The sequence below is a fragment of the Ursus arctos genome, unplaced genomic scaffold (assembly GCF_023065955.2).
Source record: "Ursus arctos isolate Adak ecotype North America unplaced genomic scaffold, UrsArc2.0 scaffold_10, whole genome shotgun sequence".
NCBI lineage: Eukaryota > Metazoa > Chordata > Mammalia > Carnivora > Ursidae > Ursus > Ursus arctos.
Window position 1 is genome coordinate 25,519,198 of NW_026622764.1, and position 144,179 is coordinate 25,663,376.

The 144,179-nt window shown below is 33.5% G+C and overlaps 1 protein-coding gene and 1 pseudogene across 1 annotated transcript; both read right to left on the bottom strand.

Annotated features, from left to right (window-relative positions):
* Window positions 1-60,807: 60,807 nt before the first annotated feature.
* LOC113251124 (40S ribosomal protein S6-like) lies at window positions 60,808-102,018 on the bottom strand (annotated as a pseudogene).
* Window positions 102,019-125,682: 23,664 nt separating this feature from the next.
* On the bottom strand, window positions 125,683-126,265 carry LOC113251074 (DNA dC->dU-editing enzyme APOBEC-3H). The gene is given in 2 exon segments (XM_026492890.2): window positions 125,683-125,748; window positions 125,750-126,265. Coding segments are annotated over 2 exon segments (582 nt in total).
* Window positions 126,266-144,179: the final 17,914 nt, after the last annotated feature.

Below are 144,179 nucleotides of genomic sequence, written 5' to 3' on the forward strand. Positions count from 1 at the left end.
TTTTATCAGATTTGATGTTTTTGTGAGTTATCTGTTCTCACATGTAAAATTAGAATTTATTTCCATTAATATGTAATATTTCACTGTGGAACCCACTGTATGGACATATAATAAATTTTATTGGAAAATAGTTTAGGATAATCTATAAAAGCTGACGATTTACCTATTCTATAACTGAAATTCTGTATTAATTGTAAACTGAATAGAAATGTACATATGTGTTCAACAAAATGTGTATTCTGAAATTGGATATTGTAAAATACCTGTTAGTATTTTGAGTACCACATAAAAATTAATGATTAAGATCTGATTGTAGTAGCTTCTTTCCTAAAATACTAAAGTTATGATGATTTAGTTCAATAAATTAGGGAGGAAATTTTATTTTTTAATTCTCTTTGCCTCTCTCTCTGTCTTTCTCTTGAACCATATTAAATGGCGTTCTGATTGTGTGTGTTGCTTGAAAGATTGATAGAGTTCATGTGTGAAAAGATCTGGGATCAGTGCTCATAAAACTTCCGCATTTAGTTTAATAGAGATTGTCCTCTTTCATTTCTGCCTCTTCTGATGTTAATTTTTGGTATTTTTTTTCCTAGAAAATCATCAAATTCATCTATATTTTTAATCAAAGGAATATTTTTAAAAATTTTCATGGCTATTTCAGATTTTTTTCCCTTTCTCATTTAGAAATTTGTCAGTTTTGGCTTTCTTTATTTTCTGATTTAGTAAATCAATGGGCTCTCTACTTTAGTTACAGTTTTTTTTTTAACCTAGTTATTTGATTTTTTAAATAATTCATATCATTTTACTCCCATAGTAATCCTTCATTTGGATCTGATATAAGCTTATTTCTATCATTTCCTGTATTTGGCAATTTCATTATTTCTCTGATTAATGCTTTTGTGTGTGTGTGTCCCTTTTCTGTGCCACAACAAACTGAGAAGCATGTTTCACTATAGAAGTTCCATTAAAGACAGCTGGAATTTTAAACAAGCATATGAAAGATACTGCAGTAAGGAATGAATTAGTTTCAGAGCAAATGTCCCATGAAGAAGGGGAAAATATATATGCATGTGTGTGTGTGTGTGTGTGTGTGTGTGTGTGTATTATCACTGCATAATGATATACCTACCATGACTTATTTGCAGGCATGTGATATAGACATTAATATACTATGCCCATTGTACAATAAAAACATTCATGGTAGGGATGTTAGCTAAAGTTATTAAGTATTAGAACCAAGATTTGGACCTATCTTGCAATGTGACTATTTACTAGAATTCATAGTTTCAGAGTTTGTTGAAGAGAATCAAATACAATTAAGAAATGATTTATTTGCTCTTATGCATGATATATGAGTATGGAAAAAATAAGAAGTACTTATTTCCAGTACTCAAAAGTCTTAACACATATTTGAGCCACAAAAGATAAATATGTACACCTGAAAATATAAATGTCAATTAATATTAAAGTAGCAATTTGTAGAGTGAAAAAAGACAAATATAGAAGCAGAGTATGCTCAAACTGGATTCAGACTGCAAAATGGATTCAAAACCTAAGTCTTCAATTCATTATTTTGTATTTGACAACTATTTTTAGTGCCTGTTATTTGCCTGGCACTTTTTTTGGCACTGGAAGTCAAAAATGAGTAGCAAAGAAAAATCTGCTCTTTTACTTTCTAGTGTGAAGAGAGATAGACAGTGAATAAAAAAATACATAGTATATCAAATGACAATTGGTGCTATGAAGAAAGATAAAGCAGGGTAAATGTATAGAAATGGCAAGAATTCTATTTTATGTAAAGTTAGGGAAGACATTGATCTGGCAATGTGACATTTGAGCAAAGTCCTGAAGAAGGTTGAGGAACAAGGTAAGTATACAGCTAGTAGAAGAGTGTTTTATGCAGTGCTACCATAGTACATTGATACTGTAGGGCAGGTCAGCCTGTGATCATATTTTGGTCCTTTCATTTGCTGTTTTACCGTGGAAAGGTTCATAAGTTTCTCTGTATCAGTTTCTTCAGATGTACCGTACACCTTGTGGGTTTCTTTGAGTATTAACAGATTAATAACTTTAAAGCTCTGCACCTAGTACATATTAAGTACTCTGCAGTTTAATTAGTTGGCTATTGTTGGCAGAGTAAGCAGCAAGAGCTAACAACCCTAGAGCATGTGGCAAGAGACAACAAAAAGAGATGAGTACCAGGGGTTGCAGTTCATTAGGGGCCATCTTGGGACAAGAGCTACCACAGTCACCGTGCACCTTAGGTCCTTTTCCTTCCTCCGGGCATATGTAGAAACCTCCATGTTCACTAATCCTAGGATTACAGAACACTGAGAAGGAGGTTAAATGCCCAAAAATATTTTATTTTGTTTTGTTTTATTTTAGTTTATTATTTCTCTTATTTTATTTTAATTTATTTTATGTTTGCATGTACTTGAAGGACACATTTTTTGATGGTTAGATAAACTCAGAAAAAATAAAGGGTGTGTCAAAAAGCTGTTTGGTAAATGTACACAAAATTATTACAAAATGATCAGAAAAATGACAAAATAATTTAAAAATGCAATTACTTGTATTTGTCTCCCCTATTCTACTCCTTCAAAATACATGTGCATTATGCATATATCAGCATCAGGCTGCCCATTAAAGAGTATCTGCTTAAAATTATCTTTTACTACAACTAAAATAAAGTTAGAATTGAGAAAAGCAACATGGTTATTATCTTTTATGCTATATATTAGTTGCAGAAAATTTTAGAGTCAATATGTCCTTTCTTATGGGTTGAAATTATTCACTTAATGCACAAAGGTATAATCTAATTTTAATTTTTGAAGATGCTAGCTTTTATTTGCAAGCATCAAATGGTGCCCTGGTTTCCTGAAATAACTTTTTTTCACCTTTCATAAGATATCAAAATGGTCTTGCAAGAAAGTGCATGAGCCCAGCTTGCCAAATTACTGTATCAAATAATAATAATGAACCTTTTTATGATCACCTGCAGTGAGCTACTTGTGCTGGAGAACGGCTACATAAACGCATTCTCTTCCTGATGGGCTTGAATAAAAGAAAACTGATATCTTCAATTCCTCATCAGAAGACCACTGCTGACTAATCTGATGAAGGAAGGAAGTCTGTAGGGGAAAGCTGATTGAAAAGGTAAGGTACTCTGTAGGATATACTGTTTTCTTTAAATGTCAGGAGAGGGACTAACACATTTATTTTTCTTGTGGACCAATATGGGAAAATAGGAGCAAATTGTAACTGATCTAGATATTCTATTTTTTCCATAAAAATTAGAGGTTTGCTTTTTGACTGATTTCAGTAAAGCCATTTTGTTCTGAGTGCTAAAATGCTGGTACCTTGAAAAAATTTTGACCTAAGGTTATTGTAATACACTAGTAGTATTAGCAAAAACTCTCCGATTATTCATGGCATAACTTATAATGAAAAAATAGATAAGAGAAAATGTTTGGCAGAAGAGTAACGAGAAATGTTAGAAAGTAATTAAATTAAAATAATAACTAGATATTAATGATACTAGAATTTTTACTTGACATCATTATGGGGAGAGTATATTTATACTGCTAAATAAAATAAAATAAAATGGAGCCTAGTCTTGAAGATCCCCCAAACAGACAAAATCCAGGTAAGCCATATAAGTAAAACTTAATCTAGCTTATTTCATGAATATAAAAAAAATAGTGACTATGTGACCAGTATGTTGGGCATGGTGGTGATTCAATGGTGCCTCTGGACACCTTCCATTGTAATAACCAATCATTATAAATAAGCAACTTTCTCATTTCTACATTATAAGTCTTCCTGTAAGGTCAGACCTCTGAGCTTCTTACCAATTTCAGGTTTGAAATCTCCCTTTTGTGAATTTGTTCCCTGCCCAATACAATATTCATATCAAGTAAAGGTTTCTGAATTTTCTTTGGAACAGATGTACAGTGTATATTCAAGAGGTATATCCTTTTTGTATTTGCCCATTGATTAATTTAAAAGCTAAAATATAGTCAAGGAAATTTTCAAATAGCCATAAATTAACTTAGGAAAAAAAAATCTATGTAAGTATATTTAACTGATATGTATCATTTATAAAAACAAAGTAAATTTGCCGAGTTATGAAGTCACGTCAATTTTATTTTTTTCTCATTGTTAAACACAAACACTTGAAAATTCAGAGACTACTTTTTCAGCACCCTCCAAAATACTACTAAATCAAGAGCCACATAAACTCTGTCAAAGTAAGTTGATCTGTTAATATATAACCATATAGTAGCTTATTGCTATATATAAAATAAGATTTCTATCATAGAAAGCCAATTCATCATACCAATCTAGTTTTCCCAGTACCATTTATTGAAGAAACAGTCTTTTCCCAATTGTATATTCTTGCCTCTTTGTCATAGATTAATTGATTATATAAGTGTGAGTTTATTTCTGGACTCTCTACTGTATTCCATTGATGTATGTATCTATTTTTGTGCCAGTACCATACTTTTTTCATTATTATAGCTTTGTAGTATTTCTTGAAATCTGGGCTTGTGATACTTCCAGTTTCACTCTTTTTCCTCATGATTATTTTGGCTATTTGGGGTCTTTTGTGGTTCCATACAAATTTTAGGATGATTTGTTCTGGTTTTGTGAAAAATCCTGTTGATATTTTGATAGAGATTGAAATGAATGTGTAGATTGCTTTGGGTAATATACCCAATTGTATATTTTCTGCTTCCTATTATAACAGAGTAAAATAGAAATGAACAAACATTGATGTTGCTCAATATAATAATAAATGCAAGAGAAGCCACAGTTGAAATATGTGAGTAGAAGTAGAGGCCACTCTTGGAAGCCAAACAACCTCAGAGGAAGAGTTGAAAACCCTTGATCCCTTCGCTGAACTCGGCATTCAGATCCTTGAATAGCCCCAGTCCTTACGGGTGTGACACTACTTTTCTCATTATGCTCTGAGCCATATTTACTGAGATGTTCCGTTCTCTTCTGAGGTGCTTAGGTGCATTTTGGGCACGTGATACAGTGGGTATCCTCTTCTAAGATGTTTTCAAGGAACATATGAAAAATAGGATATTTCTTTTTGTGTGCGTGTGTGTGTATAGTGTTGTTTTGTTTTTAATTCAGAAGTATTGGTCTTCTTGCTGAAAGGATTTTTGTAAGGGGAAGCTACTCTGAACTCGAAAAGTGGCCCTTTTGCTCACACTTTCTCTTATCCTAAATGATGTGTATTGCTCACTTCAGGTCTCACCCTAATTCCAAGGAGAAGGGAGGAGATCTGCATAAATTCATAGATTCAAATATGCAGTTAAATCTTGCTAAACTCATAATCTGTGATGTGATTCTTATACTCAGGGGTTTCTCTCTTTCACATACACACACAGAGACATACCCTTCTGAAGGTACATAAGCCCATCTTTGTCCCAGTTGGGTGGAGTTATCACAAACACCTTCTCCATTTCATACCCAGATTAATTTTTTTTCATAACAGCCCCACTAGAAATAAGTTCCATGGAGAAAACAATTTTTAATCTGTTTTTCATTGCTGTCACTCCAGAGCTTAGAACAGTGCTTTATACGTGATAGTTTCTCAATAGTTATTAATTGAATAGATCGATGAAGAAATGTCTCAAAACTGAGCTTAAAATAATCAATTTTTGGGGTGTAGAAGAAATGTCATCAGAGAGGATTCTATGAGCTGGGAATCAAAGAATGTTTCAGAAAACAGTTATTAAAGCTTTGCTGTCCATTAACATTTATTTAAAATTCAGGTTTATCTTTTTACAATTACTTACTTACCTTTATTTCACTCTTAACTGTTGAAATGCTCCTTGTGTATGAATTCCTCTAGCATCTGATATCTCATAAACATTCAGACTATTCAAGTATATCCTGCATTAGAGAATGCCGTCAATGCCTTTACACAAAGTACAAAGTTCTTGAAAATTGTATTTCACTCCTTTACCACCCCACTTCTCCATACAAACTATCCATTTGTGCTTTCCGTAGCTGGATTATTGATAAATATAACACATTAATCCAAGAGCCCCAGTTCTTAAACTGAAAATCTCTGAACCCTTAATTGAACCTGGTCTGGATTTACAAAAGGCCTCAAATCTGAGTGTTGATGGCACTGCTCTGTGGGTGGATGTGTAGGGGGTGCATATTGGCTTGTCAAATCCTATGAAATTCTAATTGGCAGAATTTTGTGTGATATTTGGGATATATTTCAGAGAAGGGCAATCTTCACAGAATATGCATTTAGCATTATCATATTAACTATAAATTTCACCTCCCCTGGGAGAAGTGTTTGTATCAACTATCACCCTAGGGGGCCCAATTATCATGCTATACAAATATGTGCAATTTATCAGTAAAGATTTTACTGTTTATATTCATTCTGAATGCTGTTTTGTTCGTATAACTCATAGATTTCAACAATATAGAGAACATAAATCTACCTATTAGCTTAATTGCTGGGAGGGCCATATGAATATACCTGAAATGATTCATATCTTTGTGGGTTTTGACTGAATAGTTTCTGCTTTTATGCCATGTCCTTTCACTCAACAAAGAAGAAAGAAAGAAAATTGAGTACAAATCCAAAATATTGTGTATATATATATAGACACACACATATTTCTTTTTAGCCAATTTATCTATCATTGTAGGAGTTAATTCTTAATGTTTTTTCCTACGGTCACTCTCTTTGAGCTTTTTAAACTCTATTCAAAAGGAGACTCGAAGCCATAAAGGAAGTCAAAATGCATTATATATTCGTGAGATTTTGGTTAGTAAACCACCTTATTATGCATTGGGCTGTCAGTTTTAATCTGTACTTCTCCAGATGTGGAAAAATAAAAATCATTGGAAACTAAATATTACAAGCATAATTTCAGTTGATTTTCAGTTCTTTTCTTTGGAATAAATTTCGAATGAGTTTGAGTTATAAACAGTATTATGCAACTGATAAGTGATTAACACGTATTAAAAATAAAGCAAGCATAATGTTTTTAAGCAAATTAAAAGTGAACACATTTGACATAGAGCTCTTTTTCTTTTAACTAGCTAAACATGTGATTGGCATTTCAAGTCATCTGTGTTTAAAGCAAGCAAATAAATGAAAATTATGTTTAACAGGTAAACTGGGGGAGGGTGCCCTGGGTGGCTCTGTCAGTTAAGTGTCTGCCTTCAGCTCAGGTCATGATCCCAGGGTCCTATCTCTCCCTTTTTCTCTCCCCCAGCTTGTGTTCTCTCTCTCTCTCTCTCTCTTTCTCACCCTTTTTCTCAAATAAATAAATAAAATCTTAAAAACAACAACAACAAACAGGTAAACCAGGTTTTGTCTACATAGCCAAGAATTTATTTCTATGATAGTCCTGAAGTAGTTGGCCAAAGGTAAGATGGAGTGATGAAGGCTTGCCTTTATTAGCCCTTGTCTTTATTGTAGGTAAGACAACATTTTACCTCATCGAGATTCAAATAGTTTAGATTAACATCTTCCTCCATTCTCTGTCCACCTGTCCATTTCCCTGCTCCCACTCTCCACTAAATTTCTGTCTTAGATCTTTAATATATCAGAAAAAAGTCTGATGTATAGTCAATTATTCAGGAACACTAAACTGTTAGAATTATTATTGTTTGTTTACTCAAATTTGCATATGCTCCATGGATATATGAACAAATAAAGAATATTCCAAAAAATGATCTGAATTTAGTAAACATGCAAACAAAATAATTTCATGCTTTTTCAAAATCTGAGCCCTCCAAAGTATCTTTCAAAGTGGATAATAGTAATGTAAAAATATTTTGTGAAAATAAATGAGTGAGATTAAAAGATAGAACACCTATTTAAATAGAAATTAAAAAGTAAAAATATGGTGAAGTTATTTTTAACTCAATTAAGCACATAACTTTACTTTTCAAATGATAGTTCATATTTAGTGCATAGTAATAGGATATATTTCAATCATACTAGAATTCTACATTTGTAGTTTTTATGGTAATTTCATGTTAACTTATGATCCTATCGATTATATTATTTTCCTTCAAATTATTAAGCTAATTTGCTAAAGGAATCTTAAATGTTACCTTGGGTTAATTAATTAAATTACAATAAGAAGAAAGTTTAAAGACCCCTGTGAATAACCAACCATATTTTCAAATTAGAACCTTAATTAAAATGCTATGGTCTAGTAATTACAAACTCATTAGTTAAATCCCCCATAGTGTTTTATAATTATTTTGAAGTTATCATATTTATTTCTGTACTTCATATTTTCCCCTCATGTCCTCCATTTAATGTAGAAAAAAAATAAGAACATCATGCTTCCATTGAATCACCACCATGCCCAACATACAGGTCACATAGTCACTATTTTTTTTATAAGAAACATCACTTTCAGCAACAGAATCACTCTGAGTAATTTAAAAATATCAATTATGTGTATAAAGCCCTTCAAAACAATTAAATTAATGAATACCAAATAGTTGCCACTGACAGGGAAGGAGATCTAGACTAGGACTAGTAAATCAGCACTTAATGTCTTACTGCCAGTTGATTTGTTCTCTTTCTTTCCCGCTCCAACTCTCTGGCTTTCTCTGCCTAGTTACCAATCTCTATCTATCCCTCAATTTTTTTTTTTTTTTTTGAGTTGTAGTAATGCTGGTGTTTGATTCTAAATCAGCTTAGCAGGAAAAAATGTTAATTTATTCAACAAACTACTTGGACACAGTAGGTGAAGCTTCAAATTTACCATTTACTGTATGTAGTCCATGAACTGAGTCTGTTGGAATTGGTTGATTCTTTAACTTTTAAAACAAATGGGCACTTAAAACACAATCAAAGAATTTGAATGGAGAAAAATATTTAATAAAAACATCACCTTTCAATCACGTCACAAATTAACTTGGACTTGGGAAGAAAAGACTAATTTTCATGGTTTTAGACTTTAAAAGTGAATTTGAACTCTTCATCTTACTGATGGGCACTGCTGAAGTCGTTTAAACTCTCTGAGACACGGTTCTTTGCCTTATAATGGAAAATGGTTAACCAGTCGGCTCCTGGTCCAACCAATAAGAGATGGAAATGTAAAAAGTTTAGGTTTAGGATGTGTGTGTGTGTGAGTGTGTGTGTGTGTGTGTGTGTGTGTGCGTGTGTGTGTGTGTGTGCACGCACGCATGCACACATGAGTAAGGGAAGATAGTTGATATGTTGTATTTTTGTTTGATAATATTTTATTGGAAATGCTCCTGACACATCCAGTTGGCTGTTGGAGTTCAGTAAAATGGGAATGATTAGATTTACATTTTGGAAGGGATATACAAACAGAGTGAGGATAAAATAAAAATAATACTAAAAGTAATAATGAAAACAATAGTAATGATTAAGTCTGAGAGTAGACTCTCACTTAATAATTTTAATATTTTAATAGGAGAAACAATAATACAATACAATGAGGATACCAAAAATATAAGTAGAGAATTGTAGGAGGGGCGACAGGAGCAAAATCAAAAAGAAAGAGTTTTAAAAGACAGTGGAGGGGCACCTGGGTGGTTCACTTAGTTTAGCATCAAACTCTTGGTTTCAGCTCAGGTCATGATCTCAGGATTGAGAGATTGAGCCCACATTGGGCTCTGCGCTCAGCAGAGTCTGCTTGAAATTCTCTCCCTCCCCCTCTCCCTCTCCCTTTGCTCCTTCCCCTGCTCTTGCTCTTTCTCTCTCAAATTAATTAATTAATTAATTAAAATCTTTGAAAAAAATAAAAAAATAAAAGACAGTGATAGAGTCAATATTCTCAATTCTTGCAAATATTTCAAGCAGTGTAAGGGCTGAGAAATGTATGATGGATTTGTCCACAGGAAGCCATTTATTCAGAAGATATTCTAAGGCATAGTGGCAACAGAAATCTGACTTAAATAGGTGCTAGTGAATAAATGATGTGACCAGGTAGATGTGTAGCATGAACTGTTCTTTCAGAAATGGAAGTAAAGTTTGTTAACACATAAAAAATGTAAGAAGGACTAGATCAAATGGAGCCCCATATGATTATGTTGTAGTAGAACTGGTCATAGCTATTTCAAGAAAAACGTGAAGAATATAAAAAGTCTAAGTAGAGCAATACAGAAATGATATTTTGATTTTACAAAGATGATTCTGTTGAATCAAATGGGGCAAGAATTGAAGAAGAAAATCATTTAGAAGACTAATGTAGTCTGAGTAAGAGATTAAGTAGGGTAGGCTGAATCAGAGTAGAGGCTATATAAAAAGAGAAAAATAACACAAGCAATGTATATCTTGGGTATGAAATCAACAGAGCTTATTTTTGGACCTTGTAGAAATCTGAAAATGTGTGATATATCCAGAATGACTCCCATTTTTGTTTGTAACCAAATAAGTAGATCAGGAAAAATCTTTAGCAAGAACATTTTACAAATATATAAACCAACTCTTATATAAACTTACAGATGAAGCAATCAATAGATTTTTAAAGAAAAAGGAATTAACAATGCAAACATAATTCCATCCATTCTAGGTAATTCTCCTATTTCCTATAGGAAAACAAAATTAAAACCCTAAAAATACTCTGTGATGAAGTATGGACTAAAAGTAAGGTTAAACTTTAGGAGTCCTTGGAATCACAACAATCATCCCCATTTGGGAATACTGATGTTTTTGAATCTCTGAATTGTGCAGAAATTTTTCTGGTCAGATGACAGCACCAAGGCTAGACAAATAATTCTGTTGAAGTGAAGAAATACCTTTGTATGATTTGTTATAGTCAGTTACAATTCTTGTAAAGAGCATATAATTCGTTCATATTTTTTTCTGTCCACTCAGCCAATCTTGCCTTTTGTTGATGTATTTAGATCATTTACATTAAAGTTAATTATTGGTATGTTAGAGCTTACATCTCTCACTTTATTATTTGTTTTCTGTTTCCTCTGATTCTCATTACTCTGTTTCTCTTTTCTTTTCTTTCTTTTTCTGTTTCTTTTCTTGCCTTTCTTTTGGGTTACTTGAATATATTTTTAGGATTCCATCTTGATATATCTATATCTATATATGGTGTTTTCGAATATATCTCTTTGTCTGTTTTTTTCCATTCTGAGTATGTATGCGTATGTATGTGTATTTGTGGGTGGAGTGTGGAAATCTTACTTCAATTTAGGTGCTTTTACCATCCCCACTTATAAATATCATAGCCTTGAGAATCAGTGTCATGCTTTTTAATTCAATCACCTATATGATTTCTAAGACTTCTTAAAAGGAGAGCCTATTATATATAACCATATTTTTCCTCTTTCTGTTGTTCTTTCTTTCTTCAGTGCTCCAAGTTTTCTGCTTCTATCATTTCCTTTCTGTTCAAAGAATTTCCATTAGATAGTCTTTAAAAGGAGTTCTATCAACAGAATATTTTAGTATTTCATGGAGCATATCTTTATTTGCTCTTCTTTCCTGAAGTATAGTTTCACCAGATATAGAATTTTCATTCAACAAATCTTTTCTTTCACCATTTGAAAATATTGTGCCACTTTCCACTGGCCTCCATGATTTCTTATGAATAATATGCTGTCATTTAAGTTAGTGATTCCCTATGGGTAATAGGTTGTTTCTCTCTGCTTTCAAGGTTTGTTTTTTTCCCCCCTTTCTTTAATTTTCAAAAGTTTAATTCTGATTTGTCTTGGTATGATTTCACTTTCCAAATGAAATCTTAAACAGTCACCTAAGTGGTAAAACTTTTGTGTATGGGTGGTAGGGGGGGTGGTCATTTTTACAGTAACAATAAAAATTAGATACTTAGGAAAAATCTAACCAAGATACATACACTTGTTTAAGGGAGGGAGACACATGTATCTGCTGAAAGACATTAGAAAATAGGTCAGTATATTGAACATAATATCAGCTAATGTTTTTAATATCATAGATATTTCAGTTTTCCTAAGTCTATATGTTAAATAATGTTTCAGTCAAAATAACCTAATTTACTATAAAGCTAGAGTAATTGAGACAACATGATGGGACAAAGAAGTCAGTGGTACAGAAAATAAAACCAGAATTTAGTGCACTAACGTACATAAATTTGAGATATGACAGTACTGGCATTTCAGATTTTTAATGAAAATATGGCTGTCTAATAAATACTACTGTACAATTGGCTATCTATGAGCAAAAATACTACCTTATGCTATATTTTAAAAGTCATTACAAATGGATTAATGATACAATGACAAAAATAAAATATTGAATATCTTTGACAAAACCTAGGATAATTTCATTAAGATCTCAAGGTAATTTTTTTCCAAGTAAACATATCTTCAAATACAAACTTTTGATTGATGCACACTTTCAATTGGTTAACTTCTTTATTTATATCTAGGTCTTTATTCTTTAAAAATTCTGTTAGGGAAGCAAAGGAATATTTCAAATATTAGAATTAGATATTTATAAAAACCATTGTTTCTAAATATAAAGAACTACAAGTCAACTCTAAAATATACTAATAAAAAAGTAAAAAAAACATTTAAATAAGAAGAAACACCTATGGAAATGGCAAATAACTGTATGAAAAAATTGCAAACAACATTAGCAATCAAGTAAATGCAAATAATATACTCAGTTTTTATCACTTCATACTCACAGTTTTATTAAATCTTAAATTTGATGCCACCAAGTCTTGCTGAGGAAGTAGAGTAACAGTTACAATCATTTATTGCCAGTTCAAATTTGAACGATTACAATCAATTCATAAAACAGTTTGACATTATCTAGTCACATTGCAGATACATGATTAACAATTCCACTATTTAGTATACAGTATAGACGAATCCTTTTACATTTTGTCCAAGAGACATGTATTAGAATGCTTATTGCATGCAGTAATAAATAAAAATGTCACTGTCCATCAATACTAGAATAGATGTATCATCCATACTATATATATCATGTAGCAATGATATGCTCATCAAGCAGAATGTGTCAAAACAATGTTGAGCACAAAAGAAGTAAGTCATAAAAATACACTGAATATGATTTCATGTCATCCAAGATGAAAAACATAGGATGCACAAATAAGTCATAGAACTATAAGGAAAATAAGGGATGGCTAACAGTATCTCTCACGTGGAGGAGAGATGAGTCAAAGCAGTGTATAGGGAGCAACAAAGATTCAGGTAATATATTTTTCCTATGATACAAAATTTTAGTAAAAATAAGTTATTAAAATGCAAAAATCATGATTACTGCTGCATTTAGGAGGAATATAGGGTATAACTGAGAAAAGTCACAAATGTACTGATGATATTTCTTAAGCTAAGTCATAAGGATTTGCTTATTCATTTTATTTATTTCTTTCATATGAATACACCTCTGTGATCTGTCAAAAATATCTACTCTTACTAGGTTATATAGGATTAGCTATAGCTTTCATATTCAGAATAACTAAATGAGTTTCTCCTGTCACCACATTGTGAGTGAAATTTCTCACTATTTTAGCTTCTCTTTATGTATTCTCCCCATATTTAAATATTCAGTGTCACACACACTTGTGTGTTTTTAATATTGGTTTGAAGACAAACACAAATGGCTATTTTTTCATGTTTCCAAATGTAAAAATTATGTGAAAAGTGAGCTTTTTCCTCAACATTGGTTCCTATGTGTGCCAAAATCAATTTCAAATTTTTCTAAAGTGCCTTGACATGTGTTAGAGCTAATATAATTCATACTTACATATAAAGTATTTTTTAAAAAACAACTAAATTTATATGTGGCAAGAGGTAAAAGGATACTATAGTTACAGACATTAAATTCTGATTATTGACCTTCATGAATCCAAATGCATTGAATTGAGACAAAACATTTGAATATTGAATATTGAAAATTTTAAAAATGAGGCATTGATGTTTTGTTAATAAATCAGTTGACTTTTCGATGAATAATTAGGACAACATCCCAGCCATGCTATAAACACAAAGGATGTCCCACTGCATAAGTACAATGAATAAGAGAGACTGAATAACTGTACATGGCAAAATATTAAATATGTAGGAAAATGACTTTACATCATTGAAAAGGAAATCAACAAGAGAAATGCAGACATCAAATATGCAAAAATTGGAATCCAGAAAGTTAGCATCTCAGAAGCTCCAGGGATTCTTATGGATAACTGAAAATCTCTAACTTGAGTAGACTTTTTTTTTTTTTTTTTTTTTTTTTACAGAAGACAGGGCATTTCCCATATGGAGCTGAAAACATAGAGCAGCAAAATCCAAAACTTAAATCCTTAGTTAAAAAATAAACTTGAGTAAAATCAAATCCACAGGGAGATACCACAAGAAACCACCTGTCTCCAACAGTGAGTAGTTGGAAGTAGGGGAAAACCAACAAAATAAAATTTAGAAATTTTGCAGCCATAAGCCACATGTGAGTTTGCTACCGAAATATAAAATAACTCAGATCAAACAATCCTGGAGGCAAGGAATTATTTTAAAAGGGTCTTTGGTTGTTAGAATGCCAGGTGCCTAGTAAAGCAAACAGAATTCTCTCTAGAGGACTTCTTTCTTCCAAGAATTGCCACAGGTAAAGTTTGATCACACATGATCATACAAAAAAAAATCTCAGAATGCATGGGAAAACAACGGTCCACCAAGGAGTGCTGGCAGAAATAATAACCAGAGAAAGTGTTATGGGATCATGAGTTACAAAGTAAAATACACACACACACACACACACACACACACACACACACATGCAACTGAGATACTCTTTCATGTGTGTGCCAAGATAAGTTACCTGGAAAAAAGTGTTTATAGCAGCAAATATATTGGAAATGGGAAATAAGGCTCAGAGTGCATCAGCAGCTTGTTTCCTCTTGCTAATGAGAACCACGTATCTTTCCTCAGCCATCCCTCTCATCCTTTTATTACACCCCCTCTTCTCCATAATTGCAGGAGAGGATTGGTATAGGGAATCTTAGGAATTGTGCATATTGTATCAAAAATTATATTTCATAAAGCCTCAAACACCATAAGGAAAACTTCTGCTTTCTTACAGGCTAGGGACTGAGCATTAGTTAAGGAAAACAAATGGTTCAGAATAAAAAAATCAAGATATTTGAGCAAATAATAGCTATGATATTTGAACAAATAATAGCTATGATGGGGTTTGGCTTTGATACTGTCTCTCAGAAAGGGATCTACATTTTATCATCACAATCTGCTTTTCAGAAAGAGGAGAATAAAGCAAGCTGTGGTTAGGGATGAGTAATTAGGAAAATTGTCTCATGTATGGCCTGGTATGTCATCTCCAGGAGTAAATACTAGAAGTACTATTTAGGAAAGTGATTTTAGATCTCACACACAAAAAAGATCACAGGATAAAAAATATCTAAACGCATGAAAGGGTTAATTATACTGTGAATGAGACCTTTCTTTTTTTTAAGATCTTATTATTTATTTGAGAGAGAGAGTGGAGGGGAGGGGCAGAGGGAAAGATTCTCAAGCTAGACTCCCCTACAAGTATGGAGCCTGAGGCAGGGCTCGATCTCACAACCCTCAGACCACTACTTGAACTGAAACCAAGAGTCAGAGGCCCAACCGACTGAGCCACCTATGCACCCTGAGATCTTTTTAATATTTAAAATTAGTAAGCTGTAAATGTACATTTGACATTTTCTTTCTCTTAAATGTTAGTGAGAAAATTTTAGTTACACCCAAGGGGTTATTTTTTAAAAATCTGATTTTATATATATGTTTCCATTTTCAATTTTAATGTATTTTGATTAGAGATAATTATCAGAGATTATTAAATTTCTCCTTAGGGAATATGTTTTCTGGTATTTATATATAATATGTAATATATAATTTAATTAATATATTTTTCTGGTATTTATATTGTGTATAGATGTGTTTTTTTTAAATATACATGATGTATGTTTATGATATATTGTATGCCCGTGTATATTTGCTTGTGGTTGTATTTTTGCTTTCTTTCTGCTTGATTTGATTCATGATATCCTTTTGTAATGAGCACATCTCAACTTTTAATTTGGCAACTTTGCCTTTAAACAACATTTAATAGTTTTTATTGCAGTTGCGTCCTTCCCTGTGAAGGCTAGTTCTACTTTCTCAGAAGAAACTTTTCCTTTTAATCTTTTTGAAGACATGAATCACACAATTTCTATGTTCCTGTCCTACTCTGAACAATAAATCCAGTTCAAAGAAAGTTATTTCTTCAATGCTTTAGGGTAGTCTTCTTATATATCTTATCTTTCAATAGGCCTTTTTTTTTTTTTTTTTTTTTTAACTGCTGTGGCTTCCTGCTTGTTATGTGTCTTTCTCTGCTGTGGAAAAGCATCACCAGAAAGTTTTATTTTTTCCCCCTCTTTAACAGTCTCTTTGTAACCCTCACAATTCACTGGTGTTAGAAGAGTTTTATCCTGTTCTTCACTAGTTTTCCTTCCAGCTATGTTGCTGTTACTAAAAACAGTTTTGTTGCCCAAGGTTTGCCTTTCTTTTTTTCTTTTTCTTTCTTTCTTTCTTTCTTTCTTTCTTTCTTTCTTTCTTTCTTTCTTTTTCTTTCCTTCTTTCTTTTTCTTGGCTAGGTTTCATTTAAGAACAGGTAGAAATTAAATCAGAATTTTATCTTCTCACTTTTTATCAGAATTAGGAAAGAGGAAGAATAGAAACCTTATGGGCATTATGATCTTGCAAATGACTCAAATATTATCCTAGAGAAGGAAAGGAATTTAACTTTTTTTATTTATAGAGAAAGGTTCAAGTCTATACTCCATATAATCATGGCTGAAAATATTCTATATTCAGGAAAAATACTCCTTCTGAAAGCCTGGTACGGAGTATCACATAATAATCCAATCTCAACATATAAATGACCTGGCATGTCACTGAACATTATATAGACTCCTAGCAGGCCTCTCTGTATACCCACCCTTTGACTATTTTATGTCAACAATATCACCTTTTGCTTCTGTCTGTGTTCCAGAAAACTAGTACAAAAATCAACTCAGTGAAGCACTTCATGTAGATGAGGGATTGAACTCAAGAAATATTATGAAGTTTTTACAAATAAAAAAAATCTTATCTACCAATATGTTTTGGAAACCAAAAGAGAGAACCAATTGAAGAAATTATTATAAAATGAAAGATTTTTAGAAATTGTATCAGTAACTGGTACAAGAAGAAAAACAAAGATATGGTAGAGAAAGGAGTTATCTTTAATTTTGAGATACTAAGGAGTTTGGAATGTTGGTTATACATACAACTAAAATTGTTTAAAGGGCAGCTGCAAAAAAGGCTAAATTGCTATTCAGTAGATATGACCAGATTAAATATAGTTTTCAGTTTCTGTGTTTCTTGAATAATACTTTTCCTTTTATATTCTCTACAGCTTTCAATATGCCCTAACAATTTTAAAGTAAACAATCATCCAAGAAAGAATTTATTACACGAGGAATCAAGCATGTATCTTTGCATTTAGCAGTTTGTTAACATCTTAAAAATAATAAATCCATGTAGAAGTAAAAATATTCAAAAAATTATAGAATATTCTACCAAGAACTCACAATAAAGCTGAGGCTAATTTAAGCATCAGTGGCAAAATCTGACGTCTTTGTTTTTGTTTTATTTGTCACCATAGAACGTTTGCTCTTGGCATCTAGTGAACAAAGGCCAAAAATACTAGACATTTTATAGTGCCTAAGACTGCTCCCACCAAAGAATTCTATAGTCCAAAATTTTACTAGTGCTGAAATTTAGAAACTTTGATCTATAGTAATTTAGAAAAGACATAGTAGAGAAAAAGAAGGGGAAGAAGGAGAAAAAGGAGGCAGGGGAGTGGAAAAGTACGAGAAAGAAGAGGGAAGAGGGAGGGAGAGGAGGAGGAAGAAAAGAGCTGGAGAGATAAAAGAAGAGAAGAATAGAACGAGGGAGAAGTGAGACATTTTGTTGATATATTAAGGAAGGAATCAAAGGCATTTTCCGTGTGATTTCCAGGTTTCTTTCTTAGCAGCCCTATATTTGGTAAGTATTCCAATCCAATCATGGTCTAATAGAGGTACTTTCTGTGATTATATTCAGATTTTTGAAAATTAAGAACTGTTGCATATTTTGCTAGACTATCAAAATCTTGAAGCATAAGTTATATACCAGGACACCAACTATAATTATTTATCATTACAAATGGGTGAGGAGGGAAAAAAAAAGCTTCCCAGTAATCATGAGTGTTCAGTTTTGTATATAAATATTAGGAAAACGTCCAAACTGGCACATTTAGGAGCTTCTTGAATTCTGAATATTCTTCCCCATGTAATTAATGTGACTGATAATTGTATTTAAAGATTTAAATTTCAGATGAGGGGGGCGCCTGGGTGGCACAGCGGTTAAGCGTCTGCCTTTGGCTCAGGGCGTGATCCCAGCGTTATGGGATCGAGCCCCACATCAGGCTCCTCCGCTATGAGCCTGCTTCTTCCTCTCCCACTCCCCCTGCTTGTGTTCCCTCTGTCGCTGGCTGTCTCTGTCCTGTCGAATAAATAAATAAAATCTTTAAAAAAAAAAAAGTACTAGAAAAAAAGCATTTATAAAAAAATAAATAAATAAATAAGTTTCAGATGAGGAATTTGTGAGTATATTTCATACAGCCTTATTTATATATATTTTTGACAGTTTCTTATAAATGGAAAACTAAAATAGTAGTTCTCTTGTAATCTGGGAGCAACTGCTATTTGGTTAAAATATTACTAAGAATCAACAGAAACAATCATATAAGAATTTTTCAGAGATAACAGGATTTCCATGGTGAAACTATCAATTTCATGTTAATTCTATTTCATAGCCATGCAAACTGTTCTAAATGGTTCAAATAAATTTAAAATGTAATCTTAAGATATTATCTGATTATTATATTAATATGATGATTAATCACTTTATTAGTTCAATTGAATTTTATCAAGTCAACTAAAGTTACAAGTCCAAAATTAGATTTTTTTTTATTCTCTTAATTTTGTAGTACATATGTTTATAAATTACATTTAAAGATACTTAAGTAAATTTTGTTTTTAGAAAACAGTCTTTAAAGAGACTGGCTTCAAGGAAAATGATTATATATTCTCAGGCTTAGAATTTTTTTTTTTTTTTGTTCAAGTCTTTTATTTTATTTATTAAGATTTTATTTATTTATTTCAGACAGTGAGAGAGAGAAAGAGCACACGCAGGGGGGGTGGCAGAGGGAGAGGTAGAAGCAGACTCCCCGCCAAGCAGGGTACCCCACATGGTGCTCTACCCCAGGATCATGACCCGAGCTGAAGGCCAACGCGTAACTAGCTGAGCCACACAGGTGCCCCTGTTCAAAACTTTTAATGTGTTTATGGAGGGGCTGTGGAAGAGGGGAGGATGGATAAAATCATTTGTGCTGAGTCTGCAGTTTTTACAGACCACGTTAGAGGCCTAGGAGAAAAGAGAGCTTAGAGGAACCTGACTAGAGTTTGGTCAAGTAGAGAATCCTTGTCATAAGAGAGAGCTGCAAAGTGAAACAGCCACATGAAGACAGAAGCAGAGGTTGGAGTCATGCTGCCAAAACCCAAGGAGAACCAGGACCCATCAAAAGCCCGAAGAGGCAAGGTAGGATCCTTCTCTAGAAATTTTGGGAGGAGCATTGCTCTGCAGATGGTTTTATTTCAAATTTCTGGACTTCTGAACTGTGAGAAAATTAATTTCCACTGTTCTAAGCCACTCAGTTTGTCACAATTTGCGCCAGCAGCCCTAGGACACTAATATACTGGGGGAGGCCGCGTAGGCGCTTGGGAAGGTACCATTGCCACGGGTTAAACGTGCTCACCGTGAGACATCTGAGAAAGGCTCATATGGGGATGTTAGGCAGGAATGGGTTGATGGATTTAGGCTTAAAGAGTGAGGTAGAGAGAGCACCTGGGTGGCTCAGTCGGTCAAGTGCCTGCCTTGCATTCAGGCCACGATCTCAGGCAGGGTCCTGGGATGGAGTCCTGAAGTCAGGCTTAGAATTTGTTCAGAAAATTAAAGTGAAAAAGTCTTACATATAATGACAATTTAAGATCACCACAGTTATGAATTATACATGTATTATCATCTCCAAATCACATATTGAGATCAACCAATATTCTCTTCTTCAATTCATGTACTGTCAACTGTCTACAGAATGAAATAACCTATTGAAACATAAATTTAAAGCTTTTTCTTGTTTAGAAAGACAGAATTTCTCTTCAAATGATAATAATTTTTTCTGTTAAATACACTTCTATCTAATATACAGAAAAAACTTGATATGTAGAAACAGAATTGCTTGCCAATCACAGGCAAATAACTGTTACATTTTTAAAGTATAAACTAAAAAATAGAAAGATGCTACTATTCTCTTTTTTATTATAAAAATATAGTAATAAACTATTTTCTTAAATCTTGGGAGAAAATGACTAGGGCTAATGATCTCAATAAAACCATAAGTTTACTGGCCAACATTTGGAGCCCAAAGAAGTCATATGTCAATGTATATATAGTAATTCTTCACTGTTTTTCTCTCTCTCTTTCCCTTTAAAAAAAATTTAAGACACTGTAAGCTTACTGTCTACCTTTGATTATTAAGTCCAGTTGTTAATTAGGGTCACTATTTTTTTTTTAAGATTTTATTTATTTATTTGACAGAGATAGAGACAGCCAGTGAGAGAGGGAACTCAAGCAGGGGGAGTGGGAGAGGAAGAAGCAGGGGAGGAGCCTGATGTGGGGCTCGATCCCAGGACACAGGGATCATGCCCTGAGCCGAACGAAGGCAGATGCTTAACCACTGAGCCACTGAGGCACCCCTAGGGTCACTACTTTAAGATCTTGGAATAGTTTGGTATTTCTCCCTGTATGATATATGCATCTTAATTGCTGGAGAAAAGGTGTGATCCAGTCTATATCTTTGATACTGATATGCCTAGCAAACAGCATCTTTGTTTTTTAACTGGATGATATTGATCACAAGGCAGTATAAAATCATAAGAAAAGATAAAGGAAAGTGAAAAGCAACTATCATTAAATTGGTAGGGAGGCACATTGAATCCTTTGATCTCTGATAGTTTTTGTCTCTTTTTCCAACTGTTTGCCATGTGGTGGGTATGTGATTGTGACATATTGGGGGCAATAATGGAAGGGATCATGCTACACTGGGAAAAAAATTCTTGTGGCCTATGTGGATTTCATAGCTACTTAGAATTTTAGCTGTATTTAAATATTTTATAATGTTTATCTTCAATGTAATCTTTAGATTCTCATAGGTAATACAAGCTCCCAATTTACTTTTAGACAGATAGGACTTTTTTTCTTTAAGTTATTTAGCATAATCACTATGTGAGCCTGAGCAGATCATAATAATTTTTTTTTCTCTGTGTGTGTGTGTGTGTGTGTAGACTTATTTTAAAGTTAGCATGTGGAAGAAATTTAAAATTAGGATAACTATTTTACCCACTTAATATTAGTATTTTGTAATTTAGCAATTTTAGTAGTTTCATATAATAGGAAAATTTATATCATACAAAAATTTAGAAAGGTATAAAGAGACAACAATCTAATATCATAAAATTTTCAGTATATGAAGATACATATTAATATAATTCACCATAATACAATTACTTCATTAGTATTTCACATATTCTAGCTAACTATCTTTCTAGGTATACAAAAGTTACTTTTCTGGAGATAAATAAATGTGTCCAGGCAGAAAATTATGGCATATTTATACCCAATATGAAGAATTCTAAGCTTATTAAGATTTTGAAGATCTTAGAAAAAATCTCATAAAGAACTTTTCTATATGCTTCAGTGTCATGATTGCACATTTTGGCAAACAACTGAAATCAGAAACTCTAAACACAAGTATTGAATCTCTGTTACTTTTTTTTAGATGGGTTAAATATTTGCAGCTAACCTTTGTTTTTACAATTCAGGTCTCGATGGTATTAGAAAACTTGCCTGTGCTTGCATTTTCACTGTATAACAAATGCTTACCCAGCAAGGAAAAAACATACTATAAATACTCTTGCCCAACATATCTTATACTGCACATGACCATCATCCAACCCCCTTGCTTTGGGGAAAATGTAAACACAAATAGTTATCCTCCTATGTCTGTGCAAAAACACCTTGAGTGAATATATTAATTGAATCTTCAAGAAGTTTTTCTGTCTTATTTTTCTTTATGCCTAACTATATATTTCACATAGAATTTATATTTTTGCATTCTACTAAAATTGATAAATTTTTCTTAAATTTTATTTTTAATAATAAATTAAAAAGTAGTTTTCAAATATGTAATCTTAACATTTAGCCACATTTCTTTTCATTTGTCCTGTTCTGAAATTTATTTTTTTAAATATTTATTTATTTATTTATTTATTTATTTATTTATTTATTTTAAAGACAGAAAATGGCGGGGGGGAAGAGGCAGAAGGAGAGAGAGAATCTCAAGCACACTCCCCACTGAGTGCAGAGCCCAAAGCGGGGCTTGATCTCAGGACCCTGAGGTCATGACCTGAGCCAAAATCAAGAGCCAGTCACATTACCGACTGAGCCATCCAGGCACCCTTGTCCTGTTCTGAAATTCAGATTGGGTTAGCATTAGATATTATTTTCTGACTCTTAATTTTATGTAAATTATCATAAAAGTGATGTTCTTTCTGAATTAATGTTTGTCAGGAGTAGTGAGCTGGTACTATTTTTTTTCTTCTTTTTTTCTTCACTCCTCTCAATAGGGAGGCTCTTGTATGACACATAGGGCAAACTGATATCTCCAAATCCAAACTGAATTTCCGGCAGCCTGTCACTCAGTACACCTTTTCTCAATGACAATAGTGATTCACTTATTCTAACTGTTTTGCTTTATTTCTGATAATGAAAGAGAGAACATGCCTCTCCCCCTGCTTGTGCTCTCTTTGTCTCTCTCTCTCAAAAGAATAAATAAAATCTTTAAAAAAAACATAAATTGGGGATAAAAAGCCCATCTTGCAGTGTCTTTTGAAGTTTAAGTAAAATAATTTGCCTTTAGTATCTAATGTAGCAATATGTCCCGTTTTTTCCAACATAAAGCCATTGTCCCTCATTAGTCATTAGTTTAAGTAGCCGTCTCTAGGTATCTAGAGTCTATATCTGTTGAGAAAGAAAAAGAGGGAGAGAGAAGAGAAAGTCAAATTCATGAGAAAAATATGTATTTGATTAATTAATCAATAAACATTTCTTGATAGCAAGTCAAACCATAAGAAAAATGTAATCTTTATCTAAGGTATGTATAATTCATTGGGGGCAGCAGGGCATTTACAAATGAAATGATATTTCTAGGCATTAAATAATGACTTGCAGGTCGGAGTCATAATTTCTCAAGGTTGTTTTGAGGTTGATATTATTCAGTGCACCACTAGGGATTGATATGCACTTTGTTCACAGAAACAGTGCCAAAGTAGTTTCTGATATTTGTCATCATTCAACATTCCCCTTTATTATGATAATTAATAGTCACTAACTTCAATTCCTGGAAGCATAAGAAATTCAAGATAGAAGGGTGCTTTAAGGTCAACTTGTCCCATACATTCATTTTGCCAATAAGGAAAGTTAAATACTTTCTTTCATTTAATTTCAGAATAGCTGAGAATTAAGGTCAGACTTATAAAACTCCATAATTGCACTCCCACATCAATTGCTGTGCTTCTATTATTATATAATTCTTTTCTCCTCAAATTTCTTCCTCATTAGTTTTTCTTTTGTTTCCTCCTCCCATACTTTTTTTCCACAACTCACTACAGTACTGTTTTCTGAATCTAGAATAGCCTGATGCTACAAATGTACTTCTCAAGATGATATATTATTTTTTCTCTACTAGCGCATATTAATAGTGATTCCACGAAGGGAAGTAGAAAAAAATTCTAGATGTATTTATTCATATAGCATTTTAACAATTGTTTGATTAAATAGGAGTCCAATTTCTAATTAATAAATGTGTAAAATATAGAATAACTAGACATAAACTAATCTTGAACAGAATGCCATTGCTCTGTTTAAGTAATTGTAAATATTACAACCTTGGTTGTAATAGTCAACTGCTATTTAAATTATTTTATATATCTCTATATTAAGAACCTGAGATGATTCTTTGTATTTAAAGATAATAAAGGGCTTATTTTTAAAAATAAATATCATATATTAAGAATTTTATTATAATAAATCTGATTTGATAATACACATTAAAATGAACATACCATTAAGATATCTTTGAATATAAATACATGTCATGATATTAAGATTATACAATAGTTTATGATTATAACTTCTATTCCTCTTGGACAGAAGAATCTATTCTACCTATCAGGGATTTAAGTAAATTTGTCTCAAACCCCCCAGTTTGACTTATGAGAACATAGAGACAACCACGAGATTTCAATGAATTAAGGGTTTCTTCTTCCCTATGATCATGAGTGTTCCCTTACCTGTGCAGGCAGCCCATATCAATTCCATCTTAACCACCTACTGGACAAACTCAACCCTCTTACAGGTTTCTACAAAAATTCACTAATCAAAATAATTAAAAGATATTATAAAACTGTCATTTTTAGTGTATTACTGTTAAAGGATCATATCACATAGGCTAGTCTATTGTTCTCTGACTTGCATACCCCATAAGACTGTGCCTCCTTTCTGCTCCTTCTCTCAATTATCTCCCTAACATCTCTGTCTGGGCTTGGGATTCTCTTATTATTAGCTTTTCTAAGTTAGTTTATAAATTATTTTTAACAAAAGTGTTAAATCACAATAGACAGAATTCTGGTGCCAAGTACTGAGAGTATATTTCCACCATTACCTTATAGAAAATCTGGTATGAATCCTTAAACAGATTACAGTGAATAGTCAGAGTTATCTTCTATCATGGAGCATTCTTCCGGGTCCTATTTGAACACCAACATTTTTCATAAGACTCAACTATCTGCCATTGAGTTAGTCATATTTTTCTACAGAATCTTTCTCTGATCTTCTGTATAAGAACTTGCACTATCTTCCTTCCAAAGCAGCTCTAATAGATTTTTGTTAAATTATTTCTAAGTGTTTGGGCTTTATAATATACTTATTACAAATATTACCTACCAGTGGATCTGGCTTTTTTTTTTTCTCCTTTTCCTTATGGTTTTATTGATGATGTGTGTGCTTTAAGGCCTTTTTTATCCTCTATATCACCAGCATTCTCTGGGCACTATCAGTGACGGACTCTTTCAAAAGCCTTTGCAAAAGGAACCCCTTCCTGATTGAAATATCATCTAAAAATTCATTCTGTCATTTTGCAATACTATTTTTCTTTTTAAAAATATTTAATATAATACTGTGCTTCACTCAAGAATATTTGCCTTTAGATGCTACATAACTTGTGTCAAATCACTATTCCAATTAGGAGCTAAAAAATTTTTTTTTATTTTCTCAGTGTAGTCCACCACATTGTTAAGTTTATCAAATAGTTCTTCATAACTCTAATATTGATTAACACTTCACAAGTACACAGTACCAACTTTTTCAAAGATATTTTTATCTTTAACTCCTGTTTTGTCTAAGTTGTTGAACCTATGTAACCAAGGTCATTAGTGACCTAAATGTTCCTAAATCCCATGGGCACAATTCATTCTTTATTTTGTTTGCTTTATTTTGCTTTATATTTGCTTCAGCAGCAATAAATGCTCTTGATCATTCTCTCCCTGATGGAATAATGGAATATTATTTTCCCCTGAGTTCCATGCATGGCATCCCATTTTTCTTTCATTTTTTTTAACTTCTATCTTAGCTACTTTTGAAAATTCTTTATCATTTATGCTTCCTTTAGCCAACCCTTAATTGTTGAGGTCACCCAACATTAAATTTTAGTCTTGTTCATTTCCAGTTCTAAAAACTTTTCAGGCAATATCATCTACTCCCTTTTCTTTTCAATTATCATCCATATTGTGTATCTTCTCATTCTTTGTCTATCTCAAAGCCATTAAATCCCAATATATCCAAAATAAATTTTCACTTTGGGAATATTTGTGTCTTCTTTAGCACAGATGACTGTACAGTCACCCATGTATTAGCCCCAAATATCCATAAACATAAGAGTTATTTCTCATCTCTCCTTCTCTCTCTCCCATATACATTACCAATTGCCACACTATTTATCACATAATTAGATTTCAAATATGTTAATTATTTATATCACAAACAAAATCTATTTAGTATTGTCCACTGTCCTCACTTCACTGGAATACGCAACAGCTTCTAAACTCTTTAACTTTCTATTGGTCTTCCTTTATTAAAACAAATTTTAAGTTCTCCAGACAGAGCTGCATTCCACACTACATTCCTTCTTTGAATCATTCCATTTTTTTCTTTTGAATTTAGAGGAGCATCCAGAATCCTTGTTTCTAACTCTATCATCCTTTCCTTCATAGTCTCTCATCTTTGACTACTCCTACATTCATTCTGCTTGTAGCAGATTTTCTAGCAGATGTTTTAATGTAGCATGTTTTCTTAGGTCCCAGGCTTTTGACATGTTGTTCCTTCTTTGTGGAACCACTCCCTTATTTGCTACATCTGACTAACTCATACTCATTTCAAGTTTCAGTATAAGTATACCTTCCTTGGAGCGGTTTTTCCCTACAGTCTTTTTCTTTTTTAAAGATTTTATTTATTTATTTGAGAACAAGAGTGTGTGTGAGAGAGAGAGAGCATGAACAGGGGGAGGGGCAGAGGGAGAAGCAGACTCCCGGCTGAGCACAGAGCCCAGCGTGGAGCTCCATCCCAGGACCCGAGGATCATGACCTGAGCACAAAGCAGGTGCTTAACTGACTGAGCCATCCAGGTACCACTTCCCTACAGTCTTGTTGATCACTCGTACACATACCCCTCACATGTGAGTATGCCATCATTTTATTAATCAAATCTATTTTTTTAATTCCTGATTTATGCTTCTTTAGTTAACTGTGAACTATATGAGATCAGAAATCATGACTGCCTATTTAACACCCAGAAGTCCTAGTAGCTAGGTTGAAATTTTGTTACATTTTACGCAATCAATAAAAACTAAATATGTATATTTAAACACTTCTTCATTGACATATTATAAAATAGCTGTAGAAGTAGAGACTTCTTTTTAAGTAATAATAAATATTTATTACTATCAATTGAGTGATACGTACCTATCTTCATATATATATATATATATATATATATATATATTAATATCAGTTTCCTGATACAAGCAGCCTTATCAGTTTCATTCTTAAGCAGCATATAATTACATCACTAATAGAATAGTTTCTGTTTTTCATGTAATCAGCTTAGAGTACCATTAAATAAATCATCCCTTTCCTAAACAGTTAATGATCATAAAAGATATGGAGGTGTGTGTGTATGTGGTGTGTGTTAGAAGGAAGTGTTTTAGCAGATGAACTTTAGAGTCATGGGGCTCTTGTAAACTAATGGTACTTTTAAAACCAAATATACCCATTAATTTATTAAATGACTAATATCTAGTTTTAAGAGCTTGTTACTGTATCCCGTATCGTTTCATGCATTTTAGATCTCCTAGTCACTCCTCTATACCCAGTGAGATGGGTACTAAGGTTTCTTTTTCCTTTCTTTCTTTTTTTTTTTTTTTGTTATATTTTTCCTTTCTTATTTGATCATTGAAAAAACTGGAGTTTGGAGATATAATATTAATCTTCCCATGGTCATACATATAATAATGGCTTGTTTCAGGGATAGCAATAACTATGTTGAATATCAAATCCCGTGTTTTTAATTTGCTTATTTACGTTTATGATGAGAAGTAGCATTTTCAACATAAAGATTTGCAAGGGAGGGAAAAATTCTATTTTCTTAGGAAAAGCCAAGGTTTTAAAACTTAAAATAACAATCATTGTAAGCTAAGCATCATTGTAAAATTTGGCTAAATTGGGACACTATTTTAAGTTTTAATACTGACAGCTGTTTCCCTACGGTAATTTAGGGCAAGAAGAATGTGGATCTTTAAACACTGTAAATTTATGAATACAATGAACAGCATGTTCGGAGAACCTCTTATTGAGATCTCAGAACAAGGAGAGAATTATGATATAAAAATCTGTTATCTAATAAATATCTAATAAATAGACATTAATAATATCTGTTAAATGACATTTAATATTTATAATATCTCTTAGAGATAGCAGAACTTCTCTCTTCAAATGAAAGAAATGAATTATAGAACATTTAAACAATGTAATCAAGATCACACATATAATAACATTATATATTTCTCAGATTTGATCTTAAGGGTATGATACTCCAAAATTTAGTTCTTTTTCTTTACACTAGGGATCTTCACACAAAGTTGATGGAAATAATCATAGAAAAGCATTATTTTACAATCTAGCCTGAACAATATTAAGGAAATAAAAAATACTATATAAATAGCAATTATGGTTGTCAGTAATTAATTATGTGACCTCTAGCAATTTACTTTTTAGTAGCAATTTCCACATCTGAGAAATGAGGAGTCTGGCCTCTTTAGAAGTTCTATTCTTGCTTGAATGCTCTAGTTTATAAGCTATCTAAATAATTATGAGTGATTAGTGACAATGGATATTTAGCTTATATACTGGTGAAGAGTAAATCCCAACTTCCAGTTTAAGAACAATCCTTCTATAAATGTTTCTACTGCTGTCTCTTCCTTGATTATCTTTCTTCTTCTGATTTCATTATTTGCTACTTTGCTGTCCTGTGCCACCAACTTCTGACAACTGTAATGTCACTATATCATTGTTTTTTGACCACTAGTCAGAAATCATTTCCCTCAAAACCCGTTGTAATCTTTATATGGTAAGAATTTGACATTTTAATTTATCTATTCAGTGCGTGTTGATCGAGGTCCAAAAGTACCTCTGTTATAGCAATCAATCAACAAGTAAATGATGTTGCTGAGGAATCCACCATTCAATAAATTATATCCATCATGTGTTACTGGATATCCCCTACATCTTTCTTAGACGTAAATATAGTTATTTTACTTAGAGAAACTATCTGCTAGTTTCATAACATGCATGGAGCTTAAAAGACCTTAAACATATTCTTCACAGAGAATTGGTGAAATATATTTAATGATAGAAGGAAAATATTTTTAGTCACCTTATAAATAACTAATTATTAATTACATCATATATATGCCTAATCATTATTATTTTTTCATGAAATGAATTAAATTTAGATTGCATGGCACATACTTTTTATGTCAAATCTGTGTATTCAAAGTCTACATCTATCTCACTATATAAATATAAACCTTTTAACTATTATTTACTGAAATAAAATCAAATATTTCATTTTTGTTTAATATTTAATCATTTACAAGTTTGAATGAAAACTAAAAACAGAGTATGTCTAAGCTTTGATTGTAGACATTGAAAGCAGACATTTATCTTTGTGTGTTCCTTACTGTCAATGTGAACATGTTAAGTTCTTGTGAAATACCTACACTGATTAAGAATGATAAAAATAAATGATTTAGTATTGTTTGTAGAAGCTAGTGCTTTTCCTTTCTTCTCATTAATGATATATGATGATGTGAGAGAACCTCATTTTATAAACCTATCTCAGTTTTGCCTTTAAAAAACTCATAACTAAATTTCTTGGAACTTTATTACTGTGGAAATTTGCCTCTTTTGAAAATTCTGTCATTCCAGATAGAGCTATTTATCACATTTCATACATAAATGGAAGAAGATTAATAGTATTTTATAGTATCAAGCACATATAAGCTGAACACATTTTTACTCTAGCATCCAGTATTGGATAGACATGTGCATGCTACTTTCTGAAACCATCTTTCATTCTCAAATACCATAAATGGTCATTTGTAGAACACCCAGGAGTATTTTCCATATTTTCTTAGATGCTAGTTTTTGGGGTTTTTTTTACAGGAAGTAAACATAGAAAATGGAATTAAATTGGCATATAAAAATAGAATTGAGGAGTAGATTAGTAATGTCTTAGTCTTTGAATCCATTTGTTTTGATTAACCTCATTCAAAGGGATTCTTATTTATGTTTAGGTTTGAGGTATTAGGAGGAGACTCTTGTTTGGCTCATTAGTGTGTGTGTGTATGTTTTAAGAAATGAAAAAGCAGTCTTCTATCAATCCCTGTTGTCATTAAAGAGGTCTAACATTCATCTGTCAGAGTCAACAGATATTTATGAAGTGTCTATCAGTCACTATGAAAACATCTGGAATACAGTATTAAAAATACATACATATGCAAAATAAAATCTTTTCCTAGGCTTTAATTTCAAGTAAGAGCAGTAAGGAAACATGAAAACAGTTGATAAACACAAGGAGGAGAATCTCATATAGTATATAGAAGGTAATACATGGCACAGTGAAAAAAATAATCAAAAAGTGGGATGGGGAGTATTGGGAGACACTTTTAAAAGTATTGTCAGGAAGGTCTCACTGGTTTTTAAGTATAGTCTGATAGCAGTGAAGATGAATATCATGGAAATCTTTGAGCAAAACATCAATTCCAGAAAAAAGAAAGAACCAAGGAAAAAGCCATGGAAAGTTCAAGAAATAGCAAGCTTAAATGAAGCTAGAACGGATTGAGTAAGAAAAAGGGTGAAAAACTGAGATGAGATGGGGTGTTAGGGCTTTTATGTAGGTCATTGTAGTATTTATTCTGAGTGTACTGAATTGGGAAGCAGAGCAACCATGGACTGAAAAAAATTTCAATTATAAATCTTGACAATAGAAACCAAGAATATTATTATGAAAATCAATAAGAAAGTCATTATATGCCAGGTGTTAGACAATGAACTCAACTTCATAGTGGTTTTGGTGAAGTGGAGAAGTCAGAAGGGATCAAAGAAGGGTTAGAGTCTGGGCCATAAGAGCTGAACAGAAAGTCTTGGCATCATATGGTGATCGACATAAGCAGATATCGTAATATGATTTGTGGCACAAACCACAATGGGTTTAGAGGGATTGGGGAATAAACCAAATAAAAATAAAATTGAAATTGCAAATAAAAATTGAAATTAGTCCCTGCATTATTGTGAAAGCAGTTTACAGTGATTCACACATGAGTTGCCTAAAACACAACTTTGTTTATTGCAAAAATCTTAGAACCTGATTTCATTCTGTTTTATTTTTAGTGAAGAGAAGGGAGATTTAACTACTCCCTTCTATTTAAGAAATCAAGTTTCGATCTCCTTCAAAGCTGTTTATTGTTGAGGTTGAGTCCCAGAAAAAAGGTTTAATAGACTCAAATCTGATTTTAAAGGTAAAGTTATTTCAGAAATTTAGTAGATTTGTTATTTCATCTCATTGTATTAACATTATTTTGAACTCATTCAAAAGTGGAATAACGTAAATCATTCATTGATTTTCACTGATTATAAATGATGTATTTACTCTTAAGAATATAACTTATCAGCTTTCATTATGATTAATATTTCTAAAGCTATTTATTTTATGTGAAGGTACTAAATAAATCATTCACAAAGGTGTTCCTGTTAAATAAAAGCCTAGAAACCAAATAAATTTGCATAATATTTAATCTGTAGCAAAACAAATTGCTAAGAATTGGGATGCAAGCTCAAATAAATTACATACTGTGTTAAATATTACAATTAAAGAATCACTCATGAAGTGATCCATTGGTTAAATTGTATACATTTGGTAAGATATCATTTGACATTATAACTCATGTATTACTGATTTCTAACTCTCACTTGGAATTTGTAAAAACATTATGATGAAGCTTAAGCTTTTCTTATTTAAATATAAACTCTCAAGTTAGTTCAATAATAATTCTGGAAATGATAAATATTTGGGTTAATTTTTTTGCAATTTTAATTCATTAGTATATTAATTAACTATTCTGTCAATCATACTAGTTTTGGTAGTGTGTCCATTTTGAGTTTCTTTTTTAGGATTTTATACCTGGCTTTGGCCATTTCCTAAAGGCTGTGTGATGTAAAATGTAATATCATTATCAAGAAATATTCATTTTCATTTTTTTCCATACTTCCTGTACACTTAACTGAAATTCTTAGAGAATGTAAAGGTTTTAATTTAAAACCTTAATTTTGATCCTGAGTAAATAGGAAACATGATGCAATATAAAGTCTTATGGTGATATTTATTATCAAAACCTCAATTTTTATTTTCTCACAACACTTGCAAAGCAAAACTGATATGTAAATTGGTCTGTTTGTGTGTGTAGGTGTGTGTGTGTGTGTCTGTTTAATTTTATCTTGTTCTTACGGGAACATAGACTCATTGCCTCAGGTAATTGTCTTCTTTTACAAAACACTCTTATCTATTAACATCATAGAAATGTTTTTGAATTAATGTGTGTAAGTCTTTTTAATATGTTCATACCAAATGAGTAATGGTTGACCCTTTCTTTGCTTAGATGTATGGATTCGCTAACTGGGAGAACTGGAAGGACTAATAAAGCAGAGAAAAGTAGAATCCCTTTTAAAAAGTGCAGTTACTAACTACTTACCAACCTGAGCCTGAAGCTATATGACCAAATAGACTAAACTATAGCTCTCATATTCTGCTTTGTTTCAGTTTATAATCCCTGTGCTATTTGTTATCTTAAACCCAACACACTCCATGAATGCAAAAGAATATGTGTCAATAACATTTACTTACTCTTCTTAACACTAAGAAATAACACCAGGTAGGGTCAATTGTCCACCAGCAGGTAACTTGTCAAAGCAATGTGATATCTCACTCACCTTCCCCTATTAATATCTTACTGTACTTAAATTTATCAAAAAGAAACAATTTCTGTTACAGGTTAGTGGATATAATTTGCTGGATGCAAACTAATTAATAGACTTGATCAATGTCTTGTTATCACAATGAACATATCAGATGAATAGATTAAATCAATGCATATACCAAAGATGAAAACATTACAAGGTCTAACCACTTATTTTTTAACTGTAAAAAGGAATAATTTGGCAAAGAGAAAAAAAAATGTTTGAAAAGATTACAAAGTGTATATAACTCCAGCAAAATAAAATATTTAATTTAAAAAGCCAAAAAGCATAATCAATCATTGATAACATTTATATTTTCTTTGGAACAAATTAATACATATTTTCCATTCTATTTTGACTTGTCTAAAATTTTTGAAAATTTCCTGGAATTTTTGATAACTGTTATTTTCTCAAAAAAAAACCCTCCAGTTTTTTCATTTTTCATATCATTTTCTTCTTATGTTAGGGCATATTGTAAAATAATATTTTAAAATACTGCATAATCAAGCTGAATGACATAGTAAGCAGACTACTCAGATTTTTAAATAAATCAATTCATATATGTTGTCCTTACTTTTATATATACTGGGGCTGATGATCTAGAAATTTTTGCATTAATTCAGTAAGCCCACTAGATTAAATTCTGAGTTTGATAGAAATTCTGAAGAAGAGATATATATATTTAACTTATTTATTCTATGACATGATTCAGTCCTTACCTCCTCCTGAAGATCACAAGAAAAATAAAATTATGCATAGAATACAAAAATAAAGTGGGTTATTAGAAGTTTTATTAACATATATTCCACTTAACTTTTTTCAAAAAAATTCAACATGCTAAATTCCTCCTACTCACCAGTAATCAGGGAAAAACAAGCAATAGTGAAAGAATATACCACATTTGCTTATTTGCCTGACAAAAGTACATGAGATTAAAGTAAAACACCTACTGATGACTGGGATGAATTATCTCACAGAACAATTATAGAAGTGAGATAATATACTCTTCACCGAAGAAAAAAAATGTTGACAGCATACTTACTTCTGGAAATTCATCCTACCATGATAGGATAGAAAATTATCATGGTACTGTTAGTAGGAACAAAATCTAGGGACAAAATTCTAGTAGAATAATTAAGTAATTTATTTTACATCCATACTGTGGATTATTATATAAATTTAAAGGGGAAAAAAGGGTGATTTAGAGCTATTCCAATTCCCTGAGGGAGATTTTCAATAGGTATTGATGAGAGAGAATCTTGATGAAGGAAAAAAGTGTGTAATACCACACTGTACACACAAAAGTTAGGCTGAATTGGATAAAGACCTAAATGTAAGATTTACGATTATGAAATTTCTAGGGGCGCCTGGGTGGCTCAGTCATTAAGCATCTGCCTTTGACTCAGGGCATGATCCCAGAGTCCTGGGATGGAGCCCTGCATCGGGCTCCTCCACTGGGTGCCTGCCTCTTCCTCTCCCACTCTCCCTGCTTGTGTTCCCTCTCTCGCTGGCTGTCTTTCTCTCTGTCAAATAAATAAATAAAATCTTTAAAAAAATAAAATAAAATGAAATAATGAAATTTCTAGAATAAAAACGAATTAAAGAAAAAATGTGCTCTTTTTTTTTTTTAAATATTTTATTTATTTATTTGACAGAGATAGGAACAGCCAGCGAGAGAGGGAACACAAGCAGAGGGAGTGGGAGAGGAAGAAACAGGCTCATAGCAGAAGAGCCTGATGTGGGGCTCGATCCCATAACGCCGGGATCACGCCCTGAGCCGAAGGCAGAGGCTTAACCGCTGTGCCACCCAGGCGCCCTGAAAAAATGTGCTCTTAAGCAAAGATTTATTAGATATAAAACAAAGACTTATCCATTAAAAATTGATATATTGGATCAAAAATAAAACTTTTTTTCTTTTTGAAAGACAACATTATGAATATTAAAAGATTACTCACAGACTTGGAGAATGTATTTGCAAATTATACATCTGATAAATGATTTTTATCTCAGATAAATAAAAATAAATCTTCAGTTCAAGAAACCCAATTTTCAAAAATAATCAAAAATTTTAATAGACATTTTACCAAAAATTATATACATATGGTAAATGTTTAAGCAAACTAGGTCAACATCATTAGTTTTACGAAAATGAAAGCCACAATGACCTAACACAACACACCCACTAAAACAGATATATTGAAAAAGAATGATAATATTACATGTTGGCAAGATGTGGAGAATACATTGGTGTCTTCGTACATCATGGTAAAAATGTAAGATGCCAAGACACTGTGGACAAAAATGCTTGCAATTTGTTAAAATGCTGAGTTAAACTTAGAAATTCAACTAGTAGGTATATACCTAAGAGGAAAAAAAACATATATCCATACAAAGACTGTTGCATGTCCATGCATGTCCATGCATGTCCATAATTGCGTTATTCATGATAGCCCAAAACTGAAAATAATGCAGATGTCCATCTGGTAAATAGACTTCTTAAAATGTTGTATACATGTACAATTAAATACTGTTCAAAAGGAAAAGGAAACGAACGAGTGGCATATGCAATAGGATGGATAGTCCCCACAAATATTATATGAATGCATTTGTATCTTAAAAATCTACAAAAGACAAGATTATAGAGACAGAAAGTAAGCAAGTGGTCTTGGAGGGCAGACAATGGGCAAGGGATTAACTGCAAATGGCCATATAAAAATTTTGTGTGGGGGTGGAAGTGTTCACAGATTGGATTGTTATGATGATTGCCCAATTGTATAAATTTACTAAAATTTACTGAACGATAAAACATTTTAAAATAGATAAATTTTATGGTATGTGACATATATCTCAATAAAGCTTTGAAAAATTAAGGGTATCATATGATATATATTACTTGCCTGGGAGGCATCTGGGTGGCTTAGTGGGTTAATCAACTCTTGATTCTGGCTCAGGTCATGATTTCACGATCATGAGATTGAGCCTGCATCTAGATCTGCACTCAGTGGGGAGTCTGCTGGAGATTCTCTTTCTCTCTCCCTCTCCCTTTGCCCCTCTCCCTGTTCACACTCTCCTTCTTTTTCTCAAATAAATAAATAAATAAATAAATAAATAAATAAATATTTAAAATATATATTACTTGCCTGACCTCTTTTAAGAGTTAGAAACTTTTGAAATTCCTGAGAACTACTTATAGGAGAAAGCATATTGAATAATTTAGTCGAGCTATTAGCACCACTGGCATAGAGATCATAAACTACCACATTCTCTGTATTTTTCATAAAGAGGTACACAGAGAATTTACAGTTTTTCATACCTATAGCTTCTTAAGTGCTTCTTTAGATATCTATGACTCCAAATAAAATATTGCATTCATTCCAGGTGCCTATTCTTCCTTTCTTTCTCTTTTTTTCTTCTCTGCATGGTGGTTTTCTTGCTCTTAGTACATTCTGGTCAAATATGAACTGCAACAGCTGGACTAATTCTCTGACAGGAATATCAATCATCACGACTATCTTTCTACTCAGTCCTAATAAAATTAAGCATAATAAAGAATATAAAGAATGATTTTTAAATCTATCCAAGATTCTCCCCAATTCTTAATTACAGTCCTTATATGTCCATGTTCAAACATTTTTTATTCCACTAGTCTCACTTTACCAAACTCTAGTGGATAATTATTGTAACATGAATTTCTTTCTGTTAATGTTACTCCACACACATACACATATACAAAAGAGAGCAAGAATATTTTCCACTCTCATTGAGGATATATTTTTATTAAACTATCATAGAAATCTATCATGCTATTAGTTCTTTCAAGTGACGTAAACACTGCATTGAAACAGATGTCATGATCAATGTGATATGAGTCTGCAGATATACAAGAATAAGGTAATTTGCCATTCTGAGTAACCAACACCTATATGGAAATTCTTACATCACAGTGTGAAGAAGGCATTTAAGAGTAAAAATACAAAATATATGAGTGTTGGGGACTATGGGAAATTGTGATATTATGTGCTGCATAAAGGAATAAGTCACTAATCATATCTAGCTGACTATTGTCATACAGAAATGTGTATCAGATTTTCCAATTAATCTTACAGAAGGTAGAAAATTTGATATTTCAGTTTCATTATTCAACTAAGAATTTCATTGTTTATTTTTAAATATTGGCTTAATTATCTTAAAATTGTGCAAGCCAAAACACTTCAAATCTTTTCAAACAAGTTTGGCCTTTAGTGAATTGCTTGCAACATCTGATAAAATTCCTACTTAGAAGCCAGTATACCATGCCTTACATAGTGCATGCTCGCTCACAAGCGTGCACACATGCACACACACACACACAGAGAGATACATATATGCGTACCTATATGATTTCAGTACTCTGTATTGATGAATGATGTTCAAGGTTTTTTTCAAGTCCCTGGATTTATTTCATTGAAAACCTCTCACATTTTTTCATAATAATTAACCTGTAATAGTTTTCCAAATACCACTTTATCACAAGTCCCACAGAAGCCACTTCAGATAATATAGTCTCAGCTATTTTTCTAAAAGAGTTTGAAACTTTTAAAAAATATTTCTAACAAACCTCTTTTTCCTTTTTAGAAATAACTTCTAATTCCTAAAATAGTACCTCTACACTGATACAAAAACAAATTGCCAAGTGAGAACTACACTTAAAGATATCTAGACATTTATTATTGTATAAATTTAATCTTCTAATTTTAACATCCAGTCCCTAAGAACACATTTTCCCCAAATGTGTCTGAGCTAAACAATATACCTAAAACACATATATGATATTTCATAGTGTAATAAGGGACACCATGACACCTGTTTGAAATTCTTATATGTCTTTGCAAGTCTTTGAAACAATGGATGGCTCTGTTGACCATATTCATGGCTCACTTCCAGCATGGTAATTGCTTAGTAGAACAATGATCCGTATTATTTAAGAATTACCTACTACAAATGGAACTGCAGGGGCGCCTGGGTGGCACAGTGGTTAATCGTCTGCCTTCGGCTCAGGGCGTGATCCCGGCATTACGGGATCAAGTCCCACATCAGGCTCTTCCGCTATGAGCCTGCTTCTTCCTCTCCCACTCCCCCTGCTTGTGTTCCCTCTCTCGCTGGCTTTCTCTGTCGAATAACTAAATAAAATCTTAAAAAAAAAAAAAAAAAAAAACAAATGGAACTGCAGTGGTTTATCAAAAAGGGCTTATTTTGATCATTTAACAAGCAATCCATTCCAGGTTTTGAAATCTGTACCATGATGCCATTAATCTCTTAGCTTTTTCCTTTCTTCCTTCCTTCCCTCTATTCCACCCTCCCTTTTCCCTTCCATCCTCTGTCCTTTCTCCCTTCCCTTCTTCCTTCCTTCCTCTGTCTATCCTATCTTCAGTGTAGATCTTTAACCTCACTTGCTTCACAGTCTAGAGACATCTGATATAGCTCTAAGTTCATATCTGTTTTTCAAATAGTAAAAATAAATAATCGAGGAATAAGGAAGTGAATAACCTCTCAGGAAAGCTAAACAACTAGAAATATTACATGGATTTGTACCGATTTGTCACCGGCAAAACTGTGAGATCCGGCCATGTCTATTTCTAAAAATCTAGGAAATTGAATTTTTTGGGCTTTATTTTAGTTTGGACACATGCCCCCCCCCCCCATAAAAACAATACCAGATTTCTGTTAGTCAGAAAGAAGAGCAGAATAGATATTGGATAGAAACTATGTGTTTATCTATGCTCCAAATCCTAGATTGTGACACCAAGTTCTAACTTGAATAAAAATTAGAATTCTTGATGTCTGGGTTTCTGTGTAGTGTTGAAAACAAATAAAACAAAAAGTTCATAGACTTCGGAATCCTTGAACAATGATTAGTTGTCTCATGCATGGCGATAATTAGTAATATTTTTAGATAATTCAACATGTGCTCAGTGTTTTCCACTTACCTCATCTGCTAAAACAATCCCCCTCTCCATCCAAATTTTTGTCACAATTCTATGATGTGACTTATTTTCCCTCCTTGTGCTTCATCACATATCCCCACCACTCTGAGAATCTCTCTGATACATGTATTCTTTTGGAAAGTATTGCTTGATCTTTTACCCTGACAGTTTTCCCTTGTGGGGAAAAGCATCATGGGATTATTATACATACAACTCTCTTAACTAAACACCAACTATCATTTTAATCCAGCTTCCATCTTAATACATTTGTAAGAATTTACCAATGGATTGTGGCTATCTTCAGTCTCTTTCTTAATGACATTGTTAATTAGAACATGGAAGGAACCTCAGGTATTTGAAATAGGGATTTTCAGAATATTACATTAGTGCTCCTTCTGAAGTAGTCTTTATTTGACAAGTTCTGTGTGCAATCAATATTTATTGAGAATATTGGAACTTAAGAAAAAATATGTGTGTAGGGCAAGGGGTTGATGTGGAGGTAATGGAGCTTGGTGTTTGCTGGTTAGAGAATCCATTTAACTCTTATATTTTGGACATAGAACCCTTCTGGAAAGACACTAAATGCCTGGAAAGGATCGAAGTAATTCTTCTGGGAATTATATCCCAGGATGGAGAGGTTCCTACTTAGAGATTCATGTTATATAAAACATATGAAGCCTCTTTAAATATGAAGTATGATCATTGTCAATATATTTATAATTACAAATTTCATTGTTTAATCAAAAAATGTTTTGCTTTGGGTATTTATGGAAATTTTTTAATGTTAATTTTTTTAATTTACTATAATTTCCCCTGCACTATCTTTATGAAATTCCTAGTATCAATACTAGAAAAGTCTACTCATAATTTGTTGGGCCTGATATAAAATATATATAATTTTGCCATACGTTTTTATGTAAGTTTATTTGTATCTCTATTGTGTTTTCAATTATTTGTGTCTTTGCCTTACATTACTCATCAATATTTATTTTGATTGTTTTATTTGATGGAAGTGTACCTATTTCTGTATGCTATTTCACAACCTTTCTGGAAAAGGGCAGAAATACATACATACATATGAGTGTATTTGTGTTACTTTGTGGTCTTAAATAAAATATACACTACTGCTTACTCACTGAGTTTTATGCAAATAAGAGTCCGTATTTAATAAAGATAACACTGTATAATATTATAATATGATCAAGTGCAACATATTTTTAAAATATTTTAATTTGAGATTTCAAATGATTTAAATTCTTAAAAATATTTTTATTTTATTAATATAAAAATATATATTTTTTGCTTGTATTCCTTATATTAACATTCAGAAATTAAAATTGAATGAAAACCTATAATCCAAAGACTGTTCTATACAGTTAAAATATAAGGAGACCCAGTATTCTTTTTTATAAGATACGTAATAACACTAGGCATTTTTCATAATTTTAGATAGCTAGAATAACTTTTTTAATTTCAATTTCAAAATTTAATTAAATTAGTTAAGGTCATCATTTTCTCATAGATTAATTTTTCAAGGCATATTATAGTATATTTCATAAAATATTTTTATAAGTTTACATATTTTCAAAAATTCAATTTTACAAAACCTTTTTGTAGCTCATGTGTCTCATATTCAAGACTAGTCGAAGACAAAATTAGATTCTATATGTATTAACCATATACTGTCAGACTTTGCATCTGTATCATTCACATCCCATGCAATTCAAGACCCTGTAATACTGTGGTTATCATTTGTTTTGTAAAATATTCCTAATGGTACATATTGATACCAAATTGCCAATTGAGATCCTTATCCCAGGATGCAAAACCAGTACTGCCTTGTTTATAGTCTTAAATGAAAGCTGAAATTAGAACCAAAGTTATTAAAATATTACACATTTTATCGCAGAGATAAAAACCCTTAGCAGTGAGGGAAAGTAAAAAAAATGGAATGTCAGTCAAGGAAAGATATTAAGGACTGAGATAAGATGCATTTCAGTGTTGGTTTACATTTGAAAGTGAGCCATGGAAGCAAAGCAAATGTTTGGTTGTCATGTGGGAGTTCTGTAAAATGATTAAATGAAGGAAATGCATCTTGAACCTGTCCATGGAAGAGATAATGCAAGTTGAATATCTCTACACAGTTCCCTCCCATTTTCTATTTCTTATTTTTGACTCTTCACTTTGTAGGTCATTGCCTCCACCATACTCACTGATTATAGCTGGTCCTTAGGAGCTGCTTAGGACACTAAATGCCATTTGCTTTGGTTTGGATTCTTAGTGATGCACACCTCAACACAAGGGTTCAATCACAAGTAGTTTATTTTGAAGGTTTGAGAACCACAGTGAAGTGTAAAGTTAAAGAAAATAAGCTAGTTTATGACAGGCACATTATCAAATCAGCTGTCACTAAGTGTGACTTCATGCTTAATCCTTCTGAGATTTTCTGGGAGATAATGTAAAACCCAGATCACAGCTCATAGCTATTCCAACCAAGGTGATGTATTTATTCACCAGTCTCTATCAGTGTTTTGTGGAAGTTTTCTTTGGGAAAACTTCATATAAATATGAAGCATATGCAGCTTCCTATGCTGCTTCCTGGAGGGCATTGCAATCACTGTGCAGAGCTCCTTAGCTGAGTCTTAAAAAGTGTGGTCCACTTTCTATCAGGACTACTATTTCTGTACAATTGAATATATAGATATACAAGAAAATCTGATTTCCACGATCTCTTTATTATCTCCTTTTATGTGTAATGACACCTTTGGTCAAAGATAATGCTGTGTAGGACGCTGCACTAATCAATAGTGCATAAATGATTTAAAAAATAGTACATAAATATTTAGATGGTGCTTATGACAGAGGAATCACCTTCTGGGTCTGCTTGATCCCTGCCCTTAATGTACACTCTCAGTATGTTGACACAGTAAATCAGATAACATCTAATTCCTACTAGGCAGCTCAAAATGTATGATCATTTAATGTTCTATTATTACCTCGTCAAACTGTATTAGGAACCTCTGGCATACCATATGTATTTTTTAATAGAGGGTATTTCTCTACTGCAGAAGTAATGATAACTTTGCTCCAAAACCCTAAATATATGTAGTAGACAGCTTCAAAGATGGCCATGAATTATTTTCGTCTACCGATATTCCCACAGTTGTCTAACGCTATTGCCTTGAGTATGAACTTAATCTTCTGACACATTATGATGAATGCACTGCGTAAAAGCTCATGGAAAATATTTTCTGAGATTATATTATAAAGAGACTCTGGCTTCCATCTTGTGTCCTCTCTTTCACTGTATCTCTCACTTGTTCCAGGGAGAAATGATCTACCATGTTGAAGTTGCTCTATCAAGAGATCCAAGTGGTAAAGGAAGTCTCTAACAGCTAGTTAGGAATTGAAGCCCTCAGTCCAACATTTCATAAGAAACTGAACGTTAACAATCCATGAGAATAAACTTGGAAGTCCGCTTTTATTTACTAAACCTTCTGATGATACTCCATCCCTGGCTAGAACCTTGTGAAAGAGATTAAAACATAGGTACTTAACAATACCATGGCCAGATTCTTGAACCACAAGCTATGAGATAATAAATGTATTTGGTTGCACCACATTTGAAGTAATCTGAGGTAATATTTTACATATCTTTAGATAACTATTACAAGTTCTGAACTTCAACTCTTCTATTGGGGTTTACACAAATATCACATGATACCTTGAAACCTACCACAAATAGTTTCAGCTCTATCATATCTATGAAATCATAAGTCTCAAAGAGCAAAATGACTTGTACTCCAGTCTGGACATTGTATAGAATCATTTCTTATTCTAGGCTCCACTCAAAACTTTAGCTTTCTGGATAACTCAATAATAGACTATATTAGTGCATCCAATATTGAATGTGATACCTCTGAAAGGTAAATAAACAAGCTCAACAAGTGTTATGCATCTTTCTTAGTGGTAGGATATCCAAGATTCAGCAACGTGTCTTTTTTTTTTTTTTAAGATTTTATTTATTTATTTGACAGAGAGACAGCCAAAGAGAGAGGGAACATAAGCAGGCGGAGTGGGTGAGGAAGAAGCAGGCTCCTAGTGGAGAAGCCTGATGTGGGGCTCGATCCCAGAACACTGGGATCATTACCTGAGCCGAAGGCAGACGCTTAACGACTGCACCACCCAGGCGCCCCAGCAATGTGTCTTTTACCTAGCAGAGATACCATGCTATGTGCTGATAATCGGATTGCTAAAACTTTACCAAATACTAGGTCCATACTAAGTGAAATAAGTCAGTCAGAGAAAGACAAATACCATATAATTTCACTCATATGCAGAACTTAAGAAAACAAATGAGCAAAGGGGGGGGGGAGAGATAAAGAGGCAAACCAAGAAATAGATGCTTAACTATAGAGCACAAATAGTATTCCTGGAAGGAAGGTGGGCAGGGAATGGGTTAAATGGTGATGGGTATTAAGGAAGGCACTTGTGATGAGCACTGGGTGTTATATACGGAAGTGATGAATCACTAAATTGTACATATACCTGAAACTAATATTACACTGTATGTTAACTAACCGAATTTTAAATAAAAATGTGAAACTAAAAAAATTTAAAGAAATTTTATATATCTAATACACATATATTAAACATATATTTGATATAGCAATTCAATGTTTAGTATTATTTAGTTTAAACTAGGACATTTAAAGCTAAGTATAATAATACAAAAAATGTAGTAATCATTTTCATAGCATATCAAATAAATGAACACATTACTAATACCATTTGTCTAAAAAAGAATAATGCTATTTTTAGTTTATTGTGTACAAAATTAATTTCAGTGGTTTACATGATGATATGTTTAAGGTTTACTCGTCCATATTTTAGAAATTTTCTTGAAACAATTTTTTTCCTTATAATATGCAAGTTAATAGTAACATCTATGGGAGAAACAAGGAAAAACTATTAAAGGTTTCTTTATAAAGTCAAGAAAATTATAGCTTGCCTATATGTGTAATTAGACAGTAGTGTATTAGTCACAACAAAGCAGAGGAAAAGGATAATATAGCCATGGTAAATTAATTAACATTTATTGAAGTAATAATTGATTATAACTTATATTTGTGGTTAAATTGATAGATGTGTACTGCCAAAGAGGCTGGCGTTACATGGGATATAAACGGAATTTATTTGACTGTTTTATAGCTACAAGTTCATAGAAAGTAATCAGACTTTCTTCCCTCTCCATCATTTTCTCTTTATATTCCTGACTTTTGAAGTTTGTAGGATTATAAAAATTAGCTTGCACTGGATTGCTTACAACTAACCTACTCCAAAAGAGTTGTCTATAAATTTCATGCCCTTCGTCTTTAAAAGAAAGTAACAAATAGAATTTTTATACTTTGAAACTCATCACTACATCTCTGTTTCAAGAAGAATACTTCAGTCTACAATTACTGTATTCATTTCTTCGTTCCTTCATAAAACGTCTAGTGCTTTATTATTCACTTGATTTTCAGACCCAGTATTTTTCTTGGAAAAATCACAAAAGCGTATGACATTATCCACACCTTGAATAGCTCAGAGGTAGTTACCTAATTACAGTAATATGAGCAGGAGGAGTGTAGGGAGAGAGAATTCAAACTTTTGCAACACCTACTATATGACAGGCATTCTGTTCAGATTTACAAATACTCTTTTATATATCCTTCATAAGTAAGTGATGTGTTACTATTCTAAATATATAAATGTGGAAACCAGAAGAATAAAGGGTAAATACCTTCCTCAATCACAGATCTAGTAACTTGTTGCCTTGAGTTTTGATAGCACATCACTTTAATGGCAAAAATGAGCATACTGACTAAGACAAAGGCCATGGTCACAGTATTTCATATATTCCAATTCTATTTTCTTTATTTTTTATTTATTTGATCTTATGTTGAATAATTCACAAATACTTTTTTAACCCATACATGATCTCTTTTTTTAAGGAGCTTTATAATTATTAGTCATAACCTTTAACTTGATAACTGATCAGTGTATTATTTATATTTTTAATCTGCATATTACAAATTATATGTAATCTTTTTTTAATAATTTTTTTATTATATTATGTTAGTCACCATACAGTACATCCCTGGTTTTTGATGTAAAGTTCGATGATTCATTAGTTGCATATTCCTGGTTTTATTTTATTTTATTTTATTTTTTAAATATTTTTTTATTATGTTAGTCACCATACAGTACATCCCTGGTTTTTGATGTAAAGTTCGATGATTCATTAGTTGCGTATAACACCCAGTGCACCATGCAATACGTGCCCTCCTTACTACCCATCACAAGCCTATCCCATTCCCCCACCCCCCTCCGCTCTGAAGCCCGCAGTTTGTTTCTGTGTAATCTTAGTCAGCATATTGTGAGATATTGCATCTTTCTTGTGCCTAATTACATTAACTAGAGTATAGGATTAGATTCAGAAAAAAAAAAAACCTCACAAAAATATAAGTGGTTTTAAAGAATTACTGTAATAAAAACCACATGTTGAAAGTAATCCTAATAAGGTAATGGGAGACTTAAAATGAGAAAATGCTTGCTTTTAAACTGCTACTCTACCTATTTAAACATCATCAGCTCTGTCATGAAGCCTACCCAAGGATGATATAATAGGTTCAGATGAGAAAGTAGGCATCAGTTTTGAATGAATGAAGAAGGGTATTTAAATATGAATTTGCATCCAATATCTTTAACAATGAAAGTCTTTTGTAAGGGATGTTTCTTGGAAAACAACTAGGATTGGAGGACTGGTTCTTTTGTAATGCTGCACCAGGTCATTTTTCAGTGGTACTAATGGTGGGATGAAAGGCAGGAGAAGTCAGTCTTCTTTCGAGTATCTGTTATCAATTGTATTTGGGTGGTAAGAATTTGAACTCCTTGACAGAGAGTATTACAGACACTGACATCTTTTATACCTAATCTTTTTGGCACCTTATATTTAAAGCCCCTTAAAAGCAGCATAAAAGTTTTGTTTTTAATGAAAGTCTCCTGTGAATAATTTCTATAGTCTCTCATGGTTTTTCTCCCTTTCTGATGACTTCCCATTCAGTTTTCCCTTTCTTCCCCTATGATCCTCTGCACTGTTTCTTATATTCCACATATGAGTGAAACCATATGATAATTGTCTTTCTATGATTGACTTATTTTGCTCAGCATAATACCTTCCAGTTCCATCCATGTTGATGTAAATGGTAAGTATTCATCCTTTTTGATTGCTGAATAATATTCCATTGTATGCATATACCACATCTTCTTTATCCATTCATCTGTGGATGAACCTCTCGGCTCTTTCCACAGTTTGGCTATTGTGGACATTGATGATATGAACATTGGAGTGCAGGTGCCCCTTTGGATCACTACATTTGTATCGTTGGGGTAAATACCTAGAAGCGCAATTGCTGGGTCATAGGGTAGCTCTATTTTTAACTTCTCGAGGAACCTCCATACTGTTTTCCAGAGTGGGTGTACCAACTTGCACTCCCAGCAACAGTGTTAAGAGGGTTCCCCTTTCTCTGTATCCTCACCAACATTTATTGCTTCCTGTCTTGTTAATTTCAGCCCTTCTGACTGGTGTGAGGTGGTATCTCATTGTGGTTTTGATTTGTATTTTGATTTGTATTTCCCTGATGTCAGGTGATGTGGAAGATTTTTTCATGTGTCTGTTGGCCATTTGGATGTCTTCTTTGCAGAAATCTCTGTTCATGTCTTCTACCTATTTCTTGACTGGATTATTTGTTTTTTTGGGTGTTGAGTTTGATAAGTTCTTTATAGATCTTGGATACTAGCCGTTTATCTAATATGTCATTTGCAAATATCTTCTCCCATTCTGTAGGTTGCCTTTTAGTTATGTTGCCTTTTTCCTTTGCTGTGCAGAAGTTTTTTATCTTGATGAAGCCCCAGTAGTTCATCTATGCTTTCGTTTCCCTCGCTTCTGGGGACTTGTCTAGTAGGAAGTTGCTGTGGCTAAGGTCAAAGAGATTGCTGCCTGTGTTCTTTGCTAGGATTTTGATGGATTCCTATCTCACATTTAGGTCTTTCATCCCTTTTGAGTTTATCTTTGTGTATGGTGTAAGAAAATGGTCCAGTTTCATTCTTCTACACGTGGCTGTCCAATTTTCCCAACACCATTTATTGAAGAGACTCTCTTTTTTTCCCATTGGATATTCTTTTCTGCTTTGTCGAAGATTAGTTGACCATAGAGTGGAGGTTCCATTTCTGGGTTCTCTATTCTATTTCATTGATCTCTGTGTCTGTTTTTGTGCCAGTACCATACTGCCTTGATGACTACAGCTTTGTAATATAGCTTGAAGTCTGGCATTGTGATGCCACCAGCTTTGGTTTTCTTTTTCAACCATCCTCTGGCTGCTCGGGGTCTTTTCTGGTTCCATACAAATATTAGGATTATTTTTTCCAGCTCTGTGAAAAATGTCAATGATATTTTGATAGGGATTGCACTGAATGTGTAGATTTCTCTGGGTAGCATAGAAACACTTTCATACATGTTCTGTAGTTTTTGGAGTACAGATCCTCTACCTCTTTGGTTAGGCTTATTCCTAGGAATCTTATGGTTTTTGGTGCAGTTGTAAAGGGGATTGATTCCTAGATTTCACTTTCCTCTGCCTCATTGTTAGTGTATAGAAATGCAAGTGATTTCTGTGCATTGATTTTATATCCCGCCACTTTGCTGAATTCCTGTATGAGTTCTAGCAATTTTGAGGTGGAGTCTTTTGGGTTTTCCATATAAAGTATGTCATCTGTTTGACTTCTTCTTTGCCAATTTGAATGCCTTTATTTATTTTTTGTTGTTAGATTGCTGAGGCTAGGACTTCTAGTACTATGTTAAACAATAGTGGTGAAAGTTGGTATGCCTATCATGTTCCTGACATTAGGGGAAAAGTTTTCAGGTTTTCCCCATTGAGAATGATATTTGCTGTGGGCTTTTCATAGATGGCTTTTATGATACTGAGGTATGTTGTCTCCATCCCTACACTGTGGAGAGTTTTAATCAAGAAAATGTGCTGTATTTTGTCAAATGCTTTTTCTGCATCAATTGAGAGGATCATATGGTTCTTGTCCTTTATTTTATTAATGTGATGTATCACATTGATTGATTCGTGAATGTTGAACCACACTTGCAGCCCAAGAATAAATCCTACTTGGTTGTGGTGAATAATCCTTTTAATGTACTGTTGGATTGTATTGGTGAAAATTTTGGCATCTAGTTCATCAAAGATATTGGTCTGTAGTTCTCCTTTTGGGGGGAGTCTTTGTCTGGCTTTGGGATCAGGGTAATATTAGTCTCATAGAACAAGTTTGGAAGTTTTCCTTCCCTTTCTATTTTTTGAAACAGCTTCAGAAGAATAGGCCTTCTGTTCTTCTTTAAATGTTGGGTAGAATTCCCTTGGGAAGCCATCCAGTCCTCCCCTGTTGGGAGGTTTTTGATTACTCCTTCAATTTCTTTACTGGTTATGAGTCTGTTCAGGTTTTCTATTTCTTCCTGTTTCAGTTTTGGTGATTTATAAGTTACCAGGTATGCATCCATTTCTTCCAGATTGCCTAATTTTGTTGGCATATAATTGTTCATAATATGTTCTTAAAATTGTATATCGTTGCTGTTGTCGTGATCTCCCCTCTTTCATTCATGATTTTATTTGGGTCCTTTCTCTCTCTCTCTCTCTCTCTCTTTTGATAAGTCTGGCTAGGGGTTTATCAATCTTATTAACTCTTTCAAAGAACCAGCTTCAAGTTTCATTAATCTGTTCTACTGTTCTTTTGGTTTCTATTCCATTGATTTCTTCTCTATTCTTTATTATTTCTCATCTCCTGCTTGGTTTAGGTTTTGTTTGCTGTTCTTTCTTCAGCTCCTTTAGATGTAAGGTTAGGTTGTGTATTTGAGATTTTTCTAATTTTCTGAGAAAGGCTTGTATTGCTATGCACTTCCCTCTTAGGACTGCCTTTGCTGTATCCAGAAGGTTTTGAACAGTTGTGCTTTCATTTTCATTTGTTTCCATGAATTTTTTTTAACTTTTTTAATTTCCTGGTTGACCCATTCATTCTTTAGTAGGATGCTCTTTAACCTCCAAGTGTTTGAGTTCCTTCCAAATTTCCTCTTGTGATTGAGTTCAAGTTTCAAAGCATTGTTGTCTGAAAATATGCAGGGAATAATCCCAATCTTTTGGTACCAGCTGAGGCCTGATTTGTGACCCAGTATGTGCTCTATTCTGGAGAATGCTCTATGTGCACTTGAGAAGAATGTGTATTCTGTTGCTTTAGGACAGAATACTCTGTATACATCTGTGAAGTCGATCTGGTCCAATGTATCATTCAAAGCCCTTGTTTCCTTGTTGATCTTCTGCTTAGATGATCTGTTCATTGCAGTAAGTGGCATGTTTAAATCTCCTACAATGATTGTATTATTATCAATGTGTTTCTTTAATTTGGTTATTAATTGCTTTATATAATTGGCTGCTCCCAAGTTAGGAGCATAAATGTTTAGAATTGTTAAATATTCTTGTTGGATAGACCCTTTAAGTATGATATAGTGTCCCTCTTCATCCCTTAATACAGACTTTGGTTTAAAATCTAATTTCTCTGATATGAGGATTGCTACCCCAGCTTTCGTTTGATGTCTGTTAGCATGATAAATGATTCTCCACCCCCTCACTTTCAATCTGGAGTTGTCTTTAGGTCTAAAACGATTCTCTTTTAGACAGCATGTGGATTGATCTTGCTTTTTTATCCAATCTGTTACCTTGTGTATCTTGATTGGAGCATTTAGCCCATTTACATTCAGAGTAACTATTGAACAATACAAATTTAGTGCCATTGTATTACCTGTGAAATCCCCGTTTCTGTAGATTGTCTCTGTTTCTTTCTGGTCTATGTTACTTTTGGGCTCTCTCTTCACTTACAGGATCCCCTTTAGTATTTCTTGCAGGGCTGGTTTAGTGATCATGAATTCTTTTAGTTTCTGTTTGTCCTGGAAGCTCTTTATGTCTCCCTCCATTCTGAATGACAACCTTGCTGGATAGAGTATTCTTGGCTGCATGTTTTTCTCATTTATTACCCGGAATATATCATGCCAGCCCTTTCTTATTTTCTTTTCTTACATCTCAGGTTGAATTCCTAGGTGTTCAGAATGATTTGATAGTTATCTAGCTAAATTCAAGGGACCAGATGAAACGAGGTCACCTACTCTTCCACCATCTTTCTTCCCCCCATCCTGGTGAGATTTGACTGACTATTGTATTTTGTGTATAAAAAGTTAGTAATTCGCAGGTTTTAATAGAATGATAGGATATTGGAAAGTCATCATGATGAGATTGAACATAGGTTTTATGCTCTGTTAAGACTTTTTTCTATTTGTATTGGCCAATTTATTTTTCTAGACCTCTAGAAATTTCTTTTCTTCTACAGGTCAGCCCTTCTTTCTTCTCATTGGAAAGAAAGTTTCTGGAATTACCAGCAATCCTGGAATTTGACATCTCTGAACTCTAAATTCTACCTTCTTAGAAGAGCAAGACTGCTGAAATCTGTGCTCAGGGTTTATTCTCCAATATGGTTGGGTTTTTTTGGGGGGGGGGGGTTTAGTTTTTTGTTTTTTTTTTTCTTATTTTCTTAGTCTTGTCTTATACCTCCCTAGTACAGAAGTTAAGTCCTGAAATGAAATTGCACTTGAAATTTTAGTCACACTCTTCAGGAGACCCCTTCAAGTCCTAGTTTCCTTGGGAGCTCTGAACACCAACTATTTTTTCAACCTGCTATCAGATTGTTGCAGGTTTTAGCTACAACTTCCTCATTGATCTCTATTCTCTGAACTACACATTGGCAAAAGCCTTGATGAAAAATATGAAGTAGGATATGGAAGTCATTGTGATACTCCACTCTTTTCTCTGGATTCTTAGACCCTTAAGTCATAAGTGGCTTGAATTTTACCTGAGACTCAGTTGTTTTATATGTTTAGTCCAGATTTTATAATCATTTGGGGTGAATTGCTCATCTAATACTAGCTTTTTTGTCATGGCTGAAAGCACAATTTTCTTGAAGCCAAATCTTTGTTACCTGAAAGTTTTGAGGTTGCTGAAATCTCTTCTTAGTTTCTCAGAGTCACAGGGCAATTTAGGCTGAAGGCAAATAATATTAATCCAATCAGAGATTAATTTGAGTTTGGAGATCATCATTTATAAGACCTGATTTATTTCTAGTTGCCATTATCTCTGGTTGTCAGCCGTACAGATCTCAACTGAAAGCCTAGGGTGTAGCCAATGTTGGTGTGACAAGAACTTCAATTTTTGTCTCTGCTATAGAGTGCAACTACAAAATGCTGTGATCAGTTCCATGAATTGCTAGCCACCACTTTTGTTTTGCTTCAAGTTGAAAAGCGGCTCTGAATTTAATGCTTATCTCTTCATAATTTCACACCCAAAGCTGATGGTTTTTTGTATCTCTCAAATAACTTCGAGTATAGATAGATACATAGACAGATAGATATCTTTGACTTATGATGAGATTATGTCCCAATAAGCAGAGTGCAAGCTGAAAGTATCATGAGTCAAAAATGCATTTCATTCATCTATCCTAACAAACATCATAGCTTAGCTTAGCCTAATTTAAATTTGCTCAGAACAATTACATTAGCCTCTAGCTAGGCAACGTCATCTAACACGAGGCCTATTTTATAATACGGCGTTGAAGATCTCATGTAATTTATTGAATACTGTACTGAAAATGAAAAACAACATGGCTGTAAGGGTGCAGAATGGTTGTAAGTGTATAGGTTGTTTACCCTCACGTGGCTGACTGGGAGCTGTGGTTTCTTGCTGCTGCTTAGCATTGTGAGAGAATATTTTCCACGTATTTCCAGGAAAAGAGCAAAATTCAAAATTCAAAGTATGGTTTGCACTGAATGTGCATTTCTTTTTAAGGACTGTAAATAAAAAAATCATAAGTCAACTATTATAAATCAGGGACCGTGTGTGTGTGTGTGTGTGTGTGTGTGTGTGTGTGTGGTGTTAATATTTGGTCTAGCATATCTTATTTTTTTTCAGAAGGAAGTTTGTCAAATATAAGGTAATTCTCCATAGGGAGAAATAGAACTCTCTTCAGTCACTTTTGAATAAACACTGCAACTACTATAGCTAATTTAAACTTCAAATATTTGCAACTTAAATTTCAACTAAACAACATTAATCTCTCAAGCTTACATAAAATTACATAAAATTATTTTGACACATGAAAAACAGAATAAATGTATTGGAGATTTTTTTATTTTATACCATCAGCATTACGGAAATTTTGGTTACAACTTATCACCTACAATATCCTTGCAACAAATTAAGCACATCCTTCTTTCAGTTACAGATAATTTTTTTCCATGAAAACACGTGGATAACAAGTAATTCTAATTTAGCAAATTATAAGCATATCATGCAATATCAGAATTCTGTAATATTATTACTTTGGCATTTTTTTCATTAAGTGAAAGATTTTTATTTCCTAAGTAAAGTATGGTTAGGAAACATGCAAATATATTTTGCATCTTGGTCTCAAGTGAAATAGAATTACAGCACTGTTAAAGAGGAATTGAAATATGTTTATTTTTGTCCCAAATGTACTGTTGAAAATTATAAGAAGAAAATATATATGTTTGTGTTTCAAAAGAGATACACTCTGCTACTTACATAATTGTCAAGCTCTTCCTAAAGAACTCTAAGGAGAAATTATGATTCTAATTCATATTGCCTAGATTTGATCACAGGTTTTGTTTACATCTGTTAATATGCAACTAGTGGTATTTAGCATTAACGCTGCAGGTTAGGAATGTAAATTTCCAGGGCTGGATCATTGCCTTCACTTTTCTGAAGGTTTAAGATTTACCTTGTACGGGTAGATCAGTGTGACCTTACCACAACAAGTCCCTGAAACACCTTCCACAATAGATGTGCTTCCATTCTGTACAATGATTTTTTAAAAGACAGTTACTGTTTATTAGCTACATATAGTGTTCAGGCCCTCTTTAATGAACTTCAAATCTGCTAGAACACTTTCTCCTCAAAAGAGCTCTAGAAAGTATTATTATCCTTGTTAGAGTTTTGAGGAGATTGAACTACTGGCAGTAAGGGTTGGGTCATACTAGTAGTTCATAAATGGTTAATCCGTGATTCAAAATCAAACAGTCTGGCTTGAGGCCATGGTCTTAACTAGCACATTAAGAAGCCTACTTAGTTTATTTACTGAACTGTCTACTTAACCATTTAGAATATAAAGGCTATGTGTGAAATTGGCTATTTGTTTTGCTAGATGATAAACATCTCTGTTTTATGGTATACTAATTTAGATCCCTCAAAGACAAGCAACAGAAGTGCACCCTATTAACATAAGAAAATGGTGAATTTATTGAAAGGGCATATAATACCTCAAAGAATTTAAGTATAATTTGAAGAACATTATATCAGAAATGGCAATAACTAGGGCATCAGTAGGGTCTAATTAACAAGCATTAGTGGAGAATTTCTTTAGACTATGCAGAGCCATCTATTTCCTGTGTCTGTGTTATTGCTCAAAATTCAAATTTCAGTGAGAACTCATATGACTGACCCATCTTGGGTTAAACAGGAACAGGAAGACAGTTAATTGTTGTACTAGCAAGATTCTGTCTAAGAGAAAATTCTTATTTTCCAAAGCAATTTTGTGATGCTATTTCCAGAAAGATGAATAATGGATACTGGGAAGGCAAAAGTACCTAGGATTCATTTCATAAAGCAAATGCTTCAACACAGAGTTTGAAGAACCATTTGATGATAGTTGTATGCTATACATAAGAGATTATTGCCCAAAGTTCTTGATTTGTTGGGTTAACCAGAGTGTTTTCCCTTATTAGATAATTATTTTTTTTAATGTAACACAATTTGGAGTTGTCTTTCTAATATTTTTGTATCTCCTACAATCTCCATTTATTGTTAGTAAAGTATAATAGTAAAAAATATATAATAGTAAAAATGACAACCATTAAAAATATCTTCATTTACTACTTATTTAACAATATTTTCATGGTGCCTGGGTAGCTTAGTCAGCTAAGCACCCGACTCTTGGTTTGGGTTCAGGTAGTGATCTCGTGGTTATGGAATTGAGCCCCATATTGGGCTCTGTGGTCAGCGTGGAGTCTGCTTCTGATTCTCTCTCCCTCTCCCTCGCACTTGTGCTTGCTCTCTCTCTCTCAAAGAAACAAATAAAATATTTTTTTAAAAAAGCAATATTTTCTATTGGTCATATAACTCATGTTAGACATTGTAGTGAGATAAATTCTAAAAAGGTACAGAAGAGATTATATTCTATTAGTTAAGAGCTTTGTAAGTATTTTTAATAATTTGTAATGATATGCAGTATGAGATTCATGACTTGAAATTATAAACCAAAACAGTTGATAGTTTAAGAGACAGATTGATTTCCATGCAAATGAGAAGTTAATTGTTTACTAATTATTTAAAAATTACATCAGTTTGCTGTACTCAAGAAAAAAGAGATTATGGGAATTTGAAATTTATACAAACTCCCATGAATAGAACATATTACTGCAATTTCAATTATTTTATGCATTGTAATTATATAATTTATCATTCCAAACAGGAAAATTTTGAGTCTGAAAGGGAGTGCTATTAATAATTACTCTTGGGTCACAGAGTCTTTATTGGCCTTAAAGAAGGTAAGATTTTTACAAGTCACAGGAAGAGACTTAAGATAGAGGACAGTGAAAGGCAAAATATCTGAAATTAAAGAGAACATTGGCATAGTCAGAGAATAGAGAGCATTATCAAGGCTAAAAATAGTGATAGTAATAGAATGAGTGTTGGAGAATAGGAAGAACCTAATGTAAGAAGCTAGTATCTGAATGTGGAAGACTTAAATAGTTCTTCTGTTTCATTATCCATTTAGGAACTGTCATGGTTGGTAATACTCTTCATTACCTTCTGTATGTATCAGTCCACTAAGTAAAAAATTTTTTTAAAGATTTTATTTATTTATTTGACAGAGAGAGAGACATCCAGTGAGAGAGGGAACACAAGCAGGGGGAGTGGGAGAGGAAGAAGCAGGCTCATAGCGGAGGAGCCTGATGTGGGACTTGATCCCAGAACGCCGGGATCACGCCCTGAGCTGAAGGCAGACGCTTAACCACTGTGCCACCCAGGCGCCCCCCACTAAGTAAAATTTTATAAGCCTTTTGTCATAGGACAACTGTATGTTTTTGATGCATGCGATTTACAGCAATTTAATATCTGTGTTGTCTATTAATGTTATATAATAGTCAGGAATCAGTGAGAGGATAACTGGACTGAAATGTATCCTTGGTGGCAAGATTTTGAGATATCTTGATGAAAAATTTTGGAGTGTCCATACCTAAGTGTTAGGCAAAGATACCATGTTGTTCTTCCCAGTACCTCTTCTCACAGCTTGCAATGTCTAGCTAGTTGTTAAGTCAGTGTGAGGAAGGAAAACCCTGAAAGGTATTTCATGAAAGGAGATAGTATCAACCCAAATTCATTAAAAAAAAAATTCTCCTTTGAATTGGGTCCCTGAGATTAGTAAAGTTTCCTAGGAATCCAGCAGTCAGAGTGAAGGAGCAACAGGGGCTGCCCAGAGCAAAAGAAGCATGAGCTACAATAGCAATAGTACCTTGGCATATATTTGAAAATTTGAATTTAGGATAAATCATAGAGAATCTTGTTCCACATTCATAGAATTTTTTAAAATATCAGTAGACACCTGTGCATCTCTGGGAGCTTTGGTAGGATAGTGACAGGATGAAAATTATACTTAAAGAATATTAATTTGGCAACAGTGTAATAGGAATATTGAACAGGGAAGCAGAGAGTTGAAGCCAGAATGAAGAATTAGAGGGTCATTTATAGATTGGATCATTTTAAACTGTTGTTTCTGAGTACGCAAAATGTTCATATATTGGAACTTTCATATGGTTAAACCTAATGGTATTTCTAGACATGATGAAATAGGGTAATAAAGTAAAGCTTTTGAGAGAATAGAATAAAAGAGATAGATGTAAAAAATATCGCCAATTTAAAGGATCTTGTTTCCATAAAGTAACAGAGCATGACTCCAACTGATTTTTGGAGCTTCCTAGGTATGAATTGAACATCTTTGAAAATAGTTATTGTTTACTAAGTACTAAGATAAACCCAATGTACTCCTAGTATCTTACATAGATGAGTTCATGGAATTATTATAATAACCTTAAGAGATAGGTATTATTATCATACTCATTCAATAAGTTAGGAAACAGATACACAGAGTATTTCTAACTTGCTCAAGGTAACACATAGTAAGAATAAGACACAGGACCAGTATTTGAATCCCAGGTGAATCTATAGTTCATACTTTGAATAGATAAAATGCACTGGATTAAGTTCCCAAAACATCTATTCCACATACAGCACAAATTGCATGTTTTTTTACAAGTAAAAAATAAGAATTAAAAATAGGATCTAGATTTGATAAAATTGAAAAGTAGATGAAATCTGATTTTTATTCCTAGAAACTCTCATGTTTGACCTACAAACTCAGGACCCTTACGTCCTTGATATATCTTTGGGACTTTCATTGACTTCTCAGCAATTATTCTTCAAAATCACTGTCTTATTAAAGTCTGACTGTATCATATTCTCTCTCATTTTGAGCTCTACCTCTGTGATCAAACAAATTAATTAAAGCTATGCTTTTAATGCTCACATGGCTTCTTTTGTTTCTTTATGGTGAATATTTGCTTTATAACTTGGCTTTGTTGGCCTTAACCTAAAGAAGTTATCAATTTATAAACTTGGGGAAGCATATCTACATGTCACTTTGGAACAAAATTCTCAAATCTTACAATAAAGATGACTGATATGTCCTTGTAAATTCTGCCCCCTAATATTGAACTTTCTCTATTGTAAAACAAGTCTTTGTAAGTATATAGTAACAGCATTTGAGGGATAACAGAAGAAAAGAAAAAAAAAGAGAGAAAAATATAAACAAAATTTTCAGTTATTATAGAATTTAGCTCTTCTAATGTCTTATGAAACAAATTCATAAAAATCAGGTATAAAGCATAAAAATCAGCTGTAAAGCAAATTTGCAGCTAGAAAATTCACAAACATTTTTCAACTTTAAAACTTTCAAAAGTTTATTAATCTTTAGTCAGGTATAGAAACAATAGAGTCCATAAGAATATCAAGAAAAATTTTTCTCCTAGTAAGGACAATACTACCACTTCTTATCCAGTGATTAAATTCATGGCTCAAAAACTCCAGTTTACATGGATAATGTAAACATTTGAGTCATATTCATACACACACGAAATGACCTGCTGAACATCCCAACACCGTGTTACTCTGTTCTTTTTCTCTGCATACTGTGTTAATCTGTCTCTTCTTTTCTCATTAGTTATGGAATTTTCTTCTGTTCATTTAATCATGCATCTGTATACTGCTTCCTACGATTTGTTCATTTTCTTAATTTAGCTTTTTTTTCCCCACAATGTTCCATGCCTCTGTAACTTGCTTCAGATTTTAGAAATTTATCTCATAGTAGTTGTATGTTTCATGTCCTTAGCTGGAGAAACAATATTTTGCAAGTTTCAATGTTAGGGGGGAAAGAAAAGGAAATGAGCTACTTTTTATTTACTTAGCTCCCAGCAATGATTAAGTTAGATAAACTGAGAAGAAAGTCCCTATACTTTTATTAATGTATATCTTTCTTTAAACTGTGGAATGTATGATGTAATTATATATCTATAGTATAAAAGTTAGTATTTCTTTACTGCTTTAGAATTTGTAAGACTTTCACATATGGTTTTTAATAACAGAGAAATGTGGACCACTCCTCTCCATCCAATGCCCCTTCCATAATTTTGCCGGTTACTATTTTCAAAACAAGTGTCATTGTCTAATGTATTGATTCTAATCTATTATATCTATTTACCTTTTGATTTTATTCATTTGGTCTCTCTCTGCCCTTATCCTACCAAATGATTTAAGATTTTTGAGAATAAATATTTTGTTTAGTTTAATGCTATGTCTGCAACATCCAGAACATCTAATGAAACATAGCTGGACAGCAGTAAATTATGGCTGAATACAGATAAAATGAAATTATCTCAAACTTGATTTTATAAGTGAAGAAAAATTAAGGATATAGACTTTTCCTAAAGATACAGAGCTATTAGTACAGAGACAGTATTTGAACTCATCTCCCCCACTTTTAAATCCAAAATCCTTCCAATAAATATAATTGCCCATCTGTTGATTGTTTCCCATTTAAAAACTTAAAGATGTGTTTTTCAAGAAGGTGAAAGGAATCTCTAGTTAATGAAAGCATTCAAAAGAAAAAGGAAAATGATTCTGAGGTGTTATTTTCTGGGTACTTTTGTTTATTTGTTTTACTTCTATAACAGATTCCATAGTTACTGAGAATTCAGGAGTCATCTAAATAAATTATCCTAAATTAAAGTATATAGAATTAAAATATTGAAAAAGAGAAACCCTTGAAATTTTTTGAAGTGACAAGTGGAACATCATTTCCAGCAACGGGTTCCCTGTAAGTGCAAAGCCTTTCTGTTTTATAATTGCTAAATTGCTACAGAAGCTCTTATAATATAAAAATCAAATAAGGAAAGTATTTGAGACAAAGAGCTGTAGTTTTAGTAGGGAACTTAGAGTGAATTGGATGTATTTTAAACATTTATAAACAATGAAAAGGGAGAATTATGTATATAGTGCAATTTGCTATGCAAAGTTTAAACAATGTGACTAAATTATATGCAAAATGAGAATATTTTGAAAGGAAATAACAAAGGCTGGTCTTCTGAATGGGAGTACCCTGGTAATATTTTAGGAAAAATCTCTATAGTTTTTCAATAAGTAGGTCCTTTACAACCTGCTAAGTTAAACAATACAGTGCTATTTTATTATACATAGAAATAAAGTTAAAAAGCAAAGCAACTCAACATCTTGTTTTTTGAATGTTTTCCATACTAATTTTAATTAAAATGTAATTATTATCATAGTGAGATATAGTTTAGAAATTACTTCTAAGTTTAGATCATACACTGCCCATAAGAATATGTGTTTTATATTATTATGAATCTTATGAATGAATAGAAATGTATTTTAGTCAAAACTCCAAATCTTGGGTAATAGAGAATATTAAAATATCAAGATAAAATTTATTTTCTAAAGCCAAGTTTTCATGATTCTTTGGAATAATATTATGTTTTCCAGTGAATTAATTATAGTTGCATTAAAAGAACAATGTTTTATTTTGTTTTTTAATTGCCCTAAAAAGAATTTTAGTATTCTCAAGTTTAACTGGCTGAAAAAAATAAGTCATTAAGTTGTGGATTAATCAGTAGAAGATTTGAAGTTTTGAACCACCTCTTTTTTTGTGTTGTTTTTCCTGTAGTTACAGAACGTAGAAAGTTGAAGCATATTTTATCTGGTGCTAGATGTAGGAATGGATGTTGGAAGGGATCATAAGAGGCACAGATAATATTTTTGCCATATTGAGATTACATGCAAAGGGAAAAGCAAATATTACATATATAATTTTTTTCAAACCATGCCTGTTTTTTTGTTGTTGTTGTTGTTGAAATAAAACCTAAAAATAGCAGCCCTATGACTTTATTGAAATAAATTTGCTTTTGAGTGTATCTTCAGGACATAGCCACTTCTTTCTTCTATGTCACGTTTTTTAGGAAATACTAACAGCTGATGTTTGTTGAATGGCTACTATGTCTCAGGCATTTTCTTAGCTTTTCATATAGTTGAAAGCATTTAAACTACGTGACAGCCTTGTTCAGTGAAAGTGATTTATTTCCCCAGTTTTCTCATGGGGGTAGTAAATACCTTTCTCTTGATCACACTGATAGCATGGTAGAGTGAAGTTAGGAATTAATATCAGTAATTTCAAAGCCAAAGGGTTAATGAACACCTACAAGATACCTTGAAGCATTAAGATGAATATTTCTATTGTCAATGCTCTTTTATAACTGTTCTTTAATATTTTATATGAATAGAAATTTATTTTAAAATGTGCATTTCTCTGAGAACCTTCAAACATTTTTTTAGTACTCAACTTAGAAGCCAGAAATTTAGTCATGATATCATATTTTGGAACATTAGTATTATTTCTGGCACATTTGAAAATTATTTTCTATTTTGTTCAGTTACTTTACTTCCCAAGTTACACCAGACTACATTGTCCTTGTGCAAATTTAAACACTGAAAATAAGACTAATGCCCTCCTTGAACAGGTTCCCAGGCTCAAAAAATCAGTTTTACATTTTTTATTTCAATTTCTTTCTTTCTTCCAATTTCTCGATTTTTATAGGCTCTGTGAAAATATATATTAGTGTTTGTGCATATGTATGTTCATAATGGTGTTGTACTCTAAATATGTGTCTGGAATTTAATTTGTCCTATTTGTTGTTTTGCAACATTATAATAAATACTTTTTAGCCCATATATTCTAGTATATTTTCTCATTGCTGTGTTGTATTCCATTATACAGTTTATTTTTTCAACCCCCCAACTTCTCTTTTTTTTTGTTTTTCTCTGCGACAAGCAACACTGCAGTGTTTTCTTATGCATACATGCTTAACTTGGTTCACTCATGTAAGTTAAATACTAAGATGTGGAATTGTTGTCTTACAGGATTTTATATGGTTGAGGATAAATTGCACTCACATGTTACTGTGACAATTTTTGTTGTTCACACCAGATATTATTAATATTTAAATGTTTTCCAAACTTTTGAATGTGATATGATTACAATTTGAAGGATGTAAATTTTTCTTTGCTTTGTACATGTTTGTATTTTTCAATTAAGTAGCATGGGCTTTTTTTTTTTCCCCTCTGTCTGTTTTATTTATTCGTTATCCTTAGAAAATCTCATTTTTGACTGGACTCAGATTCAGAGGTGGAAGCTCTCAGAGAGGAAAACCTCTGTCTCTTGGTGATCTGTCCCTGGTGTTTTACTTTGGCGTCCGTCATTCTCTTGGCCAAAAATTTAGCATATTCTGCAGCTTCTTCCTTATTTTTCTTAGTACGCTGTTTCTTCAGAGCAACACACAGTCGTTTTTGTTGGAGGACAGGTGAAGTTACAAGATGCTGAATCTTGGACTCTTTGGTTGTTGGTTTCTTACCATCTTTATTTAGAGGCTTCCTCACAACATATTGACAGATATCGTCTTTAGATAGACTGAGAAGTTTGTGGATTCTGCTAGCTCTCCGAGGCCCCAAGCGATGAGGCACACTAGTGTTAATGAATCCAGGAATATCCTTCTCCCCTTTTCTTTACAATGACCAAGTTGAAAACACCGAGAATAGCATCCACAATGAAACTCCGAGTAGATTTGTGCTTTCTTTCTCCAGTCCTCCTTCGTCTGTAGCAGGCATGCCCCTTACTCAGAAGCAGGTGGACGTGGCAAGGGTCAAGACACACTGCTTCATGGGGAAGCCTTGTTTGTCATTGACACCAATGACTTGGACCATATAACCTTCCATTCTTCACCCACAGCATCAGCAGCAACTTCTGTGGCCACATGCTTCTCATAAAAGTGACGAATTTTGTGTTCATCATCCACTTCAGTGAGTTTCTGGCAGCCAGTAGCTGGGAAAGAGATGCAGCTTCATCCAAAAGCAGCCTACTGCCTCCAAGGCACCATGAAAAAGAAACATGCATGGGCTCTTTTTTAATATATTTTGAAACCAAGATGCTTTTCTAAAAGCCACTCATTCATATTTTGCTCAACTTCCTTTGGGGATGTTTTCTTTTCCTTTTTTTGTTTTGTAGAAATATTTGATACATTCTGTATAGAACTTTTATATTTGTTGGACATACTACTATTTCTACTATTTTTACTAGACCCCACAACAAATTAAACATGCAAAAACTATTCTAATGAATACAATAATGTATACATTATCCTATCTTTTTATAGCTTTACATTTTTCAAATGTTTATTTTTTGTTAATTTGATTTTATTTTTGCAAACAATGTGAAATAGGATCATTTTCCCCAATTAGATATCCAGTCTTCTCATATAATTTTATGAATAAAAATCATTTCCCTACAGGCTGATAATGCCATTGCACACAATTTCATTTGTCAGAGAAAAATTACACTGTACAAGTTAAACAGGCAAGGGAGACTTAAAGATGGAGGCTTTATTTGGAAAAGGGGGTGAGGGAATAGGGAAAGAAATTGAATTCAACCTCCACTGAAACAACAGACAGATGTTTTTCAGCACTGAGGTGAGCTAGTGGAGAAGAACTGGAGGACATTAAGGGAAATATTGGTCAATGTAATTAGGATAACATGTTTGCTAATTGGTGCTTACTGAAATAAGGCTCTCATCCTCCCACAGAGACTGAGAGATAGGAACTGTAGCTTTCTTGATGACTACGTTTCAGAGGGATACCTCCCAGGTCTTGAGAAAGGCACTCCTTGGTTATAAAATTTGAAAAAAGAAAATAAAACAACTAGCAGTTGTTTACATCTCAAGAAGCAGAGAAAGAATTTATAATTGTAAGTTTTCTAATGTAAATATTCTGAGAAAAGTGAAGTCAGGAGACCAGAGTCAAGAAGAAATCTGCCTAAAGTTTAGTCAAGCTGAAAAGAATATTGCAGCTGTCTTGGTCACATTATAAATTAAATCTCTTTCTGGACTTTATTCTGTCACATTAATAAAAATGTTCATTTCTGAACCACTTCTCAATTAATTGCTATTGCTTGCTGATGCTTTACTATCCAGATATTGGAAACCCTTTTTGTTGTTCTTCTTTTATCAAACTTTCTTGATTTTTTTTTCTTGGCAATTTTCTTGTTGATATGAATTTAATTCCAGCTTGTCAGGTTCTATGAAAGATTATGTTGAACTATGCATTGAGTGTAAACGACACTGATGCTCAAAATAAAAATTATATTAAAAAAAAGACACTGATGCTTACCTATACAAATTCCATTCTTCTCTCATTCCTTGCTAAAAACCCATTTTGTCAGTGCGATAATATACTCAGCTAAGAAGAAAAAGCAAAACATCTGTCAGTGTCAGATAAATGGTAGCCAGCAATTAGTAAATGAAATTCCATTGAAAATATCTGGGATAATTTTGTTTTCTTGATATGAGTTCTACTGCTTCCTCATCATTACTTCATTTTTTTTTCTTTGCTAGGAAGGCAGGAGAGAAGTTGATGTTGGAATGAACATCAACAGCCAGAGTGGAACCATCCACTGATTCATACCACTACATCTACACACATGTTCACAGCTGTTAACCTAAAAATTGTTAATGCGCCAGTCAAAATCAAACCCTTCCATATGTGCCCTAAATTCTAACCCCTTTCATCTGCATAAGGACATGCATGAAACAACACTCTTTTTCTCTGCGACATTGTAAGTTTAGTTTTTACTAAAAACTATATATATTTTTCCCCAGCTACAGCTGTAATTATTTGATTCCCCTTGAGCAAAACACACTTCAAAAAATAAAATAATTATGTAATATTTAAAAGCATCAATTCTTTCTCCTTTCCTGCCTAACTCAAAATCAATCTTTCTAGCTACACCACATTACAAAGACTGTGTAATTTATCAAAATACCAGTTAATACTACTAAAACCAAAAGTCAATTCTTAATCTTCACTTTTTGCATGATATCTCAGGAGTATTTGACATAGTCCCTCAATCTATTCTTTTTTTTTTTTAAGATTTTTTAAAATAATTTATTGGACAGAGAGAGACACAGCAAGAGAGGGAACATCAGCAGGGGGAGTGGGAGAGGGAGAAGCTGGCTTCCCACTGAGGTGGGAGCTCTATGCAGGCCTTGATTCCAGGACCCTGGGATCATGACCTGAGCCGAAGGCAGATGCCTAACGACTGAGCCATCCAGGCGCCCCCCCCCCCCAATCTATTCTTTTAATTTCTTTTTCAGGTCATTTTATTGTCTTAATTTTCCTTTTAACTCAGTGGATACTCCTTTTAAAACACTTGTATTAGTTTCTCCTCTTCTGTATAAACTTTTATTATTAGACTGTTCAGGGCTCCATTCTTAATCCTTCCCTCTATTTGCATGTATTCCCTTGGAGATAAATTTCTGTACAGACTTTAAATGACATCTATATAATCATGACCTCCAAATTTTATCTCTGGTATAGACAGTCCCAGACTGGTCTGTGTATCTCCTTATTTGAATTTTGCTTAGTAGAATATCAAAATGAACTCCTGACCTACCTTGCTTGCCACTACCCAGCATCTTATCTATCTCAGTTGATGGCAACTCTGTCCTCCAAAGTGATTATGAAATTATTTGGAGTTATTGACATTTCTAACCTACATCGTCAGACTCACAACCAGCCCTCAAAAGGGTTCTGTTAATTTTCAAAATATGCTTATGCTAAGATTAATACAAGAGAAAGATAGAAGGAAACTGGGACATTGATCTTTTCATGGAGCAGCTTTACTAATCCATACAGGCTCTGTCCAAAAGTTTTGAATGAGTAAAATAAACTCTGATTTTGTTATGTTACTGTGAACACATATATATCATATCCCATCAAATTTAATCTTAAGTGATACAGATAATTGTTTTCTGTATAATAGTTAGCTCATCCTTCCATGAACTTCTTATATACCTCACTGTATCCTTCAGTAATATATTCATGCTTTTCTTTATTATATTCTAGAACAAGTCTTATAAAATTATCCTTGGAAACTTGATAGCTGCTGTTGTGATTGCAAATGCATATATTTTTCTCCTACAATTTTTTGTTAGATTTTTTTAAAGTTACTAATAGTATATTAGTAATGTCCTACTGGTTGTTTTGCTTTGGCTAGGCCTTTCAGCATAATACTGAATAGAAGTCATGATAGTAGTATTTATATCATTTAACTTTAAAAATATTAAGTCTGTTACAAATTATGATGCTTTCCATATTAACACTTCATCAAATTAAGGTCTTTTTTACTAACTAGTTGTATGTTTTATTTTCTTTAATTAATCTGGCATACTTTAATTAACTATGTTTTCTGTATTTTAAGATAATCATAATTTATCTTCTTTAACTATTGATATGGTAAATTCACATTCCTACCATTCTCTGAGTGTCTTTTGTTCCCATTGGATCTTGAACATAAAAGACTCACGGAGAATTTATGTATGCTTATGTTATCTTGGATTGATGTCTTCTTTTTTACCCAACCATATTGTGCTATAAGCCTAGGGTGTAAACATTCTGCTGCCCTTCCTACTCATGTATTCTACTCTTGCCTGACGAGTGGAACAGTGTAAGGAAACTTAAGAAATATATGGTGGAGGGTGACTTGGAGCTAGAACTTTATCCCATCCCAATTCACTAATTGGAAATACTATTGCCTATGAGCATATCTCATTGAAAACTGCTAAGAATTTAGAATATTAGGAACAGATTAGGAATTTTGTCTGAATTTCTCCTTATTATAAAATATCCATGTAATTATAATCACATTTTAAGATTGCTGATTCTAGACTAGTGCTAATGATAGACTAAATTACAACTTTAGATTGTTCTTATTTTCTAGGCCACATTTATGGGATTAGCTTGCACAGCATTCCATTATCTGCCTCATCCTTCCAACATTATTCTGGATCCATCCTTCCAACATTTTTCATGCCAGTTACCAAACATATCAGACCATCCTGTCTTACATAAGTCTAAATATAAAAAAATAACAGTGCATGTTTGAGTATATGTGTGTCACATGACTAAAAGAAATATGTTTTTGTTTTCACTACAAGGTCCTAATAGAATTTTAATGATTTTACTTTAATGAAAGGGAAAATTAAGATTTTGCTCTCAAGCAATTTAATAAATTAATCTTTAATATTTATATTGGACAATATTTTAAAAGCTTTACACTTTTCTACTCTTAGGCTGTAATAAACATATATATTTGAGTTTACTTCAATGAGAAATTGAAGGATATCCTAATATAGCCTTGCTAAACTATTTTCTCATTGACACATGGTACTTCTTACAAAGCCAGTGGTCTTAACTTTTTGAAAGGCATGGACATTTCAAATGTGACTAGGTCACTTAGTAATTTGCATTTCTTTACTTTCTGTATCTTTTTTTAAACTGGCACTTCCTATATTGATGACTGCTTTAATACAAAAGACCATTCATTTGTCAGGAATTCAAACCACTCCAAAGAAAGAATGTTAGAATATCTAAATTCCAATTAAATGCACTGCTGCACTCTATTCCTGCATTCGAGAAACTGGGAACAAGAACCACAGGCTGTGACCTAAAAGATGCTTTGATTGATATAAGGCATGGCCTTTCCTCTAATTTTTAAACATATAACTGGAATGGAAAGATAACTGTAATTTTAATCAATTTGTACTTGAGAAACATACTTAGAGGTAAATATTATTTAAACAGATTTTTTTCAGTAAGGGAATTTGTATATTTAGAATTTTTCAAGTTATATGAAGATAACGCAGCAATCTATTTTTGCTTTAAGCCATGTGTTGAAAGTCTTTTATAAAAGTTCTATTTCCGTCAATGGAAAATGAGGTAGCTGAACCCAGTTTGCTTCTTTCATTACTGGAGACTTCAAATGAATTACCACAGGGACAACAATGCCAAATCACTGATGCAAAGTGAGAATCATTGGATGAGACTTTTAGTAAGTGAGCTGCCTAAGAATTGATATCAAAAAGAGAGAAACTGTTAAAGAATATTTTATTTAATGATGAATTATTAATTTGAAATATAATTGAAATTTTAAAATCCAATTAGTTTTGAATATCAATGCCTAATATTTAAATTAAGTAAAAACATAAGCTTAAAAAATAGAATATTTCTAATATTTTTTAGACGATACTCTGGCAAATTTCTGCAGATTAGCTTTAGAAAATTGTTTTGAGGGTTTTTTAACTTTTTAAATATATTATTTTTGTTCTCTCATTTGAAAAACTCTAAGGGGCACAAGTCTTAAAATTTAGTTACATGCAATTTAATATGGTCTCCACAAAAAGGTGTATAGCTAAGAGATGAAAGTTGTTTCGTTAAAGCTTCTTGACTAGTTACTAGCACAGAATTAGACTGTGTGCTCCGCCTAATTAATCAACCCCTTACCTTCCCTCTCCATTGCTTCCTAGGCTAACTTGTTTTGTAGTTATGAAAATATCCATACCCAGGAATAATGAATCTGAAAATAGGTAGTGTTTCCAATATTACATTTAGCAATAGAAAAGATTTCAATTAGTTCTTCCCCAGTAATATATCTGAGTGAATTGTCTCATGTGTGTGTGTGTGTGTGTGTGTGTGTGTGTGTGTGTTTAACTTTTTGCCTTATTCTTTCAACAATCCTAAATAAAAATTATTGTTTAAAGAAAAGGAGGACTATAACGGAGGTTCCTTTACATTACATTGTAGTAAACTCAATATATTATAACATATTATCAATTCAATACAGTCATAACAAGCTATCACTATTCAGTTGAACTCCACACATTTATTTACCACCAACATTGTGCTAGATGATGGGCTTCTTACTTTCTTTTTTTTTTTTTAAGGATTTTATTTATTTATTTGACAGAGAGCACAAGCAGGGGGAGCTGCAAGCAGAGGGAGAAGCAGACTCCCTGCTGAGCAGGGAGCCTGATGTGGGGCTCGATCCCAGGACCCTGAGATCATGACCTGAGCCAAAGGCAGCCGCTTAACCGACCGAGCCACCCAGGTGCCCCTAAAGTTTTATTTAAATTCCAGGTACTTAACATATAGTGTAATATAAATGTCTCTTATAGCATCCTATATTGATGGGAAATAAGTCATTCTTGGAAGTCCTAATTATTTATTATCATGAAAACTTTGTTATGATCAAGCCCTAGGTTTGATCCCAACTTTGCAATGAATTAATATACTTGTAACATCCTTAGGTCACATGAATCCACCGAGCCTGTTTTTTTGGTGAGATAAAAAGTGTTTTGTTGTTTTTATTTCACTTGATTTTTGTGAGAATCAAATAATGCTAATAGAAATGATTTTTTCCCCTTACTTGAAACTAAACTTCAGCTTGATCAGTATAAATACCCTAGGATGTCCTATTATTTCAGCTAGGAATTCAGGCATATGCATCACACACACACACACACACACACACACACACACACACACACTTCTTTGAATTATGACTACTTTCAAACATTGTTTCCAGGGTCTATCCTAGTTACAAGCATCAAACAGAGAGATAATTGGAAACTAGCAGTTGCTGCCAAATATGATTCTCTTTGAAAAAGGGCAGTGACCCTTTTTCTTCTGTACTAATGTTGAAGATTCCCTGGTATCTGTCTTTGTGTTTGGGGATGGGGTGAGGGGAAAGCAGGGGACGGCTCATCTTATGCTCAAATGTGCTTAACACATACCATATTATATTTGATCCCTAAATTAGTTTACTTATGTGTTTATTTTTTATACTTACACCCAGTCTTCTATTAATGATTTTTTCTAGTTCTAGAATTGTTGAGTCCAGAGAGAGCTTCCATTATGTGCATATCTACATAATGTGAACACAACTCTTGCACCACCATGGGAGAGGCCCTGGCATTGAACCTGGTCCTTCATCTCGTGACCTCTCTCCACTTGAGTTAATTACTCCCAAGAACTCATTGTTATTTTTCCTATACTCAAATCTCTGCAAGATTATCTCAAGTATCAGAGATATTTTAATAATCTGAACTTAAAGAGAGAAGTAATTTAAAATTCTTCTCTTTTAGGAGTCTGTTTTTATAGGATGCAAGTCTATCAGCACCTCCCCTGCAACTTTGAACTCTATCAGCCAAATGGAGAAGGGATGGGGCAATATTTACAATGCAAAAATGCCCCTGCTGCATATGTTTCTGAAGAGAATTTAAATAAATTGTCAGCTACCCATTTTTTTCTATTCGGAGTTATTTAGAACTTTTAAACAACAGAATTATGGAAGACTTTGTTTATAACCTGCTCCCCTCCAAAGGCATATAAATAAATTAGAAAATAATCAGTAAGATTAAAAAATAGATTAGATATATGGTGCATTAAAAAAATAAGAAAAGCCAAAGAAAGTGTTAATATGCAAATATAACAGTCATAAAACATTCTACACATTTGCTAAAATGAACCACAAATTTAATTGTAAAATTCCTAACTGCCAAAGCCAAGATCCATATAGAGATTTAGAATGTCCCTGTGGGCTAAAAACAAACAGTTCCTCAAGAGAGGCACAGCTCTCTTGATACTAAAACAGAAATAAATGTCTCCTGTGGGCCCCATAATAGAAGGATCTTAGAAGTGGTAGAGATATTAGTGTGCAGCAGGTCCAAGAGCCTGTTCAGTTCCTGGACTCATTCTGCTCTGGCCTTTCTAAAATATCATATTACTATTTGAATGAGTTCATTGGCAGAAAGCTCAGCACTAATAAGGTATTTCATTATTTAACAGACAATTTCTAGTTTTTAAAAATGTATTTCTTTTGTTTAGCCTCCTTCTATGTATAATCCTTTCATCATAATTTTAATTCTCTGGAGCAAAGTAGAACAAGAGTACTCTATATTCTGGTTTTAAATAATTTAAGAATAGTTGCCACTGCTCCCTTATTCATGCATACATTCATTAAAAAATATGTATTGTGTTTCTAAAATTTACTGTGCAAAAAGTTTTGTGGATATAACTGTGAACACTGAAAAACAGGGCTCTTAACTTTGACTAGGTTTACAAAAGAAAAAAGAATATATTTTTACATAGTCTCTTCTTTAGGGTGAGTATCATGGGTTTACCTTTTCAGAGGCACTCTTTGTCCTTCACTGCCATGCTCTATGCCTTGGCAGCTGACTTGATTGGAATATATAAATGGATCCCTTGCCTTTGGGATTCTGGATGATTAGGGTTCAGACAGTGGTGGACAATAGGAAGAGAGGTTTGAGGTCAGTTTATTTCTTCAGTCAACTCCCTGTGAGAATACCATCAGCTGGCTTCATCCAACAACCAAATGTCATAGCTTCTGCAAGGCAGCTTTATTTCCAGTGTTTCATAACCTATCTGTTTGCCTAGGATCCCCCACTCTTCCTAGTTCAATGGTTCTCAACTTCCTTTGTGGTTTTCCCGTACTTTGAACTATTTTTTAAAAGATCTGTATAACTCACCTTAAATTACTTATGTATTTCGTTTGTTTTATCCTAGGACAGGGACAAATTACAATACTAGCAATAATGCCTAACATGTAGTAAAGACATCTTATAGGTGCTGAGTAAAGAATTTAGGAAAAAAAAGAAACACCTGAAAACTGAGTACAGAGTCATTATATTCGAGGTCTCTCCCACCTCTTCCTTCTCCTCCCCCTTCTTTTCCTCCTCTTCCTTGTCTTCTTTTTCCTCCTCCCTTTTGCTCTCTTTCTCTCTACACACACATAACCACACACATGTGTGTATTACACTGAGAACTTTTGTGATGCTTAAGATGCTATTTGTGATTTATAAATTAATAAACAATTATTTATGTGCTTCTTCATTGAATAAATGTCCTTTCTTATCAATATTAATGCATTATCAAGAAAACTTGAAGAGTTCAAAATTAATTAACAGAAACAGTTCATGTAGTCATAAATACAATCACCTTTAAATCCTGGTTTCAATTTTTCTGGGAATACTTGAATTTGTCAAGGATAGCCTTAAAATGTGATGTCTAAAATTGTGTAATATATATGTACTGAAAACACAGTAGTGGTTCTTTCATTGTCTTCAGATGGGTGCATTTTGTAATTAATTGTCTAACCTACTTATTTTGATTTATTTTCATAAAGATGGCCAAACATGAGAATAGGAAAAATTACTGATGGAGAGTCTTCAGTTTTTCTCCCCAAATATTCAAATTACATTTTAGTTGCCCAATCTTAACAGGTAAACTGATTGTACTAAATATCAAGCAAGTCAATTTCTTGATAGGAGTTCTTTCTTAATAGAATATTTGTATTTGATGAAAACACACTTGATTTCATTCAGTGAATGAAATCATATTATAAAACACATCTAATGGAAATACTTCTGTGCCCTGTAAGAGTAGATACCTGATTTGTCATGATGGATACTATATGCTTTGTGCATACACTGCATTTGGAATATACTAAGTGCTTGTTAAACATTTTATAACTGATTAAGGAAGGATATATTTGTTAAATGATTGTCATGCATTATGGAGATTATTAAAAACATGAACTGTTCCTTGAAATAAGTGGAGACTTACTAGTATACCATATTTTTGCCTACCATCTTTTAATTTGGAAATTCACAACACATGGACAAAGGAATTAATATTTTGTATACTTTTCAGTAAGTGGTTAGAGTGCAAAACAAAATTATACTCAGAAATTGATAATTTCTTTGAAGAGAAAAATAAAAGAGAATACCAGTGTTGTTTTCTTTAACAAAGTCAGAGGTGAATCGGGAATTATGGATGTAAACTTATGAAAAAATTAGAAAGTTTTACAAAATTCAAAACATTTAATTGTGGCTACCCTCTATTTTCCCATAGAAAATTTTGTTATAATCCAGTTCACAGCAGAAATAAATAACTGGACAAGCAACAGCCCCCTCTGCAGTTTCTCAAGATGTTTCATCACCAAATATGGAGGAGGGCACAGCATTCTTATAAAATAAAGCAGGCTACAACTTTGGAGAATGGCAAATGGAATCATTGAGAGATAGGACCACATCCTTAGTGGTCTCTCAAGGCTTGATCAGATATGCCCCAGGGCCACAACTTTTTGTACTTTATGTGATTTTTTTTTTTCAAGCTATGTGGCCCACTTGTATTCTTGCTTGTTTAATCCAGTCGGGTGTGGGTTTTCTAATATTTGTAATTAAAAGCATTGTAATTTATATTTAAGATCACTTTATTATAAACTTTAACAAAAGAAAAATTAACATATTTTTAAACAGTTAGGTTTACATGATCACTTTTGAGCCCCTGAAGTTAATTCTACACATACATCATAGCTTCCATAAAAGGGGAATGACTTGTGTTAAAGATAAGTGGGGTCTGTATACCTTTATCAGCCAAATCCATGTTGATGATAAGTCGTATGTCTTGATAAATATTGCTTTCTTAAATGTCAGGCATTTACTAGTATGGCCGGAATCTGACAACACAACAGTCTTTAGATTAGAACCAGGCATAGATTTTGTCCCTTTGCATTTGGAATTTGTCTTGGTGCTTTAGTCATTTCCCTATCACTCAGATCAAATAGCTTCATATTTTGTTCAAATTTATCTTGTCTTGGAGTGTGGGAACAAAGTAATATAATTTATGTCTCTTAAGAAATTTAAGCATGATTTTTAGGTAGAGAACTTTTATTATGAGTTGCTTATGAGAGACTTGGCATGTCAGGATTCTCTTGAGTCAAATCTGCTAAAATTCTCACCTCCATGTCTCAACTGGCACCGACTTCACATTTCATGATGCTTTCCTTCATCTGGATGAGCCCAATGTGGCCTAGCTCCATATACCAGTTGAAAAAGTGTGTTAGGTACTAATAGTACGTGAATGCTTGACTTTATTTAGTTAGTTCTTGAAAACCATGCTCTAAAACTACCCACATAAATCAATATGTAATATGGGATCCAAGAACTGTGTGGAAGATGAAGGAGTTATTTTGGGAGCAGAAAGGCCTTTCTCCCAGTATCTTGAAATCATACTAATTTGAAGAAATCTTTTAAGACAGCTTATAAGCTCAACCCTGTTACACAGGAAGCTACTTTTGAAGAAGGGGAAAATGTATTTTCCAACTGTGGGTAGTACTAAAAATTTAAGAATCTAAAGATAGCTATTTTATGAACAGCTATTTTATGACACAGATTGACTTTGGATGAGAGGGGAATGAATGTAGGGGAGATAAGTTCACTCATGAAGAGTAGTTTCTATAGGTATTTGGATAGAGTTGAGCTCCTTCTTCAGTGGAGTGACCACTTCACTAAAAGATTAAAGCCAGAGGGGAATACTGACTCTCTTTTTATGAAGTAAGACAGTGTGTTGAGATTAATATCACTCTATAGTGTTCTTGTCATAAAGATAACTATATAATTTAACTTACTACAATACTAAATAAAAAGTCACAATCATAGCAGACATTTATTCCCAGTTTTAATATAACATTTACTTACAGTTTTCTCCTTCACTTTGGGGTCTTACTATGAGAGTAGAGCAAATCTATTTGATACACACCCTCAAACTTCCTTGTTAAAGGCAATCTTATAATGGAGGGTTTTAGTAAATGACACTGCCAATTCATACAAAATTACTTAACTTCCTTCCCAACTATAACTTACTCTTAAGCATAAGAGCCATATTTTTTTATTTATTGTAGGTTACTAAATAAATTACAAGATTTTTTTTCTTTCCTTTTCCCATTTTTCCCTTTGGAACATCAGGTTTTTTATGATAATATTTGGGAAGAAAAAGCTGAGGTCTTTGTAGAAAATATATTAATTCTTACAAATAGAAAAATAATAACGTATAATACAATTAGCTGATAGAGTCCTGAGGATGGCTGAACAAACCTATTTAAAGTTGTGTTTTAAGGAATGCTTCCCAGAGCCATGTCACAAGGTTTTGTCACAAAGGTACTACTCTCTCTCTCCTATAATCAGAAAGCCCCTAGATGATATCTACACCAAGTGCCATAGTAAGAAGCTAAGATATATAAGGTGGTCAGTTCCTAGTTAAAAACTTAAGTGTGGTTTTTCAGGCCTGACCATAGGCAATTACAAAGGCTTCACCTAAAAGTCCTATAAAAAACCTGCATGCTCCACACCAGGTTTGGTGTACAGCCCCAACCTCAAGGTTTATAAAACTGCCGGAGTCTTTTGTCTGGGCGCCCTCCACAGATAAACAACCCATGAATGCACTGATCTATCTGACCCTCGACCTGTGCAGTATTCCACAAGGGAAAATGGAAAAGTGGAAGCCACCACTTTCTCCAGTTTAGACTCTTGCTTATATTATCTCAGTAAGTGATTAGAGGCTTAACTCCCATTTTTGGCTTGTGGATTTAATTGGTTCCTCTGACACCTGATAGCTCAGCTTGCTCTTTCCCAGCTCAGCTGAGCTCCTGACAATATGGAAATCACCAGAAAAGGAAGCTGTTAGTGCAGAACTGTGCAATACTAGTTATGCTCTGTTATCAGCACATTGACTGGCTCAAATCTAGCCTCTCAGCACTCATGAAACAGATGTCTGAACACTGAGACATCCACTAATGCTGATGCTGAAACTCCTAAAACATGAACACTCCTGGGGAGTTGAAACAAAAGCAGGAGCAGACGTCTGGCTTCTGCATCATGTTCACTTTCCAGATCTTGTGACTACATCCGATTGGCTAAACCTTGAAAGCACCAGCCTCCTAACTCCAAAATAGTCATGGAAATGTAGTTTCTACCTGTCCAGGCTTTAAACTGCAGGAAAAAACATTAGGAAGAGAATGGAATAGGTATGACAAAACCTATCCAACACAGTCAAATTGTTGCCAGTAACATCCTCACAAAATCATTTTTCACATTTAAACTTCAAAATAATATTGCCTGACTAAAAAAATGAAATGATTTCCAAAGTAATGAAATTGCACTCAGCATTTCAACCCCAAGTGAAGATTATTCCTCACTTAATTCAGTCAAAATCCCATCTACACATACAATGTACTATAGATAATTTAAAAAGTAAAAACCTACAATACAGCATACGCTGTACAACATACTAATAGAATGAGGTGATAGCTCTTGCCATGACAAAGTCTTTCAACGTTCACTTCATTTTTGAGGATACTCTCATTCAACTTAAAAATCCAAGTTGAAACAAAATTGTTGTTACTTTAAAAATGTTCTACTCTATTCTGGTCTATATTCCTTGGTGGTAAGAATTCAATCATAATTTGTATCATTTCCCTTTATGTGATATATCTTCCTTGCTGTGCTCACTATTGCTTTGAAAAAGTTTTATTTATATTTTCTTTATATCTGTGATGTGTTCAAATGTGGTTTCCTATAGATTAATCATACTGGCTGTTTTTTCACTACAGTTTTTGGAACTGAGGATTGAATTTACAAAAACTTTGTGTGCTGCACCCCACCCCTCTCCCCACAAAACACATTAACCAAAAACAATGTTTCTTTCCCTTCCTTCTAGGATTGTAATTACATTTAGGCTTAATATAACTCCACATAGATGTTCTGCTTATTTTTGTACAAATCTTTCTCTCTCTCTCTCTCTCTCTCTCTTTCTCTCTATGGGATTCTATTAATGCACCTATCTTCAGGTTGGGTGATATATACAGACCTGTCTTCAAAGTCAAGGATCTTTTTATTGCTACAAAGTAGATAATAATTTTTTTATTTCAGTTTCTATTTTTTTTCAGTTCGAATATTTCTATTTGATTCTTTTGTAGAGTTTATATATCTCTGGGGAAATTCTCCAACTTTTCATTCATTATATCCATCTTCAATTGAATCATTTAAAAATATTTTTAATAATCATTTTAAAGTATTTTAATTTAATCACTAATATCAATATAAATATTGTTACTTGGTCTACTTCTGTTGATTGTTTTTCTCTTTTTATCATGGGTCATATTTCCTACTTTCTGGAAATCATATATTTTTAATCTTGTATATTTTTATGATGTATAGGTAAAAATTCTAGATTCTGTTATCTTTGTTGAAAAATGTTAGGCTTATTCAAGCAGGTTGCTAAATTTCTGGTACATGACCTTGATGCTGAGAAGTCTTTCTTTTGGGAGTTATCCAATAGTATAATGTTTGCCCTTAGGCCTAGGATGCACCTCTTAGTTCTGAGATATATTTCTCTTAAAGTTGGATTGTCTGGAGTTTCAATAATAAGTCCAAAGTGTTCATCAAAGCCCTCTAAATTGGTAATAATTGAAATCCAGACTTTCTCAAGCTTTCAGCAGCTACTAAATTTATACATATCACTTTTAGCCTGCAAGGTGTTGATTTCTGCTCTATTCCTTAAAGTCTCACTTTGTAAATGTATGATTTGAAAACCAGCAAATTTGAATTGAGTTTGACATGTTTTCGGTTCTGAGTGGATTCCTCTTTTCTGGAACCTTCCCTGTGTTCCTCAGCAGTTTTCCCAGCTCTGATTCCAATCTCTGAATCCTCCGCTAACGAAGCTGCATCTTTCCTCTTGTACTCTTATCCCCCGTGTTCCATATGAATTGAGGAGCACCCTGAAGTAACATGCCAGTTAAACATGGAGTCCCCCTTGTTTTCTCTGCTCGTTTTAAATGATATAACCTCTCCACTTTTCTGCCTGTTTTTTGTTTGCTTTCCTATGCCTTCAAACATTTGTTTGATTTAATTTAACCCAGAGTTTATAGGTGTTGTCAAGGGTAGAGATAATTTGGTGTAATTTTGGGTTTTTTCCTTTATCTCCAGAAGGAGAACATTTTTTAAAAATTTTCTAATAACACTGGAAATATCTCATTGATGATATTTGTCAATGTTACATCTACTATATACCTTAAATTATCATGAAAAAAGATAAAGATGCTATAATGTGGATATGAATGAAATATAGGAAAGTCTAGGGCATCGCTTTCAGTGATAAATCTTCAGATTTCTGAAACCTACAAATGAGTATCATTTTTCTTCTACCATTAAAAGATGTAAATTATGCTCTGATTTGTACAAAAATAAGTATTCATTTTGCTCACCTAAAATATACATGTGAATGATTTTCGTTTATAATGATGTGATTTCTTTTCAAAAAGAAGCATTCTAGTATGAATAAAATGTTAGTTTATAAAATATAACATGATAAAAAATGAATTTAAATTTTATTGGAGGCAGCAAGACAAAGAGACAAATAGATTTATAATCAGCATTCATTAGATGTTAAAGAATTGGCTAATTATTATAGCTCACTGATGTTTGTTTTCATCTACAAAATGAAAATTTTCTTAAGATTATTGTGAGTCAGAACTAGGATATTAAGTGCCTTTGTATTGCCTGTCACCAAGTATATCCTTCATAAATATTTTAACCTTTTCCCAGTTCAGTCAGAATCGTTTATAGGAATATACAAAATCATAATGCTTAACTAAAACTGCGTGCACTTATGTGTGCTTAGAAATAATCATTCTGTAAATTCTTGCTTGAATTTTTTAAAATTATATTTTCTATTAATTAACATGGCACTGTTTGACCCTCGGTTATTCTTTGAATTATTACTTTGTTTTCAGCATAAGAATTTGTACATGACTAATGCAGTAAACAAACTGACATCAGCCAGATTTTTAAAAATTGCTCACTTAAGAATCTTTTGTTTATCATTATAACATTCCTTATGAAAAATACATTAGTCATGAAAATAATTGAGAGTTAAGAAATAAATGTTCTCTCTACTGCTTTAATTTATCACAAAGTTTTTGATCCATTTCACTATCTATAAATATTTAAAATTCTAGTGACCTCTTTCCTCCAATGATTTATTGTTTATACATCATAAATTTTTCTATTATCTATCATTATGAAATAGATATGCATACTTTTTTCAAGAGTTAACTGAGAGTCAGCTTGTACTAATCAATAATCATCATATTAGTCATTGTCAAAAAAGAATAATATTAAATCCAAGAGCAGTGTAATTTATTTGAAAAAGCCTAGAAATATGAATTAACTAGCACTGATTCTGTTTCTGATTTTTCTGCCAATTCAGTTGAAGAGTATTAAATTTATCAAAATCTTTTTTGAGATGTAAAGAAACTTTTATGCTAGGTGACATTAAGTAATTTGTTCAATTATCTAATGGAAGTTGTGCAACCATATTTAAATCCAAACCTGTCTGACTATATAATCTGTTATTAAAAAATATATTTTAAAAGGTATATAATAAAGCCAAAAAATAAAAATAACTACCTTCAAGCTCATGCATCCATCTAGTTATTGCCCAAACTTCCTAAGCAAAGACTACTGAAAAGGTCCAACCCATATTCTCTCTTGTTCTATCCTCCACTTCATTTTTCAATATACCACAAAAATTTTTACAGCCACACTTCCCTAGGATTACTGATCTCTTCAATTCTAATTGTTAGTCCATATTTAACACCTAAGATGTTTTTATCTGTTACAAAAAAAAAATAACCAATTAACCAACCAAACAAAAAACATTACTCACTGCAGTTTATACTAATCATTTTTGTAAATTTTTTAAATTTGTATTTTCTACTCCCTCTCCACACTCCCCGCCCCTACTTAAGGGATTTGGAGGCAGGTAGCTGCTGTTATAAGGGAAGTAACAGGATAGTATCAGAGCCGGGCTCTGTCAATATCTTGGCTTGTTCCTCCAGATCAAATATGCTGGTTGCCACAGTTCCAGATAACATATCCATATTTAACTCCAGAAGAGATCACATGAAGTTTGTATGTTATCCCTTTATTCAAGTATGCAAAACCTCTCTCATGAAAACTCCCCAAACAATTTTCTCTTACATCTCATTGACGAAAGCTGGATAATATGGTCATTCATTGCTTCACCAGGGAACAGGATTCTAATTTTTTCATACATCCTCAAACTAAGATTCCCTTAGCAAAGCAAAAGGTGGGCAAATGTTATTAGGTAGACAATCACAGAATCTTCTCTACAATAAAATTATTTCTAGACTTTATCTTATTAACATTTGTTTGCTTACCTCATTGAAATTCTCTCGTTTTATGTTCTGTGATCCCAGATGCTCTTTCCTCCCACTCCTCTGGTTGTTCTTTATAATTTGCATCGTATTCTTATTTCTTTCTCAAATCTAATGTATTTCCTCCTCAAAAATTCAATCCTAGATTCTCTTCTCACTAATCACAGGAGTTTCAATGGTTCCGTTTGCATATGCTCAATATCTGATATTTGTATTTCCAGTTCACTCTCTTCCATTCATTAGACTCTGGAAAGAGCATCTGCTGACATGGGCCCCAAGCTAAAAAAGCCCCCCCCCACACACACACCCCACACTACAGCACACAGAATCAAGAGTAAAGAGAACAAAATATTTCTTTCCGTTGGTTGCTCTAAGTCATAGAAACAAATGCTGACTGCTTAAGAATGCTGTGGAGAGAGCTAGGGTGCATCACTGCCAATATTTGAGAGAGTTACTGCTTCAGAGTTCAGGGAGAATTTAATTGGCAGAAATGAAAAGATATTTAATTTACCTTTTCACGTCTTTCCACTTAGACTGCATGAATTCAGTGATTCTTGTATAATATTGTTTTCCAATAGTGCCAAGCATCAATTTCCTGTGTCTCCTTCTGTTCCACATCTTGGTTCCAGTGGCACTTTGTTAACATGACATTTACAACCATTCACTGTGATGGCTGAGAAAGGTTTTAGAATATTAAATAATTAATATCAGTATAGCTAGCTAGCTAGCTAAATTCATACAGCATATTTGAAGACTGATACCAATACATTTTTGGACAACTGGATAATAATGAAAACTAGAATTATAAATAATTATATATTCAAAAATATGTAATATAATACACTCACATTTTTCAAATGAATAACTACTATTTTAATGTTGTTTAATGAACTTAAAATGATCATCTTTGGAATTATGTTCATGGCTCTAAGAGAGATGTTAATGAAAAATGAGTTTTTCAGCAGCAACCAAATTTGGTCTAAAAGTCCAGAATCTCTTTTTTTAACTGGCGGTATGTAGTTTATATTTGTCACTTTGAGAAACAGGATCAACAAATAGCTATTATAGTTTTTATATCAAGTCAAGGATTACATAGAATATTTTCTGACTTATCTACATGTTTAATATCTTCATGGCCACATTATTATCTTAACCTGTAGCTATTCTCAAACACTCAATGAGGATACTGATTAATTACTGTTGATGCAATAACATTTACTTCAAACAAGATGCTACTAAATTAAAGAATTCAGAGAAATAATGGTGCCCTTCGTATGAAATACATATATGTACTTATACATACATTTGCAGATATAGGTGGATGGGGACAAATGGGTGAAGGTGGCCAAAGGGTACAAACTTCCAGTTATATTATAAGTAACTTGAGGACTAATGTACAGTATGGTGACTATAATTAACAACACTATGTTGTATATACATAAGTTGCTAAGAGGGTAGATCGTAAATGTTCTTACCACACACACAAAAATGGCAACTGTGCATCGATATTTGTGTTAACTGGACTTACCGTGGTCATCATTTTGTAGTATATATGCACATTAAATTGTCACACTATACACCTTAAGTTTAAACAATGTTATATGTCAATTATATCTCAAAAAAGGAGGAAAAAATTATTTTGCCTTCACAAGTTTGCAGGCTTATGGTTATGTAACCAAAGATTACAACATATTCCTTCTGTTTTTCTGTTGTGAAGATATGATTGTCAAGGCAGGAGGATATAACATATTTGATTTATTTTTTAGTTTAATTTGTAAATTTTTAGTTAGCATGTTATATTTAGACCTTGTTTGAATTCTTGCCCCAGATAAAAGTATAGAGAAATGCATTTCCTAGAGAATGTCCCTCTTACAAAACATATACAAGTGAGTTTATGTTCTTCCTTTCCAAACTTGCTTTTCCTCTTACGTATCTTAGCTCAGTGAATGGGACCATGACTCACTTAGGTGACTGAGTCTGAAACACTGGATTCATTTGAGTGGTGCACCGTATATCATGCCCTCTCATTGAATCAAAGACATTGCTCCAACATTTTTCCCTTCTCACTCTCCTACATCTTAATTTTTTTATTATCCACTTTATCACTCTCATAGGTACAAAAGCATGGTGTTCTTTCTCATATTTTACTGGAAAGAAGCCTTTCTTTTGACTGCACTTCCTTGTTTTAGGTATCAGTCCATTACTTTGCTCCCTATTGCAATAAATCTTCTTGAAAGAATCGTTTATCTTTCCTGACATGAATTCTTCTCTTCCCAACACCTCTTAACCTTATCACCATTTACTTGTTTCTGGTTTTTGCTTCTTTACTATTACTTTCAAATATACTATTGATTTCTATCTATTATGTTGATTGTTTTTACCTTTATTTCCTTGATAAAATATAATTCTCATGCTGACAGGGATATTTTCTCTCTCTTGTTCAATGATGGTCAAACAGGGGTCTATAAAGTTGACCAGCATTAAGTAGGAGCTCAGCAGATATTTGTGGAAGGAATCGATAAAGGAATTCTTGGCGATTACCTTTCCCTCAACATCGGCCTGTACCTAATAACCAATATATGCTTCATATTTCTTGATTCAGTCCACTCTATTATCTTTGCAACTTTTATGTTAATCTATTATTACTTCAAAATACAAAGTTTATTTAAAAACTACTTCTTCTTTATGGCTAATCCTAACTACCCCCTTTCCAGGAGCTTTTCCATTTCACAATCATAATTAAAAGTTATTTTTTCTATCTTCTAGGACATCTTGTTTTTTTTTCCTGGATCTCTATAAATGCTATTTACTTTTGCTATTTTTCATTTTTTCACTTTTCTATTCCCGCCACATTTTACTATTTGGCAAATGAGGAAAAAACTGGACTATACTTAATACTGAAAATAAGACTTGATTTTTATCTTATTGATAGAAATGGAATAAATATACTATTTTTGTTAATATATTAGTCCTGGGGCGCCTGGGTGGCACAGCGGTTAAGCGTCTGCCTTCAGCTCAGGGCGTGATCCCGGCGTTGTGGGATCGAGCCCCACATCAGGCTCCTCTGCTGTGAGCCTGCTTCTTCCTCTCCCACTCCCCCTGCTTGTGTTCCCTCTCTCGCTGGCTGTCTCTATCTCTGTCAAATAAATAAATAAAATCTTTAAAATATATATATATATATATATATATAATAGTCCTGGTAAGTTAGTAAGATTTTTCCCAGCCTGAATAGACATTCATGAAACCAGCCCTGGTCATTTTTAAAACCACAACAGTCAAAAACATTAAAGGTATTCAGGTATAAATCTTAATTTAGTTTCAAAATTTTGTGGAGAAGCAAGCTAACTTTGGAAAGCAGTAGAATCTGACAAGATAAACTCTTGGAGATAATCAGCATGGGATTTCCTTCAATAGATTTGATCCCAGCTCTCCTCTGGTAGTTTTAACCAGCCTTGGGCTGTTTTAACTCAGCAATAGATAGGTAGATAGATAGATAGATAGATAGATAAAAACAAATAATAATTAATATATTATTAATAGAGTATAATCAGTCTAGTAGAATGTTTAAATCTCAAATCTTCATGTCCAAATCAGAAATTCCCCACCCTCCTCATCATAGACTTCTAACTTGGGGAACTTGAACTTGGGAGAGATACAAACTGATCTTGTATCCTCTGTGTCCTCACTTTTTTGAGATTAGTTATTTCCGGGTTGGAGAAAGGAAAGACAGAGAGGGAAGGCACAGTCATCTTTTATACTGACACTATGTTTGCCTTGGAAGGTTTCCCTCTTTATGCCCTGGTTTGATCTGGTAATATCAGCCCCTTAGCTAAACCAACTTAACATAGCAAATTCCTCTTAAGTGGGTTCTGGTTAGTAGTTTTTCCAATAATTTTAATAGTTCTTTGCATACAATTAAAAAAGTTGAGTACTCTACTCCACCTAATGATCCAAAGTACTAGTTTAAAATGGAAGTTCTGTCTGTCTTTTCCCTACGTATACTGCACTGAATTCCCTTCCAAGCTTACTATCGTAAATTCTTCTCTTGGCATAACAATGGGTTTATATCCCCCCATGTTTTACGTGCAACATACCAATCTGTCCAGAGGATTTTCTACCATTCCAGTGGAAGCATTAGGATGGGCTGAGAGAAACGGCAGTGAACATGAACACAACATTCCCATTATGTAGCATATCTAAAACACCATCTCTTTCTCTCCAGGGGCCTTCTAGTATAGAAAGGAGGTGGAAGTGAAATCATGCTCCATGCAATAATGCTGCCTGCCAGACAAGTCAGAAGAAATTATTTGGTTTCAATTAGACATGGCTTTCTTTAAAATTTGGGCTACTTAAGCTTGACATCTGTACTTGGATTTGACCTAACCAGGAAGTCAGGATGACTCTTTAAATATGCTACTATGCTCACATTTGCTTGGGCAAGAACTTTGAAGTAAAAGCATAAAACTAAGTCTTAGGTTGGGGAACTGGGTAAGGAGGAGCAAGTAAACAGAGAAGAAGCAACAGGAAAAATAAAATTAAAAGGCTCACTGGAGGGGCACTTGGGTGGCGCAGTCGTTAAGCGTCTGCCTTTGGCTCAGGGTGTGATCCCGGCATTGGCGTTCCGGGATCGAGCCACACATCTGGCTCCTCTGCTAGGAGCCTGCCTTTTCCTCTCCCACTCCCCCTGCTTGTGTTCCCTCTCTCGCTGGCTGTCTCTATCTCTGTCGAATAAATAAATAAATAAATCTTGAAAAAAAAAAAAAAGGCTCACTGTAAATTCTTTTCAGAACAAATCCACACATCCTAAAGACATCATATTACATCAATGACAATGAATGGAACCATAATTAGGCAGTAGATATAATTTTAAAAATCAATAATATTAATAAGCAATATTAATCAGGAGAACAGAAGTGTTACATTTTTAATATAACAATATTAAAAAGAATTTATTAAAACTATAGTAATGGAAACAGATACACGCATATACGTGCACAGATAAATTATCTGTTATATATGTATAAATGTATATGTGTATTGTTTCAGAATTATGAAATATAGATTTAAAATACTTGCATGACATGTTTAGAGAAAAAAAATGAGCTAATTTATATAAGAATGGATAGTGTAAAAAATGACAAGATCATTAAACAGAAAATAACTTTTTATTTTTTATTTTTTTAAAAGATTTTATTTATTTATTTGACAGAGAGAGACAGCCAGCGAGAGAGGGAACACAAGCGGGGGAGTGGGAGAGGAAGAAGCAGGCTCCCAGCAGAGAAGCCTGACCTGTGGCTGGATCCCAAAACTCTGGGATCACGCCCTGAGCCAAAGGCAGACGCTTAACGACTGCGCCACCCAGGCGCCCCCAGAATATAACTTTTTAGAAAAGAAAATGTATTTTTGAAATTACAAACCCCTTGAACAACTTGAACAGAATGTTAAACAAAGATTAATGGAATTAGTAAACCGAAAAGTAGATATGAAAATTTATATGAAATTTAATACAAATTTTCGAGGACAGCAAAAATTTGAAACAGACACTAAGGAGCACTGAAGATAGAATGAGATATGTTATAGTATTTTTATTCAGATTTCTAGATAATGGGAAGAGAGGGTGTAGAGAGGCAGGATACCTATCTAATATATAAAAATATAAGTATAAATATACATTTAGTGAGAAAGAGCTATCAGCCATCACTTAAATATTTTCTTATAATAAAAAATTGTTTCACACCAACATAACCAGGCAAAAGGAAACAGGAATACCTAGTATCCACGATTGATTAAGCATAAACTCCTATAGACAATAACCAGAACAAGAAAGGGCCAGGGAGATATATTACATTACTCTACCATCCTGCTGCCACATAAGGAAAAGGGAAGTGCACAGAGGGATAAAACACATACCAAGTTCTTCCAGTTTTCATATGGTGATGGAGTCCTATAGAGAAGGATTAGTTATTGTTTTTTCAGGCAAGAGAAAAATTTAAAAATATAGAAAAAAAATATTTTTATCTAACATGAATGTAATATATAAAATATATTTTTGCATATATATATGCAGACATATAAACACATATTTTGCAGTAATAAATTGCTAAAAGCATGAAGCTCTACAAAACCAAATAAATTAATCCAAAGTATTACATGCTTTGAAGTTCCAGAAATATTCACTGTCCTTCTCTTTGAAACTATAACCATTAGCAGCAGTTACAGAGTCTTCCTATTTCTTTCCATAATTACTAAAATACTTAAGTACTACTGTAAAACTGAGCTTGACCCTAAAGGCAAATTGTCCCTATTGCTCTTTTCCTTCATCCAAGTTTACATCATAGAAAATGCTTCTCAGTGGGGATTTTGTACTGAAGAGCAAACACCTACGTATGTATGACCTATTTGATGAAGAAACAGAAATCATCACAAAAGCTATTGTTATTAGATTGGAGAAAATAGAGTTTAAAAGAGAATTTCTTCACATGTACCTTTTAAAAGTGCATGTTTGGTTTTTTTGGTTGTTGTTTAATTTTATTGTCGTTGTTTTATTACTTACGAGCATGGAACTAGGAAAATAAAGAGCAAGACCCAATTTGATTTTGCCATATATATTGATAAAATAATTTGATCAGTTTAATCCATAAAGTTATTAAAGATGTAGGAAAAAAGGCACTTTCTTTTGAAAAGATGAACATTTACAAAAAAGACATCATGTTAGGAATACTATCCAATGCCTTAGCCTGTACAGAGCAGAAAGATTTCCCATTAGTTACAAGTTTCCTGAGGGGCATATTTCCCTATGCCCAAAACTGTGTTTCTAAGTAACAAAAGACATTGTATCCTTAGAAAAAGTTAAACTCAACCTCCCAAACTAATTATCATCATTCATATTAACATTTTTTTTGCTAACCCCAGCCTCTCAATGACTTAGGTTAACAGGAACTTCTGAATTATACAAAAAAAGGAAAGAGGGGAAAAAGCATTATTTCACAGCATTCAAGGTCATTACGCTGTACACAATACCTGGGGTTAGAGAAATCCTGACTATCGGTTTTTGCATTAGCAAGGTATTAATGTTTCCCAACTTTCTTTCTTTTTTTTTTTTTTCTTGTTTTTTCCCCTCTCAGGCATGGAGTTTACAGTGTGAATCCATAAACATTACTTTTTAAGGAAGACTTTTTTTTCTTCTTTCTTTAAGACATGGGAATGAAAAGTATCGCCTCTTAATGTACTTAACGGTGACAGTTTTATGGAACTTTTTTATACCTTGACTACTTTCAAAAAAGCTTTTCTCAAAGTCATTGAAATTCAAGGGGAATTTAGTTTTTTAACTGTGTAATAAATAAAATAACAATAGTACTAAATGCCACAAAAAGTTATTACTTGATATTAGGCAACCAGATATTTCTCTTTTTTAAAATTCATTTATTTATTTTAGAGAGAGAGCAAACAGAGGAGGGGCAGAGGGAGAGGGTGAGAGAGAATCCCAAGCAGACTGTGCGCTGGGCAGGGAGCCTGACACAGGGCTCAATCCCATGACCCTGAGATCATGATCTGAGCTGAAACCAAGAGTTGGAGACTTAACTAACTGAGCCACCAAGGGTCCACCAAACATTTTTTAGTATAAATTATTTTTGTCTATACATGGAAATTGTATTTCTATTATTTTCAAACAATCTGAAAAGCATCAGGGGTATAACATTGTGAAAATGAACAATAAATTTTTAAACACACCTTAATTACTATGCACATTAATACAGTCCTTTTCACTGTATTTTTAGCTGTTATATATAGCTGTTGGGTGACGGAGATATTAATGTACATAGTTTAAGTGCATACTTTCTAAGTAAGTGCTACAATTCAATATAAAGTCATTTTTATAAAATTCATTAAATGATTTTAGATTTTATTTTTAAAATATGCATAATTTACATAAAGTCAACAGAGTGATAATCCTTCTGGTTTTAGTTTTTTGGCAATCATAGCCATTTTTTCTCTTTCTTCTGTCTTTTTTTTTCTTTTTTTGTCCTGGCTTTCCACTCCTAGTCTAGTCTCCACTATTTATCATACCAATTTATCTTGACAAGGAACACCCTCTATCTATTTCCCATGCTCATATAATTATTTGCAAACACATATGCGTATATATTTATTTGCATGCTCAGAAGATTATTTTTACTGCAATGTTATTATTACAATGCATTTGCTTCCTTCACTCAGCAATAACTTCTGCAAATTCTCCTGATACATTTCAAATTTGTTATTTTTGATTGGATAATGTTTATAGATCAATATGTAAAATAATTTCATAAGTTTTTCCATTGGTAGCCATTCACTTTGCTTGGAACTTGTTGCTACTGTAATGTGGCAATAAACATCCTTCCGTAGATTATTTTTTATGTTCCTGTGATTGTATTTATGAGAAATAAATTTCCAGGAATGGGTGTTGGATTAAAAGATTATCTAAATTTACCATAAAAATATTGCTGGTTTCTATTTTATAATTCAGATGTGCACATACTTAGATTTATGCATAAACGTTCCTATTAGCTTACTAACAAAAAATTCATTATTTAATTGCCATAACTTGGAGATCAGAATTGTTGTTGAAATACACCAGTTAATTCCATAACTTCAGTATTAAATCGATTAGTACAGCCACTTTTTAAACTGCAAATTTTTAATTTCCCTTAAAATTCCATATTATTTCTAAAAAGACTTGCATATCACCTATTCCAAATCAGTATTATGCAAGATCTTCAAAAAAGAAAAGAATTTCAATGACTCATTTTCAATAGTAATTATTCCAAATGCTAAAATGGTTTAATTCAGTGAAACCCACATCTATCTTGCCATAATTAAATACAGCTGCTTTGGCTCTCACTTCAATAAGGATTCATTTTTTAGAATATAATGACCCTTCTTATACAGAATACAAGTTATTAGGTCACCTGCCAGCAGTCTTCTCTCAAGCTACCTAATTATCATTCCTTTAAGCTTTATTCATATCTTATATTTCCAAGATTTGGATCATTAATTTTTCTCCCTTATGCATACATTGCATATTTTTCTACATCCTTTTTGGCCTTCAGACTTTCTGCAAAAGTTAGAATCTAGCCAAGTATTGCATAAGGTATTTTTATGTTTCCAAATTTTCTAGTTCAAGTGCTCAAAATTAAAATTTCTCCAATAACCTGGACAAAATTAATCATTTTTAATAAGCATGTACATTATTTCCATGAATTATTACTATACTCAATGGAATAGGTAGAAAAGGTTTCTTCCAATAAGCCATTGCTATTAGGTTTAGAAATGTCTATGTAATTGAAGGAGGACACGTTATAAAGGTCTCCACCTCTCTCTCAGCATTGTAGTGCCTTAGAGACAGCTCATGACTCTGTCCCTCTTCCACTCACCTCGTATCTGCATTTATTTCACTGTTGCAATTATCATGGTTATATTCATGACTTCTTGACAGTTACCACGGGATGCTTTACAAATCCATATTCATCTTCGCTCATTTGACTCCACAAAAAACCTAAATGGAAAGAACTACCTATTACTATAGAATACTTAAACACAGTAATCATTAGTAAAGCTCCTATCATGTATCATTACAGTTAACACAATTGCTGATATTCACTCAACAATTCTTTAGTGTGACAACTACTCCTGACCTTCTAAATAAGTTTTTGTTTATCTATTTTATGGCCCAGATCTTATTTGACTCTTTTATTTATGCCTTTGCATGCCAGCTGTTAATAGTCCTCTACTAATTCAAATATGTATTATCTATCACTGAGAATGTTGAAATAATCTATTATTATTATTCTGAGATTAGTTTTACCCCTTTAAAATTCATCCACATTTCACATTTCAGACAGCATGAGAAAATCAAATGTTATGGTATTATTAGTTGGTTAAATCCCATATATGTCTCTCCATAACCCATCAAAGAAAAGCATCCTACTTACAATGGCACATGAGAACTTCAAAAGCTGACATCATCTTCCATCATAAATCATTTAATTTTCAATTCAGTAATACCAATCTGCTTATGGCTTTGTGTAAATATCAGTTATAATACTAAATCGTAGTTCATTCTAGGTTTCTGTCTTACATATCTTTTTTCCCCATTAATATTTACTTTTACTGCAATATCCATCTCAAAAATCATCTTGAGAAGAAGTCTCTGAGCCCTCTCTACTTACATGATCCTTGTGCTTTTGTAGCATTCAGAACTTGACTTTTTCTAGATCTATCATAATAAATTACAATATTTTTTATTGATGTTCTTTCTTTAAGGTCCTTGAAAACTGGATCTTGTTTACTTTTTTCCTTAACCCCAACAGTTGTAATATTGAATTATAATAGAATAAATCCCCAAAAATTTTCATCAAAATGAAATATTTAAAAGTAGCTACTAAACCTACTTCCTAAATGACAGGTCCAATTTGAGTCTGTTCAGGTAAGCTCCTACCACAGACTTCTATAACAATGTAAGCTCATATAATCTTGGACAACTACAAAAATAAAAGTACTTAAAGATACTAATAAGTGAACAAAAGCAGGCAGATTCTGGAGGGGAGTCAATACTTACAAGAGGAGTGAAGCATGGGATGAGTGATCACATTTTTTGGATTTATCCTAAGGGAAGGCTATACAGTTGGAGAAACAAGTGGTGGCTAGAACTTTGATACAGAACTCTATAGACTTCCCAGCCTGAAGAACCAGATGGCAGAAACTGGTGTAATCTAAACTGTGGGAAATTAATAGGGAGCGTTCTCAGATGTTGCTTCTCCTTCATGCTTTCTTTCCTCTGCTTCTGGAAATCCAGTTACAAGTAAAGTAGAACTTTTAACTATGCTGTGTAAACATCTTACATTCTTTTCTGGGTTTTCCAACATTTTTTCCCTTTTCAGTTTGTGTGCTTTTCAGTGTCCTATTCTTCCATTTTTTAGTGAGCTTTTCAGCTGTGTCCAACCTGTTAAATTTGTTCTTTTACTTTCATTGTTAATTATCGTACATTTCACTTCAAGAATTCTCATTGTATTTTTATAGAACTGCTTTTTACCTGAAAAAAAAATTAAATCTCACCATTTTCACAAGTATATTAATCACATTATAATTTTTAATCCATATTGATAACTCAAGAGTCTAGACATTTATAAGTTAATTTCATTTGTTATTGTTTTTCAATTGGTCTGGTTTAACAGTCTGCCTATTTTTTGAGAAATTATCTGAAATAGTGTATGAAAATAGTCAAAGAGGTCATATTTAATCATCAGAAATTTAATTAAATCAGGTTCAATGTACCTCAGTCCAAATGTTAGTTTTCAGAATTTGTCCTCTCTCTTTCCCATTTGCTCGTAACTGTGTGAATTAGCCTATGAGAGACTTAATTGAGAGAGTGGAATTGATCTGTGCTCTTCCTTGTGATAATTCCTAAAGTCTAATTTTTATTTCCTCACAACCAAGAATTCTGATGATTTCATTAAGCTATTCAACATTTTAACAGCAGTCACTTTCTGTTTGTATAGCTTAGGAATCTGGAAACACATCAACAATTAGTGCTGTAAAATGTCAAGCTCATTTCTCACTAGGAATTTAGCCCTTCCAGTCTGGCTGCCTTGGCTGCCCTGAAATCCAATTTTCTTCTTTCCTGCCCTGTTACCTACTAAAATCTCGCAGATATTCCTTCGTTTTCTGGTAGGATGCTCAGTGTTTCTCCCCAGACTGCGTATCAGCAAATGTCTTGATGGAAAAGCAGAAAAAAGTGCCAGATTCACTACAATGATGTAATCTTCTCCCTGGGATCCTGGTTTCTCCAATCCTAGCTAATTTCATGGCTCTCTGATGCCTTCAAACTAATTTTTTAAACCCATTATACTAGTCTTTGATGGGAGTTTTGATCTTCTGCAAATTGGACTTTTGTGTCCAATTTGCAGAAGATCAAAAGAAAGTGGTAGCACTATTTTTTTTATAAATGGAAAATAGATTTCAAATAGATATTGCAAAATGCATAATAAATTATTACTTTTATAATTTCCTCTTTGCTAAAATTATTGCATATTTTCCTACCCATTTTTATTATGAAAAATTGTGTTCTATAATCCTAGGACAATTATTGTCTAATTTTATATCCTGTTTAATTATTTAATTTACCGTCATTTGATCATATACTAGTACGTGGTATTTTTATTTTATTATTTTATATTGTTATTTGTCAGACAGAGAGAGAGAGAGCGTGCACAAGCAGGGGGAGCAGTAGGCAGAGGGAGAAGCAGGCTCCCCTCTGTGCAAGTAGCCCGATGTGGGACTTGATTCCAAGACCCTGGGATCATAACTTGAGCCAAAGACTGACACTTAACCGACTGAGCCACCCAGGCATCCCTAGTATGTGATATTTTTTGACTATATTTCTTATGTTGTACTTTTCATCCCTGTGACTTATTTATTTCATAATTGGAAGTTTGTACCTCTTAATCCTCTTCACCTATTTCACCTATTCCTCGACCCTCCTCCCCACCTTTTGGTGAACATCCCTTTGTTTTCTGTATTTGAGAATCTCTTTCTGTTTTGTATGTTCATTTGGTTTGTTTTTTAGATTCCAGATATAAACGAAATCATATGGTATTTGACTTATTTCACTAAACATAATACCTTCTAGGTCCATCTATGTTGTCATGAATAGCAAGATATTCTTTCCTATGGCTTAGTAATATTCCATAGCTATGTATCTATACAACCTCTTCTTCATCCACTCATATGATGATGGACACTTAGGTTGTTCCCATACTTTGGCTATTATGAATAATGCTTCAGAGAACATGGGAGTTCAGATATCTCTTCCATACTGTATTCATTTCCTTCGGATATATAATCAGAGTTGGATTGCTGGATTATATGATAGTTCAATATTTAATTTTTTGAAGAACCTCCAAACAGTTTTCCATGGTGGCTACACTGATTTACATCCCCACCAACAGTTCCTTTTTCTCCACATGCTCACCAACACTTGTTATTTCCTGTCTAATAGATACTAACCATTCTGACTGGTGTGAGGTAATATTCTATTGTGCTTTTGATTTGTATTTCCCTAAGGATTACTGGTGAACATTTTTTCATGTGTCTATTGATCATCTATATGCCTTCTTCGGAAAAATGTCTATTTACGTCCACTGCCCATTTTTAAATAAGATTGTTTTGGTGCTGAGTTGTCTGAGTTCTTCATATATTTTGGATATTAACCCCTTATTGAATATATTATTTGAAAACGTCTTCTTCCATTCAGTAGGTTCCCTTAACTTTTGGGGGGTTTCCTTCATCACACAAAAGCCTTTTAGTTTGATATAGTCCCAATTGTTTATTTTTGCTTTTGTTTCTCTTGCCTGATGAGATAGTCAACAAGCTATTGCTAAGGCCAATCTCTCAGAGATTACTGCCTAAGTTTTCTTTTGGAGTTTATGGTTTTGTCTTACATTTAGTTGTTTAATCCATTTTAAGTTTATTTTTGTGTGTGGTATAAGAAAGTAGTCCAGTTTCATTGTTTTGCATGAGGCTGTCCAGTTTTTCCAACACCATTTGTTGAAGAGACTGTATTTTTCCCATTGTATATTCTTGCCTTTTTTTTTTGATAGATTAATTGATCATATAAGCATGGGCTTATTTCTGGGCTCTCTATATTGTTTTATTGATCTCTGTGTCTATTTTGTGCCAATATTATAATGTTTTGATTACTATAGCCTTGTAGTATAGTTTGAAACCTGGGATTGTGAAAGCTCCAGCTTTATTCTTCTTTTTCAAGATTGCTTTGGCATACTATTTCTATTTCCTCAAGTGTAATGGATTAAAAATGAATGTGCTGTTAGAAAACAAGCTAATTCTTTCATTATACCACAATTCTCTCCATTTAATTTTATATGACTAGAGTGAAAACAAATTATTTAATGCTTCCATGCACATGTCTTTCTATTAATACTTGTAATATTGATGCTATATTTCTTGAAAAAGCTGCATTTTTTTTCATAGAGAGAGACAATGGAAGATAAAGAACAAAGTATTCTTTTTCTCTTTACCAAAAACAGTTAAGAGTCACACATATGTATTATATATTTTACATAATCTTTGTAACACAATGTGTTAGGTACTATTATTACTCTCATTTTATAGATAAGAAATGAAGACTTAGGTTAAATAAATGTCAATTCCCCAAGATGACACGTAAGTGGCAAAAATTAAATTTTAATCCATATCATGACCCTCTACATTTTTAAATTATTAACTATAATATCATAGCAATGTACAAACCTTCAGCTGCATGCACACACATATATAGAGTTGTGAAACAAGAAAGATATACACTTAAGATATAATACATGCATAAAACCATTCTTGTTTAATAAAAATGTGAATTTTATCAATGTACTTCAAAAAATTCTGTATTCACAGATATATTTTTTCTATCACAAATCTTTACACCATGGAAGTGAGAAAAATGCCTTCATGGATGCATTACTTTAATATTATTTTTAATATTTAAAAATCTGTAATCATGTTTTTCAAATATTTTTTTCTGTTAATTTGAATATCTCTTTTTTTTGAAGGTTTTTTTTTTTTTAAGATTTTATTTGTTTGACACAGAGAGAGAGAGCACAAGCAGGAGGAGCAGCCAGCAGAGGGTGAGGGAGAAGCATGCTCTCTGATGAACAAGGAGCCCAATACAAGGCTCCATCCCAGGACCCTGGGATCATGACCTGAGCAGAAGGCAGGCACTTAACCGACTGAGCCACCCAGATGTCCCTGTAGTATTTTTAATACCTGATACAACCCGCTTTTTTTAATATTCTATTTTTATCTGGTTTATTAAAAGGATACCTGGAAATGGCTTCACTAGAATATCAAAAACAATATGTTAATTATTTAATATTCTTGTCTTACAATCTATTATGTTCAAATATTGGAGAAAACCTATAATCTCAAATTAATCAATTTATTTTAAATGTAGTATTTTCATATTAGCCTTATCATTGCTAATTAACATTATAAAACAAATAATGTTTAAACATGTGCATGTCATTGATATTTCAAGATTAAGAATCACTTCTCAGGGGCGCCTGGGTGGCACAGCGGTTAAGCGTCTGCCTTCGGCTCAGGGCGTGATCCCAGCGTTAAGGGATCGAGCCCCACATCAGGCTCTTCCGCTATGAGCCTGCTTCTTCCTTTCCTACTCCCCCTGCTTGTGTTCCCTCTCTCACTGGCTGTCTCTATCTCTGTTGAATAAATAAATAAAATCTTAAAAAAAAAAAGAATCACTTCTCAATAAAGTTGTTTAGAGGGCACCTGGGTGACCACATCGGGCTCTCTGCTCAGTGAGGAGCCTGTTTCTCCTTCTCCCTCTGTCTGTCCCCCTGCTTGTGCTCTCTCTCTCTGCCAAATAAATAAAGTCTTTAAAAAAGATAAAGTTGTTTAAAGTTTATTCCTTAGTCCTGAAAGATATTAAATATTGACATACATTTTTAAAATCCATCAATGTTCTAATATCTTTTCCAGGAACAACATTATAAATTACTTACATATGTACTTATTGCATATTTTGGATATTTTGGGAAAGAACAATTTTTAAATTTTCTAACATGAAACTTTAATTACAGAAAATTTCAGAAATATCAATATATTTGTCTTTGTCTAGATTATTTCTAAATTACCTTTTACATGACAATGATATTTTTTACAAAAAATATTTGTAATGTGATAATTCCATATATCATCTTTAATATTGTCAGGAAATCAGCTGAACTGGCAGAGAGATTTGAACTGCCAGGTGTCAGAATAGCCAGTTAAACAAATAGTTAAAAATTAAATAGTTAAGACTTTAATCAGTTATTGAGACAGTATAACCAAGAGTCTAAAATCGGAGAAAACACTGACCTATCTTGTTCCATTTTGGTCAACACCAGGGGGGAGGAGGGTTATCTCACTATTGAGGAAGTCCCAGTAAAAGGTTCTGGCAGGTTTTGGATCCTGTGCTGAGGGAAAGAGTGAGACAGGGAAATTAGTAGTGGAAAGTATTGGGTATTTATGTTGGGGAGAAGTGTCTTCAGTGTTACTCCCCTAACTGCTGCCACCTCCTGGCACACACACAAGGAAGCCTCAGCAGAGATAGCTGAAGACCTCTTGGCCCAAGGACTCAGATAGAGATCTAGGAGGCGCCAAAGCTAGGAGTACAGACATGCAGAAAGCATGGTAGGCCAAAGGGCCTGAATTCTTGACTACAGCTTCCTTCACAGAGTGCAATGTACTGGCTATGCACCAAGCCACGTGTGGGGAGAGCAGCTTTCCTGGGAGGACTGTCAGGTAAACCTTTTATAATTGTGTGCGGTCAGACCTGAAAAACTAGCCTTAAGAACCTATAGGTTTTCACCAGGAGGCAGACCCCTCAAATACATATTGATATATTGTGTTTTTTTATTCACTGCAAAATATTTTAGTTACTTCAGGTCACAGAGGTATAGTCCATATAGTCTGGAGTTGAATTTGTATTTCATTGTTGCTATAGTTATTTTCAGTGCACCACAGACTGATTCTATCAGCAATAGGCTAAGTCTACTTTATGCTTGTGGTACGGTCTATCATGCCAGAGGATTTTTCTAAGTTTTCCTGTTCCAACAATCTGTAGGTCCTGTATCCATGAATTGCAGCATATTCCCCAGAAGTAAAGTATTGTTGCTTGTTACTTAGTCCAAGACTCAAAGAAGAGGCAGGAGGGTTCTCTGACTTAACTGGTGTTGCCTTAGTCTCAAGCACGGTCTATGTTCCGGGGAACGATGGGTAGGGTTTTCTCAGTGCCTTTCTTCCCATGGCAGTAGTCTCTGCCTTGAAGCTCTGTGTGGTCTTGGGCAGGAGGATGTTGCTAACTCTCATAGTGGTAGCAGGTCTCCACTTTGTATCAGTACACGATTCCAGGCCCAAGAGTGTCTTCTTCCTCTCCTCTAGGAGTATATGGCTTTTACTGCTTCTCCTCCCCAGGTGGCATTTTACCTGTGTCTAAAATTAAAGGCGGAGAGATTCCCTCCTCCTGCCTTTGTGGAAGACTGCTATTTTTTTGTTTCTGGGTACTTTGCCAAATGCTACAAATGCAGTCCTAATGTGATGTTTTAAATCAATTTTTGTGTATAGTACTTTCTTTTTTGTTTTCATTATCCTTATGTCATTTAGTTTTGTAAGGACTATGGTTACATGAGTACAATGATATTAGACATTTATTTTTCTATGACCGTTTTGGGGCATTTATTAATATGTCCTTGAATGATTTCCCCATCAGAGCAAATGAATAAATACACACACTACTTCATCGTGGTGCTTCATTGTCATTCATAGCACAATGTACCATAACTCATTTAATTATTCGCATATTGATAGAGACATAGTTTTCTATTTTTATGCTATTATAGTAGTGAAGGCAGGAATTTTGTACATACATCTTTGTACATGTGAGGAAATTTTACCGTAGAATACATACTTAAAAATGTAACATTGCGTTAAAGGGACATTGAGATTTCCCCCTGTTCTTTTCATTTCTATCATAAAATAATCTGAGTCCATATGACAAATGATTTCGCTTAGTGGATTACAAAAAAATATTTTTTACAATGAATGTGTAATTCTTTTCTAATATTTCCTTGATAAGCTATATGGCCTTTAAGGAAACCTACATTTATCCAAAAGAAATAAACCTAGGTTACTAATTAAAAGAATGCTTAGATTTTTCATAGCTCTATAAGTTTTCCTCTTCCTCTCTTTTTTTTTTCTTTGAACATTTGTTTTGTTTCTTGAATTTCACATATGAATGAGATCATATGGTATTTGTCTTTCTCTGACTGGCTTATTTTTCTTCACATAATATTTCCTCTCTCTCTCTCTCTCTCTCTCTCTCTCTCTCTCTCTATATATATATATATATCTCACATCTTCTTTATCCATTCATCTATCAATGGACACTTGGGTCACTTCTATAATTTGGCTGTTGTAAATAATGCTGCAGTAAACATAAGTGTGTATACATCCCTTTGAATTAGTGCTTTTGTATTTTTGGGTAAATACCCAGTAGTGAGATTACTGGGTTATAGGGTAGTTCTACTTTTAATTTTTTGAGGAAACGCCATAGTCTCTTCCACAGTGGCTGCACCAGTGTGCATTCCCACCAACAGTGCATGAGTGTTCCTTTTTCTCCACATCCTCACCAACACTTCTTTCTTGTGCTTTTGATTTTAGTCACTCTGGAAGGTGTGAGGTGATATCTCTTATAGACTTCATTTTTTTAAAGATTTTATTTATTTATTTGACAGAGAGAGAGTGAGCGAGAGAAAAGAGCACAAGCAGGGGGAGCAGCAGGCAGAGAGAGAAACAGGAGCAGACGTTTAACCGACTGAGCCACCCAGGCCCCCCTATAGATTTCATTTTTAAAACAATTTTAGACTTACAAAAAAACTGAGAAGAGAGTTCCTATAGCAATACCCAGTTTCCTCTATAATTAACATCTTATATTAGTACACATTTGTTAAAATTCATGAACAACTGTTAATGTATTATTATTAAATAAAGCCCATTAAAAATCCTTAAATTTCCTTACTTTTTATCTAATGTCCTTTTTCTGTTCTAGAATCACATCCAGGATACCGAATTACATTTACATTTGTTTTCTTAGGCTCCCCTTGGATGCAATATTTTCACAAACCTAGCTTGTTCATGAGTCATTGACAGTTTTAAAAGGGTACTACTCAGGTACTGTGTAGAATTTAAGATTCAAGAATTTGCTTGATATTTTTCCCATGATAAGACTGGATTTACAGAGTATTGGGGGGAAGATCACAGAAGTAAAGTGCCATTTTTATCGTATCTATCAACTGTGCTTACTAGCAACATAATGACAGTTGATGTTGGCAATGACTCACTGGACTGAGGTGGTATTTATAAGGTTTCTCCACTGTAAAGTTCTCTTCCTCCCCACCTACCTCCATATTGTACACTTTTGAAATAAGTCACTTGCTCAGTCCACACCTATGGAACAGAGAATTATGCTCCCTCTCTTTGAGTGGAGAGTACCTACGTAAATTATTTGAAATTATTCTGTATGGAAGGTTAGTGTTTCCTCCCCCATTTTAATTTATTGAATCAGTTATTTATGTCTATATGGACTCAATATTTATTTTGTATTCTGGGTTATAATTCAATAGTATTTTTGTTGTTCACAAAAACTATTTTGGGACCCAGTCCCTTTCTAACCCCAACCCCGTCAAAAGGATGGAGTCAGGCAAGGGAGAAACCTGGCACAGAAATGTCCCCTGTCCCTCAACACAGAAACCTGGAGAGAGGTAGAGGGGCACGGCAAACAATTCACCAGAGGTAGGAGGAGAAGGGTAATGTTAGACCAAAGTGATAATTATAAAAGAAGAGCAGAAGGTGGGGAGTACTACTGAAGACCCAGAAAAAAACAAGAGGTATGGAGTTGGGAGCCAGAAGAGGTGGAGAAAGTGAATCTCGTGGGTAGGACTCTGTTTCGCTTGCTCTTTGGTCAGTCGATCCATCTGGGGGCCATACACAGTGCTGAGTACAACAAACTATCATCACTCTTCCCAAGGCCAAAACCACAGTGCCACAGTCCCTGTGAAAGGAATGAGGTAATAGCCCAAGGGGGAACTATTTTCTGAAACCAGAAGCATCTGAACCCCCTTTTGGTAGACCAAGAGTGCATGTTTCTGTCTTGGAGCTCCTTTCCCTAATAATCACAAATGGAATTCACATCTGCTGTGGAATTTCCTCTGTATTTCATACCATCTTCAGAAGTTCATTGGAATTTGCAATGTGTATTATAGCTGCACCACACCTAGCTTTCTTCTGACCGTTAGGACCTGGAAGTCAAAGTTGCCAGTTGAATCTTGGAAACAGTAGAATAAAGACTAACTTGTTGCCCCGGGCTGAAGATAGTGGGCTCTGGGGCTGTAGACATTGGCTTGGTGAACTTCCATAAGGAACTCCCAAAGGCCTTCATGGCTCATGGTAGCCCCAAGGAGCTTTATCTTGACTATTTACCATGGAAATCATGTGGAATGTCAGGAGATAAAAACCATAAAACTGTGGCCTCAGGAATTTCTCTTTCACACTATACACTGCCTCCAACAATTTGTCAAAGTTACATTTATGTATACTATCAGATCCAGTAGCTTCTGCTTTCCGTAAGGTCACTTTGGCTATGAGTTTCAGGTAGTGGTTTTCCTTGTGACTTCAGTTGTCTGATGAGTCCATGACAAGTCTTTGATTTTCAGGATGTTTTCCTTATTCTTGTTGTAAGGATAGGAGTGATAACTTCCAAGGTCTCTACATGTCAGAATTGACACACCAGAAATATTCCAAAGTCATTTTTCTTATTTCAGTTTAAGGCTCTAGTGTTTGTTCATAAGTATAGGTGTATCATCAGTCTTCCTCACAAATTTAAAAGAATACTCTGTTCTAGAATAAAATAGAGCAATGCATATAAAATAGTATTATCTTTTGAATCCAAATTTTCTGTAGTGTTACATTGATCTTGTAAAAATCAGAGACAAGTTAGTAGGCATGCAGTGAAACAGAGTACACAAAGAGAGAAACCCAGTTACATCAGCCTGAAGTCAGTTCCTGATATAAAATAACAGCAACAACAAAATTGAACATAGTAGTGTGCTGTAATAAAATGAAGGAAACACTATAGATACAATATCACATGAAAACACTGAATAAAAACAACAATTCCCAAAACAAAACTAAGTGTGTTTATTTGATATATTTTGAACAATATATCTGATAAAGAAATATAAGTTTTTATGTTTTCTGTCAAACATTTTGCCAAATAAATTCTTTAGATAACAAAATCAGTAGTTTAAAATGAACAGTACCACTATGGCATTTTCTATTTTAAGTAGTTTCGTCTTTTTACCAGATGGTTTGTCACTGATTTAAAAATTAAAAAAAAAAAAAAGTCGGGGCGCCTGGGTGGCACAGCGGTTAAGCGTCTGCCTTCAGCTCAGGGCGTGATTCTGGCGTTACGGGATCGAGCCCCACATCAGGCTCTTCCGCTGTGAGCCTGCTTCCTTCTCTCCCGCTCCCCCTGCTTGTGTTCCCTCTCTCGCTGGCTGTCTCTATCTCTGTCAAATAAATAAATAAAATCTTTAAAAAAAAAAAATTAAAAAAAAAAGAAAGAAAAAAATTAACATATAAACAATAGTTTTTCTATAAAATTTAATACATATTTATTTTATCTTTTCGTCATGTTCCCAACATTATTGGGCAAGCTAACAATTAAGTACAAATTTTTTAAAAGATTTATTTATTTTAGAGAGAGAGAGAGTGCATGCACATGCATGAGTGGGGTGCACAGAAGGAGAGAATCTTCAAGTAGACTCTCCACTGAGCATGGAGCCCTATGCAAAGCCCCATCTCATGACCCATGAGATCATCACCTGAGGTGAAACCAAGGGTGGGATGCTTAACCAATTGAGCCACCCAGGCACCCCTAAGCACAAAATGTTTTAACACATTTTCTTTACCTATACTCATAATTTAGCACTTAGCTGGAGAATAATCACAGGTAATTTTAAAGCAATAAAAATATCTCTGAATTGTCACAGGGTTAATATTTATATATGAATATACATGGGAATACTAGGAGACAGTAAGTTCAAAAGCTACCAGGATTTAATGAGTGGTATATAAAAAATAGAAAATGGTGAGAATTAGGTGAAATACAGCATTTTTAAACTATCCAAAAAACGGCATCTGCTACTCAGTTTCAGGTAATTGCTAGTATAATTACTTTTAAAGAGATGCCAAAAAATGTAGATTTTTGGTTTTAAATAATAGATCAATATTTTTAACATGATACGAGCAAAATCATTTATATCTACTGGCTGAATTTGGATCCATGCAAAAATTGTTTAACTCCAGAATACAAAGTCCCAGTGATTCATGATAAGTAATAAATTCTTAATTTAAAAAATTATCGTATATGCACATGAATAAAATATAACTTTTTAAAAGACAATTTTGGGGTCGAAATAATTTGCAAACCAAGATAAAATATCCATACTCCATATAAGCTATCACTCCCAACCACGGTAAACATTAATGATATTCACTGATACCTCCTTTTCTTTGTGAATACACAGAAAACCTAGCCTCCCAGTCCCTTTATGCTGAAAAGGAGCCATAGGAGCAGTTCTTGTCAGTGAAACAGAACTGGCAGATAGATATGTGTATCATATGTGGTCTGAGAGCATGAAAGTTACAGAGTAAATCACCAATCTCTGCCTCCTGCCATGCATTATTTAGAATGCCCATGTTCAGGTAACGGAGGAGCAAGATTGAGATATCTTGGTTTGAGGCCCTGGAGATTCGCCAAAATCTGCAGAAGACTTTGGATGAGCAAGAAATTAACATATGTCTGTAGAGCCACTAACATTATAAGCTTAAGTATTATTGCAGCATAAACTACCCTCATCTGAAAAATATAGCAACAAAGAAAGCTATGATATTTGTATGACAACTACTTTAATTCACGCACTCAACATTCTTTAACACACTGGTATTAAGAATGAAAGTGAAGATATTCATCACTACAGATTTTGCAGATATCAAAAAGATGAAAGAATTTTATGAAAACAAATTTGGGTGACACACAACAAATCTGAAGGAAGAAATGAAGACAAATTTTAAAAATCATTTTTAAAACATCTTAAGTCGAGAATACTTCATCGGTGAAATAGTTTTGAAATTGACAGCTTCACTGATTTTTTTTCCCAAAACTGATTGTCTATCACTAATGAACTCTTCCAGATAATAGAAATAAGTCAAATGTTTCTTAATTCTTATCATAAAACCAGAATTAACTTAGTACAAAACTGAACAAGGCATTACAAAAAAGAAAGATTTAAAGACCAACATTTTTTCTGCATGTAGATGCAAAGTTCCTATGAGAAATTATTAAATCAATTCTAGCAATATATTAGAGAGGATAATGCATTATATCCAGGTAAAATTTAATCTAGAAAGGGAAAAATATTTAATATTTGAAAATCACTCAAATCAAATAATTCAGCTGATTAATGGAGAAGGTAAAAATAACATATGAACATAGATACATGCAAAATTGATTGGTACAGAAAATATTTACAATAGTAAACACATTAATATTTGATACATTTATATTAAAACACAATAGCCTTGAAATACCTTTCTTAGAAAGATAAAGAATTCTACAAGAAAGTGTTTCATATTATAGTGAACCACTTGACTTACCATACCTTCTCAAGGTCAAGAATAAGATTTGAATGTCCAACATCACCACTCTTCTTCAACATTGCAATGTCGGTATAGTCAGTGCAATATAGTATATATAAATGCAAAACATGAGACTTGGAAAGAAAAAATAAAACTTCCTAGTTTACAGAAAACAGTATTGTATACTTTCAAGATTCAAAAGAATATACATATAAGACAATAAAATTAATAAGCTAATATAGCAGTCACTCAATTAAACATGAACACACAAAAATTAACTTTGGTTTTTGGACCATGAAAAGACAAAAGAAAATTATTTTTTTAGATTTTATTTATTTATTTATTTATTTATTTATTTATTTATTTGAGAGAGACAGAATGAGAAAAAGCACAAGCAGGGAAGCAGTAGAGGGAGAAGTAGAAGCCCACTCCCAGCTGAGCAGGGAGCCTTCTGCAGGGCTCAATCCCAAGACCCTGAGATCATGGCCCTCACCAAAGGCAGACACTTAACTAACTGAGCCACCCAGGTACCCCAAGACAAATGAAAATTAAATTTAAATTACCACTTACACTAGCAAGAAAAACATCAAATTTATTGTAATAAATCTAATTAAAATAATGAAAGTCTTCTTCAACTGAAAATTACAAAACATTGAGAAAAATGAAACAAGCTAAATAAATAGAACAATATCCTAGAATCATGAATTGGTAAGCTCAATATTCTAAAGTTCTCAATTTCCCCCAAATAATTTGCTATATATTATTCTTCAGACTTTGTTTTTATATGTGCATTAAGAAATTAAAAGCTGGGGTGCCTGGGTGGTTCAGTGAGTTAGGCGTCTGCCTTCAGCTCAGGTCATGATCCCAGGACCCTTGGATCAAACCCTGAATAGGGCTCCCTGCTCAGTGGGGAGCATGCTTCTCCCTCTGCCCTTCCCCCTGCTCATGCTCTCTCTCTCTCTCTCTCTCTCTCATTCTCTCTCTTTCTCAAATAAAAGAAATTCTTTAAAAAAGTAAGTTGATTCAAAAATTTGTATGGAAATGCAAAGTCTGGACTAAGAGCAGATAAAGTAATCTTAAAGGAAAAACAGCATGGCTAAAGAAGTAATACTACAAAATATTACGTCCTGTTATGAGTTGAGATAATTAAGACAGAAAGGTGATGGTGCAAGAACAGAAAAATTGAATAGTGGAACAGAATAGAAAGAAAAGACTTGCATATAAAGGGTCACTTGTTTTATAACAAAGAGAACACCTCACACAGTAGGGAAAGGATAGTCTTCAATAAATGGTGCTGTGTCACCTGGAAAAAAGTAATTTGTGACACTTACATAGCCAGATGAATGATTAATATAATTGTAAATGTTAAAACAAAAGCTTATTAAAAAATCATAGGCTAATAACTTCAAGATTTTGAAACAAAGATTGAAGAAGATATACAGTGCCTATGTGTATGGGGAGTTGGAGGGATGGGTACATTTATTTGTGTGTATGTGTAACACTATTTAAAAATTATGAACTTCTGGTCATCAAAAAATAGCACTAAGGAGTAAATAGGCAACTATCAGAACGGAACATGTATGCAAAATATATTTATATTTAACAAAGGACTTGATTCAGAAAAATTCACAAAATTCTTACAGAAATTAGTAGAAAAAAGACAAAAAATATTAATAGAAATGTAGTTTAAACTCGAGCATTATATCACATAAGGGAACATATAAATAGCCAATAAAATACTCAAGGGTATAGTCATCGAGGGTGTGCAAATCAAAACAATATGATAATATTGTATAACCACAAATATGGCTAAAATGAAAAAGATAAAAAATGCAAAACTTGAGCAAATGTTATTCTCATATACCACTGTTGGTAGAGAATTTAAATTAGCACAATCACTTTAGAATTTTGTTAGGCTGAATGCATGTTCTAAGACACAGTGAGTTTACTACTAGGTATATACTCAAAAAGAATGTGTAAGTATGTTCATCAAAAGCCATGCACTGGAATGATCAGGTCAGAACTACTCATAACAACTTCCTGCTGGAAAATATCTAAATGCACATCAGTGATAGGATGGATACATACATTGTTGTGCTGTATTTCCAAATTTAATACTGTTCAGCAAAAAGAATGAACAATCTACGATAACATATAATATGGATGGGTATCATCGCTGTAAGTTCCAGCAAATAAAATCAGAAACAAATGAGAATATGCTAGTCAATTCTTTTTAGATAGTTTTAGATAGTTTCTGGGGTGCTGATAATGTTTGGGTACTTTGGGTACTAGTTAAACAGTGTTTGGAGGCAGTCCTCTATGGGCTTCTTTTATTTGCATACATCTTGCAGAGTATTTCATGATTACAAGGCCTTGATCTCCCCTCACCCAAGACCATTTTAAAGGATTGTTTACACAACTACCAATTCTAAGAGGTCATATTATGCCTCTTTCCACACAAAGAATACTTTTACTCAATACTTGCCATAAAAACAACAGCAATTAAGCTCATTGCACTATTATGAGTCAGCCACTATTCATGCAGATTATATCGGGCTTTCCAGGTTAATGTGCAACTATGCTGATACTCTGGCTGTTATTTTTTAGGGAGTAATAAAGTTCTTTGTTTCTGACCCAGAAGACTTGGGTCTTCGGTCGGCATCTGTATAACCGCAGCAAGGTATCTTACTAACTTGTGAGTAAAGTAGTCAGTCCCCCACAGTTCTGGTGAGGAGGATGGGATACTTGATATTTGGAAAAATATCAGTTTATGGACTTTGAGGAAATCTTTGAGAACCAGTGATAGATATCTTGACTAAATTATATGATTATTTGGCCAAAAACTAATTCTCCAATTTGTTGCCTGTGGCAAGGAGGGAAAATAACAGGTGATGGGCTCAAAAGCAACTCTCCTATAACATGAACACTAACTGGTCTGCCAGCCATATTGGAATAACTAGCAATGAGACCCTTCCAGAGTTGAAGAAAGTCTCCACAATCTTTAACAATATTCACAGAGATACACATTTACAGTGAGCATGACGTGAGAGGAATTCATGACTGCTATAGTCACACCACCAGAATATTAGCAAGTTTACCTGGAGCATGCAAATTTAAGACATACAATGCTCAGTAAGAAGAAATGACAGCAGGTAGTCTGCCTTTCTGGTTAGCCTCTCTTGTAGTTTCTCATGCCAAACTTAGACCGATGCTGCAATGGCAGTAAAACCTCTCAAAGTTGTCAACATGAGTCCTGGCTTCTATCAGGGAGCTTCGGCTGATTTTACAAGACAAGTAAACTACTCTGGAAACCAAAAGATTAAGCATTGACTAGTATTAACCTTTTGTAGTCTCAAATTTTTTCTAATGCTGATGAAAAAGACTCTGTGTAAATTTCTGTGTGTGTATTTGTGTCTCCTGATCCTGATCCTTCTGTTTACCCCTGAACTCATCTTCTCTATAGAAAAATAAATATTCATTTTCCATGTTTCCAATGAGGAGAGTGAAAGCTATGCATCAGCATCAAGCATTCTGGAAACTCCCAGTAAAGGGATAGAGGAACATAAATTTTTGTGGCCCTGGTGGAATCAAGTGCCCCAATTACTATCTTACCAGGTTTTATAGGAGGAAGGTCACCCAAATTCAACAGATGTGGCTTGGAAGGAACCCATAGTGAGGAAGAAATGTTAAACTGATATTGTTTTGACCCCCTTAGCTAAAGGGATGATAGAGTTGATGTGCTACATGCTTGCACTTTCTCATCCCATGTCAGAGGAGATTCTCCCATTGTAAGGATGGCTGCTTGTAGAGATAGTCAGACGTAGATCACTTGACAACCTTCCTTCCTATCCTTCCCCAGATAACCTAGGAGAAATGATAATTATAGGAGGAAAAAGACAATACTTTAGAACATTATTTAGAGCCTAAATACTCAGAGAAGCTATTTCCCAAAACAAAGGTGTCACCTTTCTGATGTAACCACAAAATATACTGTTTTTGAACTAGCTGAATGAATGCCACATGCAGGTCTGTGAATCTCCAGCCTGATATCCACATTTTGTTGTGGTCACTTCAGACTCAACAAATAACTGTGCAGGAAAGGCTCTACTAGTCTTGATTGTCAAATAGAAATCGTATTTTCAAGACAGCAGCTGACTTGGTCTTGGCAGCATCTCAGATTTGCATTAAAAAGTGAAAGCTACCCCTTTAGGGAAATCCTTATCTTTCACTTCACTGCCTTAAGCAAAACTGCTGGCTCAATGAGGCTTTCTATTCACAGAGATTTCCCTAAATGCCTGGGCCTGGTCCACTGATTGCTCATCTATGTTGAAATATGATGGTGTGCATTGTACTGCTATGGAAAACCATCTGTGCAAAATCAGCACCCGCTATGTATAACCAAGCGCCAATATGGTCTCTTTTCTGAGTTGGCAGAACTCAGAAAATTGTTCACAGCCAGGCCAAGTCTACCCTTGATGAACTTTGGGACATTTTTATTATCTCCTAGGCAGTTGTCTATTGCTTAGCTGTTTGGTCTGCCATTTGGGATATTATAGACTGGCAGATTAAAGTCATTTCTGAACTGTAGGGACAAAAACTTCCCTGCTGCTAATCAGAAATTCTGGGTCATAAATGTAGATGCCCATGGTAAGGATATGTTCTCTAATGGGACCAGTTGGAATCAAGCCTCCCTTCCCCTTCCAACTGAAGAAATTTCTACTTGGAAAAGCCTAGTCATCTAAATTACATTTTCATTCTGGGGCTGTCATGTTTACCACCAGGACTGTACTTCTTGTGTGGAAGCCTGGGACAAACTTTCTTGCTTCAAAGCCATAATAGATTGCACATTATTGTGGTCATAAACGATCTTTACATTTTTTAAGGAATTCCCATTAGTATCTCTCAGACAACTCCACAAATCTCGCCAACATGAGGTGACCCTTAGTTATTTGGGGAAGTTCCCCAGAATGATAACTGACTCATTATTTATGCATACTCTCTAGGAGTTAATTGCTCTGATAGGGATCTTCCAATTAGAAAATGTAGTAAGAATTTTTCCCTGATGTTAGCTTACATTATCAATGACACCACCTTGGCCTTGGGAGGCATTCAGCTCAGCCTAATTCACTGCCCAGAGTGGTTATGAATGATAGAATTACCCTAGATTTCACCCTTGCAGGCCAAGGCAGTCAGTGCAATCTATAATAAATCCTAATGTATCTGGATTATTGCCTTGAGGCAAATAGAAGGTCAAAACAGAAATACAATGAGAAAACTTCCTAGTTTTCTAAGGTAGACTCAATGACTTATTTGATATTTTCCCTCTCTGGTTAGGCATGTATCCCAGAGGGCATGATTGAGGAAAATACTGTATATTAGTGATATAAGTAGAATATTTGTATCTTCCCCAAATCCACATGTGTTGAAATCCTATGTTCCGTGTGATAGTATTAGGAAGCGGGTTAGTGACTTCATAAATGAGATTAGTGATCTTATTAAAAAAAGGCATGAGAGATTCCCCTGCCTCTTGACTATGTGAGGGCACAAAAAGAAGACTGCAGCCCAGAAGAGGGACCTTACCTGACCATGCTAGCACCCTGCTCTTGGACTTCCAGCCTCCAGAACTGTGAGATACAGATTCTGTTGTTTATAAGCTACACACTCCATGGTATTTTGTTATAGCAGCCAGAATGGGCTAAGACAGTTGCCATCTTCATTCTTAGAAACTTGTTGATAGGAGTCCTAGTTAAATTCTGTATAAGACCAGTTGAAAGGATTTGATTTCAGCCTTTGTTGGTCACATAATATTGGTCAGATGTGAGAATATTTTAGAACACAAGGCAGTGTATGACCCGGGGTGAATTGTTGGAAGCCCACCATTAACTCATTGTGCTCATAAACATCTTTCTTTTATATTGGAATTACAAGGCCCTAATAGCTTTAGGCTGGGCCATTTTTTAAGGATTGTTCATATAGCTCAGATTTTGGAAGGATACAATAATGTCTCTTTTTGCACAAAGACCTGGCTTGCTTCTTGCTTGTCATAACTTGTGGGCCTCCTATGTTCAGAGTCCCTTTCCAATGGTGCATCCCACTGAATGTCCAGCTTCCGTTGACCCTCCATATTGCCCTGTGGGACCTAGGAGTTTAGGAATCCAGAACACCTACAAACATATGATTACTTTGTTTTTAATCCAGGAATCTGGCATCTTCTGTCAGCATCCAGGTAGTTCTGGCTGACTCACTAATTAGCGTTTAAATAGGGCCAATCAGTTCCTTTGTATCAGGTGTTTTCAGTTCAGAAATTATCTACTGTTCAGAAATTATCTAACTCTACTGTTAGAGTATCTACATATTTCTATATATTCAAATATAATGAACAATTTTAAAGATTTAAACCTGAATCAATTATATAGATGACCTAGGATAAAATGAGAAAAAATTAAATATATGATATAGATTATATTTATTATAGCTCAGTTAAAATTTTTCCCCAAGATTTTCATCCTCTCAGAAAGAAGAAAGGTATTAGTAGTTATGAGATCTTATGGCAGATTCTTCTCAGCAGTTCACTTTCAATCTGAATTAAATTTTACATATACATATACATATATATATACATATTTACATATACATATGTACATATGTACTTTACATATACATATATACATATATATACTATATATATACATATAGTATTTTTTTCACAAAGCAAAGCTTGAAATTCTCATTGTCTGTTGCTTTATTAATTTATCAGAAGAGAAAAAAGTATGAGAACAAAATAGCCTCAAATACCACTGCACAGATGATACTTGTAGATAACAACAACATACATACATAAACAAACACATATGCACAGACTATTCACATCAGCTAATTTCTCTTAATAGCTTGGAGGTATTTTCATTTCAACAGATACCTGTTCTACTTTGTTCATTATAATGGCCAGCAGGCAGATTATTGTATGCATATTTAATAATGCGTCACTTACTGATAGGCGTATACATTAGTACTGGAATTTACTAATACACAATAAACAAAAATGTATTAAAAATTTTTCAGGCCTAATATTTCAGGTAAAATACTTCCTTGAAAATTGAGTAAGTAGTTAAATTAAAATTGGAATTAGTAGGATTCCTAAATCCTGAGGCCTGAGTATAATAATTTTTTAGTGCTCTAAAATCAGTTTGAAGATCTCTTCTTCAAAGAAGAATAAAATTATTTTACTCTTTTCAAAACACTTCATATACCTAAATATGACCTTATAACAACGACATTGTGTTATCTGTTTACATTAAAACATATCCCTCATTAGGGTTGCCTGGGTGGCTCAGTCAGCTAAGCATCTGACTCTTTTTTTCCCTAAGATTTCTTTATTTATTTTAGAAGGAGAGGGAGAGTAGTGAGGAGGGGAAGAGGGAGAGGGAGAGAGAAACTACAAGCAGACTCCCCACTGAGCGCAGAGCCAGCCATGGTGCCCCATCTCAAGACTCTGTGATCAGACCTGAGCCAAAGCAAGAGTGGTTCGTCCAACCGACTGAGCTACCCAAGTGCCCCTAAGGCTTTGATTCTTGATTTCAGCTCAGGTTATGGGCTCTGCACTCAGCGCAGAGTCTGCTTGTCCCTCTCCCTCTGTTCCTCCCCTACTTCTCTCTCTCTCTCAAATAAATAAAATATTTTTAAAAAATATCCCTTATTTATATTTTATATATTGTCTTATTTGTTCTATTTTCCTTTATATTATTTATTTACTGCTTTTAAGCTTAATCTCTAAAAATGCCAGTACCTATCAAATCTGACTCAAGACATCAATTAATGTGTTAATTAGCTTTAATATATACCAACATATTGCTTCTCAAGATGCAAATTTAAAGTGAAAAAAGTATTAAGATAACAATGAACAAACCAAAAATAAAATTAAGGAAACAATTTGATTAGAAAGAATAAAATACTTAGGAAAAATTTTTAGAAAAAGAGTGCAAAACATACTCTGAAAACTACAAACACGATGGAAAGTAATTTTTAAAAAGCAAAATAAATGGAAAGACATCCATGTTCATAGATCTGAAGACTTAATGTTGTTAAGATAGCAATATTTTCCAAACTAACCCATAGATTCAATGGATCCCTATCAGAATCCCAGCTGGCTTCCTGGAAGAAATTAGCAAGCTGATTCAGAAATTAATATTGAAACTCAACGGACACAAAATAGCCAAAACAATCTTGATATAGAAGAATGAAGTTGGAGAATTCACTCTTTTTAATTTCCAAACTTACTACAAAGCAACTGTAAGCATGACAGTTTGGTATTAGAGTAGAATAGACATATAAATTAATGGAATTAATTATTTGTTAATTAATTAATGGAATAGAAATTATAGACTTTTAGCCAATAATCATGAATTTTGTTTCCTTAATTATAGCAAATACACCACATTAACGTAAGATATTAATAGGGAGAACCATTTGCATGCTTAGAGGAGGTATATATGAACTTTCTGTACTTTTTGCTCCATTTTTCTGTAAACCTTAAACTGCACTAATCATCTATTCACTTTTTTAAATGGGCAAAAGATATAAGTAGAAGATGCTTGGCATCATTTGTAAATGGAAAAATAGAAATCAAAACTACAATGAGATTCCAGTAGGTATCCATTAGGATGGAAGAATAAAAACGTCCAATAATATCAAGTGTTACACACAGATGGAGAAGTCAGTACAATCTTCCACTGCTAGTGAAAATGTAAGATACTGCAGCCACTTCATACAACAGTCTACAATCAACAATTGCACTCCTAGATATATACCCAACAACCATTTAAATATATCTGCACGTAAAAACTTGTACATAAATATTTATAGCAACACTATTCATAATAGCCAAGAGGTGGAAACAGCCTAAATGTCCATCCACTGATGAACAAAATGTAGTACATCCACATGATGGAATATCATGTGGCCATAAAAAAGGAATGAAGTATTTATAAATAATACCATACAGATTAGCCTCAAAAACATTGTTACATGAAAGATGTCAGTCACAAAAGACCATGACTTTCACAGGAAAGTCCACGAAAGGGAACTCTAGAGAGACAAAAGCAGATCAGTGGTTGCCTAAAGGGTATTTAGAGGGAGATAACTAAAGTGGGAAAGGTGTCTTCCAGGAGGTGATAAAAATGTTCTAAATTTGTTGTGATGATGGCTGCACAACTTTGTGAATATAATTTTAAAAAGTGAAGAGTATACTTTAGATGAGTGAATTGTATGATATGTCAATTATAGCTCAATAAAGCTGTTGCAAAAAATATATATACAGGATAACAAAAGATAACTTATGTTAACGTAATGATTAATAGCATAGACTCTAGCACATGATGATCTATGTTCTTAAACCAACTCTGCCACTTAACTAATTCTAATCCTTCTATGTCTTACTTTTCTTTGGAAAATTAAAGTAGTACTAATTCTTTTCTCAAGGGATTCATTTGTGCATGTGTGTGTGAGTGCACACGTGTATAAAATAATTCATTCAAAACATATAAGACAATGACTGTACATAGTAAGTTGCATATATTTGCTTTAATGATGATACTAGTTATTCAACAGAAGAGATTTTGAGTTTTAGACACTAAACTTTTTATGGGGACTCTTTTATTAATGAATATCGAGCAAATGTTTATATTATTGTAAAAGACAATATATATTGAACAGGAGTTTTGTAAAGCACTGGAGACAATTTTAAAAATTGTCTCAGTATCCTACCTTTGGTGTAAAGATATCCAAGTAAGGTAGGTATTTCTCCTGGGTTCTCTAATTATTACTGAAAATAATCTTAGTAATGTAACACCAGTTTGCACCAGTTTTAAACTCACCAGGCAAGAAAGCTTCCCTTTTAGGGTCTGTCTCCTTTAAATCTGCTCTCCTTTGTCAGGATGCATATGTAACACACTGGTACAACCAATAAAACAATTTCAAAGAGTGTAAAGGTTGATCATAAGAAACCTAATTAAAAAAAAAGAACAAAATCCAAGCTGACCTGCTGTGTCTGGACCCAACAGGATATCTCAGTAAGCACCGCCTTAATTCACCACACTGTCACCAGATAACGATGAAACCCCAACCCCTTACTATATTCTCTTCAACCTTGATATCTTTGAATGCATTTTATTGCTTAGAAAAAAAATACATCATGTCTGATGTTATTGTCTTTGAATTGCCAAATTATTTATGATTAAACCATGAAAGCTAGAGTCAGACAGTCATAAAGGTCAGGCACAAACCTCAAAAGAAGGAAAATTAGAAGTGAAGCGGAGATTTAATTCTTCAATTACTCTTTTATGCCTCTCTATTGCATTACATGATGAATAAATGGCAAATCAATATTTGAAGGTCCCTTACTATAAACAAAGGAGACCTCATTTAAAATTTTACTGGTTAACTCTTCTTGCTCACAAAAGACTGATACTATTTTTTTTTAAATTTTTCAAAAAAGTAAAAATATGCTTTTTGTGTTTGGTTTATTTTCCTTACAAATATGTAGTGAATGAGAAATTATCCTGTGAATTACAATTACCAAAGTTAAAACGCATTAAGCAATTTAAAAATATTTTTCATCTCAGTAAGCACTATTTTTGGAGAGCTATACAAATCTCTAAAACAGTGGTCATTAGTCTTTATTGGTGGTTGATAGGAGAGAATTATAAGAACCTTTAACAATCTGATTAAAATTGTGGACTCATCCATTTGAAAAAAGAAAGATCATATGCATGCACCCCCCACTGTGATATGGAGCCATATCTGCTCCCCCAGCAGGTTTTCAAGTCCATTTCTGTCTGCTGCCTCTTCCTTTACTGCCTTATGGCTCCATGCGTCTCTCTAGCAAAGCTGCCTGCTGGGTGGTAAACAAAGTATTACAGAGAGAGAAAAGGACTTCCTCAAATAGTGGAAGCCTGTTCTTTGATAGAACTTTTTAAAAATATAAGCTGAGCCCTCCATATTTTAATAAAAAATGGTGTTTACTCTGTTGTTCTTATTAGCAAGCTAAATTGCTAATATATTATCCTGTATTTAAATGCCTTAAATGTTTTAATTTTATAGTGTGCATTAGTGCTGCTATGAGTTTGTGTTTTAAAAAATCTGTTGGTAAAAGCTCATGATATATTAAAAATATTTGCAACGCACACATAGTCCATTGCTTAAGGTAATATTTTCAAGAGGTAGTGGTATATCAGGAAAAGAGAGATGCAAAAGAATATGAACTGGTTTAAGTCACTTACCTTTTATGATCCAAGTAAACTTAGGAGAATCTTTTCTTCTAGATACTAAGTCTCATCTCTAGAATGGATGTCATTTGCTTTTGTTGTTTTTATTTCACAAGGATAGAGACAGAGAGTGACCTCAGACATTAGATCATGAATTTCTGAATCCTTTCTTCTTGTCAACATTTCTGTACTGTCTTCTTACAAAAACCACAGGGTAAACATATGCGTAGAGAGGACTTTACTACTACTGAACTTTTATTTTGCTTCTTTCCCTCCTCTCTGAAACCCAATTTCAATGGACTACACCAGTGATAGAGAAAAACTTGAACAAGGTAATTCATTCCAGGGCTTAAGCCATTGGATGGGGCAGCTTCTGGATGGAATCACCCTGGGCTCTTCGGATGCAAGCAGCATGAACAAATAAAAGAGAAAATTCTCAAAGAGACCAAACTCCAAGTATGAATAAAAAGTAGAAGCTGTGCCTATATTGTGGTCAAATACATATCCTTAATATTTCATAGTTTTATTTGCCTGTATATTTGGAGATGAAATCAAAGGAAGTGAGTAATGGAGATTAATGTAAAATTTCCCCTGGAGGTCAAATAAGTATACTTTATCTCATTGATATTAATAAGCTATTAATAATTACCTGGAGGGTGTTAACTAGAATTATTATATCTTTCAGGAACAAAGAATTACAGTTTCAGAAACCTCTATCCAGGCCTTTGTATTAATTTGGCAATAGCGATATCAACACATTAGCCAGTGAAAGCTCATATGATATCTCTTCTCTGTTATAACCAGAAGCTTCTTAAATGGAACATGACAAACATTAATTAATCTTTAATCTAACCTCAAGACCTCATATTTCAGTAGAGAAGTCAATCGATAAGTTTTTCTGATCTGAATTTTATACGCTATATTGTCCAATAAAATTCAAATGAAAGTCAATAATACTACAGCTTTGATCCCATGTGAAAATACTATAAACCCTCACTATTAAATCGATTATTTTATACAGAAAAACTAATGTCCCCAGAAAATATTTTCCAAACAATTCCCTGGCTCTTCCTAAACTCTTTTACTATCCAGCAGCCACAACAAATACAAGTCTCATGTGTCCCCTTTGGATGGCAGAATCACAATTCCTCAATCCCATTGTCAAACAGTAAGCTACTGAGACTGCATCTAACTGCTAGGCTGGATTCTATAGAAAATATATGTAGAGGATGTAAGCATAGACAATAAAGGTCATTCCTTGGAAGGATGCTAGTGATGGTTGATAATTCCCAAGCCACTATATATTTACCAGATCAGCTTAAATTTTGCAGAATCTTTTTCTTCATGCTAGAGGTAAGCCTAAGTAAGTGAGAGTTTTCTTTAAACTTTTCCTCTAAACTCACACTCTTAGAATTTTAATACACTCCCCCGCAAATGGATAAATACAAAGAAGATAACTAGATTAAAGTTCTATACAAGTCTTAGGGCAGAGCTATTTCTGTTGCTATTGGCTTGTGGTGGTGGTGGTGGTTTTTCCCTCTGGTCACACAATTTCATTCTAGGTAAGGTCTGGTTATGAAGGAATTGTCAGCCCCCTGGCCTTATAGTAGTAACTGTGCAAGGAGATGTTGCAAGAGACAGAGACCTTAGAAACCATATACCAAAAAAGAAAAGTGCTTCCAGCACCAGAACCTAATAAATACCCATTTGTTGACTGATTTACATCAGCATCTCTCATCCATGGGTAAGAGACGAACAGTGGTGTGGATGGAGCTTGCGTGCAGTTAACTGATCTTTCTCCTGTGAAGACCTAACAGTGCTATTATCAAATGAGCATTTGATTGTCAGTGTCTGAGGACTTATAAAGGTTACTGAAAAATTCTTCCTTCTACTTCAAATTTCTGCTCATTGTTGACAAATATTACTTCATACCCACTGGGTAATGAGATGGACAGTTCATCCCTCCCATGTCTGTTTAAAGTTATGTTGCCCTAGAAAGCCTCTGAAATAAGCTTCAGTTAAACCATAGCTGAAATTGATTCCAAGTCTGTAAATGCCCCTTAAAAATACTATATATCTGTCATTATCAAGCTAATTTCTGTAATTGAAGAAATGTAGAGAAATACAGGACAATTTATCCATTGTGCCTTTTTATCCTACAAGAAAATTAAAGTTTTAAAATCTATTAAAAATATATGTCACCTTCAATTTTTTCTTCTTTCTGCTTGTTTTAAGCAAGATCATTAATTTTGGATTAGAATATGGGTGTCCTCTTCAGCAGCTTCAGTTTGAAACATCTAATACTATTGATATGGGTGTGGCTACCTAAGGTTTTAACATTAACAAAATATTGCTTGACAGATTTTTGCATTTCTTCATATTTTTCTTGAAGAGAAATTCTGACTTTCAAAGTTTTTCTTTTAAAGTGCACTCTTCATGGGGCACCTGGGTGGCTCATTCGATTAAGCATCTGACTCTTGGTTTCTGCTCAGGCCAAGATCTCAGATCCAGCCCTGCTGGGCTATGCGCTCAGCAGAAAGTCTGCTTAAGATTCCCTCCCTTCCCTCTCCCTCCACCCCTCTCCCCTTTCTCTCAAATAAATAAATAAATCTTAAAAAAATAAAAAATAAAATGGACACTTCATAATGTCACCACAGGGACAGTAATGCTAACATAACTTCTTCTACTTTAGGTAGAAAGGGAAAACAGAGTCATCCATACCCAAGACTTTTTTTCCCCAGAGCAGCACAAGATTACAAAACAAACAAACTAAACACTGAAATTACTTATATGTGATTTTTACTAAGGTAACTTATTTATTGTGATTTGAATTTTAACAATATGACTCCTATAATTAAAACAAAAATATTGTTCCTATAGCCAATGTATGAAGCATGCCCCTAATCTCGCTTATAGCCACAATAATATTATCCCCTCCTTGCTTTTTGAGGGTTTAATTTAGAAAACAGTGATCATAATGCTCTTCTAATGCTCACTTCCTATAGGTACACTAGCTCCATCATAAAACCATTTTAACACTATTAATTTTGATTTAATGTGTATATATTTTGATTTACTTTTTTCAAATTTATTTCAATCATCCTCTTATTAACACAGCTAAGAATCAGGGTTAATCAATTCTCTAGGAAGTCTATATACTATGTGCATAGAGACCCTCAAAACCTCTATTGTACTTTGAAAAACACTTAAATCTCATTCTCTTTGTTTTGGGAAAAACACAGAAAATCACATGCAGTTTGCTCCCTAGTCTTGATTTTTTTTCACCTGGCTCTAGAATAAACTGCCTCCTCTCTTTATATCGGTTTTCCCAATATAGCTTAGCTTATCTCAAGACACGTATATTTCATTGTGTCTTTCTTCAAGTCTTTCAAGTCCACTTAGAATCATCTTCATAAAATAGCTTTGGTATGGGTATCTTATATTTCTACTTAACTACCTCATGTATCTACTTTACCTCTTTACTAGCTTGTAATATCTTTGTGAAAAGAGAATGTATTCTTCTTCTAATTCCCCAGTATTTCCCCATGATGGACATCAGAGTGATGGAGTTAAATGAGGGATTCATTCTAATATTCCTTAAAATTATGGGTAACCACTTTAAGTTATGTTGCTTTTACATTTTTACATTAATCATTCCTCAAAACTTTATTATGCAACTTTCATTTAGACAATACTGTTGGGAATGATCTGGTCTCTCCTCATCAAAGTTTTAAGTAAAAAAAGTTTTAAAACAATTATAGGTATTTCTTTGGTAAGTGAGAGAGTCTATGAGATTTTTAGGATAAATTATCACAAGAATTCTAATTTGTAAGTATTAAGAAATAATGAAATAACATCTATAATTCTGCTAATAAATCAGTATAAATTATAGACATGTATGTGTTTTTGACATCATTAACAAATTCTGTTCACTAATAATTATTAATAGTACTTAATGATTATTTAACATTTTGGAAATTTATTTCAATAATCAAATATGTCAGCCTTCCAGCTTATATTTTAAAAAGCAATCAAAGCAATTAAAAATATACAGAAAACATTAAAAATAGACAAATATAGACAAACTTATTTAAGTTCTAAGTTTTCATAAAGATGAATTATAATTACAAGTTTATAAGAATTATCTTTCTGTTCAACATCTCCCAGAACATACATATTGCATTGCACTTAAAGCAAACACTACTACTAGGAACCCACCAAAATATGTGCTACTTCTTTAATAATGTAGAATTTTATTTTAGGAGGAAATTCATGGAGGAGAGATTCCCTTTCCAATTTTTGTTTTGTTTTGTCCGCAAATTGTCTTCTTGTAACAAATACATCCATCTTTATCAGTAATATATTTGTCTTAATTTTTAGCATCCTCCTTAATAAACACATGTGGATAAGGAAGTACTAAGGAAGGCATACCTTGGCCCGCAATGGCATTACTTGAAAAATTGTCTCTAAAATGTCATTGATATGTTTTTCTTTCCTACTTCTAAAATGGTCGGAATTGACTACCTGATGTGTGTTGAATTTGGTTTCAAATTGAAATTAGTTGCTTTTTAATCAGGTCCTTGAATCTGTCACAGTAAACTGATGCAAAATTGTTTTGTTTACTCATACTCTCATGTTCCATCCTGCAATTAGATAATAAACACGATCTATTGTCATGCAGCAGTTTCTTGTGCTTTTAATCAAACTATAGTTGATAATTTATAAACTCTTTTTTAAAGAATTTTTTGTTTCTGATTTTTGGATGGTAGACAGAGATCAAATGATAAATCTCAAGTTAAGATGTAGAGTTTAATATAACCACTAAAAAATAGCTCACACCATAAAGTTAGGAGGAAATCTCTAAAAACACACCCCTTCTAATTAAGGGTAAACATCACAGGGAGTGCCTGGGTGGCTCAGTCAGTTAAGCATCTGACTCTTGATCACGTCTTGATCTCAGGGTTGTGAGTTCAAGCCCTGCACTGGGCTCCACGCTGTATGTATATATATATATATATATATATATATATATATATATATATATATATATATATATATAAACAACACAGCAACAAATGTATTCCCCTGTGATAGCAACAGTAGCTGTGTGCTTTAATCAAGCTGAAATTGGAAGGGGATTCAGAAATGTGGAAATAATTGAGGAGTTTTCTCTGTCTTCTGTGTAGTCCTTACTATTCAAGCCCTTGGCTTCTGCAAAAAGTGTCTCTTTTTTACCATCTGGCACTCAAGGCATTAACACAATAATAGATATCCACATCTTTATCTTATTTTGTGCTACATTAGGAAGCTAAAAGGCCTTGGCTACTTAAAGGTTGATCATGGAAACAACAAATGTATGCTTCTCTGTTTTACAAAACAGAAATTAAAAAGTAAGTTGACAGATGACTCAGAAACAGTAATAAGGTTTTGGAAAAAAATAAAGGCTATACACACGATTTTAAAATCCACAGATGTTATGGAAAAGTCTAAAGTCCATACTTATTTATATAGTAAAGATTTTTTGTTGTTGTTATCAAAGTTCTTGATTGCAAGACATGAAAGCTCACTGTGGCTATCTTAAGCAGAAATAGAATTTATTGGAACACTCAAAATAAGTTAGAGAATCAGGCCAGTGAATTAGGCAGAAACCATGGAAACAAGGTAGGATAAAGGAATAAGAAACAGAAACAACCTGGCCAACATACCACCTTAACTTCAGGGCATCATTAATACTGTTCGCACAAGTGAAAACCTAAGCATCCCTTTACCTTTTGCCTCATTTGCTCTGGGAAAGCATTGCCTGGCCCTGTCTAGGTCATGTTTCTACCCTCTGGATAAGACAGTAAAATTATTTACATATCCCCTTGGCCTCTGTTGTGGGAAGTATAAAGCATGCACTGTGAAACAGCACAGATCAATGATGGATTATTAGAGTAAAATGAGAATTATATATTTAGAAAATGTCCAGAAAATGTTTTCTTACTGATGATTACATTCACAAAAAAGTTTCTGAAAATTTCTTAGACATTAATCACTCTTTTTTGATGACCCCTTGAGAAAGAGTATGAAGGTGAGTGTGATTTATCCCAGGTAAATATGCCCTGGATCACCAAATGGATTCTAGAAAACACACCTTGAAGGAAGAATGTAGTTGATATTTGTAATAGTGACAACACACTCTATCCTCATTTTGTTCTCATGTCAAGGCACGTGAATAGTCTCTTCTCTGTGATTCTGAAAATTTATTTATCTCAGCTCATTTCCAGAAACCAAATTTTTAAAGTGTATCTTGTTAGAATGAATAACTGAATGAATGAATGAATTAATGAATGAATGAGTGAATGAATGAATGAACAAATAAATAAAAAGACTCTAGGGAAACTATGCTAACTGATCTTATCTCTTGAGAGCTAGAGAATATTGAGCATTGCTTCTTGACCAAATTTTCAGACTCTTTCAACCAAGGGGCTTAATCTACTGTGGTTCTCAAATAATTGTTTCTCAGTCATCCACCTGGATAAACACTTGTTGAGTGACATTGTCCAGAATCCATTTTATCCATTTTATTTCATTAATGCAAAAGAACTATATCATTTCAGAAAATTGAAATATATAAGACAACAAAATTGAATTATACAAATTTTAATTTAAGTTACCCCTTTGATGATTTTCCTTCTACTTTGTAAAGTAAAAACTCTGATTTAGAAACTAACATTGAAGAATAGATTTAAAATAAGCTCCTTATGTTGGCCAGATACGGTTCTTAGTACTGTCATTTATCTTTCCTGTGACCAAGGTCAAATCACTTAACCTTGAAGTACCCGAAGGTTGCTGTAATCTGTTTTCTTAACCAATCTCTTGAGCACACTGTGTAGTACTGGTAAATTGCTATTTGAGATAGATATGCAGTAACATTATTGCAAAGAGCGCTGAAGGAAAATCAGAAGCCTTAACTCCACATGGGTATTTGTGTTTATGAGAGAAAAAAGAAGAGGACTGAATGACTAAAACACAGTCTTTACAGCTGCAGCAACATTTGCAAAATAAAATAGTAATAAGCCCCACAATAAAGTGTATACAATTTTAAGATGTAAAACTCGAGTAAGTATAAAATGATATGGTCAAACATTGTTAGTGTATTCATCGGTTTTCAAACTTCATTCAGAAGTGAAGTTTTGCTATATAATTACTATATAAGTGTCAATCATCAGGTGGTTCACAAATAAGAATTCTAAAATATGTCAAAATTTATTGCTAATATATTTTCCAAGTGATCTGAATAACTTTAAAATTCCAGTTTATCCATTGGCTTTTATGTTAAAACTATTTGGGTTTTTTTTTTTTTTTTGTGTGTGTGTGTGTGTGTGTGTGTGTGTGTGTGACTGATCTAGGGATTACAAAAATCATCTTTAATTGTTCACAGTCTGCTTAGAGTTAATATTGTACCATCATACATAAAATACATAAAATTGTGTAACTCTCTGGATCATTTAACTAAGCCCCATTTATGTTTCATGTTATAGTTATCTTATGTAATATATCTACATACATCAGAAAGCCCACAAGAAACTGTTATGATTTTTATTTTAAATGACCCTTTTTATTTTAAAGAAATGAAAAAAAATGTTGTCTTTTATATTTATTCAGATAGCTCTCATTTCTGCTGAACTCTGCTTCTTTCCAGAGACTTAATATATTCCTGGAAATCTAGTAACAACTCTAAACTTGGGTTTATCTAGGAGTGTATTTATTTCACTTTATCTTTGAAGAATATTTTTGCTGGATATTGACCTCTGGGTTGATAGTTTTTTCTCTCAGCACTTTAAGGAGTTCAGTCAGACATCTCCTAGCCTCCATAGTTTTTGATAAAAATTCATTGGCAGTATAGATTTGTCTTCCCCTCTATGTATTATGTTATTTTCTCCTTGGGTTTTCAAGATTTTCTCTTTCTCTTTGCTTTTAATTAAAAATTGTTTCAATTTTTGTGCCAGGGAATAGTTTACATTTATTCATACTGCTTAGGGTTTGATGAACTTCTTGGTTCTGAAAATTTATATCCTTCACCAAATTTTAGACGTTTTGATTATCATTTCCTTAAATATTTTTCCTGTCCCATTATTACTCTCCTCTTGTCTGGAATTTCAATTACACATCTATGAATTCTTTACATGCTTTCCCAAAGATTAGGTTTCATTTAAGTCATTGTTTTTATCTTCTTCAGATTAGATGATTTTAGTTCACTTATTTTCAGTTTCACTGGATCTATTCTGGTCACTGTGTCTATTCAAGTTCACTGGATCACCATTCTAAATAAAATTATTTAAGTGAATGGGTTTTTTGTTTTAATTCCCTGTGTATTCTTTAAGTTTTGGTATTTTCATTTTTTTTATCGTTTATGTGTAGACCTTTTCTATCTTTTCTATGACTGGAAGTATGTTTCTTTTACATTATTGACGATAGTAGTGATATCTATCTTAAAATTCCTATTTGCTAATTTTAACATCTAGTCATTTGGGGTTATTCTCTGTTAATTATTTTTCTTTTGAGAAACTGTAATATTTGTCTTCCTTTTTTATTATATTGAATAATTTTGATTCTATCCTAGGTACAGTGAATATTATATTGTGAAGACTCTAGATTCGGCATTACTCTTCGGAAAATTATGGTTTCCGCTAGTAAGCAATCAACAGGGTTGAAATCAGTTGCTGAATCTGTCTCTTGTCTGGCAGCTCAAACCTTTATTCAGCTCTTTTTTGTCTAGCTAGATTGATGAAAATATGTGTGATTCAGGATATAGCCCAAAGATTTGGACAGAATTTGCACACAGATTTTAGGATTCCCACTGACTTGGAGGATTTTCCACTAATGCTTCAATGACTGTGTTTGCCCTGAATTCTGATTTTTAGTTCTTCAACAGAGAAAGACAGAAGTTCTCTCTGTCTCTCTGTCTCTGTCCCTCTGGCTCCACTCTCCCACCTGTGCGCGCGCGTGTGTGTGTGTTTGTGTGTGTGTGAGAATTTAAGCTGTCCCTCATGTTGGCATCTTGGGCCTAATCTCAGGGTAAAAGCTATGAAAATAGAGATATCCAACCTTATCAAATTTGTACCAAACGTTGTCACCAGAGTCTGCCTATTTTTGTTTACGTTTTTAGTGCCTTCAGAACATCATTTATTTGGGGGCGCCTGGGTGGTGCAGTCATTAGGCGTCTGCCTTTGGCTCAGGGCGTGATCCCAGCGTTCTGGGATCGAGCCCCACATCAGGCTCCTCTGCTAAAGTCCTGCTTTTTCCTCTCCCACTCCCCCTGCTTGTCTCTCTCTCACTGGCTGTATCTGTCAAATAAATAAATAAATAAATAAATAAATAAATAAATAAATAAATAAAATCTTAAAAAAAAAAAAAAAAAGAACATCATTTATTTGTATTTTGTCCAGAGTTTACAGTTCAATTCTGCAGGAGGGTTGGGTTTGGCAGATTCTGATTAGCCTATCTATTACATTTTTGTATTAATCTGTATTAAAGTTCACTGTTAAAACACACTTTGAAACCATCGATATTTTGAATCATCTTTTTGAAACTTTGTAATTTTGATTGGTGAAATGCTATTTAATATGTACTTTCTACTTTTTAATTCAGTGTCAGATGTTTCTGTGTATTTATTTACTGACTAAATTCACTCTACTGGACACTATTCTCATTCTTTACTATTAATTTCAGGTCACTAATAATCTTATTTTTAATTTTTTTCAAAAGCTCTTAAATGACTTTATTATAATTATTAAATTATAAATTATATATACATACACACACTAATACTTTTTATTTGGGAGTCACTTGTTTGATTTAATTTATTTATACCTAAATGCATACAATGATTCTAAATATTATAGTCTTGAATACAGTTTACTACTTAACCCAAACAACCCAAATTGTCCTCTTTCATTATATTTCAAAAAAATAAACTTTATTTTTAATTATTTACTCCTCCAGATAAACTTGCAATTAGTTTTTTTTTCAGTTCCTCAAAAAATTCCATTATAGCAATAATTGAAAAATACTACAAATATAAAAATAACTTGAAAGAATTAGCCACTTTACTGTCCACTACTTATGATTAGAGCCATTTATATCTTCTCAGTTATTTAACTCTTATTTTACTTGGGCTTAAATTATTAAATTTTATGAGAAATATTTCTTTTAAGAATTGTGTATTTTCTTTAATAATATTGAATATTTATTTTTAAATATTATTTTGAAAGTAATTATTGATATTTTACAAGAAGCTTGATATATTTTATGTTAAAAGACCTTAATTTATTATTATAAAAATGTTTGTTACCCACACTCTATTTGTGGCACAGTTAACAATTATGAAATATTTTCTTTCTAGTCTATCTCTCTCAGTTAAGTATAGTAGTTGTCCTATTCATATACCTATTTTTAGAAATAATAAATTGTAGGTGACAGAAATAATTGTTCAGGAGGAATACCTGATTTAATCTCAGCCAGAAGATAGTCTTCAGGGAATATAAATTAAGTCATAGAAATTCTGATCAGTTGCTTGTGATGGCTCCTAAAGCAGAAAGAACATGACGTGTTACATATGGCATGGTTTTTGAAAAGCAGAATGACCTAAAAAAAAAAAAAAAAAAAGAAAAAGAAAAGCAGAATGACCTATCCTAGGCCAAAAAGAGCCAGGGAATGGATGTATCTACATGTTTTTTATCACTGTCATCTGATCAATCATTATTTTTAGGGGAATATGTCAATGAGAAGTTGGGTTTAAGAAAAATCCAATATAAATGACTTCTTAGTCATATAATTTTACCTACTTCAACTTAATTAGCAATGAACATTATAAATAGATATTTGCATAGGAAATATAAGTAACATATAAGGGCTTACTTCCATACAGAACAAGGAAATTCATGTTTCTTCTGACAAATATAAAAAATCAAGAACCAAAATCTGATTCTATCCCAAAGGTTTAGCCACAGATGGTGTTGTATTCAACAATGTCACACCACCAGCGGTGACATCCATATCAAAAACTCAAAAGCATCATCCTTACTGAAGAAATCTGAGCTTTCTATGATGGGAACTAGTATCCTGTTGTGGCAAGTAGAATTGTAGCAATTTCCCCTAGACCTTTGCACAAATGTGTGGTAGAGCACATTGCAAACATTGTGGCTCTTTATAGAAATGGTGAACATGAGGGAGTCACCTCCACCAGGCCCCTATGAATCATCTAGCATCAGAAATATTCTGCCCTTTTACTCTGAAGCTCCAGGAGGAGCATGATCAGCATTTGAATTGTTAGGACTAAACTCTAAAAATGCCATTGCCAGAATATATTTCACAGAAGTTGTATATAATTTTTAAACACTGAACAAGAGAGCAATGCTTGCTTTTTCCCCAGCTGTGCTAGTGAACTTCATTCTAATTTTCATAAACAAATTTGCAGATGCTTAAATTTCACTGCTTAAAACATTTTCTTGAGTATTTTGAAGACTTTTAAATCTAAGTATTGTTATATCTTGAGCAAAGTTGGCTTCAAGCAGAATAATTTTCACTTTTCATATTGTTGGTCTTCTCTTCTTCTCTTCCAGTCTTTCCTCCTCAGAATCAAGGAATTTACCTGATTCCAGAATCTTTCCCCAATGTTGAAGTGGTGCTTCACCTCCATAGAGAATTACTGTGGGGTGACTCTGTCACCAGTGTTTGGCTGTAGAGCGTTGCTGCCACAGCCTTTAAATTTAAAAGCCATTACTCAATGTCAGGAATAGCACTCAGCCCTGTGACCAGTTATCAGCTTTGACCTTCACCCCTACGGTTTATTTAATGCTTTGAGATTTGTCACAATTTCCTTTTTCTACCTCATGTAACATCTCACAACTTCTTGCCATCTCTAGGGTGGGAGTTCGTACTTAGTGATTCCCTTCAATTGAAATCATCTGGCATATACCTTAAAAAATTACATATATGAATTTGAACAATTTGCTTTAACTTAATTCTTTTTTTTTTACAGACTTAAAACTTATCTTTATTTTTTCAATTATGAAAATATATACCCCGGATGCCTGGGTGGTTCAGTCGGTTAAGTGTCTGCATTTGGCTCAGGTCATGATCCCAGGGTCCTGGGATCGAGTCCCTCATTGGGCTCTCTGCTCAGCTGGGAGCCTGTTTCTCCCTCTGCCTGCTTCTTATGCTGTCTCTCTCTCTTTCTGACAAATAAATAAATAAAATCTTTAACAAATAATAAAAATAAATATATATACCCACTTAAAAAAGAAAATGAAAGGATGAAGGAGGAAGAAAGGTTTTCTGTACTTGGGCAAGGGTCAGGTGTGCCTGTGGAGCTCACAACTTTCTCCTAAGAGTCAGCAGTTTATGAAGCATTGAGATGCTCTAGGAACAGCCCTCTTGAGTCACTTCCTAACGAAGGGTGGGAGTGGGAGGGGGTGGAGGTAGGGGGGGTGTTGATGGTCATCCAAGTTTCAAATTTCCAAAGTCATTCTCTAAATCATTCAGGGGCATCAGGATCCTCCTGAGCCATTAGTTCTGTGCTTTTACTGTAGTATTCCAGGTTGTCCCAGGGCTGGATAGGCCTGTCCTGCGCATCCACAAACTTCCCCCAGCAGTCCTCAAATTCCAGGCAGCTCATGACAGCTACTGGGATCCTGGATGTCTGCCTATGTTTCAGCTCCTGCTGATACTTCCAGCGCCAGTGGAAGTACAGGCAGGAGACGAAGTTCTGAAGGCTGAGGTAGGGGCCGTCTTTGACAAAGGCAACCAGTTTTCAGGCACAGGAGGGGCAGGGGCTCCAGGTGACACAGCAAGTGATTTCTAATTGCTGGGATTGGTCCAGTTGCAGTGACTTGATCTTATGAATAAAGCAAATTTCTGCATGGTGCTTTTTCTTGTTTTGAAGGTAGTCTTTGGCAATTATGGGGCCTTCACTCAGCTTCAGCTGGTAGTACAAGGAGGTCTTCCTCCAGTAGTAGCGTGTTGTGACCTGGTTCTGGCTGCCAAACTGATAGTAAAATACTTCTTCTTTTAGTGGACTCATTGTGGTGCTGACCCTGGGAGTCCCTATGCAGCTGCCTCACCTCAGGTGCCTTGTCCCAGCCTTGCCCTTTGTCTGGGGCACCAGGACTCCATTCTTCTTACTGGCCTTGCTTTAGGAAAGCCCCAGTATGAGAGTGACCTACCAGGCTACCTCCATGGAGGTCCCCAGTGCTTTTGTTTTGAACACTAATTAAGACCCCTCTTCCACGTTTTATTTTTATTTTTATTCTCCCTTGAACACTTCTTTCAGATTAAAAAGGAAAAGGGTGGAATTAAAGCTTGCTCTTTCTTATGTTGACATCTTGCTTATAATCTTCCAAATTCATACATTTAATCATAAATACCCAAATAAAAAATACATATCACCTTTAACTTTAGACTTAAGGATTTATGTTTGAGACTTAATTATTCTTTGAAATACAAAGCTTAAGATAAGTTTCTTTGGAAGAAATAAATCCAACCCTTTATTTGGGCGTGGTGGGAGCAGGGGGTTGCCTGGAATCATACTCAACTGAGTTGCTCAGTGAACGCGACTCTTATGGTAATTAGGTTATACTGTTGTTGTTTGTATAAATAAATAAATAGTATGATAATTCTGTTGGCTGGCCTTCCTTACCGTTTGAATGAACCAAGTGCAGAGTGAAACCTGACCTCCTTCACCTAGGAGAGGAGGAGCTACGGTTTTGATGGGAGAGCTGAGGAAGATATCAGCTAGTTATTATAATGAATTTATAAGGTCTATAGGTAAAATTTTCAGTGCTTAATGGGAAGAAGAAACATAGGACTTGCAATTCTCTGCCTGTTAGCATGAGCTGCCCTATCACTTCTGTATCTCAGGGGGCTCTCTGGCAGGAGGGGTCTCATGGGCCAGCCCCTCTCAGCACTTCTGTGGGATCTCCCAGAAGAGCTGAACATAGGGCTGTGAGGATGGTGAGGGTAGGACAGCACAGTTGGGGAGAGAGGGTAGGAGGAAGGAGCATTTTGTCTAGGGGTGGAGTGAGTTGCTCATGCCCTACCCTCCCTGAAGAAGATGGAAATATTGGGTGCCAGTTTTAATTTCCAGCACTGGGGGAGGCCAGCAGACTGGGAAATGAATGAGCTGCCCAAGTCAACTGAGAACAATAGTATCTTCCTAGGTGTCTAGACACCAAGCCAAACACAGCATGGGTGCTAATTTCCCCAAGATCAAGGAGGCCTGGGTTGGAATAAGGGACTCAGCCTCCTGCTCTGGGATGCTGTAGGGGGAGGGTCACAAAGGAAAAGTGCTCCACACAGAGGAAACCTCAAAAAGTATGGAGATGGGCAAGTCCAGGAAATGAGCCATACTCTTGAAAGGGCTGGAACAAACAGCAGGAGGGGATGAGAGGGAACCAGGAGCCAGCTGATGGTTGAAGCAAGAATTTGGTCTTCTGAATCTCCAGGTGATGGGGAGTCGTGGATGGGTTATAAGCTGGAGAAGGAGGGATGGCTGAGGTTAGACTAGGATCTGAAGATGTGTTCAGGAATGCCTGGCAAGTTCAGATGAAACATGGAGACTAGCAAAAAGCAGAGTGGTGGTCTGAAAAGGGTAGCTCTGCTGTCAGTCTCAGTGTACTCTGGGCAAAGTGAGAATACACAGACCAGAGTTTCTAATAAGCCAACAGTCCCAGTCCAGAGAGAGGAGGGGTACAGGGTAATTCTAACACTCCCAGCTTTAGGAGTTCAAATGTAACATTCTTCTGGGTATACACCAAGGTTACCATTTTCATGTTTTTCTATCAGTTTGTTTAATAAAATCAGATTATGTTGAATATCTTAAAAAATGCTGTATTTTACATCACACCTTTAATAACGATTACGTACTAATACTTGATTTTTACTATACATTTATTTGAAATTTCAATGATCTTATTGCTATTTTAGCATATAGGCCTTTGCTTTGCAGGGCTCTGACATGCCTGAATTTTAGTTATTACAGTTTACTTAAATAACACCAGTTTCCTAATAATGTGTTCAATTTAAAATTACTTGGGTATATCAACTGTGAGTACTTATGTAACGTAGAAATATGTGCTAGTTCCTCCATGCACAAATTGTTACATACATAATAGATGCACGTCATGATCAGTGACCAGTCACATGACTTGTTTCAGACTCTGTCAGAGATTGGTCACTGCACATCTGTTATTCAATTCACATAAAAACAGAAAAGCATGTAGCTGTATTGCCACCTTGTCTCCCAGGGTTATTTTACAAAAATGGATAATTAAAAGAGAGATTAGACCAGTAAAGATGATGGTATAGCAAAGAAACAGAAGTGATACCCTCAGGAATAAAACTGGGTGTGATCAGAAGATAGGTGAGCATGGGAATGTGGGTACTGCCCTCTCTGGGAGACTCAAAAGATGGAGCCAGAGGACATTAGCAAAGGTGAACTTAGCATAAATGAGGAGGGTGGTTATGATGAAATATCCCAGAGGAGGTAATACTAGAAAGTAAATTTCATGTTGATAGAATTCTTGGAGGTGTTTCACAACATTGAAGGCACAAAAGATAAAACATCAAAAGCTGGCCCAAACTTAGAAGGAACAGTGACAATTCAACAAGGCATTGATTGTTCCATATCATAAGTATCATAAATGGAGATGGGGAAACAAACACTATTCCATCTACTCTTTGAGTTTTGTTTTTTTTTTTTCAAAAAAACAAAACACTTTAGTTGTCAATGTTTTGAACAATTTAATATAGGGTGCTCTAAGTAAATATTAGTTTTACTATTTCTTCATTCCCTGTAAATGTATAACTAACAATAAGAGAGTTTTTAATATTTCAATAAAGGTTTTTAAAGGTCATGGAACAATTGTAATTCTTGCCGTTGAAGTTTAGAACAGCTTTGTTTGGTTTAAGCTCACACCATCAATTTTATAATTCAAATGAGGACTGTTCGTATGTTAAATGACACAAGAGGAACTACTCATTTATTTAATTCAGTTAAATAACTCAGAAATGCGGAAATAAAACAAATAAAAACAAATAACAGCACTTCCCTTATATTTACTATTATTTATCATAGTGTTCATAGTTTTTTGCAATCTGTCTTCAGATAACTTCTCTTTTTCTTCCTTAGAAGAACAGACCCATTTCTCTCAACTTATATTCATATTATATCAGATTACCAAGAATGCTCAGAACTTGCCACATATATTTTTTTCATTTAATGCCCAGATTATTTCTCCCACATCATTATAATAGCCACAATAGCACCACTTTCTCTGAGTTTTCTAGACTGCTTTCCTCCTAATCAAATGATTTGCTATTCAGTTCTCCTTCCATCGGAATGATTTTCTATCTCTATTACGGCACACTGTGTAACAGTAAGTCACATATTAAGCCATATTCTGAGCTATTCTTACGCTCCTGTTCTTCTTCTCATTTACTGTTGTCCCTCTAATACATACCTCAGCAGCAAAGTCTAAAAATATTTCAGTATATTTTGTTTTTCCTTAAGATATTTTAAATTTTGGCTATCTTTTCACTGCAAACACACACACACACACACAGAGATTTTTTAACTTTTGGACAGTACTGTCGAGTCATAAGCTTATTGAAATGCAACGTTTTGGATTTTTATAGATTGGGAGGCCATTATTCAGGCTACCACAATATCAAATATAGTATTTTTCACACTAGCAAATGAATTGTTCTACTACTTTGCATTGAAACAATGTGAATCGATATGGAAAATAATTGTTTTGATACTCTGTAAACTAGTAGCTGAATCAAACTACTTTTAAAAAATTGTAATTGATTATTCATTAATGTCTAGAGATAGCCTATGACTTTCTTATTCTGGTTAGAAAATCAACTAAAAAATATTTATCAAAACCCTATTATCTTTGTAACCTCCATTGTCATTGAATAAAATGAATTGACTTAATCATCATTACAAAATGCACTGAACCTAAAATTTGAGTGAATATAAAAAAGCAAAAGAGTTATTTTAAATGTTAATACTTACATTTTGAGGAGTGTGAAACTGATACAGATATATGGTATTAATTTTATGTTCTTTGAAATAAAATTGAATGTCTCCTCTTCAGATAAGCAATGGAGCCACTTCTCCATTCTGGTTTTGTTTGCAACAGACTCAAATACTTTGCATGTTGCTTTCTTTCCTAAAACTTCTTCTGTTATTTTGAGATTGTCATCAACAGTAAAATGTCTGTTTTCAGATTTGGAAATCCATGCACCTGACCCAAAAGAATTGTTTCATATACACTGTTTACATTGACATTATTAATTTTTGCTCCTTTCTGGGCTGATGGTGCTCATTGTCTAGGTTCTGTTGACAGCAACAGAGAAGGAACCCAAAAGTCCCATGGTTGAGACAGTCACATAACCCCACTCTCATTGCTCCCTGCTGTCACAAGTGTGCCAGTCTCTGTGAGCTTCATTGTCCACAGGTTTGAAGACTCTCCAATAACTTTCTTCTGAGAATAACTTTTAGTCTTTTCTTAGAAGAGTGGTGACCTGACTCTGCCGTTGAAGGAAAGTATCCAAGGATACAAATGCTCCATATACATGCTTTTGATCCATCTTCCCGATTTTCATTCTAAATTAACACCTTTCTTGATGCTGGTGCTTCCAAATTTTGAGACTTTAAGAGACTCAAGGGAGAAGTCATTTTTCCCCCAACGTTATATCCCAATTTAATATTTAGTTTATAGTTTACTCCTAGTAAGTAAGTGACCCTCCCTTCCATCTATATTTTTCTTCCCAGTTTTGTGAATTCTTTGGGGAAATGTGAGTCTGTTTTCCTATTCTCTTTGTCTTAATGGGCTTAGACCAGTTTATTTATTTACTTTTTTACCATCAACTAACTGGTGCTTCCAGGGGAAAAGGTTCATTCCATTACGTTTAACAAGAAATTTAACCAGTTTTTTTTTTTTTCTTGTTACAAATATTTTGTTTGATTTTTTACTGTGTCTCCATGTCTTATTCAGGGGAATTATTTGGGGAATTATTTGGGGAAAAAGTTATGATTCTCAAGTCAGGCAAAACCAAAAAGGGATATAGAATAAAGGTCAGGGAAATTTTAAGGAATTTAAACATAAGTATAGCTGACCTGCAAATAAACTGTAAGTCATCACATGAATTCAGTAGTGAGCAGATGCATCAAGCAGCCAGGGGGATTCATGGACCTTTGAATCACTCTTGAAGTTTTTCAGTTATGGGCAACAGCCCATATTGTCTGAGGCAAATTATGTGTTTGTGTGTGTGTAGGTGTGCAGATGTATGTGGGTTTACCTGTTTTGATAAACAGATAAGAAAGGGCTTTCAGAAACACCAGAGTTTAATCAGATTGTCTTTTTCATATAATTGTTTTGAGGAATTGAAAGACTACACACTATCAACTTCTGTGATCACTTGACCTTGTGATGTCACCATCACTGTGTTTACTCTTAGATTATTAAGGACAAGAATATGTGTTGTTTTTTAATTCTATTTTCATTTTAACAAATTCTCTTTACATTGTGTTAAGGCCATTTTGTCACTGAAAAAATTTATTCGAAATTTGAAATCAAATGTTTACTGATTCAGTATTTTCTAACATAATTTTATAAATATTTTTAACATCATGTTATTAAGAATTTGCTTGGTCTACATATTCAACAAACTTTTTAAGATCAGTTTTGAGCAATATTTCTTTTATCAATTTCTGACCACTTTTTATTTTTTAATTAATTATTATTATTATTTTGCTTTTATTATTTTAATTATCTTCATTATGAGTAAGTGAAAGTATAGAGCACATCATTCTTTTTAAAACTTAAGCATCGTTTATCAGTTGTGTTTGAAGGTCTACTTCTGGAATTAATAAGTTTTATGGAAAAATCATTAACAATAAATGTTATATGATCCATCCTGCCTTTAATATTACAAAGCATGTTGCATGTTTCAGACTATGGCAAGTCTTGCAAGAATTTTATTAGAATCTAATTGTTGAACTTATTAGACCAAGATAAGAGTATCGCCTTAAATATTAATCTTCTGGTTCATATTCTTGTTCTCATTTCCTCTATGCTTTCCCTCTTCTTCTCTTCTTTAAGCAATCTTTTATATTCTTCAGTTTGGGGAGTGCCCAATTACAGAAATGAATTCTTCTATTAATATGCTTTTATATTCCATTTTTTAAAAACTCCTTACCAAATGATTTTTCCTAACACTGAGATTTATATGGTATCACCAAACCAGACAAATGGATGTGAGCTAATCTTACGTTAACAACATGTTTTCCCTGTTTTGTCGTTGAGGTTATAAAGCAAATTGAAATGTGAATCACTCACTCAGGAATGTCTTTTATATGTCTAAATCATTGTAATTATTAATAAATAAATTACTTTCCAAAATAAAAAAAAATTATAAAATACTGACACTAAGAAGAAACTAGAGATGGATGATATGTTTCACTGCTTTCATTTAATACTGTGAAAAGAGACACAGACAATTTAATCGTACTACTTAAAGCCATCCTAAGACTGGTAACCAAATTACCTAGGTCCAAAATTGAGTATGCTGTTTTTCCCCCAGTGTAATTGCACTACTGCTATATTTTATGTTCACGTTGTTCACAATCAGGACAACTTGATCACTATTGTTAATGTGTAATTTTAAGAAATGTTTTTTTTAAATTTATTAAGTCATCTTAAATCTATCCAGAGATTGGTAGATTGAATTATTCAAATTTTTAGAAATTACTAGTGAACATAGCATTGACCTGTCCATATCGAGGGTATTTAACTACAAATTTAACATTTGAAACCCTAGCTTTAAGTACCAAATTGCCAAGATAAAATACATGTTTGAATTAGAAGATACTTCAAGGGGGGGGGGTCACATAAACTATATTAAAATTGAAGGGTATGGCAGAAATCTGTTCGCCTGCACATGGGAAGAGTTTTATAGTGGAAAATACCCCTACTATGAGTATTACTAAAATTTTAGAAGAGATCATTTTCAAAAGCATAAATGTACTTCACACTTAGAATGTGAAATTCTATATAACAAGGGAGAAAATACCATCCTCTACTAAGAAAATCTTCTATTTAGTTGTAAATATTCCATAAAGTAAATTTCACCCCTTAGAAATAATTTCATTACATTTAGCTTCATATTTTGTATTAAAAACAGCAATTTTATGGTATTAGAAATAGACACCTTTGTAAGTTGTGTTATTAATCTTATATTTTTTTGTGTTTTGGTTTTTAAATAGTTTTTCTTTAAGGATTTTATTTATCTATTTGTCAGGGAGAGAGAAAGTGAGAGAGAGAGGCAGGCAGAAGGGGATGCAGGCTCCCTGCTGAGTAAGGATCCTGATACGGGATTCGATTCCAGGACCCCTGGGATCATGACCTGAGCAGAAGGCAGACGCTTAACCAACTGAGCTACGCAGGCATCCTAATAGATTTCTTTTTAAGAATTTTTATTTATTTTGGAGCCAGAGAACACAGTGTGGAGGGGCAAAGAGAGAAGGAGAGAGAATCCTAGGCAGACATCCCGCCCCCCCCGAGGGTGTAGCCTGTCCTGCTGCTCCATCTCAGTCCCTGAGATCATGACCTGAGCAGAAATCAAGAGTTGGACACTTAACCGTCAGAGCCACCCAGCTGCCCCTTAATAGTCTTCTTTAGCAGCCAAAATTTAACTTTTATTTTTAAGTAATATATAATTCAAATCCTTATCTATTGGTACAAAATTTGCAATAAAATGTATTTTAAAATATGAGGTTAAATCAACTTTAAGGGAAATAGATAATCGAAAATAATAAGATTATATTTTTATCTTATAAATCACTGGGAATTTCACACTTACAGAAAAGAAAGCCACTTCTAAAATGTCATAGACATGTATTTACCTCCAGCATCCAGTGTAACAAAATGAATCTATTTCCATTTGTTCTGTGACAGGAAGAAAATAGTCAACCAACCATGGAAAACATGTTTTGAAAGAATTTGATTTGTGGGGTCTTTCACATTGATAATGAATATGAGGTTTTATTCAATTTTATCTCAACTTTATTTGGAAAACAATACCCAAACATGTATGTTGTGATTGGAATTCTAAATTATGTGTTGTCACTTAGATTTGTAATAGTCTAACAAGTTGATTTACAGATGCACAAAAAGCTTAAATGTCATATTTTTTTAAAAGATTTATAAGCTGTTACATTACTACACTGTAAATTATTTACAATAGTAATTTGATTAAGTTGGAGTATAGATAAAACATGCTAATATGAGGTTGATGTTTGACATATTCATTTTAGCCTTAATTATTTTGTTTCTACCTATCATCATAATGCACATTTCTCATCTTCCCAAATGAATCAAGAATAATGAAATCACTGCTTATGAAATTACTTGAGAAGAAATTTATTACTAGGGAACACAAAGCACCCTATGAAAATTTGCAGAATGTGAACAATTGAAATTGTCATTAAAAACTTTTTTGCATTATCACACACAAATTTACATAAAAAGAACAATCTCTTATAATCTTTCTAAGATATATAATACATTTTGTGATATCTTATTGTATTTTATATATTTAATATGAACTCTTAAAAAAGAATACAATTCCACTCTAGCTTTCAAGCTATGAATAATTTTACAATTATTTATTAATAGCTATACTGTGTGAGTCTATATGTGGGGGGAATGGGGAGGGAGAGAAAGAGAGAAGGGGAGTACAAGATTTTATTAAATTGCATATCACTCTGCATGTTGTTATTTCATTTTAAGCTAAATCGGAAAAGCCACATAGGTTTTATGACTTGTGTTTTTTGGGTTCAAAATGATCTTTATAAACTGGGGAGAAACTATTACAACTATCTAATCTCTGCCATCTTTCTTCATTTTGGTTACTGATGAAGAACCCAAAACAAACAAGCAATGTGACAGGAAAGGTTAGGATGCATCCTTAGACACATGCTTTAAATAGTTAAATCATTATTAGTAGTTCTATGAACAAGATTAATTCTCAAAAAGGTGCAAAGTGAATATTACTGGTTTAAATGAAATGCTTTATTTCAAACCTTCCTAGAAATTGGCAATAGGGGGTAGGAACAGGTTCCTATGAGTGGGGACTTCCCATGTAATGTCATTGTCAGTTAGTTTCATTCAAAAAAGCAAATGTAGAAGTAATGATGAAGTGTTTGCTTTTAGGTATTGATATTTCATAAGAAATAGAATTTCTTAAATTACTAGTAGAAAAAATAGAATTAAAGGAAAATGCAAATAGCACCTGTTAAAGGTACAAAACCAATAAAGAAATAAATTATAGATAGATAGATAGATAGATAGATAGATAGATAGATAGATAGATGATAGATAGATAGATGATAGATAGATGATAGATAGATAGATAAGTGTACATTTGCAGAAATCCAAAAGTAAACTTTAGCACAGGTATTTCCATTGTGAAAGATAAACTAGAGTACGAAATAATTATATGTAAGTTTTTGCCCTAAAACAATAAAAACAATTATTTTCAAGCTGTCAGAAAAATATATACAAAAGCTACCAAACGTCAAACCATTATAAAAATACCCATAAGTTTTAGAAACCAAAATATCAAGTTCCACATTCTCATAAAAGGACACTAAAAGTAGAAATGAAAAACAAAATTTTGAATAAAATAGACCTGATTACTTGGAAATGAGTAGATATAACTATATTTGAATATATATTTCTTATACACTCATGAATAGATAGATCTATTTCTTCATCATTTTAGGATAAGGTGAAATCAAAACTTCTTTGATACCAATTTTGGTATTAAAATGAAGACTACACAATGGAATTGTTAGGCTTAAAACTAGGTTATAAAAAGTAAGATAACATTTTAGTTAATGACAACTTTGGTTAAGAACATTTTGGAGGCACTGGTGCTGGACTTACTCTAACAGCGATAAAACTGGAAGAAAAGTGTAAGGCAAATCTCTTTTAGGCATAGGAAAACAGGTAGTGTATAACTCTGAAACTTGGTAGAAGGGAGACAATTAAAGAGAGCCTTACCTTCAGTCTGGCTTTCAACATTAATGCACTCAGAACTCTGGCCAAAGAGTATAAGTCAAGCAGAGATAGAGGTGGTTCTTCTGAGCTGAGGACACAACAATTGCAGTTCAGTTCTCAAAAGCAGTTGAAATTTGCCAGATATATTACTGGAAACAGGAGGCTATCCCAAAATTTGGCCCCAGAAGTCTTCATGAGGATTTCCTGTATGTTTTTGACCAAGAGTTGGTCTGGGCAGGTGAAGGATGAGAAGTTTTAAGGTCTTGAAGTGGTTACACCACTGTGATGTTTACAGCAAAACGGAGGTATCAGTAGTTACCCATTCCTTCAGCATGCTGGAGTTCTGTCTATCCTGAGAGGAAACATCACTGAGCACCTTAGACATTCATTTGTGACTCCAGAGATTCTGTTTCAGTAGTAAGGGCCATGCTCTAAAATCAGAAAATATCCTAACACTAAGGGAAATTTCTAACCAGACCCAATCTAATCAATTAGGGCTAAGCAAGAAGATAGTGTCTGCTTTTATCATGCTGGGCACACTAATCATCCTCTATTCAGTTCAATACAGATTAAACCATCTCCATAGAAACAGCAGGAAGATATTTTGAAAGGAAGGTATAATGTAATCAACATAAAGTAAAAATGTGGATACTATCCAATGACCTGTTTTTCAGCTAAGGGCACATTTTTTGGTCCTCTTTTCCAAAAAACTCCTAATCAGAAAAATATATTAATTTTAAAATTATTCAAAACTTAGGATATTTGACCTTATTTAAGCTTCAAAACCATTCTGTTTCATAGATTCGAATCTAACAATAGGCTGCCACATTTAATAATATAATTGAGCCAGTTGAATACATTTTGATTTCTACCTTCTAATATGACAATAAGTTATTTAGATTTATTTATTTAATCAGTCATGCATTATTCTGAATTATAGATGAGTTCTAAAGTATTAAATTAAAATAAGAAATCTCACCTTGTAAGCAGAACTTGGAAATTACTATGATCAAGGTCTTTTGGAGTGAGGAATATTAAAAACCTGGAGATATAATCAGGGATTACACATAAGCTACTGGATATTGGAAATTGAAGTAGTCAAAATTCTGCTGCTAGTCACAGACTAAAATTTGGATTCACTACTCTTCATCATTAAATGTCCCTATAGAAAAGCTATCATATATGAAACCTCCACCATATAAGAATGATTATAAAAACACTGAACCAGAAAATTAAAATAATATATTTAAATTGATGAAATAAAAAATCTGTAAGTCCAGTGTTTTGATAAGTCTAGTATTTTGGAATTAAATTGAAAGTATTCCTAATGCTTGTTTTTTTTAATTCAAGTATAATTAACATACAGTGTTATATTAGTTTTAGGTGTACGATATAATGATTCAACAATTCTATACATTACTCAGTGCTCATCATGATAAGTGTACTCTTAACCCCCCCAGACATTTCACCTGTCCTTCCACCCACCTCCCATCTGGCAACAGTCAGTTTGGTCTCTGTACTGAAGATCTTAAGAGTTTTTTCCTTATCTCTTTTTTCTCTTTGTTCATTTGGTTTGTTTTTTAAATTCCACATAAAAGTGAATTCATATGGCATTTGTCTTTCTCTTATTGACTTATTTCACTAAGCATTGTACCTTAATGTTTGTTTAAGTTATGTTTTTTGCTTATGTATTTTAGAATATACAATGATTCAAATTAATGATCTATGTTCAAGAGAATAAAGTCTAATATCAAACAGCAAAATTTAAATGTAAAAATTTATACAAGAAAATGATTAAGTTAAATTTTGTTTATCAAGTAGATTCCATTATTGGTATAATCATGAGGTTGCAAGACAAAAAGTAAATGATATATTTGCAACAACACACACACACACACACACACACACACACACACTATATCCTTCCTTGCAATATCCCCTTTATCTCCTAAAAGTTTACATATTGTTTATGTACTTTTCTTTGTTTTAATGAACCTGGACTCTTTAATAATTCCCTGTTTTCATCATAGACTCATTTTTTTTTATTTACCACATTTTTCATCTACCTCATTTATAATGATGATCTTCATTGATAGTTTTTTAAATCCCTGAAATTACTCAGGCTTTTCTTCACTGCTTCTTGATCATGAAACTGATACCACTAGTGTCAGGCAGGAAATTAGATATGTCTTTGATGGCTATATATGAGCAGCTAGGAATATTCCAATGTTTATTAAAAGTTTATTAATAAACAGTTAGTATGGTTGTGTTCCAGTACATGTGGACACTGAAATTTGAATTTCATATAATGTTCACTTTGCATAAAAAGAATGATTCTTCTTTTGACTTTTTCATCCAGTTAAAAATTTGAAAGAAATATTTTTAGCTCAGGGCTTGTGCAAACAGGCAGCGGGCTAGATATTGCAGTCTGTATTTTGGCAATCCGTGGTATCGACAGGGTATCATTTTATATTTGGAACATCAGGGAATGCTTTTGAATTTAAGAAATACTAAACTAAGACATGCTGGGTGAGAGAGAATTACAATTTCTAGTATAGAATGGGGACTTAAAAATTAATTATTGACTAAGTGAAGAGAGGTGGGAGAAATAGGAAATTATTGTTTTAGAATGAATGATTTGTGGGACATCTGGGTGGCTCTCAGTCAGTTAAGTGTCTGCCTTCAGCTCAGGTCGTGATCCCAGGGTCCTCGGATCGAGTCCCACATCGGGCTTCTTGCTCAACAAGGAGCCTGCTTCTCTCTCTGCTGGCTGCTCCCCCTGCTTGTGCTCTCTCTCTTCTCTTTGACAAATAAATAAGTAAGCAAATCTTAAAAAAAGAAAAAGAATGACAGATTTGCTATTTAAAAATCTACAACAAAAATGAACCATTAAGTTTTAGAGAGAACAAAATGCATTCAGTGAGGCTGGCTTGAAGACCATGAAATGTAGACAAGAAGGTATGTGATATTGAGATACTCACTTCAAAGCTTTCACCTGAGGACTCCTTCTTTGCAGAAAGGAGTAATAATATTCTTCTTTCAGCATCATTTAGATAGTTAAATGAGATTATTGATACAGAACTGCTACATGGGAAGAATGCTTACTTTTATTCTTTATATTCTTTTAGCTTCTTTTCCAAGACTGTGTTTAAATATTTCATTTTGACTTTATAAAATTTAATTATATATCTTGGTAACCAATATTTTCAAATGAATGTGGTTAAACTCCAAACGTACTGTTTTATCAAACTGGCCAGTTTGATTTCATCACGAAGTTTATTTTATAATTTTTACAAATTTGTGAAAGTTGTCAATAATATTGTTATAGCTTAGGTAAGCTGAATTAAAGCCTTGTGTTATTTTGTTTTGTTCTGCTTTGTTTTTGGTTGGTAAGGACAAGCAAAGATTTAAATATTGCTATTTATACTCTATTCTTAAATTAGTTTTCTTTTTCCATTAATTTACTCAACAAATATTTACTGAGGGTATAATCACATGCAGCAATTATCTCTATATTGTAACTTCAAAAGATAGGAACTACTTTTCCCTTAAGAACAAATCCAAAATATAATTGACCGCCTTAACAAGAGAGGCACAATTCTTCACTGCCCTTCGAATAATCAAGAATGGATTATTTATTCCACTGTTAAATAGATGGCCAATTGAACACATATCACCTCCTCCTTTCCCGCTATATGTATTTAGTGCCGAGCACACAGCTCAGTGAGCTATCAGCTATTATAGTGCTATTTTCTTCTTTAATGTTATGTTTGACCTCTACATATGTAATACTATTCAGGATGCTCTCATTAAGGTCAATTTGTCAATGGACAGTGAACTTAAACGAAAAATCATTCCACTCAGTACAAGGAGAGATCCTTTTACAAAAGTTTCACTTTTTAAATGAGAGTTAATTCGTTAGATCTGAGGCAATGTTGCTAATGGATTCAGTTAGGACATAGTGCCCTATGCATTTTGATTGTCATCAAAATTGTCTAACATTCCCTCTTGGCTCCATTCCACTGACATGTGTGGCCTTTGGAATATCATGGAAGGAAGCTCCAGGTTACTCATTTATAAAATGGCAGCATAAAGATCTATAGACCTCACATAAATTCAACATTTATAATAATCAAATTTTTGTAAAATGTTAGGTAATACCATTTAGCCTTGAGATTAGTGTTCTATGCCTCCCAGGAACATGCAAATTATCCTTGTGACCTTAAGTCATTACTAGAAACCAGTGGGGGGAGTTTATGAGTTAGAGAAATCAATTTTAAAACTTTTCTTTGGTTTATTTTCCCTTATATAGCAGGAAAAAGAATTATTAAATAATAATCATTAGAAAGCAAATCAAAGTTAATAAAATTTTGAAACTTCTAACATAATCAGCAACTCAACAAATATAGATTGCATGGTAATACAAAGATCTATGCTAGTTCAGGGGAAAAAATAGGGTATTTTCCATACTAAAGTAAGTGACCTATAATTGTCAAATTATTTTTAGTGTTAGTAATAACTAAGGTAAACAAATTGTGTCAAAGCCATCTGAAAAAATACGGTGATAATCTATTTAAGTTTTTATCATAGTTGTTAATCTTGATAAAGCTTTTCAAAAAGTAACATTTCTATGATGAAGAAATACCTTCAGGAATAATGACTTTCATCGTGCAGGTTAGGAGGCTTTGGAGTTCTAACTACTCTTCATGCCAGCACTCAAACTTCTCCAAATCTCCCACAGGGCTGCTAGCACTGTATGAACATCTTTAAAAACCTCTCTGTCTGTCTCGAAAATAGAATACAAAATACTTCCATTAGCATAAAATGAACCCCCCAACATTATCACCTGGATTCTGCTTACCTACTCAATCTTACCTTTCAAATATCCATCTTTTGTATCTTAAATTTTGGTATCCACAAAACTATATGCAACTTTTTGAAGCTTCTACACCATTCACTCTTTCTTCTGTTCCAGCCATTCTAAGCTTATTCCCAATACTTAGATATACTGTCGGTTTGTAATCTTTCTTATGTTGCTTTTCTTTCTAAAATACTTTCTTCCATTAACTTCCTTCAATGTCCATATATTCTTCAGTTTAAATATTAGAGGATTCTTTCACAGAAAGGAAAGTCTAGGGCCATTATCTTTAAGTTAAATTTCAATTTACATCAATTCAATTTAACCAGTAGCTTACATGAATCATTCGTACACTGCTCTAGCTTCCAAGGGTATAAGGTGAAAGCCATAATTCTTACGCCCAAACACCTAATATTTAATTAGGGAAAACCTAATCAAATAAATATTTATATATTTATATTTATATATAGTATGTTATAATATAACTATACCTAGTCAGCATGTTAATATCTATCAGGGACAGTTAGTGCCCTAATAATTTAGGGGAGGCTCTTTGGAAGAGGTAGCATCTAAGCTGATGTGTGAAGAAGAAACTGGAGTTAAGCAGATGAAAGAAGAGAAGGCAATGGGGAGAAGGAGCACAGAGGGATGAACATGTAGAAGCTGTATAGTGAGAGATGCTACTTGAGGGAAACATGCAGAGTTGACCAGTGTGCCATATTAAGGAGTTTCTACATTAAGGATAATCTGAAACCTGTGGGAAGTTGTTAAGCAGAGCAATATGTGTGATCAGATGTATGTCTATAAATGATTATCACTGATAATTAAATAGAATTATTCAGAGGGACCCAAGGATGGAGAGAGACCAGTTTGAAAGAGCTCGTAGTAATTGAGGGGTAGAAGCTAATGGCTTGTACTACAAGCCATTTTTTTTTTTTTTTTTTTTTGCTCATGCCAAGTACGTTTTTCTCTGGTTTCTTTATTATTCTGTCTACCAAACTTTGAATATAGAACATTAATAAATTATTTTCACATAGTTAATATTTTCTTTATATTTCAGAAGTGAGGGAGTCTCTCTTCTCCATAAAATATTTTGTTAAATGGCTATCAAAGAAGTGGTGAGCTGGTATCTGGATAGCTGTGCATTGTTTTTCTGTACAAACACATATGAGCTCTTACATATAGACTAAAACAAACAAAAACCGTCAAGGTCAGGCAGGTTGATAGTCTTATGCACTAAAAATTTCCAAATAAAAAAATTCATAGTGTTAAAATTCATGAGGAAAACAAATCACTTTCATCATTACTAAGAAGAGAAGGCCCCTTCTTTAACATACCTAATACATATAGTTTTATACAATGAGTGACTCAGAACACCTTTTTGTAGCTGGTCACCACTAAAGGCTGATTTTTATAGGGTTCCACTTTTGCTTCGTATTAAAATAAAGCAGAACTGTCAAATATTAATAACAATGATAGTAATAATGAAAGAAGAGGAGGAGGAGGAAACAAGAGACCTTATTTTTAGTAAGGAAGTATCATTTTAACCAAAGTTATATTTGTATCATTAATGCACATTTACGAAGAAGAATATTGTGGTGCACATTGTATTTTCTAGAGGGAATCATATTTCCAGGGAGTCTGGGAATCTTGGTAAAAGACATTAAAATTCAGAAAATTTATAAACAATACTACAACTTTCTTTTTCTAGTTTTCCTCTCGGATATTTTATGAAGCAAATAATCAGGACATATTAAATGTCATCTATCTCTTATATTCTTTTCATTTTTTTAAAAACCTCTTATTCTTATCCAAGGGACACACAGTGTTCCTTCAGTCACAACTTCTTCTTTTTTTTTAAAGATTTTATTTATTTATTTGACAGAGAGAGACAGACAGCGAGAGAGGGAACACAAGCAGGGGGAGTGGGAGAGGAAGAAGCAGGCTCCTAGCCGAGAAGCCCGATGTGGGGCTCGATCCCAGAACGCTGGGATCACGCCCTGAGCCGAAGGCAGACGCTTAACAACTGTGCCACCCAGGCGCCCTCAGTCACAACTTCTTAATGCAGTTACATTTTATAGCTTTGGCCATAATTTTAAATTTAATTTCTAATTTAGATGTGGTCAAGGTTCTCACCTTTGCTCTGATCCCAACTCCTTCTCTCTTTAAATCAGCAGAAGCAGGACTGACAGGAAGGGAATTAAGATGAGAAAACAATCACCTTTGTGTCTTTCCATAATTCGTTCCCCTTCTTCACCCTGTGGCAATCACAGGAGTGAGTGAACAGAGGTGCAAACAGGGTGCATAGGGTAAAATTAGTGCAGTCCATTCTAACAGCATGGTCTCCCTGGATTTTGTGTTGAGTGTGTCACATATTTACAAAGGAGCAGAGCAATCTCTTGATAACTACCAGGATCCACATATAAGATGTAATAAAAAACAACCACATTTTTAATCTATATAAAGATAACTCAAAACGTAATAAAGCTGTGTTGAGATATAATCAGTTTTTATCAAGAAATCCTCTCACTTTCAAAAATATTATACAAAATTTATCACACACAAATATTATAGTTAGAATATATTTATAATATAAAAATTTATATTAAAATAAATACTGATGGCCATACTTCCCAGCTTGACAATTTGAACATAAATAGTACTTTGAAAATCCTCTAACCAGAGTTGTGATTTTTATGTTAACCATCCCTTTGATTTCCTTTACAATTTAGACATTTGTCTGTTGCAATAATATATATTTTATTGCATGTTATATATATATATATATATATATATATATATATATATAACATTTTCTTCACTTGAACTTTATACAATTCATATAAAACTATGTGCTCTCTTTAGTGCATTTCACTTATTTGGCCCAATATTACACATTTATGACCTATCCAAATTGATATATGTAGTCATGGTACATTTCTTTTCGTTGATGTCTTTTACTATTTTATAAGGATATACATGATTTATTTCTCCTTTGCTCTGTTGAT